The sequence below is a fragment of the Meriones unguiculatus genome, chromosome 4, assembly GCF_030254825.1.
Source record: "Meriones unguiculatus strain TT.TT164.6M chromosome 4, Bangor_MerUng_6.1, whole genome shotgun sequence".
Classification (NCBI taxonomy): domain Eukaryota; kingdom Metazoa; phylum Chordata; class Mammalia; order Rodentia; family Muridae; genus Meriones; species Meriones unguiculatus.
This window is the reverse complement of record NC_083352.1, coordinates 101,656,965-101,796,377: the sequence shown is the minus strand read 5'-3', so window position 1 is coordinate 101,796,377 and position 139,413 is coordinate 101,656,965. Positions and strand designations below refer to the sequence as shown.

General features: G+C 50.1%; 5 protein-coding genes and 1 pseudogene across 20 annotated transcripts; 4 read left to right on the top strand and 2 right to left on the bottom strand.

Moving 5' to 3' along the window:
- Positions 1 to 22,439: 22,439 nt before the first annotated feature.
- On the bottom strand, positions 22,440 to 39,257 carry Ythdf1 (YTH N6-methyladenosine RNA binding protein F1). 2 transcript variants are annotated; one of them, XM_021647344.2, is made up of 5 exons: positions 39,119 to 39,257; positions 38,728 to 38,752; positions 37,491 to 37,570; positions 29,007 to 30,527; positions 22,440 to 23,754 (listed from the first exon to the last, which is right to left on the bottom strand). In XM_021647344.2, the coding sequence occupies exons 1-5, from the start codon at positions 39,143 to 39,145 to the stop codon at positions 23,728 to 23,730; spliced, it is 1,680 nt and encodes a 559-aa protein (XP_021503019.1). In that variant the 5' UTR covers positions 39,146 to 39,257; the 3' UTR covers positions 22,440 to 23,727. The 2 variants fall into 2 exon arrangements, with proteins under 2 accessions (XP_021503019.1, XP_060238703.1); XM_060382720.1 differs by lacking the exon at positions 39,119 to 39,257 and adding an exon at positions 32,856 to 33,010.
- Positions 39,258 to 45,291: 6,034 nt separating this feature from the next.
- Positions 45,292 to 50,793, top strand: Birc7 (baculoviral IAP repeat containing 7). Of its 2 annotated transcripts, none has more exons than XR_009591549.1 (7): positions 45,292 to 46,504; positions 47,825 to 47,924; positions 48,267 to 48,345; positions 48,427 to 48,472; positions 49,689 to 49,760; positions 49,920 to 50,126; positions 50,643 to 50,793. XR_009591549.1 is itself a non-coding variant. In XM_021647637.2 (7 exons), the coding sequence occupies exons 1-6, from the start codon at positions 46,156 to 46,158 to the stop codon at positions 50,118 to 50,120; spliced, it is 840 nt and encodes a 279-aa protein (XP_021503312.1). In that variant the 5' UTR covers positions 45,292 to 46,155; the 3' UTR covers positions 50,121 to 50,126; positions 50,643 to 50,793. The 2 variants fall into 2 exon arrangements, 1 of the variants encoding a protein (XP_021503312.1); XM_021647637.2 differs by having other exon boundaries at positions 49,927 to 50,126.
- A 1,239-nt stretch (positions 50,794 to 52,032) lies between these two features.
- Positions 52,033 to 72,128, bottom strand: Nkain4 (sodium/potassium transporting ATPase interacting 4). Of its 3 annotated transcripts, none has more exons than XM_060382717.1 (7): positions 71,923 to 72,128; positions 61,256 to 61,393; positions 60,904 to 60,984; positions 59,847 to 60,044; positions 54,216 to 54,276; positions 53,059 to 53,143; positions 52,033 to 52,119 (listed from the first exon to the last, which is right to left on the bottom strand). In XM_060382717.1, the coding sequence occupies exons 1-7, from the start codon at positions 71,974 to 71,976 to the stop codon at positions 52,110 to 52,112; spliced, it is 627 nt and encodes a 208-aa protein (XP_060238700.1). In that variant the 5' UTR covers positions 71,977 to 72,128; the 3' UTR covers positions 52,033 to 52,109. The 3 variants fall into 3 exon arrangements, with proteins under 3 accessions (XP_060238700.1, XP_060238702.1, XP_021502992.1); XM_060382719.1 differs by having other exon boundaries at positions 52,033 to 52,091; positions 61,256 to 61,372; positions 71,923 to 72,126; XM_021647317.2 differs by having other exon boundaries at positions 52,033 to 52,091; positions 71,923 to 72,121.
- LOC110554620 (small ribosomal subunit protein uS15-like) lies at positions 69,360 to 69,859 on the top strand (annotated as a pseudogene).
- Positions 72,129 to 82,938: 10,810 nt separating the features above from the next.
- Arfgap1 (ADP ribosylation factor GTPase activating protein 1) lies at positions 82,939 to 97,112 on the top strand. 12 transcript variants are annotated; one of them, XM_060382714.1, is made up of 16 exons: positions 83,012 to 83,092; positions 85,146 to 85,213; positions 85,308 to 85,440; positions 85,595 to 85,658; positions 86,092 to 86,201; positions 86,506 to 86,677; positions 87,151 to 87,251; positions 87,946 to 88,032; positions 88,543 to 88,639; positions 90,749 to 90,805; positions 91,775 to 91,807; positions 92,822 to 92,851; positions 93,633 to 93,689; positions 94,127 to 94,186; positions 94,879 to 94,955; positions 95,711 to 97,112. In XM_060382714.1, the coding sequence occupies exons 4-16, from the start codon at positions 85,599 to 85,601 to the stop codon at positions 96,045 to 96,047; spliced, it is 1,278 nt and encodes a 425-aa protein (XP_060238697.1). In that variant the 5' UTR covers positions 83,012 to 83,092; positions 85,146 to 85,213; positions 85,308 to 85,440; positions 85,595 to 85,598; the 3' UTR covers positions 96,048 to 97,112. The 12 variants fall into 12 exon arrangements, with proteins under 12 accessions (XP_021501379.1, XP_021501407.1, XP_060238699.1 ...); XM_060382715.1 differs by lacking the exon at positions 85,146 to 85,213 and having other exon boundaries at positions 82,998 to 83,092; XM_060382716.1 differs by lacking the exons at positions 85,146 to 85,213; positions 85,308 to 85,440 and having other exon boundaries at positions 82,955 to 83,092; positions 94,885 to 94,955.
- Positions 97,113 to 97,266: 154 nt separating this feature from the next.
- Col20a1 (collagen type XX alpha 1 chain) lies at positions 97,267 to 135,067 on the top strand. The gene is made up of 35 exons (XM_021647886.2): positions 97,267 to 101,447; positions 103,969 to 104,079; positions 108,909 to 109,052; positions 109,316 to 109,471; positions 110,692 to 110,850; positions 111,351 to 111,470; positions 111,934 to 112,098; positions 112,684 to 112,836; positions 113,058 to 113,227; positions 113,651 to 113,780; positions 114,913 to 115,058; positions 115,145 to 115,268; positions 115,623 to 115,759; positions 116,290 to 116,419; positions 116,653 to 116,795; positions 116,952 to 117,084; positions 117,468 to 117,616; positions 117,793 to 117,922; positions 118,990 to 119,028; positions 120,186 to 120,324; positions 123,379 to 123,521; positions 123,811 to 123,920; positions 124,242 to 124,400; positions 124,473 to 124,550; positions 125,242 to 125,328; positions 126,146 to 126,199; positions 130,057 to 130,152; positions 130,224 to 130,277; positions 130,354 to 130,407; positions 130,832 to 130,885; positions 131,806 to 131,877; positions 132,487 to 132,522; positions 132,604 to 132,670; positions 132,750 to 132,920; positions 133,353 to 135,067. The coding sequence occupies exons 1-35, from the start codon at positions 101,327 to 101,329 to the stop codon at positions 133,424 to 133,426; spliced, it is 4,008 nt and encodes a 1,335-aa protein (XP_021503561.2). The 5' UTR covers positions 97,267 to 101,326; the 3' UTR covers positions 133,427 to 135,067.
- The last annotated feature ends 4,346 nt before the right edge of the window (positions 135,068 to 139,413 follow it).

Below are 139,413 nucleotides of genomic sequence, written 5' to 3'. Positions count from 1 at the left end.
ACCAGGAAGTGAGGGCAGCAGTAGTCATTCTAGGTCAGAGTTCCTCATTTCCAGGGATCAGGGGTCCTCATTCCCAGATGGCTCTCATTCAGGGCTCTCATTCACAGATGGCTCAGCCTAGGTCTGGGTGAACTCCAGACCCCCAGGAGCCCCACCTCTACCTATGTCCAGCATGGGTGTGGATCCGCAGCCAGGTGTTCGGCTGCCACTGGGGATCCTTCTAAGGTTAGACACTCCCTACAGATCAAGAAGAGGGGATGCGGAGCAAACCTAGTGGCAAGGCCTGGAATGACGCTCACAGGATGCTGCACATGAGGAAGGGATGGCAGAAAACAGCCTCGTGTTTTCTCCAAAGGTCGAGCCAGTTCTGCTTCAGGGGTAGACCCAGGAGCACTGAAGCAGGGTGCACACACCTAATGCACATATGTGCTCAGTAGCACCGTTCCACAACCAAAATTCTAAAGCCACCTGGTGTCGGTGGACACGAGTGGGTGGGCAAAATACGGCCCATTATCGTGGCATCGGTTGGCAGTGGAAGGGAACACAGCACCTGCTATAGCATGGATGGCACAGCACACAGTCCTACGCACCCACTCTCATGAAGTCCCTGAAAATTTCCAATCCAGACACAGCTAATGGCAGATCCCAGGGCCTAGCTGTCGAAGGCAGACACGGATTATTTACTAGGGAACTTCTCTGAGGTAACAAAAACTTTTTAAACTGGTCAGCTAGTGCTGAAGTTTACAGAACATTGAGACTACGCTAAATATCGACGAATCGTACCATTTGTCAGTTTAATTACACGTTGTGGCATTTTCAGATTAATAAAACAAGAGGGATAAGTAAGGCTGCCATTTTTGCCCCACCCAAGAGCGCAGCACAGCGAGATGCGCTGGCCTGGAACAGCAGAGTCCGTGGTCTTTTCCTAGTGTGAAGTGTATTTAACACCAGGCCTAGAGGGACACAGCCCCTTTAGCCCATCATCTCGGCCTCTGCTCAGAGCTAGCCTGGCAGGGTGGCAGGACTGATGTCCAAGGACAATGACAGGTCACTCCTACAGGGCAGCGAGGCCAGAAAAGAAAACTCCTCCTTCAATACCGTGGCTCTTCTTTTGGGGCACAGGGATCACCCTTCTCTGGGTGAGTACCTGTTGAAGAACAAAGTGGGGAAGAGAGTCCAGGCAGGTAGCACATTGTGGAAAATGCATACATGATTGGGAGACTCCGACAAACTGAAACAGCAGGGAAGAAAACAGGGGCCTTCTCTTCCCCAGTCACCTCCTCCTTTGGTGGCATCCCTGGACAGACAATACCTACCTAGTCTGTACAGGCAACAAAAGGGCCTCACTGTACCCACCTGCCAGGCAGGTGGCAATCCAACTGGCAGCTCCTACAGTATCCATTTCCCCATCTGTGAAATGGAAACAATGGGACCCAGTTTGTAGTCAGGGCTCAGTCTCTGATTAAAATCATAGCCTGTCGCTCAGGCAGACAGAGATCCAGTCGCTGGCTCAGACTCATTGGGTTAGCTGACCAGTCAGTCTCAGGGTACAGTAGGTCAGGGGTCACATTCCGAACCCCATCTGGATTCTGAATCCTGCACGCCTGCGCACTGTCCTGTGAATAATGCACTGTGACAGAGCCTGCTCTGGCCACACAGACACGAGATTCGGCGATGGTCACTCCCAAGATGTCAGAGCAATCATCTCGTTTTCTAAGCTGCCCTTCCTCACCCAAGTCTCACTCACAGCCTGGTGGGTGATGCACAGGTTCCAAGCAGTGGAGGTTATGTGCAGCCAGCATGCTCCCTCTGCTCTTTCCCAGCCCGAACTCCTCCCTTGAGCCACAGTAGGGGTGGGTATACTGGAGGTAGAAAGGGTCATGACCTATGTGGTGAAGGAAAGCACAAGGGCAGAGAAGCTCACAAGGCAGCACTAGGGACAGGAAGTCCTGGTCACTCAGCCTGATGCCCCAGATAGACAGACTCGGGGTGACTGCCGCCCCTGAGTCTCAGTTTCCACAGTCAGGGCTTCTCCTTCATACAGCGTGGAAGTTATTCTCCTTTGCCCTGGCAAAAGACAACAAGAAGTAAACAAGGCAACATGCTCAGTAGCACAGGCCTCTTATCTCAGCTACTTCAGAATTTGAGACAGGAGGACTGCAAGTTCAAGGCCAGCCTGGGCAGATTAGTGAAACACTGTCTCAAAATAGGGGAAAAAGAAGACACGGGATATATCTCAGTGGTAGAACAGCTGCTCAGTGTTGTCAAGATCCTGGATCCAACTCCCATTACTGGAGGGAGGGAAAGAGAAAAAGAGGGGGAAGCAGAGAGAGAGAGAGAAAGAGAGAGAGAAAGAGAGAGAGAGAAGATGGTTGTCGCTAATGTGTGTCTCACCTGACCACTGAGAAGCCTCACCTGGGACCCAGACGCCCAATCTGAGACACTAGAAACCCCAACGAGACTCAGAAGACTCCCGCCCCCCCCCCCCAGTCCCAACCTTGGAGTGTTCCTCTCCCTGCTCCTGCCTGCTGTAACCTCTGATCTTTGGTAAAGGGGAGGCTGGTCTGTCCCTCCATGCCCTGTTTCTTACCTGGTTGCCAACACCTGCCTCCCTTGCCTCTCTGGTGGGGGTGGTCCCCAAGTCCTCTGGACACCAACTTTATATCTTTCCTCAACAATGGAAATAGGAACAACTATAGGATGAACAAGTAGTGTCAGGAGGGTGCCTGAGGCTCAGTCAGGACTTAGGGTGGAGAAGCTGACACTGGTTAGACAGCAGTGACAATAGCCCTAGAGAGCCTGTCCCTTCCTTGTCCAATAAATCCCCAGAGCAGAGGCAAGGAATATGTGAACACAATTACTGCAGCAGAGGCGGCAAGGAGGGGGCTTCAGTCACTGTCCCACACCAAGGCCCTATCTGTCCCTAACAGGCCCAGGTTATAAGGTTGGTATAAGAACAGTAAGAACAGTCCAGGGAGGAGCCTCTCAGGAGTCCAGAGCTGGGCCAGGAGACCCTAGAAATGTGATCCCTATACTTTGTGGCAGGCCCTGGCTGTGCTGTGGCTCCTGTCAAGTTACCTGTTTTGCCTGAGAACTACCTACCTTCTTCAGGCAGGTACAGAGTCCTCTAGGCTGAACAGTACCTTGGACAGCACCTGGCCAGCTGAAGCAGCTCATTTCCACAAGGGAGGAGCCCTGTCCCCTCAGCAGCCTCAGGAGTGGCTAGGCCAAAGAAAAAAAACTGTCCCTTCCTTGGCTTTCACTGCCTTGGCCCCTTCTCCTGGAACTGGGGGCCTCTGCCATCTAGATTTGAGAATCTGCCACCAGCTCACTTTGGAGTCTCCTCTTCCAAAGCTGGTGAAAGCCAGTGCTCTCTAGAAGGCCTAACCCCTCAGTATGTGAGAGATGGGTTCTTAACAAGTCAAGCTCCTTGGAACAGTGTCATAAGTGTGTGCTCTTGTCCCACATCTCCTTTCACAGATGTGGGACAGCTGTCCCTGGAACAGGTTCTGCCTCTGTGTCTCCTAAAATTCGCTGGAAAGCCCCAGGAGGCAGATCTTATTGTCTCCACTTCTCAGAGGAGTATACTGTGGGTCAGAACAGCTGATGATGATAAGATAGAAACATTCCCGGTCTGTCTGATTCTGAACAACTGACATTACATTACACCAGGGGACAGTCAGCAGCATGCTGACCGACCTGGGGGAACAGACATATCCCTCCAAGAGGCTGAGGAGGGTACTGCAGACTAATGCCCAGTTCCTGTAGTGTGGGCCTTTATAAAGTAATGGGTGTTGAAGAGAGTAAGGACATAGAGATTCAGGGGCAGAGGAGGCATGGAGGGGCAGAGGAGGCATGGAGGGGCAGAGGAGGCATGGAGGGGCAGAGGAGACAAGAGGGCAGGGGAGAATGTGTGAGGGTAGAGATGGGACTAGAGGAAGGTTTAAAAGTCCAGAAAGAAAAAAAAAAAGTCCAGAAAGAGCCCTTGAAGGTCCCATCTATATGGGCCTCCTGAGAGATGAAGAAGGGTGTATCTTCATTTCCTAGCCATGTACAGAGAACCAATTACTTGTCCTCTCTAAGGTACGACTGCTAGAGGAAGACAGTGATACTGTGGGAACCCTTAGTGACAGGAAGGAGCCACGCCAATTCCTAGGCAGCACTTCCTACTGCAGTCTTATTAGACCCACAGAACTCAGAGAAGGCTCCCATCTGTGGATGTCTGAACTAGCAACCATCTGCCCATGGAGAGGGCTGGGGTCTGGCAGGGGGAGCAGAAAGTCATCAGGGAAAACTGGAAGCTGGGCAGAGCCTTGGAAGAGATGCTCTCCCCACCCCAGATCTAGGTAGACTCCAGTAGGGGACTGAGAACAGTATGTGCCAGATGTGTGCCAGAGACCTGGCACACTCGGCACCTAGAGCCTCCCTCTCCTACTCTAACTTCTGCAACCTTCAATAACAACCCCATTCCCTCTTCCGAGTCACCGACATGCATTTCTAGAGGAGGGTGGTGGTGTCTGCCACCTGCTGAAGGTGAAGTTTTACTGCACCCAGAGCCTCCAGACTCCCTTGCTGCACAACCCAGCACCGAGGCTGGCCTGGTACAAGATGTATCTCTGGGGTTCAAGGGCAGGGCCCCTGGAGGCAGAGATGGGATTAAGAGTCCCCATATTCCAGGCTGAGCAGTACGAAAACCTTGTGCAGATACGCCTGCTCACCATGTGGGGTCACATCTGTTCCCAAGGATAGAGAGAGTAGATTCCAAGCACAGAATGGACAGGTGGACTGGTTCCTTTCCTGTTCTCGGGGGACCGAAGCTGACACTCAGAAAAGAGCAAAGGGAGGAAGTATCCCCTGGGCTTCTGGCAAGGGAGGTTCCCAGCGGTCAAGGACTTGGCCAGGCATTATCCACTCTCTTGCAGCATCTCTCTTTCAGGGATTGCAGAGCAAAGCCAGGCACCACATTCCTTTGGGCTATTCTCCGTAAGCACTCCTCTCCCTTTCCTGGGCTAAGGCAATAAATGATGCCTTTCAGTCTAGGGAGATCTGCGCATGTCACCTGCCTCCCTGTATCTAAATGGGTCTCATAAAGCCCAGGGATCAGGCCTGCTTTCAGTATGCCCTACAAGTTGAGCAGCTGCACAGCTGTCAAACCTCTGTCTGCCTGTTCTTCTCAAGGTAGTCTCTCTACAGGTTCTAGGTCCTTGGGGAGTCATTTAGCCCACCAGCAATCCTACAGTGGTTTTTGTCCTTGAGTCCCCAGAAGCCAGCCTCTATGAAGCTTAGACTCTCCCAGAGGTCTCCCACCAGGAACAGCATCTTCTGGGCACCCTCCCATGTCCAGCCAGAGGAGCCTTCAATAACAAGGCCCAGTGCCCTGGGGGGAACTCCAGGGTCAACCCCCACCCCTCTACAGCTATTCCAGATGCACCAGGCCAGGTCCAGAAGAGCCCTCCAAGTACCCTCCAGGGGGAAAAATGGTAAAAATGTAAAAGTCACAAAGCAGAGAGTGAGGTACTACAGCTGGCAGGAGCCTTTGTGTAGAGCCTTTCTGTGACCCTCCAGGGACATAGAAGCCTCTGCAAGCTGTTCCCACACCCCTGGGCCTCTGGACCACAGACACCCATCTCCTGCCCTGCTGACATCATATCTCTTCCACCCACTCTTTTCACTTAAGTAGCTGTGTTTAAACAGAGTTTATTTTTCTCTGTGGTCAGTGAACTACCACTACCTACCGCTTGCCTCGAATGAACAATACCTTGAAATGAACACAGTTATGTACAAATAGGCAAAACTGCTTCTACCCATGTTTCAGCCTGACGGTGGGATGCCAAAGAGCATCTGTGTATGTGAAACGTGATGAAGGCCCTTCTCTGCATACACCTGGCCAGGGTACAGTCTTTATGCATCTCCACCTAAGCTAGGCAGGCCTGGCCTTTCCAGACTCCCCACATAAGAGGACTGAGCACTGATTACAGACTGGTCCCGTTTTCTTCCCTAAGGTCAGTGATTGTAGCATGTGACACATGCCTCTGCACCATTGACCGGGAATCTTGAACCCCTTCCTCATAACCAGAGAAGGAAGGGTCAAGGCTTTTGTTCACTTCAAAGCCAATCCTGCTATCCAGGTCCAGAGAGACTCAAGGAACTGTGCTAGCACAGAACAGGGTTGGCATACCCAAAGAGAAGGCAGAAAGGCTGCCGTCCTACCAACAGACAGCAATCTCTGGACCTTCCCAGAAGCCCTTTGCAAACTGGACAGCAGCACAGCACAGCTGGCTGAGCCTGTGTGGGTGCATAGAGACCAACGAGGACAGGCACCCTTGGGAGAATGGCAGGCTGTCTGGGAGAGGGAAAACAACACAAGCACGAGCCAGAGCAAGCCTCTTCACAGCACACCTTGACAGGACAGCCCTATAGCCCAGGCCAGGGCTTCTTACTGCTGTCTCCTCACTACTCCTGAGGTAAGCCACTCCTCAGAAACTTCAGTCTGAAGCTCCAGATCAAGCCTGCTCAGCATTGCGGGTATCATGTGATGGGGCTCCCCCTGGTGGGGCCCTGAGGTTTGGGGCCTTGGAGAGCCTAAGGGGTTCTGAGCCAAGGAGCCAGCATAATGCAGAACATTTCTTGTGCACAGTATAAGCTCCAGCTATCACTTGGGAGGGCGTTTAGCTGAGGAGGGCTGCACAGGAGGAGCACTCCCAGCTGAATTAGGGACTCAGAAATCAGGCTATAAACTGTGGAGGCAGCAGGGGCATGGAGCACTCTGCCCTATACATATTTAGCAAGAGGAAAAGGGAGCAAAGAACACTGGGCCTAGGATGTCTTTATTCCATCTTTCCTCTGTCCAGCTCTAGGATGAGCAGTCAGGTGAAGGTGGGGTCTTATTGAGAGAGACTCCCAGGGGGCTGGGAATTTAGCTCAGTGGTAGAGTACTTGCCTAGCAAGCACAAGGCCCTGGGTTCCATCCTTAGCTCTGGGAAAAAATAAAACATGAAAAATAAAAAAATAAAGAGAGAGAGAGACTCCCAGGAATTCCTTGCCTCTGCTCTTCAGTGGCCTATTCTCGCTGCTCTGAGGCCTAAGTTCTAAAAGAAAGAGCCTCTAAGGGGTAACCCTGTCAGAAGTTCTCAGTGCCTGGAGTGGGCCTGTAGCTCTTGGAGGAACTCCCAAGGAGACCAGGAAGAATCCTCCCCAAGTTCTTGCTCTGATGTTTGACCCAGTCTTCTGGCTGGTATAGAGCAGTACTGGCTCCTAGCTTCCTGGTGATTTTTATTGACGTCAAGGTTTCTAGGTGGAAGTAAGACGGTTCACCAGGTGAGGACACTTGCTGCCAAGCCTGAGTTTGATCCTACAGAACGTAAGAAAAGAGCCGGGCATGGTGGCACACACCTTTAATCCCAGCACTAAAGGAGGAAGAGGCAGGCAGATTTCTGTGAATTAGAGGCCAGCCTGGTCTACAAAGCAAGTCCAGGAGAGCCAAGGCTACACAGAGAAACCTTGTCTCAAAACACCGTACTCTTCCCCACCCCACCCCCCAAAAAAGGAGAAGGAATCAACAATGTTCCACCTTTGACCTCCACATGCACACTGGTACATTCCCTCAATACATGTACACACACACACACACACACAAAAAAAAAACCAAACAAATAAAAAAGCAACTTTTATTTAAAAAAAATTTTTTTTTAAAGATCCATAGGGTAAGAGCCAGCCTCCCACAGCATTCTGCCTAGGGTCTCAAGCTTACCCTAGAGGTAAAGAGAAGTTTCTTCGTAAGAGTCAAAGTCTACTCCGTGAAAGGGACAGAACCGAAGGGGCAGCTTTCGCCATGTCTGCCCTGGTGAATGGAAACACAGGACTCACAGGAGCACCAGATCCCAGCCAAATATTCCACTAGCCAAAAGGTTGGACCCTGAGGAACAAAAGGCCTGTTCCCGCGGCCACAGGCCAGAAGATCAGCCTGAATTCCTTGTTCTTTGTCTGCCCTGGTCAGTCCTTAAGGATGCAACACTGCCTCCTGTTTGCACTCCTCCTTCCCTCCCCACCCCCACCCCAGCCTGCTGTTACCTGGCTTTTGCAAGTCTAAGCAGTGTAGAAGGCCCTGGTGGAGTTTCTGAGGGACCCTGGACCAGGATGAGTTTCCCTTCCAGGGGCGGTCATCTGAGCTCTGTCCACGGTGCTCACTCTAGTCAAGAAGGAGGAGGAAAAGGAGGAAGAAGCCAGGCACAGGAGGGAGAAAAAGGGGCTTTGGCCTCATTTCCATGTGGAGGGCCCAGGCTCCTGCTAGCCCCCCTGCCCCATTGTGCACCCGGCCTCACTCACAATTGCAGTCTTTGTGGTGGCTGGCTCCGCCCTCAGCCCTCAGTCGTGGTGGGGGTCCCACCCCCCACCTCTACAAAGGACTAGGAGGAGCAAGGCCAGAAGAAGATCTTTGCTTCCCTGTTGGGCCCACCCAGGCCATAGCCTAGGGGTAGCCAGGGTTAATTGCATCTCCAGGTGTAAAGCATACCCTCTGAGTGTTGGGTGGGAGCCACTCAGCTTTACACTCTCACCATGGGATAAAGCAGGCAGTGAAGTGTTCCCAGGTACCTTTTTTTTTGGGGGGGAGGAGGGTGCTTCAAAGGCCTCTCCCCTTGGGCATCAAGTACATGCCCTGCCTTGAGAGCTTCAGTCTTAACCCCGGCTGCATCAGGAGACAAGGTGCCCTCAGAAGAGAGGTTTACGGCTCCCTAGACTGGGTATGAAGAGGCTGAGGCCTGTGACATTCCCGTGTAGGGGCCTTCAAGCTGCTTTGACCACCCAAGCTAGATCTGAGACGCTACGTACCATTTAAAGCCTGCAGAGGGACTTGGGGCTGCAGCTGGGCCTAGAGTCCCTGCACCCAGCCCCGCAAAGCTGTTCCCTCTTCCCTCTACTGACCACATCTGTGCTGCGGCCCTGCATCTGTCCTACCACGCTCTCCCCAGGCCACGCATGCGGAGGGGGGCTGTGGGTGCTGCAGCAGCCTGAGGGCTCTCTTCCCCCATTCCTTCTCTCTTCACAGCCAGGGTAGGATCAAGGGTCAAGAGACTGTGGGCCAGCTGTTCCCAGATGTGGATCAAGGCCCCTCCCCTTTCTGGAGGAATGACAAGCCTCCTGCGGAGGAGGGGGCGGTGGTGTGACGAAGAAGAAAGGGCGGAAAGGGAGGGGGTTCTCCACGGGTTTCTGTTGATCTGTTTAATCCCACGCTATTGCAGGCTTTCGCGGATGGAGGGCAAGAGGGAAAAGGAGGGGGTCTAGTCCGCATCCTTCCCTTCCTCCTCCCGCCCCCACCCTGCCTGAGCCACCTGACCCGTCTCAAAGTTGCCCGGCTGCGGCGCGCATGGCCTTTGTGCGAGCGGAGCAGCGGCCTGGAACCTGGAGCCTGAGCCAACTGGACTGTGTCGCCCCACCTTCGTGCCCCTTCCTCTCCCCCACGTACCCAGGAGCTAACAAATAAATAAATCTACAAATACAAATTCGCAGTGTGCCGGGGAGAGGCGGCTGCGCCGGGAAGAAGGAGCGTGGAGAGGTGAGGCTGGGCCGTGAGGAGTCCAGGGGAGAGCAAACCTGAGCCAAGGCCCAGCATCAGTAAGTTGACTCTTACGGAACCTCTCAAGGTTCCGGGGTCATCAAAAAGGTCCCTACCGGGCGGCCTCAAAGAAACAGGCAGAGGAATGCTTGGGGTGGGCTCCCCTTCTCTCAGCGCACAGGCAGCTCCACCCCCACGCCCAGGACAGCCCTTCCCCCAGCCCATGAGGGCCTGGCGGCAGGACGCAGGGAACTGGAAATAGACAGCAAGGGATTCTAACCGGTGCTCCGGACTGAACGCATAGATGTACCAGGAGGAAACGCACAGGCATGCTTCGGCGGAGATGCGAAAAAATAAATAAACTTGATCTGACCCCTGGAAGGGGTGCAGCCCAGACTCCCCAAGCACCACGCTCTGACTTGGAGTAAATATCTCGCCCAAATAGTCAGGGGAGGCCCGAAGGGAGGTCCTTGGCCTGGGAAGGGAACTGGTCTTTGAGGAGTCGCGGTGCGGAGCCGGCCCCGTAGCAAGCGCGCTCCTAAACCCGAGGCTCTTGGGAGTGCCACCCCCACCCCCGCGCGCCCTCCGAATAGAAACGAGCTCCGGGCGGGCTAGAAGCAGAGATGTCTTAGACCACTGCAAAAGCCGAGGGTGGGGCCGAGGGAAGGTAAAGGGTCTGCTGTCCTTGGAAGCCCTAGGTGGGGCGAGGGTCCAGGCTCCGCGGACGGGAAGCGGTTCCCGCAGGCTTTGCCTTCAACACCATGGACAGCAGACCCTGAAGCTTCGGCGCCCCGGACGGTGCTGGGGGCCCCCTGGGGCACGGGACGGCTAGTCAGGCAGAGGGAAGCTGGCTCTGACAGGAAGAAGCCACCCCAGCCCCCTGGGGCTGCAGGGGCTGGCAGGCCGTGGGTGGCTTCCTTGGCTTTGGGTTGGGCGTAAGCAAAGGTGGGCTTAGCTGGCTGTGTGAGGGGATTCTCCAGCGTCAGTTGCGACTGACACCTGCCAAGGGCAGGATTGTGTGTTGAAAGAAGAGAAGTGTCCTGACCTCCGAGGACCTTCCGGGAGTGGGCTGAGATCTTCGGAGATGACCTCCTTCCCAGTGTCTTCGGGGGCTTTCACAGGGCTGGAGAAGGTTGGAAAAGAAGGGGGGGGGGAAGAGTCTGTATCCTGGGTCACTTAGCCTCTGCTACAGGGCAGGTGGCTCAAGGGCTGGCTTGGCCCAGGCCTGTCCGCTTCCGTACCGTTCCTCTAGCCTGCACCAGGAACAAAGGCCCTCTGGGGAGGCCCGGAGTGGCGTTTTGGGAAAGCCGCTGGTCCCTAGCCCTAAAGGAGCAGATCAGGGTAGCCAGCCCTCCCTCGATAGGCTGCAAAGAGTAGACCCACCCTGCAGTCAGCTGTGAACTGTGGACCGTGCTCCCCCCCACCCCCATCCCTGTAGGCAAGGAAAGGGTAAAAGAGGGGAGAGGTCTGCTGGGGGCTGGAGGAGACATCTAACCCTCTCCTCCACACAGGGCGGTCCGCAGGAGGCTGGGACCGCTTTCTTTCCCCCGGGAGAGAGGGGGGCGCGGGGAGCCACCGTGCCGGGAGTCGTTATTCTGGAAAGAGCGGCCGCCCGTGCGAGGAGGCACCGTGTGTTCGCCGCACGGCGGGGTGTGGCCGGTGGGTGTCGAGGAGCCGCGGTCGGTGGGTGGGCCGCGGGAGAAGCTCTCGCGTGGGTGGGGGTGGGGGTGCGGGCAGGACAGAAGGAGCAGTTCGGAGAGTGTCAAAGAGGCGGTTCCTCCGCATACGCGTGACCGCGGGGCGCCGGGCACAATCGAAGGCTTTCGAGGGCTGCGTCCGCGTGAGCCGAGGGGGCGCGCGGAGCGGGACGGCGAGCGGGCGCGCGGGAGGCGCCGGGCCGCGCGGTGCGTGAGTGCGCGTGTACGCGGGGCGCGCGCCCCTCCGTTCTCAAGGACACCTCCGAGAGGAGGCGGCGGGGCCGGTGTCCGGGTGACGTCACCGCGCGCCCCAGTGATAATCGCTCCGTGCCGGAGCCGAGCGCGGATACGAGCGGAGGCAGCAGCGGCGGCGGCGGCGGCGGCGGCGGCGGCGGCGAGCGCCGGGTCGGTCGCACACGGGCTGGGCAAAGGAGAGCCGGAGCCCCGGGCTCCCGCAGTGCCGACCCTCCCGGACTCCGGGCCCCCGGGAGGCGCTCAGGAATTCGCCCGGCTTCCTCGGCCACGTCCCCGCGCTCTCCTCCACCCCGGGGGCCGTGGCGTGCGGGCACCGCGGGCGCCAAGGAGGAGGCGGAGGCGGGAGCGGGCGACAGCGCGGGCGGTGCTGCGGAGCGGAGGCGGCGGCAGCCGAGGAGCAGCGGGCGGCGGCGGCGGCTCGCGCCCGGACGGGTAACTGCGCCGGTGGCCCGGGCCGGGGCGAGCCGGCAAGCGGCCTCTCGGGTCACCCCGTCTTTCTCTCCTCGAGCAGCTTCTCGCCGGCCTGAGCGGTGAGAGAAGAGAGCTCTCGGCGGGTTGTTAGAAAAAAAAAAAAAGAGAGAGTGAGACAGAGAGAGACCGCTTCTCGTCTTGAACATCGAGGTTCTTTCTTTTCACCGCGTCGCGCGCGCTGCGCTCCCGGCGGAGGAGCCGGGAAGACGAGCCGCGGAGAAGGTTGCGCCGCCGGGGCGGAGCGGGCTCGGCGCCCGTCAGAAGACTGCAGCAGCAGGCCCGGAGCACGCGCGCGCTCACCCCGGCCGGCTCCTGCGTCTCCCCTGGCCGCCGTTTGCAGGGGTCCCTGCTGCGGGAACGTCCCTCCCCCTCCCCAGCCCCCCGAGGGATGCCCGGGCCCTTCTCTACCTCGGGGAGGGGAAGGAGAGCGGGCTCCTCGGAGTTGGGGGCGGACCGGGGCTGCACTGCCAAGCTTAGCGCCGAGCCCCGCCCCGCCCCGCCGCCAAGAAGCCGGAGCGTTCGCGCCCCTCCGGCTGTAGGACCCCACGCAAGCCGCAGCCCGGGGGCCCCGACCCGGTCTAGCCGCTCGCCGCCCGCCGCAGCCCTGAGGGCCCCTCTGCGTGTTCACAGCGGACCTTGATTTAATGTCTATACAATTAAGGCACGCGGTGAATGCCAAGAGAGGCGCCTCCGCCGCTCCTTTCTCATGGAAATGGCCCGGGAGCCCGGCCGTCGCGGTGCCCCTCCCGCGGGGAAAAAAAGGCGAGCCCCGGCCCCCGGTGGCCCCTCGCTCCGCGGACAAATCCGGCGAACAATGCGCCCGCCCAGAGGGCGGCCCAGCTGCCGGGCCCGGGGATCTGGCCGCGGGACACAAAGGGGCCCGCATGCCTAGGACGTCACGAGGAGGGTGGGGGCGGCCGCGGGGGAGACTGTGGCCACCCGGCCCCTGACCACGTGTGTCCGCAGCTCTGAGTGCTCGAGATCCCGAACAGGGGGACGAGGGCCAGAAGACAAAGGGAGGGGCCGGGGAAGCGGCGGGCTGAGAGGCGCGGGAGGGAAGTGTGCAGGCTCCTGGGTTGGGTTGGCGCGCCCGGCTACCCACGGGCAGTACTGGGCGCTGTCCTCGGTGCTGGCGGTGGAGTCACCCAGGGAGACCCGGCGCTAATGCGCGTGGGGCAAAGGGATGTCCTGAGTATCACTGTTCCCACCCAGCGGGCCCTGGACAGTTGCCGCGGTAACCCCGGGGAAGTGGGGTAGGGTCTGAGGTCACTGCAGTCTGTCCCCTGGCCACTCTGGTTGGGGGACGCGGAGTGGAGGCGGTGTTCACTGAGATTCTGAAGACACCTCTGCGTCTTGGGCTGAGGTTCGAGCTGTGGAAGTGAGGGACCTGCATCTGCACCAAAGGTCTAAATCTGGGTGGATACGCCGGACCGCATCCCGCCCCCAAACATCTCTCCAGCTATGCGGGACGCGAGGCACGTGAGGCTCTGCAGCCCAGGGAGAAAATGACAAATCCTCCTCCTCCCTCCCCCCACCACCATCTGCAGCCGCAGTGACACCCACTCAGGTCTGCTGCAGGCATTTTTTTTTTCTGTCCTCGGAAGCCAGCGCCACCTGCTGGCGTCCTTGTTTGAGACTCTGCTCTGGCATGTCTCCTCCCAGCACCGGTCCCAGTCCCCAAGGTTACAGGCCCTATTACCTAGGGCAGTGGCTCTCAACATTCCAGAATGCTGTGACCCTTTAATACAGTTCCTCGTGTTGTGGTGACCCCTAACCATAAAATTATTTTCGTTGCTACTTCATGTTTTGTTGCTACTTCGTAACCGTGATTCCGTGAGTTATGAATCGTAATGGAAATATTTTTAGAGATAGCGTTTGCCAAAGGTGTCCTGAGGCTCAAGTCAAGAACTGCTGACATAGGGTGACTGTCAGTGAAGGGGGTCTGCACCTCTGCACCCCCACCCCCTCAGGCCAGTTCCAGACCTGCTTTTCATTTCAAAGGGGTGAGTATGAGCCCCTTTGCTGGCTCTAACACTGAGACAGACTGGGTCGCCCCAAATTCTCCTAGCCCCAAGTCCTGTGCAGGTAGCAGAAAAGCAGGACAAAGGAGCCCACATGAGGACACAAAGAGATGCACAGAGAGCCTTCCTCGGTACTCCGTGGAGAGATGCGTACTGTCACACAATCATGGACCGCTAGTGCCTTTGCATCCCATCCCAAAGCAGAGCTCCTGCAGAGCCTCTGCCCCTTGGAGGGTGGAGAAGGGGCCTAAGCAAGCTTTGGCCTGTCTACGGCACTGACCTTGAGCTTGGTGTTTCTTTTTCCCCTTCTTCCCTCACAATTGGGTGGAGAATTGGTCACCTGTGACCCCAGAGAAGGGCCCCAAGGTGAATCTAAGGCAATAATGAAGGAATGGGTAGAGGCCGCAGTCCCCTAGTGTAGGGGTTCCTGGTGGGCACAGGAATGTATCCCTTGTTCAGCCTGAGCTCTGTTGGGGCTTCTCTGAACCGTGAAGTCTCACTATTTTCTGAGAGAAAAAATTTCCCTGCCTCTTCCCTGGAGCTGGATCTCCATTCTTGTACCACTGCCCTTCCTGGAGACTTGGCTCCTGACCACGGTGACCTTCTGGGCTGTGAGCAGAGACTGGGCTGGGGAGGAGGGTGAAGGAGGTAGGCTGAACAGTGACTGGATGGTAAAGCACATGGCAAGCTGCCCTGAGCACTGACACAAGCTTCCCCGGAGAAGCATCACCTTCATTGCACCCCCTTCAGTGGAGACCAGGGGCCCCCGTTCAGGAGCACAGGACTGAAGTGAGCATGGCTAGCAGACATGAGACAGTCAGTAGGAAGGCCGTCTTTCAGGCTTCACTGTACCCAGGGGTGCATCACTGTCTGCTGAGGTGTGGGCAGGCCCCACGCAAGTGACTTCAGCTTAGAACTACCCGTGGGGGCTGAGTGGCAGCATCACTCTGAGACGCCCAGGGCTCCAGCCTATTACTGCTGTGTTTTGTGCCCAGTCTTTTGTGGGCTAGCTTGGAAGTCCGTCCCTCTGTTTAGCCTAGAACACACTCACCCCTACACATAGACTGCCTGGCCCACTCAGAAGCCAGGGCTCAGCATATGGCTTGTTGGGTGCCAACCTGGTCAACAGCAAGCTTGGGAAAAGAGCTCGGAACATTCCTCCAACCCCCTTCTGGGTACAGGGCCTTCTTCAATGACCAGAGAAAGGAGATAGATGGCTCAAACATCAATATGAGCATATCTCCACCCAAATGAAGCCCCACAGAGCTGCTGTATTGGAGCAGCCACCTCATAGCTTTCTTGGGAAATACTAAATACTTTTCACCTTTTTGGCCTATTGAGACTGGAGATGCTTCAGAATGCAGCCTCCTCTCTCCATACATCCAGTCCCAGGGCTCTCCCTGATCTCATCTCCTAAACATGGCACCTCATGTGGACAGGAGCCCTGTCCTTCTTTCCCTGCAGTCCAGGCTTCTCACAGTCTCTGTCCAGACTCCAAACTCTCTGCCCCTTAGCATACCAACCTTCACTCCTGATGCAGGGGGTGGGGGCAGAGATGTTTCAGAAGGAAAATTAAAATGAAGTGCCACTGCCATAGCTTGTTAGAGATGAAAGAAAAGATGGGAAGAACTTCAGTTGTCAGGAAGGAGGAAAGAGGGTCTGATTCACCACGGGGACCCCATCTTCTCAAGCGCACACACACATGTAGCCTCCCAGGCTTGGTTGGAGTGTTTCCCAGCCTCACACTATGCCCAGTCCACACGGCATACAAAGCCAGCTTTCCACAGTGGAGCTTCATCTGCAGCATCTCCCAAAGGTGCGATCAAAGAGTTATGGGAGTCCAGAATGGAGGCACCTCTACCACGATGGCCCAGGCCCACCTACCCCTACCTTAACCTTGACTGGATTCTGCCTCTACCCAACAGAGGTTCCTGGACCCTTGAACAGATGCCGAGGCTGCTGCCTAGCAGCAGGTTCTACCGGATAGCGTGCTCTCTTCTCACCTTCATCAGAAGGGTAAACCAGTATCCCCATGGCTACCTGAGACTTCCTGGTGGGTCAAATGAGCAGGCCCAGGCTTCCTTGGAAGCAGAACCATGATGGTGCTGGTTGGGCGGAACTTGTTTCAAAGGGAGAATGCACAACCAGGCACCTCTCTTGTCACCCATAGCCTCACAGCTGTTCCCATCCCTCCAGAGCTTAGACACAGACTTCCCTAGCTCTTTTTAGATACATAGCATCAGCCAAAATGTAATAATAACAGAGGTTGATAATAATAACAACAACAATAACACCATGCCTGCCCTTCCAAGCTCTACACTTTCCACCTTTGGCTGCCAAAGCCTGATGGCAAGGCAGTCCTCACCACACAGAAAGTCTCCAACAGTAAGATTAGAGTTTTTATCTGTGCTGGGGATGGGAGTCAGACATGACTTAGAAATCCATACACATACCCTTCCACTGAGGTTCTGATGGAGGGGCAGGCCTTATGAGCACTGTGCGTAGAAACAGGAGGACAGGAGCACACCATTCTTTGACATGTGACAACACTTTCTCAGGAGCTGGGCTTCATCTTTGGTTCTCAGCCACTTTAAACAGGTCTTGCAAAAAACAAAACAAAACAAAAAACAAATAAACAAACAAAAAAGCAGGTCTTGCCAGGCTGTCCCAGAGTCTTTGGATTCTATGTAGTCCTTCTCTGCCCCGCTTTGCCACTCAAATTACCACTGACTATGGCAGAGGCAGGATACACCCCAGCACCTGAAGGCCCGAGTATTCTAGCCTGTTTGTTCCCTGGATCACACCACTATACGTTTATAAGGTGCTCCAGATACTCAGAAGACTTGGGCTATTATCAGCATATGTCCAGATAGCCAAATAACAAGAATCAAGATTCTTGAACTACCCCAATAAAGCCCATCCCTGTAAACACAGTGTGAGCCCACATGAATGGATGACCAGGTTTGGGAAATTTCTCAGTCCCAGTCTGTACCTGGTCCACATGGCACTGAGAACCACCACTCCCCAGGGGGCAACGCCTCCGCTGGAACAGAATGTGACTATGTACAAAGTACATAGACCAAGCTCAGGCAGTCTGAAGTACGATGAAGCAGTATAAAACCTTGTTTGAGGCACACACGGAATACTCTAGCACACAGCTGTGGCCGCCTGGGTGTGTGTGGCAAGATCCTCTGCAGGCGCCTACGCCGTAGCGGAACCTCAGAGATGCTTCCGGCTTCTCTACCTGGACAGGGATGATGGATGATGCTGGAGAGAACCAGCCCCAGAGTTACCTTGGTTCTTGTCCAGACAGAGGCTAATCACCATGAACAATGACAGGGGAGGCAGGAGTGTCCACATCCGGAGAGCAGTCCTAAGGCAACATACGCCACAGGGGAGGTGCACAGGACGAGGCCCTTGAAATTCCGTATGCTCTCGGTTCATTCATTTCTTGAAGTATTCCTGAGTCTCTTCTAGGGATCAGGCCATAAATGCCACCAAGGTCTAGGCAAGTGTGCAGGGGACAGGACCCCACTGATGAAGCAAAATGTATTCTACCTGGCACTTGCTAGAACTGGGACAGGAAAAGCAGGGGACCCTAATGACAGTAAGGAGGAAGATGGTTCACTCAGCCACAAAGCACAAGGATAAAAAAAGATGTGTTTTCACACTAATGGGGTCAGGATTTTCCCAGTTCCTTCACCCCACTACACCTCAGTTTCTCCATCTGTGGTTGGGTGTTAAGTTCAGACATGTCCAGGGAGTAAATGTGAAGTTATCATAACTATAATCAATGTGATCATTTACCATCTTCGTCACCTTCATTATCATTTGTCTCAATCGTTATCACTATCACTGCCAGACAATCATCGAGACTTCCACCACCATCATCATCATGTCATAATCATTATTACCTCTACCATCACCATCTCCCTCATCCACTTTATCAGTTGCTGCCACCATCATCTCTACACTTTAGGGTGGGGCCTTTTGACACTCTTTTTGTCTGGTCCTGTTTTCAGTTCTTCAGAGCAACAGAATAAAGATGTGGCACAGGAACTAACTGTGGCTACCCAAAGCCGGCCGAAAGGCCTTCATTCATAGAAAGGCACCATGTTTCAGATAAAGTCTCCCAGATGCTACAGTCTTTGTCTTCAAGGTTGTATCATGAGAGGTAGCAACTTTTAGGAGGTAGACTCAGGTAGGAGGGACTTGAGCCTGGGAGATGTATCCATGAAGGGAATGGTAAAGTCTTGGGCCTTTCCTGTTTCTCATTTTTGCTCCTGGTTATGAGATGAGAAGTTTTGCTCTACCAGGCACGGCCAGTCATGGCCATCCACACCTCTGTAAGAAGCTGAAAAGCCTGGGGTCCACCCAATCATGAACTGCAACCCCTCAAACTGTGAGCCAAATAAATCTTTGTTCTTTATAAGTTAATTATTTCAGGCATTTTGTTACAGTAACTGAAAGCTGATTAACCTAGATGACAAAAGGAACCGTGAGAGTACAGCTAAGAACATAGAATTGAGCAGTGGAGTGGGCTCATGGTACAGGCCCCAACCACACATCAGGAGAACTCTCTTCATACCAGGAGACCCTTGGCCAGTACTGTCCAAGTAGCCTCTGACTCACGTAACTGCTGACAGTCTCCAAATCCTTCCCTTCAGTCTTCCAAAAGGTCAGGAAAGACCTTCAAAGGCTTTTTGCAATCACTCCAGATCTAGAGAAATACCCAGTAGCTGGTGCAGTTTTCTTCCTAGCTTAGAGTGGGCAGTGATGATGCCCCTCACAGCCCTCCTGCCTAACTATGGGAGCTCTCCCAAGAGCCCCTAAGGACCTAACAGCCCATAGAAAGGCCCATTTCCAGGTTTCTCCTCGGCTCACGTGTGTCTGTCCGGTGCACAGAGAAACTTCAAGGTAAGAAGACTCCAGGCTCCCACCTGGCAGCCTTTGCCCACACTGATATTCTAACCAGAGGTTCTTTTCAGAGCTTCTTCACTCCCAAGTTTTCACACCCCAAATATGCCCATCAAGAGTGGTGACCAAAAGGAAGAGGCTTCTCTAGGATCCTTACCTAGTGTCTCCGGTGGTCTAGCCTCTCTACTATACCACTCTACCATGCCTGACTAGACAGGGTCTCTTCTTGCCATCCCTAGCTAAGGGCAGAGAAACACGGAGGGAGGAGAAAGCACAAGTCTCCCAGTGCTCCCACCCATTTGATGGGCAAGCTGCTGCTCCAATAACCTGCTGTGGATAACAGAGAAGCACAGAGTAGCCAGCAGCTAAGGCTATTCCCCATGCTACCCTGGAGCAAGGCATCCCCGAACAGATCAATCCAGGGAGGCTGGTGGGGCGATTTGTCTTGTGGGCAACATTCACACTCACCTGATGCCTATGCAGCATCAGGAACTCCTCCAGCAGATTGGGCTGCACACCTTTGGCTCTCAAAGAGCTGAGGAAGAGATACATTGGGACATGGATGAGCCTAACAGGGGGACTAACCCAAGATGCCCCACTGAACAGAGATGGGGCTTCACTCATCTCAGGGCTTAAGACCCACTGTGCTGAGCCTCCTTGAAGACTGTAGAGTTCCACTCAGATCCCATGCTCTTACTCTTCCTTAAGTCCAGACACTGATGACCAGCCTTGTACTGTGTCCCCAGCACTTTGCACTCCACAGCCCTCTCCATACCCTGCCACACAACGGAGCTCATATGGATCAGCCTCCCCTAGGCCCTGGAGCTGTAGAGGATGGGGTGTGGCTGAGACATCATCTTATGCACAGCACCCCTGGCATCAGAGCCACCACCGAGGTATTGATGTCTGTTGGTCATTCTTTGATTCAGGGTGTCCTGAACACTTGGGAAAAGGAAGGGATAACCACAAACACTGAGATTACACCACAGGAAGCAAGCAGGTCAAGTGGGTACCTACTCACTTCAAGCTGCTCTTTAGAGTGGCCACTGGAATCCTGGATTCATTCCTTCCATGGAGATGGGCAGCCTGGTGATTTGGCAAGCATGGCTTCTTAAGGTTCTAGATATGACATGGTAAACAAATTTATGCGTTCCTAACTCAGGTACCTAGCCTCACACCTAGGGAGGAAGTTAAGACTGCTCTGTCCCATGTGAGCAAAAAGTTGCAGGCCAGTGTGGCCTCTCTTCGAAGGCCCCTCCTGGTTCTTCTTGGTAATAGTCTTCAGTGAATGATTATGAGCTGAAGGAAGATCCATATAGAAAGGAAGCCTGGTGACTTTGGAGATACTTTGAATTGGGTATTGATTGAGCTCAAATAAATTTATCCTAATTGTCATTCACAGGATGATGTTTTAAATATGAGAGTAACTGTTAAAATGCCTTTTCTAAAAGTTTACATATATATATATATATTCCAGCTATAGAAAACTGTCAGTCATAGGGCCACATAGTGAAGGAAGAAAACCCATTATTTATTTGCATATATTGCTTCAGAATCTTGGAGTACTCTTCCACATCCATATCACTTCCTGCAGAAAAAAGGGAGGCCAAAGACAACCCATTTCTTTAGTTTCTTTAAGCCAGGTCTAGTAACCTATGACATATAGCAGTGTGACAAGTAATTCCTTTCTTGTGTGACCATAAAGTTTTTCCTAAGTGAAAAAAGAGCTCGCCAATTCTGGATCACAAGAACTCAAGAGGGATAAGAGATGGCCAACTAAGAGTCCTGGGTCCAGAAATGCATTCAGGTAAAACATGGTCATCACATGCCTTCCAGATTACCCAGAGCATGGCAGCTGGTGTGATGGCCAACGCCATAGGTCCTTTAAGCAACTTCTAGAGACAGACCTCAACCAACATACCTTGCTAAAGGTTTGTGAGCTTTTCAGGGGTTAAGTGTGGCTTCTTTAAGACAAATCTGGGAATGTAATAGTAAGGACATTAGTAATGCCAGCACAGCCTTTCACAAAGTGACAGTATTAATTACAGCACAAACCTGGGCCTTCAGCTTCCTTACCCCAGTGGCCTACCACATCTCCTAACTCCACACAAGAGAGCAAGGGAATAAGGGTACTTGTCTACTTATGACACAAAAAGTCAGCAACCACCATTAGCTAAAGTCCCTGTCACCTCTGTAGTGACCATTGATCCTGTTCCTCTCATCCATGGGATAAGTCCCCCAGTCATCCCAGGTACTCAAAGGTAGATGTCCTGTTCTTAGTCCGTACTTCTGTGTGCTTTTCAGCCAATAGCTTTCAAAGCTAGGAATTCCTTGTCTTTAGAGCTCAAGGACCACACACATGCAAGTCACACAAGAGAATATAAACCACACATGCTTTAAAAGCAACTTCCTAAAATACAGGAAGTGCTTTGGAGTTGCAATGCAGAGAATAAGGCAAGAGACTAATTTTCCTGAGCTCATTTTGTTTCCTTATCAACCATTATCTTCCAGGTAGAGACAAAGTATTTGGGGAAAGCTTGAGACTACACTTTAGGCGTCTCAGCTTTATCTGAATCCCACGAGCCATAATGTACTGATATAGACTGGCATGGAGGCACACACAGCTTGCAAGCTCAGCACCTGGGAGACAAGAGACAGGAATAGTTCACCACCAGTCTGGGCTACAAGAGTCCGTTTCCAAAATGGAGGGTGTGTGTGTTTAACTGTATTGCAGCTTGGATTTGTGCATTTCATTTTAAATTTTCCCTTGCAAGAAAAATGCTGTGGGGGACTGGAGAGATGGCTCAGAGGTTAAAAGCACTGTCTGCTCTTCCAGAGGTCCCGAGTTCAATTCCCAGCAACCACATGGTGGCTAACAACCATCTATAATGAGATCTGGTGCAACAGCACACATTCAGGCAGAATATTGTATACATAATAAATAAGTCTAAAAAAAAAAAAAAGAAAAGAAAATTGATGTGAACAAACATTAAAAGAAGGGACCAGCACGACGGTTCAATGGGTAAAGGTGCTTGCTGCTTGATGACCTGAGTTCGATCCCTGGAACCTAGCAAGGAATGAATGGGCTAGCCCACAAGTTGTCCTCCAACCTTCACACACAGGCCTTGGTGCACATCCCTATACATAGTCTTTAAGAAGTGTTTAGTACGTGGGATTTAGTTACTAGGGGGAGTACACTGGCTGTCTGCAACATGAAAATATAAGAATGAAGGTGTTAAGGCAGAGATCAAGAAGTACCAGCCTGGAGACAGCTGTGCAAGCTAGGCAATATATGACTGATAAACAGAGTTCTCCCACCTTTGTTAGCACCTGCAAATTCTCACAAGGTTGGGGGACTGAATCCTAAGTCCAAGGTGGAACTATGAAAGTTCCTCTGTCCTTTCACTACCCAGGGGAGAGCAAAACTGCAGCCTCTGCTTCCACTGCTTAGAGCAGACTCCACAGACTTGCTGCTACAAGAGAAACAAGGCACACACAGCAGAGAAGACAAGAACACACACAAGCTTGCTCAACAGGTGTTTTATTAAGGCTTGTATTCTCCTAGAGGACAGGTATCCGATGTTGTCCACGACTCCGTACAGGCAGTAACAGCTCGAGGAAGTGACACGTTCTAAATACAAGTCTAAATAATACAGCTTAAATGGTAACTCAGAGGGTCTTTTGGAGTAAATAGTTTCAGAAGTATCTGCTCTCTAAGACAGTAAGGATCCTCTACAGTGGGCGCGTGCAGATTCAGTATGCGAGGGCGTCGGGCATGAGCACCACTTTCATGCTAAACTCCAACTCCAGGTGGCAGTGAGCTCCTCCGAGGCTCCTCATTCCACAGAACATGATAGCAAAGTGTTTTCTAAAGAATTTTTTGTTTTTTGTTTTTTGTTTTTTTTTGTTTTTTTGTTTTTTTTTTTTTTACTTTTTCACCCATTCAACAGAAAAAAAAAAAGAGACACACAGTGAAATTTACAGTCGGCAGCAGCATCCATCACACTGCCTGTACTATCAGATCCTACATTTAAAGCTTAGCGTTACTGATATAAAAACTTAAGACAGCATCAGGATTCTCAAAAGAGGGCAACTAAAAACGATCTGCGAACAACTAAGAATGTTGCAATGCTGAACCAGACTTAGAACACCTTCTTGTTCCTTGCCACAGTGCCTAACCTCATGCAGTGGCAGATGGTGGCAAGGAGAGCTGGAGCACCACTCTGCGTGGGCACTGAACTATGGACAGCTTCTCCAAAGACAGCTGTGCTCACACTTGAAAACTAAAAGTTAACTGCCTAGAAGGAAACTCAAAAGGGCAGGTAAGCATTCTGATGGGTACCACAGATCGTAAAATGGCAAGCCACTTCAGTACTGTGAGAAGACACCAACAGCACATGCTGAATGGGCTCTTTGTTTGCTGTGAAGCAGTAGAGGGCAAGAACTATGAAGTATCCTATAGGGACATTAAATGACTGGATATAAGAATAAGAACATAATTTCTGCCAAAATAAAAATATCTTTGGGATGTATTAGGTGTTTTGAAGAATATTTATATTTTGCATTAGGTCAATCTGACTGATAAGCTGACAAACAAAATACTCCTTTATTAGTGAGTTCTACAATATTATAATACATAGAAAAATACAAATGAATGCAGATCCATCTGGCAAAAATGAACTACAAAGATAAAGATGCAACAATCAACCCCGCACGAGGACGACACTGGAGCTGACTCGGAGACAGCACCAAGCATACAGCTTTATAACTGTTTTCAAAGTCAACCATTAACCAAAAACAAACTGGCTTGTCCTTACTGTTTGTTTCGATTCTGCCTTTCCTGTAAAAAGAAGAAGAGAAGCGTTATTAGCTCATAAAGCACTATGATTTGCAGGTAAAGGCCCATATAGTGATGCCTGAAGCCAAGGCTGCAGCCAAATATGGATGTGTCCTGGTCTAGGCAGTCCCCGTGGACCTGCTTCTGAACTACCATCTACATTCAAGCACCACGTGTTGCCTATCCTTTCTCAAGAAGACCCTCTGAACAGAAGTCATAGGGCCGTGTGTCCCATCAAGTGTCTCCTACCAATCACCCCATGCCTTCCCCCAACCCAACCCAGCCAGCTCTCCCTCATATGCCATTAGCATGCTACATGAGATCTATAAAACATAGGAGATCTATAAAAGCACCTGCACCCAAGGAAAGGACTGGTATGTGCAAGGTACTCTAGCATGTCTGATACACAGGAACAACTTTTCTAAATTTTCTTTCATTCTATTAAACCAATGACTCAGAGAACACCAAAATCTGCCCAATGCTAAAAAGCAAGCTCCAAGTCAGGGCGAAGTAGGACAGGAAGACAAGACAAGCCATCTAGTTGAAGCCCTTCCCACCACCTCAAGTTTCCTCTGTGTCTTCCACCAGTACCAACTAAGTCAGAAGGATAACTCCTCAACTGAGCTGACTTACTTACTTACGCAGACAGCTCTCCACCCCCAGCATGCGCATCACAACAATCTGGGACTTACATCCAATTCTTTCTTCATGTCTGCCTACATGGTTTCTGATCAGTGGGTCTAGAAGCCACCTTGTCTTTCCTAACATTGCACCATCTAAATTCAGCCCATAACAGAGTGTCTCTGGGGCAAGGAAAACATACTATCACACACACAGCAAGCACCATGTTGTGTCCTAACCCTTTTAGGACCCTCTGTATAGTCTTATGTCTGTTTCTCTTCCCCCTTTTCTTCTCTCTTGTATATATGCACACACACAGACTCTCTCTCTCTCTCCTCCTCCCTCCCTCATGTACCACTGTCATGCTACTGGAGAATGAGCATAAATATAAAAAATTATACCCAGAGTTAAAGGTTCTATCCCCAGCAGTCATCCTAGGTATGAACTGAAAAAACTGCCAGTAGAGTACCTACACAATTACTGAAGTTTGTAATTACTCAGTTTGGGTTTTGTTTGTTTTGAGGCAGTGTTCATGTACCTAAGGCTGGCCTTGAACTATTCCTGATCCTTCTGCCCACACATACCTTTAATAGTAGGTGGATTACTAAGAATTCACAACCCTCCATTGAGGTGTAAAGAGGAAAATTCTCTTCAACCAAAAGCCTGTTTCCCCAGAGTGAAATGGCTGCTAGTAAAGCACCTTGAAGAGGAAGACAGTGTCTGGCTCCTTCAGCCATAGCTTTCTAGCAACAGCTACAAAGTTTGTCACCTGCTCTTTAAAGAGGTAACATTGCTCATAAAACTTTTTTTGTGGGGAAGGGTGCTGAAGGAGGATACAGGTCATCCTAAAAGGGCCTTCCAGGTCATCCCCAGAGGCCTGTCAGACTAGGGCCAGAACATTGTAGGAATCTCCAGCTAGTAGGCACTGTGCAGAACACTCAACTGTCACTGTTTTAAATACTCTGACAAAGACCCGCTAATAGATTAGATTAAACAAAACAACTACATAGGGATGGCAAGGTGGCTAAGCAGACTAGGACACATGCTCCCAAGTCTGACAATCTGGGATCTGATGCCTAGGACCCATATGACAAAAGGAGTGAGCCACACCCTCTCCCATATCCTTTTACACCCCACCACACACACAAATAAATGTGTAAAATGTAATGAGTAAAAATAAATTTAAATTGAAAAGCAAGGTATCTGAGACTATGTCTGAAAAACAAAACAACAACAAACAAAACAAAGACCGCTATAGAGGCATATGCCTTTTATCCCAGAGCCCACCAGGCAGAGGCCTATGGATCAAGACCAGCCACAGCTGTATAGTGAGACTGTCTCAAAACAAAACAAAATAAAAACAAGGTATCAAACTAGGACTTGGAATTGAAGCCAGCCTGGACTATGAAGTGAGTTCCAGAACAGCCATGGCCACACAGAGAAACCATGTCTTGGAAAACCAAAGAAAGGAAAAAGGAAGAAAAGAAATTAGCATATTTTCCTATTTATAGCTGGACAAAAAAACAACAACTCTGAAAGAGCAACTGTGAAAATGTTAGCTATGTTTTGCTTTCTAAAAAACAAATGCTACTTAAAAATGGTGAGGTCTGTCCTCAGGTCAGAAGAACCTTGGGTGTCTCCAAAAGCCTCAAGCATTTTGCAGGCACATTTTAGCCTAGAAGGCGGCACAGCTCTTCACTCCTCCAGACTTCGCTCTTTTTTTTTTTGAAACAGAGATCTACCTGCCTCTGCCTCCTGTGTGCTGGAATTAAAGGTGTGTGGTACCACTCCCAGCTTCCCACTGTACTCTAAGATGAAATGGCATTCCTCAGAAGCCTAGACTCTCAATCTCCAAACACCTGGGATTCCAACTCCTAAATAAACCAACAGCCCAGTCTCCTTGAAGGGAAAATAAAGTACCTGGTGGGTAGCTGGCACACAGCCCAGCAAAGGCATGAATCACCTAAGGACTGTCCCACTGTGGATAAAGAGATGTTTGAAATTCCACTAGAACCATTAAAAAAAAAAAAAAAAAAAAAGGCCAGAGTATTCATTTGTCTTCTTCAATACAATTTAACACTCAAATCCATGGATTAAAAAAAAGCTTAATGGCTGGGGGCTGTCACTGTTTGGGAAAGAGTCACTTGTCCTTCCTAGGAGGCTCTTTATGCTGACCTCCATAATGTTTCAAGACCTCTAAGGACTACTAGGGACCCTGACCACATGCCAGTAACTTGTAACTCTGGAAGGTCACTCAAAAGGCTCACCACAAGACCAGGGAGTAAGCAGAGACCTTACAGCAATCTAAGAATCAAGTTTATAATCCAAGTTTTAAGATGGCAGAATTAGGGACTAACACTGTTCTTGCCGAAGACTTGGTTCTCTTTTGGTTCTCATCATCCAAATCAGGAAGTTCACCACTATCTGTAACTCCAATACCATGGGATCTGACACCCTCGTCTTACTTCAGCAAGCATATGCACACATGTGATGCATATAAAATCATGAAGGCATAGATAAAAACTTAAAAGATTTGAAAAAAGAAAAAAGTTTTTATGGGGCTGGAGAGACGGTTCAGTGGTTAAGAGCATTGGCTGCTCTCCCAGAGGACCCGGGTTCAATTCCCAGTACCCACACAGCAGCTCACCACTGTCTGTAACTCCAGTTCCAGGGGTTCCAACACCCTCACACAGACATATTCAAAAAAACACCTAAATAAAAATTAAACAAAAAAGACTTTATAATTTTTAATACACAACCAAACGAGGGGCAGAGTTTTATCCCTAAGCCTATCACCAATCTCTGAGACTTAGTGTATGTATGTATGTATGTATGTATGTATGTGTTTATGTATATGTGTGTTACATAAAAGAACTAAGCGTTCTTTTGTTTTCTGAGATTTTATTTATTTTTATGTGTTAACTGTTTTACCTGAACATGTAACCAAGAGTACAGTGCCTTCAGAAACCAGAAGAGGGTGTCAGATCCTGTGGGTCAAGCATTATAGACAGCTGCTAGCTGTCATATATGTACTGGGAATTGAATTCAGGTCCACAGGAATAGCAGCCTACACTTAATTGCTGAACCATCTCTCTGGGCCCACCCAGGGCATTTTTAATGGAACTCTGAAGATTCAGTATTTAAAAGAAAACTGAGCATTAACACATGCGCAGTTTTAACACAGCATTAACACAAATAGCTAGCTACCAGATAAAAGGACCAAAATAGGTAGCTACTAGATAAAAGGACCTAAGTTTCATTTATCACCCCTGTTCTGACTCAGGCAGACACCACACTAACAATACTGTGCTAACACAGTGGTCTGATCTATAGATGCTCTAGGCATTTTTGGTTTACACTGGTATATATATGATAATGCTACCGAAACAAAATCACTAACAGCCTATTTTTAAGAACTTATGTCACTGTTAAGGAATGCCTATCTCTTATTTTATACCTAAAAAGCCAAATCTACACAATTTCAGTTACTGGAAATAAATGTCATCCCTTTCTTAATGCTTTTTCTCATCATCACTACATGTGATGAGAGTAACTTAATGGTACCAGCAGCATTACCACGAGGCTTTTTCCATACTTCCTTGCTCAAAATGCTTAACTATTCACATAAGCAAGTCATCTAACGCAGAGGACAAAAAGACTGGAGGCCAGCCAACAAGCAACCTCCCATGCTAACTGACAGTTAATGAAACAAACAAACAAAAAAAGAGAATCTCAGGACAAATGTTCTTAGGTAATAAACACTTCATAATACACCAAGACCTGTTTCATTTCTGTTCTGCAGACCAAATGGCATCATATCAGTTAGGACTATCTCCAGGCAAATGGACCTAACCACATAACCATAATCTTTAATTACAAAATACCTGGATCCCAAGCCAGCTCCCCATCAGTACACTATTCTTAGTACTTAAATGATTTAAGTGGATTTAAGTTCCCCCAAACTGTAGGTCTTCTGAGTTCCTAAAAGGACAATAGGAACTGACCTTTAGACCCAGAGCTTCCAATTACGGTGTGGTAGTGCATAGATCTTTGGGCAGGTGGAATACCAAGGCACAGCCAATACCATGGGCAGTCTCACTGGCTTCCTGGTGCCACATGAACAGTTTTGTTTTTTCTTTTAAGGCTTACTATTTATGCAGTATTCTGCCTGCATGCCAGAAGGAGGTACCAGATCTCATTATACATGGTTACCAGCCTCCTTGTGTTTGCTGGGAATTGAACTCAGGGCCTTTGGAAGAGAAACCAGTAGTCCTAACTGAGCCATCTCTCCAGCCCCTTGAACACTGGTTTCTAAGTGTGCTTGACTGGGCAGACACTAGAAAGAACAGCTTTCCTGTATTCTCTGTTCTTAAGTATATACACAGTAGTCCAGATTACCATGTCTTATAACAGGAAAGTGGTAAGATTTTTATTGACATCCACTCAAAACATCACACTACTGGCTCATCCCAGTGATGTAATAGCTAAGAGATGCCTCTCATACTGTATCAACCTGCCCTGACTGGGGAATATGTCACTAGACCAACAGACTGCCCATTACACTCCAGCCCATTGTGCAGGTCCCCTGGCATGCAGCGAGACACCTGTGTAACAGGTACCCAAAGACAACTCACCTTGCGCACCACTTCCTCTTCCTCCTGGCGCTTCTCGTAATGAGAAAAGTCGTCAAAAATGGAGGTCGTGTGCTTATAGGATGCAATAATTTTCAGCACTTGTTTTGCTTTTTCTAAGGGCACCTCCTGTGTATCACGGGAGTTTGTGACAGGTTTGTTGTCGTTATTCTCCAGTCTGATGTGCCGAAGTTGGTTATTGGGCACATCCTTGACAAAAATCCACTTCACATCAAACTTCCCCTTCCACTTGTCCTGAGACCAGACCCCAGCACTGGTGCCGTAGTCCACAGGGGACTTCATCTCTGCCACCCCACAGAAATGTCCACTCCCATTGACACTGAAAAGCAGATAAACAGGCCCCTTGCTGCTCATGGAGCGGAAGGCGCCATCCAGGCGCTTGTTGCCATGCTCAGTGCTACACCAGATGGAGTACTTGATAGAGCGGTGGATGTCGTCCTCAGAATAGCTCTTGATGATGAACACCCGCCCACTCTTAAGATTCCAGTCGAACTCTTTAGGGTTGTAGCTGTGGGCAGCTTTCAGTTTCTCCAGGACTGGGTGGGATTCTACACTTGGGGTAGAAGCAGGCTGGGCATTTCCAACAGAGTTACTGTCACTGTTGGCCCCTCCACTCTGCCCAAATGCTGCATTTCTGTTTCGAGGAGCCACCCAGCGGGGTTGAAGTGGCTGCTGAGGGCTCTGATACTGTGGCTGGACCAAAGGTGGGGGCTGAACAGGGAGAGGCTGAGCTACCTGCTGGGGCTGTGGGGCAGCCTGGGGGGATGGTGTCTGCTGGGGAGCTGAGGCCTTTGGAACAGGGCCCTTGTTATCCCATGTACCAATGTCCATGTTATGCTTTATTGGTGGGGGAGGCAGGGCACCCCCTACTATCGGCCCACTCTTTGTTTTCATCTTAGGCTGTGGTTTTGCAGGCTTGCTGGCAATGGCTGCCCATGAAGTTGGTTTTGAAACTGGCATGTTTACATTTGTCCCACCATTGCCAGAAAGGACACCAGTCAGTGCCACACTGTTGACAACTGAACCCACTGTCTTAACTGCAGAGGTGGTAACATCCCCAATCTTCAGGCCAACCATGCCCTGTTCCAGACTGTTCATCCCAGGGGCCTTGTTGAGGGTGTCACTGTGAAAACCTGTCTGCCCATCAACAACTGTGCCACCAAGGGAGCTTGGTGGGTAAGTGTAACTGCTCCCATAGGCTGAGCTCTGAGTCTGCTGCCCCTGAGAACCACTTGTCCCCCATGCTGAGAATGCAGGGTTTTCAGGAAAAAAATTAAACCTGTGCTGGTAAATATTGTTCCCCAGACCTCCAGGCTGCCCAAAAACAGCATCATGCATGAAGTGATGGTCTCCATTACTAAGTTGTCCATAGGTAGTGAGATATGGGATGGGAGGGTCCCCTGCAGTGGACCATGGTGCCTCGCTGAGGGAGTAAGGAAATCCAATGGATGGTGGATAGTAGCTGGACAGGTAAGGATCACTCATCGAGGGGTAACTGTTACTCTGTGAAAACAAACAGGTGATGAATTAGACTCCTGTCATACAGCCCACCATGCTGACCACTTCATACACAGGCAGAGCAGAAAAAAGCCTACTATGGCACATGATTATTTCTTCTTAAATGAAAGCTTTGGCCACCAATGTCAAAATAAAAGTCAGGATCTAGAGAAATTCGTAACAAATGCAACCTAAGCTGTTGCCTCAAAATACAAAACCAGCTTTGCAATGATCTGAACTCAGATGAAATGACCTACCCAAACCACCCTTCCACCTTCACCAATCAGAGGAATCCAACCCAGTCCTGAAATAGTAAAATTTACAACCAACACCAATAGCACAGCAAAGCATGAGGACAGCTTTCAAAATGCACTGAGATGGCCCCGACAGTCAATAAAACTAGCAAGCTCCAGCTCACTGACCTGTTAACACACCTGGGCACTGGTATTCAACGCCCTTTAAAACCCTCTTCTACCCGACATTCCCAATAGTCCCCCGGCTGAGTTCTTCTGAGGCTCTGCCTTTCACATTCCATGGTTTCCTGGGCACACTCCTGGGTGCTCAGCGTGGAGAACAAGGTCTTTCAACGGTTCCAGGCCTTTACCAATATCAAGTCCCTGGAGTTTAAGAACCTTGCTATCTGATAGCAGAAGACCCACTTTAGTTAAGTCTTCCGAAGCCCCACCTCTGTCTGTATCAGGGGCTTGTGAGAGGGGCTTTAAAGGCAAAATGGTGTAGAGGAAGGATGGGATGCTTCACCATCTTGACCTGATAGCCTTACTATACCTCTAAGGAGTTTCCTAGGCTGCAGATGTAAATTTTGGAGTTGGCAGCTCTAAAATAACATCTCTTTGGAGAGACACTCAGCTGAGGTTCTCTACACGCAGTCCTCAGGTATAACAGAGGTGCTTTGGGCTCAATTTTGGTTTTCACCTCAACCCCACCAACACACTAGTTTCTATTATCTCATTATATTTCTTTTCAATCTCATCAGTGAGGTTTAAAAAAAAAAATAAAGGACCTTCCTATAGCATGGCAATTTGTGCTTGGGGGTGGACATGTCTAGTGAAGGTTAATAAAGTTTTACTTGGCATCAGACTACTTCAGATCATTTAACGTGGAATAATTGCTTCCTATAATAAACACTTTTAGCATCTACAAATAGGTCATTATAAATAGTCTATAAACATGAAAAAAAAAAAAAACAAAACAAAACCAAAAAACTTGGTGTATCTTCTCCTAGAAGGATTTCAGTGATTCTGGCTCCTCCACTGCAACTTCCTGTCGCATACTTCCTCCCAGAATCCTTCAAAGGAGCCTGAACAACAGGGCCAGGGGGAAGAAGAATCAATAAGCTCTGGGCAGAAGCATACAGATGCCTTCATGGATTTAAAAGGACTATGGAGGGCATAGTCCTTCCAAAGGAAGATCAGCCCTCTCCTCAGCAACTACTTTAATTATGAGAAAGGCAAATAGAAGGGAAGACCCTAGTGATGGTATGCCATTCTAACCCACTGGGCCACAAACCAACAGAAAAACAGCAATAAGGACTCAGAAAAGATGCTCAAGTCATTCTGACTTACACTTAGGCCGTAACTGAGACTGACACAATTTAGGATTATGAGGTATGACATTAATGAGGTATGAGGATTATGAGGTATGAGCTCTCAAGGCCCACCATCCAAAGAACAGACGTAGCACACAGGTTAAAAACAGAGCTATACAAACAGCCCGCCATGCACTCAACACCACACAACAGGGACCCCCTTTATTCTTCAGCCTTGCCCTGCCCAAATGCTACCTGAATATGGTAGATTCAAGCACAACACCTCCCTGCCCCAAATCCTAAAATTGTCTCTTTCAGATCCTAACACAAAGATCCCAGCTAACTTTCTCTGCAAAAATCATCACACCTCAAGTCAAGGGTGTGATGATTCAACTAAAAATGTACATGTAGAAACACACTTTTAGGACAAAGGCAGTAAGGCATCACAAAAGAGAAGCAGTTAGCAGCCTGGAAGGTATAGCGTTGGGGAGACCTCACTGCTCTGAGTTGTAGAATGGAAGATGGAATAAGTAAAAATAAAATCAAGCCCCATGGAAAAGGTGAAATTCCAGATAAAAAGGCCATTGTTTACTAAGGTCTCCTGAAAAGTGCTGCGGGCATCCAGGAGGTTGTCCAAACACCTAACCACGCCCTCCCTTTGCCTCTGAACCAGCAGCCCCACCTCTCCTAATTCTTTCCATCCTGAGAGGTCATAGGCACCGTGAAACTGTGCTTTAGCCCAATTCCAGTTTTTACCTCAACCCCACTAACAGACCGGTTTCTATTACCTCCATTGTATTTTCTTTCAATCTCTGAAAGTGAAGCATCAGGCTACTTTGTGAAGCTATCTCAACCAGGCCATTTTATGCAGAAGAAACCTGTAGCCGCTGCTCCCGCAACTCTGTAAGCCAGGCTGAATGCCAGTCCATGATATACACCTTTCCTGGGAAGGAAGTGGTTCCCATCAGTACATGCTCCCTGTTCTGGTCTAGATGTGCAGCAATTTACTTCAAATGTGCCCTGGAAATAAATACACTGGGGCTGCTGGTAAAGCATGCAAAGCCTGTCCAAGCCCTCCTCCTCCCTCTATACAGCCAGCCACAAGCTTAGGGTTTACACTCACTTATAAATGCCCCAGGCAAGACAGTGCCTTCTGGCTTTGTGGCTCCACAGTGTAGTTACCAATATGAAATGGTTTATCAGAGACACAGCTGAATAAACTAAGTTATGCAAACAAACTCAAAAGTTGTTCTTCACACATGAACACCTCTAAGTAGAACACTTGGGTTCCCACAGCTCTTACCAGACTACTGGGTAGTCCCATATTTAAGATTTCTAATCAAAGTCTGGGTAAAACAGGACCACACAAGGGAGGCAAATAAATCTTCCAGGCAAAGCCAGAGAACACTGACAGGTGAAAATACAACTTGGAGCTCTTAGGCCTTTTCCTCTGGATAACTAGAAAATTAGATAAATAAAATAGACACTCCAAAGAATTAAAGAGAATTTGAATAACCATAGCTGTTATCCCTAGATCATTTGGAAATAGTAAAGTATAATAAAGCCATAAATCTGTTCTAGAATTAAAAAGGTTTTTTTGTTTGTTTTTGTATTAAACCAAGTTTAATCACCTTAACTGAAAAGGAAGGTGGGGAAGACCCAAATGACTAGAACATTTCCTCTGTTCTTTTTCTGAGAAGGAAAGAATTCCAAGACCATTTGAACAATAAGGTGACTAAACATCAGAGTAACTGAGACTGGAAGGAGATATACGGCAGTCTCCTCCAAGCCCTTCAGATCATCTCTAGAGCATGCTAAGACACAAGTACTAATCAAATCTAATCAATTATGAGAAAGGAAAGCATTGAAGGCAAGGTTGAAAAGTGACCAAGCAACTAGGACTCCTGGAAACTGCTCAGTCAATCAGCATGACAACACTTGTTTCAGGAGATTACAGACAGAAGAAAGGTTAAAGAGAAATAACACTGCACACTCACTCGGCCAGGCACTTTCTTGGTCTTTCTTCAAGACTGATCCTTCTGAGACTGTGATGTCAGCCACTTATTTGGCTAGTATGCAGAGGAATTTCTATATCTGTTTAAGCAACTTGCTAAGGAGCAAGTAAAGACCCACTGCATGCTTTCCTTGGCCCCCTGGGAAGCTGTAGTGGTAGCAAACTCCTCCAACTGGGTACCATCATTGGACCTTTTAAAGAATCTTATATACCTGTAGCCACAAAAATCTAAGCCAGACACAGGCTGGATAGCCAGGCACATATATGCTAATTCCAAGCCTACCAGAACTGCCTGGACATGGCAGTAACCCAAGTGTCAAGTTTCTCTCAGATATTCACAAACAACAAAGGCTGCATACACCCTAACAAGGCACAGCATTCTTTAACTATGGGCTGTAGGCAGAAAAACAAAAACAAAAACAAACAAACAAACAAAAAAAAAACAAAAACCACAAAGACCCTGATAAAAAGCTTGGGTGATTGGGTAGGCTCAATTTTCAAGATAAGCTCCTAAGGCCAGAAGCAGTTCCTCACAAATGAGTATGGAGATACAAACTTCAATGTGGTCACATGTAACATGAGTGGCAATGTCCATCAAACACTTTAAACAATCTTTGGGCACTAAGATGTACTACAGAAAAGTAGGGTGATAGAATGAAGAAACAAACAACAAAGACAGTAGGTACTTGCTGAATGACTACAGAGGTTCCAGCTTCTCCAAAGAGGTAAATGGCCATCATTATCATGCTGGGCCTCAACTGCTTCCTTAAGTGAAAGCCTGAAAGCTTCCTGTGTTGCTACTTTCTACCTACCTAACACAATTTGTTATTTCTAGAAAATGTACTCTTATGCAATGTGCTGGTGCAGATGCGGTGGTGCACTCCTGTAATTCCAGCACTCAGAGAGACAGAGGTAGGCAAATCTCTGAGTTTGAGGCCAGCCTGGTCTACAAAGCGAGTCCAGGAAAGGCAAGGCTACACAGAGAAACCCACTCTCCACAAACCAAAACCAACCAACCAACCAACCAAAACCAAACAAAAAGCAACATGCTAGTTAAGCACTTTACCAAAAGCACACATCTGAGCATACAGACATCAGGAACTAGAGCTATTTACTGGGGTGATTCCCTGAATAACATTCCTTTTCATGGCTTCCCCAAAAGAGGAGTTCAGTGCCATGCAATTGACAGTAAGGGGGAAAAATCGATTCCACTTTTAAGAAACTCCTTCTAAATATTCCATGAGTCCCTGCTTAATAAAATCACATTTCAAATGTAGTAAAGCAACCCCAGTTCCTTGTTTTGTTTAATATTTAATACACACCACTGCTAAAAGAAACCCAGGAGCTGGGCAGTGGTGCACATGCCTTTAATCCTAGCACTCAAGAGGCAGAGGTAGGCAGTCTGTGAGTTCGAGGCCAGCCTGATCTACAGAGTTCCAAAACAGCCAGGGACCTTGGCTTCTACACAGAGAAATCTTGTCTTAAAAAAGAAAAAAAAAAAAGGGAGGAAAAAGAATACACTTGTTTAATGACTTGTTCTTATCATGGACAACAGCCCCTAATGAAAGTCAAGTCAGTTCTGCAACCCTATACTGCCCAGATATTCAGGGCAACCATGCAACCCAATAGGTTAAGGTTAAGGCTCCCTCACACTCTTAGGCTTCTGATATGCTGAATGTGGTGGGAAGAAAGATGGAGAAAAGTTGTAAAATGCTCTAAGATGACCTAGAAGGAGCAAATGAGGAAAACAAAAACAAAAACCGGCAGATAATCCATTTCCCTCTGGTAGAAGGGCCAGCAAAGCCTTGGTTGGCTCTAAACACACAGCAGGCATTTAAAAGTGGCAGACACTATGGTTAAATCTAAATTTCAAATTGTCTATGGCCTTTTGTTTGTTTTGATAGGTTTTATTACAGAGCCCTGGTTGGCCTTGAACTCACCTGTCTCTACCTGGGATTAAAGTTGTGTACCACCATACCCAAATTGTCTCTGGTTTTTAATCAGGGCAATTTTGTTACCAGAAAACATCTTGCAGACAATTCTCATGAAAACCTGTACATAGAATCAAGTGGGTGGGAGCCAGGGAGATACTGGAGATTCTCTAGTGCAGGGAACAGCCAAAACAATGCTTTGGCACAAAATGCCCATGATTCCAGGTTAGGGGACAGAGAGGACATGAAGATAGGAGGGGCACACTGGGGAAATATGAGGCTGTTATGATCAACATATAGTGTATGTTCATATGAAATGTTCAAAAGGTTAAAAAAAAGTTTCATTATATAGTTCTAGAGAGCTGGCCCAGAGATCGAGCACTTGCTATTCTTGCAGAGGACTATAGTTCAGTTGCCAGGATCTATATAGGCAGTTCACAACCACCTGTAACTCTAGTTCCAGAAGATCTAACACCCTCTTCTAGACTTTGAGGTCACCTGTGCATGTACGGAAATGCCCATACTTAAAAATTAAAGTAATGACTGGGGAGATGGCTCAGTTTAAAGCCACTCAAACTTTAGGACCAGAGTTTGGAACCCCTCAAACCTATGTAAATGCCAGACAAGTTTGGTGGCCTACTTGTAAAGGCGGGAGATTCCCAAAGTAACCAAGACATAGCCACACTGGCAAGCTCTGGGTTTAACAGATCATGCATCACTGAATAAGGTAGAAGGATGATAGAAGATGACATCAACATCAAGTCTATATGTGTTTGATCCCCACCTCCTGGTCCCCATGGCTCATTAGACACACATACTTGTGCCCATACATATATACATACACATGAAAATGGAAGGGGTCCATGCTGGCAAAGATAAGAAATCCTGAATTACCTGAGAACAAAAGTCCTTGGAGCTTACTGGACTATACAGGTACTCTCTCTGTGCTTTATATAACCTCTCTAATGCCCATCTCCTAAGAGTCCTAACAGCAGGATTATTTTTTCATAAAAAAAGGAAACTAGGATTCAGGGGAGGCAAGTCACCTGATGCAGGTTTGAGCACAGACAAGGAGTCTGCTTCACTGTCCAGTGCTTAGCTACTCTCCTAGATCATAACACCAACCCTCCAGAGACAAAGTGAACACAGCACAAAGCTTCAGGGAACCATACACTCCTTTATGGTTAGCATTAAAAAAGCATTAAAAAGCCTACAAATGCTGAGGATCAATTAGAAGACTGCCTATACTCAACCTCAATGGGATGCTGCTCCACATGGAGAAGACTATCTTCCATTCAGGCCCCAGGCCCAGCAGGAAGACCTGCTCAAACCACATCTCCTAGCCCACTCTATCATTTCTAATACTTTCTAGGCTATCTCCTGTTTGGGGTACAAAAAAATAGAAATATTTATAATATATGTATTAAAAGCAAAATTATTTAAAAAATAAAAAAAATATGCTAATAAAATAAACTCACCGGATTGGATTGTCCAGAAAGGTAGGGCTCAAAGTCATTGTCATGGACTGTATCCTTCTGATGTAAAGAACCATTTTGTACTAGAACAAGAAGTTGCAAAATATTATCTTCAAGATTTAAAAAATTACTTTTAAGCATGGAAACCTTAGTAAAGTCTATTTTTATCAATTTTTATTAGATAACTATTTCAAAATGGGTAAACTCTCGAGAGCTGATGTTTACATGCCTAGTTAGAATGATGCTGCACAACTCTTCATAAACTACTTTTAAAATAAAAATACAACTATAATTTGTTTAGATGTCATTTTGTTGCAAATAAATGGCAAGAAACTTATTACAGTCAGACTTTAAGGGTCATGTGATGGCCCCTCCCCCACTCTAGAGGTGGGGGGGACTGAACCAAGGCCATATGCCAGTCAAGTGCTCTAGTACTGACACCCCCCCACCCCCGCTGATGAAATCTACAGGGTCTCAGAAGATCTATGCCAGGCAGACAGAGCACACATGCTTTTAAGAGCCCAGTTGTGTGTGGAGATCTGAGGGCAGGGTGCTCAGCTGGAAAGGGCTGTAATCGAAGCTCACTATCATCTGATTCTCCACTTACACAGTGCACAGCCAGTAAAGGAAAGAAAAGGAATGGTAAATAAAGTGTTGGGCCTTTTCCAACCTTAAAACACGATGAACCATATTTGGTTACACCCAAGTAACAACACGCACTGGCTAAGAACAGTCTTTCAAGTAAACATTTAGTGTCACTTTTGAGGTCTCACAAGTTTTGGGAGCTTATTACAAGCCAGAATAGCACAGGAGATGGTAATAAACTTACTATGACTGTAACTAGGGGTGGAGGGCAGTGCCTCTGAGGCCCACAGGCTAGCTGGCTGGCTGATTCTCCTCCACAGCCACCCACTACCTAACAGAAGACCAGTCACTCAGCCCCCCCCCCCCCGACTCTGCGAGGACGTCTTGTCACCTTATCACTATTTCCTTCCCCCACCAGGTAACTGTTCTTGCAGGTGAAGAGGGAAGGACTGCACTACTCCGGGTACGTCTTTATTTTTTAGTCCCCTTCCAATCTGTCAATACCCCGGAAATGGAAAGTTTCATCTCCTCCAAGCTGACGGAGGAAACTAAGTTTCATTGGATTCCAAGCCAGGTTGGTAGACTTTCTCTTGTCCACACTGGCAATACCCCGTTCTCCTCCAAAGTCCGTATGACTTCCCGGAACTCTCCTCACCTTTATTATCTTGTCCTTTTGTTCTCTGCGTCGCCGCAGGCCAGGATATGCGGGTGGACACCACCCAGTCCGGGAAAGGAAACACAAAGTTACTATCCGGAGAATGCCCCACGAAGGGCGACGCGACCCTGGCCTGGCCTCCAGATCTCCCACACTTTGACCACGGCCAAGCCCAGAGACCCCGCCATCTGAACCCGTAACTCAGGCCCGGCCTGGTATCCAAATCTTCGGCCCGGAGATTCAAGCCCTGACCCGGCCGCCCGGTTCCCAGCCCGGACTCCGTACCCCCAACCCCAGCCCAGCCTACAGGTCCCCGGCGCTGACCAGACTGCAATCTGTCTTGCCCAGTCCACGGCCTGGTCTCGCGACCGTGGTCCGGAGACGTCCCTACCTGGGGGTCCACGCTGGTGGCCGACATGCTTCATGAACAGCGCGGCGCGGGACCGGGGCGCCGCCGGCTCGGGCCTCCCGCGAGGCCGGGCCTGTCACGCCGCGCGCGGCCCCGGGCCCCGCCGCCAACTCCGCGGGCGCGGCCGGGCGCGGCGACAGCTGTAAGCGCGCGGGCTGAAACAGCGGGAGGCAGCGGGAGGTAGCGGACAGGCTGATGGGGCGCCGACTCCAATGGCGGCCGCGGCGGCTGGGACGAAGCTGCGCGACGTCAGCGCGCGGGGCAGGCCGGGAGCGCCGTCGAGTCGCCACCATCGCGCCTGCGCGCCGTGGCTTCTCGCCCAGAATTTCGCGCTTGGGACTCAGTCTCGCGCTGGAGGGGCGGGGCCGGACGGGATGGGGCGGAGCGAGTCGGGAGTCACGTGGAACTACTGGGGCGGCGCCTATTGAGGAGGTGGGTGGCTGTGGCTAACTTATATACCTATCTGTCAAAGTTTTGAGGGTGCTAAGCAGGCCTCCTTGCCTGCCCTGCGACAGTCTGGGCCTGAGATGAGAGAGCCAATATGTGACCAGAGTTCGCGTTAGATTCTGAACCCGGTTCTATCACCCAGAGGGAAAAGACAAGAAGCCTTTGAGGAAAGCTAGACAGCCCGCTTTGGGGAAAGCTCAGGTTATCCCTTAAAGAAGCCCCAACAAAGAACTCACCTCATTAGCTATTTCAGGCAGACTCCTTGCTCAGTGAATCTGTTCCTCCACAGCAAATAACACTTTCACTCAAGGTTTATTTGGGGGCTCAGTGTTTAAAACTACTTGTTCGTTCAGAGGACCAGGGCTTGATTCCCAACACCCACATGATAACTCACATTTTTCCAGTCCCAGGGGTTCCAGAAGCTTCTTCTAGCATTGGATGCACGTGGTGCATATACAGACAAGCGGGCACACACACATATGAAATAAAACAAATCTTTTAAATGTAATTTATAAAATATTCATTAATTTTTATTTTCTGTATACGAGTGTCTGTTTTGTCTATAGCACCACATGTGTGCCTGGTGCTCAAGGAGGCTAGAGAAGGGTGTCAGGTGCACCGGAACTGGAGTCACAAATGGTTCGGACTTTCAACATGGGTGCCGAGAATTGAACCTGGGTCCTCTGAAAGAGCAACAAATGCTCTTGTACCCCGAGCCATCTCTCCAGCCTCTTTAAAATATTTTTTTTTAATTTTATGTGTATGAGTGCTTTGCTTTCATGTATATATGTCTACTATGTGTGTGCCTGGTGCCTGTGAAGGTCAGAAAAGGTATCTGATTCCCTGAAACTGGAGTAACAGGCAAAATTGTGAGCCATCATGTGAGTGCTGAGAACCAAACATGGGTCTTCTGAAAAATATTGCTAGGTCCCAGCGCTCATTCATCCCTTTCAGGGAGTGTTTGGTCCCTGGCTTTGCTGTAGTAAATGTCCTAGTTTCTGCTACATGTCATCAATAGGAGGACACCAGTGGGAGGCACCTGCAGGTCAATCATTGGCTTGCAGGGCACATCTTTTGGCCATTTTGAAGATGGTAGATGCCCTTCAAGGAGGCTGGGAGAGCTGAAGGGTTGGGGCCAGAGGCTACAAGCCCTGTTTTCAAATGACATCTGGTTCAAACAAGACTTTGCTGTGTGCTGGGCTTAGCTCACTCAACCACTGGCTCTATGAAGGCCAGCTGTGAGGACATCTTTCTGTGCCAGACAGCCACAGGTGCTCAAATGTGACAGCCTCTTTCTTCTCTGTGAATGCCCTCTTGGAAATGAACTTCCTCCCTGAAGCAGATACCCTGTCTTTCTATAACTTCTGGGGTGTCTAGCTTGTCTTCCAGGAAACCAGCTTGTGATCTTGGGGCTCCTTCTACCTCTGCCCATTAGCAGCAACCTTGAGAAACTCCTTTGAGTCATAATTTCTCCTTCCAAACATCCATTAGTCACTCATCTCAAAGCATTAGTTGAGCACCTACTCCATGCCTGGGATGTACAGAGTGAAGTACCTGTGTGGAGGGATGCTTACACAGTCCTAGAAAGTTACTCAACCTGCTCAGTCTTACTGAACACTGACTGCCCACCAGACATTCATGGACACAGGGACAGAAAATAAGCCAGGTGCTGTCCTTCAATCTAGACACAAAAAGAATGGTTTAACCAAGTCTCCATAAATCAGGCCTGTGATATGGCAGGCAGGCAGGATAGGGAGGAGTGAGAGAGAATGTCTCTGCATTAGTCTCAAGAAAATCTCTTAACTAGAATCTAAGTGAGTGGATACTGACTGGATCAGGGTTCTCTGCACATAGAAACAGCAGGAGCCAGAACACAGACACTTACCCCAAGTCTAGCTTCCTGTAGCAAGGACCACTCTTGCATCCAGGGTTGAGTGCAGGTGTTTGGGCCAGCATTGGCAGATGCATCATCCAACCCAGCTCTCAAAAGCCAAGCAGCTCCGTGGTCTTAGATCAGAAAGCAAGCCTCCAAGAAGTCAGAGCAAATGCCAGGCCACAGCCAACCAATCTGAATTTCAACCTACTCATAAACCTTGGCCTCTGTCGAACCCTTGTCTCTTTTCCATCTACACAGCACGCCCAAGGACCAGCAGCCTAACTTGGACCAGAAACCTGCTATCCACTGAGGGGGCCGTGGACTATTGACTACCTCTGGGTTTCCAAGGATGTGGCTAGCTTCTACTCCCATAGTGGTGCTTGTCTGTCCCCCAGAACAGCACCAGATGGCCCAGGATCCAGATATCTCCAGGATATCAGTTTCGAAGCTGAGGGAGAATAAGAAAGATAGGTGGTACTCTAGGATCTTGTAAGCCTCAGGCCTTGACTTTCAGTCATGAAACTACAGAAGCTGCTGAAACAGGCATCTTCATTCAACTCATGTGGCATCCAAGTCTGGCTCTCAGCAGGGTCTCCACAGGGCAAGGTGAAAACCAAGAACTCTGGTTCAAAAGGCAAGAAAGGTTTCCTCCTCTGGCCCTCACCAGCTCCCTCTAGACCTGCCATGATGGCTTTTTATTGGATTTTTGTTTGTTTGTTTGTTTGTTTGGTTGGTTGGGTTGACTGATTTGATATTTAATGTTAAGCTCTCTCAGGTAGAATGGTGCTGATCCTCAGTCACCCAAGCCACCCTGCCACATCCATTCATGGACCTTGAGTACACTGTGCCCACACCTAGGCTCTTGCTGGCACAAGGGTGGAAGAGGTTTTTGCTTTAAGAACTGATTCTGGGGTAGATGAAGGCTGGGCTGGGCTGACTCCCCAAGCCCTGCTCAGGCCCAATCATCTCAGTAGGTGGCACTTACAAAACAGTTTCAGAGACTGTCTGGAAGGTAACTACAGCAACATTCTAGGTAAGAATCACCTGAAATGAAAGGTGCCTGTGCAGGTCCTGGGAACCACAAGGATTCCGAGGCCCTGTTGGAGATACACAAAGCTGGCATCATAGGAATCAAATCAGGGAGCCAGGTGGGGTTGGCAAGGGTCAGCACGGTAAGGCAGGAAAGAGAATGAGCAGGGCTAACCACGGGGAGGGGCTTAGAGCCTGGCTGGGGCAAGGAATGTGTTAAAATGCAAGCGGTAGCTGGAGGAGTGCTGAGCACTGCTGAAGCTGTAGTGAGAACCTGACCAGACATGCAACCAACAAGCCTCCCCAAGGAATGAGAGTGAGCTGTGTAGGGAGTGGGAAGGCTGTAGGAGACTCTCTGACTACGGGTGTGGCCCTTCACGGTGCCCAGCAACCCTTCAATCTGGTAACTGCTTGCTGGTGTCAATGCTGGAAGTTCTCATCAGTCCTAAGCTTGTGCCTTCGGGGAAACAAGATGCCTTTCCCTCACTTCACTGAGGTGTGAGTAAAGAGGCTCTCCATGGCCATCTTTAACAAGAAGTGATGCTATCTCAGAGAGGGAAGGGTGTGCAAACGATGGCATTATCTGAACATATGAATCAAGCTAAGCTGGAGGCAGTCCACCATGAACTTTGATCATGTGTGTCACAGTTATGACAATGTGCAATATACAATCCTAAAGCAATCAGGGCTCCATAGGGGAAGGTCTGCCCTGATACCCACCCCATTCCTCCAGCACACACTGGCTAGTTTCTGGGTTTCCATACCCCCTCATGTTCTCGCAGTTTCCAGACACTGCCACATATCCCTCCTTCCCTGACAGTCCCCGAAGTCCCTAAGATAGCTTCCGGGTATTTGGCCCTTTGTTCTTCTTGTCTCCTCAGAACCAAATGACACTGGGGACTCATCCATCTCACAGCCTTTCTGAAGGGTTTGGTCCACTGTTGTATGGCTAATTCCAATGACTCTTCCAGGGCCTGGTCTCTGACCCCGTGCTGTCATTCCCATCATGGCCACTAGGGTGTGCTCTGAATCAGGTGTTAATGACCTTGGGCTCACTCCTCAACGCTTAGATCTTGGTGTTCAGCCCATGGGCAGTGGGTGAGTGGTGACCTGGGCTGTTCTGTCCCACAGCATAACCACTGACCTTGTGCAGCTACTGAGTACTTGAACTGAAGGGCTGTATCTTCCATTTTATTTCATTTTAACAAGATAAAATGTCCACACTTTGCTAAGGTCCAGAGCATGGGGCACTCAAAGAAAGTCCAAGTTCCTGGGAAAAGTTGGTGACCTGCATGTGTAGTTGGCTCACAGATAGATGAGCTTAAAGTTCTAGTGATCCTGGTTATCCGCTATCCCCTCCAGCAACTCTGAATTGAATTGGAGGAAATAGTGTCAAGCTTGTCCCTTGCAGGCTATAGTTCCCACTTCCTTCTTTGCAGCCCTTCCTGGGGCCCAGGAGCTCCCTGATCCAGCCTTTCCTGAAGTTGAACCTAACTTTGTCCTGGATTCCTCCTTTTCTGGAGTCTGGGCCCAGAAGCACACAGTCTGAAGGGTTGACCCGTGAGACATTTGGACTCCTCTGGACTTTGGGAATACAAGACCGTTGTCATTTCAGCTAGCCCGTGATGCTTAGATGCTCTTTGGCTGGACATCTCAAGGTCGCTGGGCTCCGAGAAATACCCCTGGAGTGCCCAGGGGAGTGACCTTTAGGAGAAAGTTTAACTTTAACACATTACCCCTTGTCAACACGAAACTGGGCACTGACACTCATGCTCCACCCTGTTTGGGATCTGCTCTGGAGAGCTCAGGGTAGGACAAAGGATCTATAAAACCACACAGAAAGGAAATTCCCTCAGTCTGTAGAGGGGGGTAGTGGCTTTCTCTGTCTTTGGACTTTCTCTGTCTTCCTTGCCTCTCTCTCTCACCTCTTCCCTTACCACACCCAGGAACCCTCAGGCCTCACGCTAGGCTTCGAACACACAGAGGATAGCACTAACAGTTCCCACACTCCCACGCTGGGCCTTGTCTGACCCAAAGTCACATCATGGCTACTCTTTGAGCCACAGGGCCTTGTTAATTACACCTGGTCACCACCTAGGTACTCTGTGTTAGCAGGTGACTCAGCATGCAGAGTGAGCTCATGACAGGGATGAAGGCATCAGGCAAGGCGTTGCAGAGACTAGTGCTGTTTCTATGAAGCATGAGCATGGAAGCAACTGGCACAGCCCCCTGAGTGCTTTGTTCCCAGTTCCTTTAGCACCTACCATGCTATTGTTGGTCTCTCTCGTGGTCCTTGTGCACTGCTGAAAGCCCCATTCTGTGTTCACAGGTAAAGGATGATCCTGTCTGACAGGAGGCTTCTCAAACCTCCAAACAGGAAAGAGGGACTGGCTCAGATGCTTTAGACAAGGACAACAAAATGTTTGTAGTCATAACTGGGAGAGACTGTCCCTTGTCATAGACCCCCCCAGGCACACGTAGAAGGCCCAGGGTCTAATGCTCAGACCTACACGGACCCAACCTGGGCCTGCACAGAGAAGATGCTTGGTGCAGCTGCCCCTGTTCTCCTCTAGCAGCCCCTATGGCCTCAATCCAGGGGAACCAAGTCCAGTAAGGGGCCTGGAGAAAGAGGCTCTAAGTTCAAAAGCTGTGATTCTTCCCTTCTGCTTGCAAGTAGAGAAAGGCAGAGATTGTGATATCCTGGAGGTATCCCAGAAGGTTCTGTTGCCGCAGATGGAAATATAGTCAGTAGTTGGGTCTATTTCAAAGGACAATGAGGGGTTCTGTGAAGCATGGTTCTCCCAGAGCATTTTAAAGCCAGGGTCTAGCCCCTTGGCCTTCTTCTCTGTCCTTTCAAGGGGTCCTGAGGTATGTTTTACCAAGCTGCAGCCTCTCTGGGGTTATGACCTCCCCCTCTTTGTTCCATTTTTCTGTGGCTGGTTAGTGGAGCCAAGTCCCTGTGACTTGCAATGGGAAATGGGAATGTCTGGCCTGGGACAAACACACTCCAAACCTTGAGCTTTTCTCAGGTGAGGGCCAGGCATGTTCCACCTTGATTTAACTCTAGACTATCCAGACAAAAAGCAACCTGAGACCAGACAGGTAGACTAACTCTGACTCAGGGATGAGCCAAGTAGGGATCTCCTAAGTACTAAGGTCAAGATAAGCAGGTGACCCGGTCATCCTTAGACATCGGCACAGGCTTGGCATGAAAGGAATGGTGGTTGGGGTTGCATACTGCCCTGGACAACCTAGCTTTCTACCCTGCAGGACCCTGTCTGGGTCTATCTCTACCTGCATAGAACTGGACCCAGAGTGGCTGGAAGCCCCCTCCTCTATTTTGTCAGTGTTTGTGACCTGCTTACTAAGGCTTAAGGGATGCCATTGGAGGGGTCCCCAAGCTTTGTCCCTCCCCCTATTGAGAGCTGCTTTCTGCCCTGTGGAGTACTGCCTTTGTTATGCGCCTGCCAGGAGGTCCCATGACACACTGCAGAGAGCACGTGGCTGCCACTCTGGCCTCTTTCAGAAAGTGGCACATCCCTGGACACCAGCACATCTGTGTATCTAGTGGCTTATGCCTGCAGTTAGAAGCAGGAGCCACCAAGCTTCTAGAAAGGCTAGAGACAGGAGCTGAAGGTAAGTCACCGGGCACATTCCAGGGCCGGTGATGTTTTCTCCTTCAGACTCGCTCAGAGTTGCTGTCCTTTCTGTGGGTCCTAAAGGTAGGGACAGGGACTTGTTCTGTGGCCCAGAGCTAAGCCACAGGGAAGACAGCAATGGCCCCACACAGGAGCAGGGTGGACCCCGCTGTCCCCGTAACCATGTCCTGGGCCAGGACTGCCTGGATGGGCAGATCTTGGGCCAGTTGCGCCCAGGGTCAGAAGAAGAAGACTCTTCTGAGCCTGCCTTCCCTGAGATGGATTCAGAGGATCTCCGCCTAGCTTCCTTCTACAACTGGCCATCCACTGCGGGAATCCAGCCTGAGCCATTGGCTGCTGCAGGTTTCTTCCACACAGGTAAACCTTGGGGTCTTTTTGCTGTGGTCTGGATGCTATTTAGCACTCTTCCAGGCTAAAGGTTCTGTCCATTCCTGCCCTGAGGGAGGTGCTGATGAAAGGTTGTCTTGTTATCCCTGCCTGGCTAGGGCTTGGGGTCTACCCCATTCAAAATCACTATGAGATCCTAGACTTGTGCTGGCCTTGTTCTGAGGGCTCCTCAGCAGGTGGGGTCTGCTGGGTGGGTGGTTTCACTTGGCTCAGATGGTTCTGAGGCTTTCTCAGGGATCCCCACCGCCATCAGTGCCTTTCAGGCTTGGAAAAGAGGTGATTAGTCCCTTTCATTCTAGGACCCAGAGAGACAAAAAAAACAGAATGCACCCTGTGGAGTCGGTGGTCAGCTTAAGCATTCTGATTCATGCCCATCTTGTAAATAATCCTCCATGCTTCCTAAGTGCCAGGCTAGTACAGGGACCAACCCCAGACATCCTTTGAGTGCTAGTTCCAGTTACAAACCTAGAGCACTCCTTTAGCTTGGACCTCTCCTTACTCATGGTTCAGGTTCTGGCTGTATCTCTTCCTGGCTGAGAAAAATAAATAAATAAAAAAGAGTCAGTGAGACCCACCAAGGGGCTCTGTGGGTATGAGCACAGCCAGAGAAATTGTCGCCAATGGGACTAGCAGGAGAGGAATCAGCCATTTTCCTTGTATTGGCCAGTCAAGAATCCAAACTGATTTAAGACAACTGGAGACTGGTTATGAAGGGTCAGTGGCTGGGGCAGTTAGAGCCTCCTTGAAAATGAGTCTCCTGGAGGCCAACAGATGTTAGGGGGATTTGTGGACCAGGGGTGTCTGCTGTGTGGGATATGCCTGCAAGCAATCCTGTTTGTAACTTCTGCACGAGGTCATGAAGGGCACATCTCCCCATGGTTTGGAGAGGGGCAGAGGGTAGAGGTGAGAGAGGCCTGAGCCACTGAAACTAAGCCTGACTATAAACTGCTATGGAAGGGGTCACCTCCTTATCCCATCATTAGGAATCTTTCTTGCAGGCCCTAAAACTCCCAGGCTACAGATGCTTCAAGCTTTTGTCTCTACCCAACCCACATGCTCTGAGAACAACACAAATGCTAGCTCAGCCTTTCCAGAATATTCTCGGGCCCTTCTGATACACGGCCCAGGCATTGTCATTATTTGTCTTTGAGACAAGAGAGGTGCCCGTGTGCCTTGCTCCCTTCTTGTTAAACTGCTGACCGGCCCACCTGAGCTCTGATAGTCACAGAGGGATACCCTGGGGTTGCCAGCTAGGTTGGGCTACCAGCCATGTGTCTCTGCCATACCTAGGCCAGCAGGACAAAGTGAGATGTTTCTTCTGCTATGGGGGTCTACAGAGCTGGGAGCGTGGGGATGATCCCTGGACGGAGCATGCCCGATGGTTTCCCAGGTAAGGGCCCTGTGGTCTTCTGGTTAATGAGAAAGGCCCCAACAAACTCTATCCAGCATCCCCCCATCTCCCACAGATCTCTCTATGGTGGAAGATAACCCCAATCTTCATGGAGCCCTCTCTAGGGCTGCTAGGGTAGGCATTCTCCTGTTGCTATCCTTTTATAGGTACTCAGAGCCCATCTCCAGAATAGCTTTACCAGTAGGAGCCCCTGGGGAATACAGCCCTGACTAACTGTCAAGGGAATAGTGGGTTCCATGGGAATCTCAAAGGCTCATAGGGCTTGAATGTGACAGGGGGCCTCTAAGAGTTCAGTCCTGCCTCCTGAGCTCTCTTCTCCAGGTGTCAGTTTCTGCTACAGTCAAAAGGAAGGGATTTTGTGGAACGAATCCAGACATACGCCCCCTTGCTTGGATCCTGGGTAAGTCCATCTGTCCTCAGGACTGAGGTGGGTTGGCAGTCTCTGCTTTGTTTACTTAAGGCATTGATGGCTCTCTAACAGGACCAATGGGAAGAACCAGAAGATGCAGCCCCTGCCAGCCCCTCAGGTGAGCCTTCCACAGAGCCCCTAACGTTTAGTTGGCATTTGCAACCTGCATGAGGGTAGGATTGCTGTGTATCTCTACCTGCCAGTCAGCAAGGAGGGTGGGGACTGTGTCCACATGTTATGTGTCCAGAGCACAGTTAAGACGACTGCATCCTTTCACTCTTAGTGAGAAGGCTGCTAAAGACACCAACCAAACTTGGGGTGTAGCTGTATGCTGGGCTGGTTCTGCTGGGCTCTAGCCACAGCTTCTGAAAGCCAACTGGGCTGCAACCAGAAGCCTGTTGAACAGAGCCACAGAGGATACAGCTTTCCAAATCCCTTCCTTGAGCCTTGTGGGTCAGGGATCTGAGTTCTTCCTGGACCCCTAAGGGGACTCCTGACTCCAGGGACCACATGAGAAGCTTGCCAACATTTTGGCCACAGGCAAGTGGCTTTTCTCCCCAGGCCTCATTGTGACATGAGGCACATGATATGTGACATGACAGCACTAACGTATTTCAAAAGCACATGAGTCTGTTGGACACTTTGGTGCTTGACAGGGTTTTGTCTAGTGTCGTCCCCAGTGATGGTGGCACCTGTAGATAGAGGCTCTGAAAACACAGCATCCTTGGTGTAAAAGGGTTGGACCTTTACCTGTGCCTTCTGGGAACACAGATCTATGTGTGTATAGATAGAGCATGCCACAGACCACCAGTCTTTCTTTACAACCCTGAGACCTTGGGTTCTCCCTCCCTCCCCCCCACTCCCTCTGCCTTAAAGACACTAGCGGAAATTGGGAATGGTTACCATGGACCCAAAGCCCAGGTGTGCCCAGCCACAAATGGTGGCTGACTTGCTCCAGAAGGAGGAGGGTCACATGGCAAGGGCCAGAGATACCTCTACCCCTTTCTAGGCACTGCCTGGCTCCCCATGCCTCACTCCTTTGGATATCCATCACTCTTTGTTTCCTGACCTTTCCAAAGTGGCACATATATATATAATCTATGACCATCTAACCTAAGGGGCTGGGCAGGCAGAGTACCCAAGTGGAAGTCGGGGTCCTTGGTGGCCTCAAGGAAGCCTCTGGCCTTGAGCTCATGAGCAGCTGAGTGCCATACAAAAGCCTCCACTCTCTAGTACAGAACTGGATCTTGGTGGCTGCTAGACCTTCTTTGGACTAGGCCTCCCTTCCCTCACAGAAGCTAAGCCTTCAACCCATTCCTATTAACTGTCTACAGCTCCTGCCCTTGGAGGCCCTGAGTTACTCACATCTAGAAGAGAGACCCAGCCTGAAGAAGCCAGTGAGCCAGGTATAGCCAGGACCCAAATGAGGTGGATGGGCCACCCTCTTTCACGGGAGGGAGTGTGAAAGAACATGAGGGATAAGAGGGTGGGTCTGTGTAACAAGCTTACCCCGCCCCCTGAGGAATCGGTCTCCTGGGCCCTGAGGGTGCTGGTGAATTCTTGAGTCCCCAGGAGCTGGGGATGTGCAGGAACAGCTGCGACAGCTGCAGGAGGAGCGGACGTGCAAGGTGTGCCTGGATCGAGCCGTATCTGTGGTCTTCGTGCCCTGCGGCCACTTGGTCTGTACTGAATGTGCCCCCAACCTGCAGCTGTGCCCGATCTGCAGGGTGCCCATCTGTAGCTGTGTACGCACCTTCCTGTCCTAAAATCAGGTGAGGCCCAGGGTGTCCCCAGCATCCTTCCCGAAGCCTGGATGCAACCTGAGTGTCTTGCTTCCTAAGGCTAGCAGCAGCATTCCAGAGATGGCCAGGCCACACTCCTTCCTCCTTCCACCGGCCAGCTCCACTCACTATTTTGAATCCTTCATAGGTAGAGTCAGAGGAAAGAGGCCTGGGGGGACACCTCTCATTTAGCTGGGCATCAAGGTGTTTAAGCCAGGCTTTGGAGGCCAGCTTCAGAGACGTGCAGGCTGGATTTGGGCTTGGTGCTCATGCAGTGGGTGGGTTGGCGGGGGAACGACTTTTACATAAATGTGTTTCACCATGTCCTGGCCGAGAGACAGGAGCCAAGGTCTTCTTGGTCTCTCTGAGGTCAGTGTGTCCCCAAGATGTGTTTGAGAATTCTCTGAACAAGGTGGTAGGTCAAGGAAGTCCCTGAAGCCAACGACTCCTGGCTCAGACAAGTCTGACGAGAAAGGAACTCATACATGCTTCCTCTTCTCCCTCCAGGCACTGTACCAAAAGGTGGGCCCCCTGCCCGCCTCAACCTGTTTCAGAGCGGACAGTGGGTCTCCTGAGGACATTCAGTGTCCACCACAGACATAGGACAGCCCGGAGGAAGAGTTTCTGGCTGGTGTGGGGGGTGATTCTGCTGTAGCTTTTTGGGTCTATTTGAAGATAATAAAGTAGAAGGCCTCACCTTCGTGCTCAGCTAGGCTTTATCCCAGGCACCCATGGCCACGTCTCTTAGTCCATGCTGGACAGGTCTCTGCTACTTCTCACCCGCAGAGCAGCACCTGTCAGGGGTCCGGTCCCCTCCAGTCACTTCACAAATTCTTTCCCACTTTGGAGAAAACACCCTTTCTGACCTTGCACTGTATTCTACACTTCCAGAATAGACTGGCCTCAGGTGCCTCTTGAAACTGCACTTCTAATTACTCACCAGCCTTGTGTATTTCCTAATTCGGTGGCTGTCCCCAGGGTCTTTCTTTCTGAATGGTGCTATCCACTTTCTACAAAGAAGACTCTATGTGGTAGCCCCAGGCTCCATATTTCACCCATGGTTCTCTCCTTGTTTGGGAATGGCAGGGCTTCTGGTCCAGCTCCAGGGACTGCACTGCCTCAGCAGGGCCCAGGCAGGCCTTTGTCTGAATAAGACTTACAGTTGGGATACTGCAGTATTTATTCAACGCCTCTTGGTGGCTTGTAGAGACTTACTGGTGGGACTGAACATTCTTTTTTTTTTATTTAATAGAAAATTTTTATTAATATATTTTTTATTTATTACAATTTATTCATTCTGCATCCCAGCTGTAGCCCCACCTTCATTCCCTCCCAATCCCGCCCTCCCTCCCTTCTTCATCTCCTCTCATGCCCCTTCCCTGGTCCACTGATAGGGGAGGACCTCCTCGCCATCCATCTGACCCTAGCCTATCAGGTCTCATCAGGACTGTCTTTCATAGTCTTCCTCTGTGACCTGGTAAGGCTGCTCCCGCCTCAGGGGGAGGTGATCAAAGAGCCAGCCACTGAGTTCATGTCAGAGAGGGGGCTAAACATTCTTACTGTCCTCTGATGGGCAATTTCCCTGGCAGCAGTCTGTGGTTTGCAGGTCTTGTAATCCCAGGACAGAGCACCCAGGGAACTCTTGGGAAAATTACCCAAGTTTGCTGCCAGCTGCCCAAGAGGACCAGGGATGAAATTTTTTTGTTTCTATATTCTCTTATGTATTTTCTTATTTATTTGTTTGTTTGTTTGTTTAGAAAAAAGAAATCACAAATTGCAGTTGTAGCCACTCTGGCCTGTATTATCCCCTGCCCCCCCCTGGTATCCAAGGTGAACTTGAACATATGCTAGGCAGGGAAGCAGGGCTGTGACTCCAGGCCTGGAGTCTCCTCGTTGCTTTCATGGTTGAAGCTGGGTTGCAGGAGCAGGGTCAGCCATTCCCTTACTTATGCAGGCCTGTGGAGAAGGCAGAGATCAGAGCAGCCTAAGAGAGAGAGAGGATAGTGTCCTTTCCCTTGGAGACCTTCAAATCAACAAAACAAAACAAAAAACCGAAAACCACAAAACCAAGGAAGGGACAATTACTCAAGGCATATGCCAGGCACTAGGCTTCGTCATGCCCAGGGCAGGTACTAATCTTATACTCTGATGACCCTGGCCCATCCCTATGGAACTGGAAGTGGAGTGAAGGTTTCACCCTGGTCAAACTCCTCACTGAAGAGAAATCTCACAAGGCCTGCTGCCCCTATTCATGGAGATCTATTGAGCCCATGCTTGGCTTAGGGGTTTATCAGTCAGGACTGAAGACTTTGCAGCTGGCAGCCTGCAAAAGGCTCCTCCCCTTCCTCAGTCTGTATTTTCTCCATCATTCATCCTGGGAGCTGAAGTCCTGCTACGTTACTTCTGATACCCATTATCCATAATAGCCTAGGATTCTCTGAAGTCAGGGGTTAGGGATCTCCGAGATCAGGTCAGCTGAAGGCAGCTTCACTGAGAGAACCCCTATACGCCCTATCTGACCTCAATCCCAGGACCACCAGGAAGCCCAGGCACAGCCATGGGATGTACAAGGCTGCAGCACTGCTCTAGAGAAGGAAAAGTGATCGGCCAAATATAGGCAGCAGCCACCCATACCCCCTACACTTCCTGAAACATTGAAGTCCCTGGGGAGTGGCCTGTCGGTATCCCTCCTATTCCTGAGACTCTGGGACCTAGTTATCATAGAATGTACTCCCGCTGAGCTCTGAATTCAACAAGTGGGGCTGAGTTCTACAACCACTGTATCCAACACCTAACCAGAACATGATCTTAGGGGGGTGATGGATGGATAGATGAATTGACAAACAAATGCCTGATAAAGTCTCCAAGGAGAAGAGCCTTGTGTTGGGAGCACTCTAATGCAGGCTGAGCGGGCCATACTTACAAATACGCCTGCTTGGACAAGAGGCTGGACGGCTTTTCATTGACATGGTACAGGGGGAATGGGTCAAATCCACCAATGAAATCAACTGAAAGAAATCAAGCCCAAATAAAATAAAACCCAAATGATGGAAAAGATGGCAGAATGGAAAACATTCCCAGTGGCAGATTCCCAACAAGAGGGGCACTGCCAGGTCTTGTGAAGGAGTACAGACACAACCCCCAAATCAGTCCCCTGTTGTATCTCAAACCTTGCTGGGATCTATCTGGGGCACTGTGTACAGTTTTCTGGCTTTGTGGTCTGAGTGAACCTTCCTAGAAGGGTGTCAGGTGGGGAGGCCAACAAGGGTTTCACCCCACCCTGCCAGATTCTCCCCATCATCCCTGTGGACTTCGCTAACATCAAGCACCTGCCCCATGAAACCACCCCCATACTAGTGGATGCCAGGCTTGTTGGGCAAAATTAATGTACATCTGAAGCTCAGGGCTGGCTGCAGTTCTGAATTCAAACAGCAGGTGGAGCTCCTGCTTCATCCCCAGCAGCCCAGCGGTAGCCTGGGTGATCAGGCAGCACCAGGGGCTTGAGCCTGGGCTCAGAGACCATCCCTCACTAGCCTCTAAAATCAAGCCCAAATCTCTTCAACATGGGAACAGCTGACCCCATAGCCCAACTCTCTGGGGCATATGGCTTTGAATTTCAATTCTGACTCTGGGGAAGCATCTGTCCACAGGAGCCCTGACTGTCTTCCCACCCTGCCAATCCTTTTTCTGCAGGGACTTTCCATGGGGCTATGTCAGGGATGGGGTCCCCAAAGGGATGGCTTGAAGAATTACTGTGTTATGCTGCAAATCAAAGTTAAGTTGAACGGGGTCTTCACACAGATGGACAATTTGTCCAAATAGGTCCTGCCTAGTACTAAGTGTCAATCAATATGGGTGCCATGATACTGAAGACTCAGACTTTCCTGGGGCCAGTGTGGGGTCCTTGGACCTGAGGGCTGCTCTTCTCCTCTCCATAAACAGCCCCTCTCACCCCAATTCTCAGATCTTTGTACTGTCACCACTATGGTCAGACACGGGGCATCCCTAAGGGACACCTTCAGGCCCTACCCCAGGTAATACAGCGCCCAGAGTTGTCACTTCTGCTAGATGTACACTTACAGCTGTCCTCTTCTTCTGTAAGCACACTGACCACGTAGCAGCCATAGACGAGACCCAGGAGCTGAAAGACACCAAGAGGCCAGACATTCCAAGCCATCTCACCGCAGCAGCATCATAGGGACCCTGGAAAGCCCTGCGTCTCCCAAGCCTCAGTTTCCTCCCCTTTAAAACCAAACTGTGACACTGACCTGCGTTGCTTCCCCAAGCTTCCACTTCCCGGATGTCTCAGTTCTCCCTTGACCCACTACTCAGTGAGCAGCACGTGAGCGAGGAAGGTGAGCAAGCCAGTCGAAGGGTGGTATCTGTTTCCCTTTTCAGGGCTTGGAGAACTGGACATGGAGAAAGATCTGGACTTTCCCATGGAGCGTAAACACCTGAGGCATAGTTTGGAGGGGGCAGGACTGTGCCCTGTGTCCTCTGAGCCGAGATGTTTAGGCCTGCATTCTCTATGTCATCACACAGTGTCCTGTGAGCCCCTTCCACTCAGTTCCAGCAGAGGTCCAGGGTACAAGCCCTCCCCCCACATTTAGACTCTGTGTCTGGCATGCAAGGCTGGCTATGTGGACAGGATGGTTATTTGACTAGGTTGGCTAGTGAGGAACCCAGCAGATCCGAGAGAAGGAAAAATCAGCCCCTATAACTAACCACTTTCCTGCAAAGCTGCCTCCCTGCCCTGGTGCTGGCAAGTCATTCTTTGTCTATTATTTCAGGTCCCAAGATGCTGCCATGAATCTCAGGAGAGTTTACTGCCCCTGTGGGCCCCAACATAATACCTATATCATGTCTACCCACCTCCCTGCCTGGCAACAGCTTTGCCTGAGGGGAGCTGTCTCTGTCTTTTTAGGGCCCTGGATGATTTGGTGCACCCAAATATTGGTACAGCTAATCAGGAACTCTAGTGAGTTCTTAGAGAGCCAGAGAGAAGGCATTTCAGGACACTACAGCTAGGAGTGGCCTCACAAGTAAAAGCACTGGAAGCTGCTATAGAGGTGACAGTAAGGTGTACAGTGGTTGTGAGTGTGACTGGAAGGAAGCAGGACCTTCTGGATATGCAGCAGGTCCCTTTACAGAAGTAACAGGCAGCTTCGAGGGATTCACTTACCCACACTGACCTGCCCAGCAGCCCTCCAAGAAGCCACCATACCCTCCTGGCAAAGGAGACTGCAGTTCATCAGACAGAAGCTGGAAATGCGTGAGCTGAGTGCCTGTGAGATATTACCTAGCTCAGGAGCAGGCTGTGGTCCCCCTGGGCCTCCAGAATTCTAGGAATGAGTCCAGAACTGAGCCTGGAAGTCCTTCTCACTGTGAAAAGAGCGGCCTGAGATGTCTCTGACAGTCTTTTGTGATTCCCTGGGACAGCCTGAAGTGGAGGATCATACCCCAGAATTGGCCCCCAAGGAAAGTTGGTCAAAATGCTGAAACATGGACAGGTTCTCGTAGGGATGAGACTCTGTCCAAACTGGCATCTACTCTGCCTCAAGTCATCCCTAGTGGTTCATGACCTCCTACCTGCACACTCTTGCCTTCTTTTCCCACCACTTCTCCTGTCCACCCTGTTCACCCAGATCTTCCCTGAATGGACATCCATCCACTCTGCCTCTTCAGGAAGCTTTCTCTCCCCTTGGCCTTTTTGTACTAGTGGTCTGACAAAAACTAAGCCTGACACTTTCTTATACTCTCCAAAGTGAACAACAGAGAGGGCCCTTTTCTACAGGAAAAACAAGAACAAGCAGCCCAGATGTGTGAGCTGGTATTCCATTTGAGAAAGTATGGCTGAAGGCTGTCTCCCCACAGGCATACAGAGTTTCCTTCCTCCAGCATCCGTCCCACCAAAATAATTCTGTACAGCAAGACCTTCATTTGTCTTTCTAGTTGCCAGTTACTGTCTTTTCAGAGTCTGCAATTTTAGAACTCTTGACAGAGACTCTTGACTGATCAGTTCTTTCTCTTCTGAGGACCATACTTGGGTTCCCTCATGGTGTGAGGGCAACTGGGATCCTCCCTAGTGTCTGACTGGGTTACAGTGGGAGAGAAACATAACTGCAGCTTCTGTGGTGAAGGCTGAACTCGATCAGGATGCCCAGGCCAGGTGTAGTGCAGGCCACAAGGCCACCTGCACTATCTGCCTCACACTTTCTTGCATCTTGAATGTCTTCAGATGTAGAATTCAATCCATACCATCAGTTGCTGATTGTCCTGTGAACTTGACCTCTACCAAGCATTGTGTGCCTGGGAAAGTTGGGGGCCTCAAGATGTGACTAGGCTTCTCCATGGACCAACCTGTTTGTGCCTAAGGTGTGGCACCCACAATCCTACGGGCTGTGCTGCTGTTGCTGCCGTTCTACAGTTTCCTAAACCCCTCCTTCCTACCCCATTGAGTCCATCTATCAAAATGGCCTTCATTTTAAGAAGTGATTAACTGAGGTACAGAGAGGCCAAAAGGTTCACTAAGGCACACAAGTAGAAAAGTGACACTACTTGGGCCCAGGAGCTGTCTCCCTAACCACTGTTCTTTACCAATTTGAGCAGTGCTAGAGAGGTCTAAAGAGTCAATTCCATGTTTACCAGATAGGGCTGTTCTTTAGTTTCATGAAACGGGTATGGTGGTGCACTCCTTTAATCCCCACATTTTGGAGGTAGAAGAGGCAGGCAGAGCTTTATGGGTTTGAGGCACGCCTGATTTTACACAGAGTTCCAGGATAGCCAGGACTATACAGTGATATTTTTATCTCGAAATTGTTGCAATTATTTATTTTATGTGTGTATATATATTTTATGGTGTGTGTACATGTTCAGGACTGTGCACTTATGTGTGCATGTGGAGGCCAGCAGAGAACTTCAAGTGACTTGCTCTAGTACTCTGTACCTATTGCCTTCAGACAGGGTGATGGGATCTGGATTCAAGGCCTGATGCTTGTGAAACAAGTGCTCTTACTCACTGAGCCAGCTCGCCAGATGCCTGACACGTTTTACATGGGTTCTGGGGCACTGAACTCATGTCCTGTGCTTGCAAAACAGGTGTTTTACTAACTGCTGTATCACAGCCCCATTTTGTTTTATTTTTCAGAAAGGGTTTTGCTATATATCCAGGCTGGCCTTGAATTAGAAATCCTCCTTCCCCCCGTTTCTCATATGCCGGGATGGCAGGCTTGTGTCACTATGCCAGCTTTCTCCTGTTTATACAGATATAAAGCCAGAATTTGGCCTCTTTGAGGGCCCAAATATGTGGGGCCCTATCCTGAGCCACACTGAGGTAGCAGGCTCCCTAGCATAGGGATCCAGACTCAATGGCTGCAAGGCATTAATAGCAGCTTCTGCAGCCCCTTCTTTTCCTAGACAGGATAAGGTACCCCGGTGTGGCTGGATGAGGCCCTGACTGGCCTTCAAAAAGACTCCTGGTGACATCTTTCTCTGTGGACAGCCAGGTAGACTCCACGAGTCAGCATCTGCTTGGTCTTTCCAAGACTCCAGTCCCTGCACCAACCCAAATGCAGACACATAGGTAAAGCACCCAAGTCTAGACCGACCCTGAGGGCACCAGGACAAGATGTTCTACCGCACTGGGCTCTGTCCTGGAATGATAGGGCTTGGGACACAGTAAGAGGTCCAATGACTGGCAGTGAGAGAGCCCAGACTTAACACTGGATCCAGAGGATTAGTGTTCTGCAAAGGGACATAGTCCACCTGGACCACCTGAGCAGGGTGTGAAAGGCCTTGAGAGCAAAGAGAGGGCTGGAGACAATAATGGGAGTTTGTATGTCCCTGAGGCCCACTCTGGATATGAAGGGTTCTTCAGAAAGGCTCCTGTGCCGTTGGCTTGTCTTCAGCAGGTGGTGCTGTTGACAGGTAGCCTGAGGACCTCATAGTCTCTTTGCCATCTGCTGTTCCTGAGTTAGGGGTTTGTCTTAATATTTCTGTTATATAGATAGCTAAAGAAGAGTCCAGCCTGGACTCAGTCCTTGTATTAGCTGTGAGGTCTCAGAGCAAACACTCGGGCCACATATCCCTCATCCCCAAAGATGCCACAACTTCCTGTGCTTGGAAGACCATGCCAAGTCCAAACCTTGGGCCTTGCAAGGAGGCTGAAGCCTGAGCTACTGTGCTGCCATGGCAGTAAGACAGATCTGCAGAGAAGCCTACCTCAGCCCCAGCCCCTTAGGTGCCTCCTTGGGCCTCTCCTCCTACTGCCTTTTCTGCACTCTCCATAGCTCCCTGGCCAGCTAAATGGGCTAAGGTCCTGAAGAAAGGCCTTTGGGGTCCTCAGGTCATTTGGTACCTCATGGCCCTACACCCCTGAATTCTGCCTCCCACCCTTCTCCATCACAGCTGTAATGTCTCAGTTTCTTGCAATACTGAGACTTGTATCTCCCTAGAGGCTCAATGTAGACAACCTGAGAGTCCAGGGAGGATGTGACCACCAACAGGACAGTGACACCTGACACTTGCTAGTGATTCACTGCTAGGAAACTTTTCTACATGCTCAATAGTGCAGTGAGAAAGTTACCCAGACACAGTCAGTCCCACATCCAACACAAGAGCCTCCTGGACACAGAACTGGCCTGCTCTTCTCAGAGCAGGACTCCTGGAGAGCAGTAGTATCTCACAGTGCTAGGAAATTATTATCCAGATCCTCACACTGTTCCCTGTCTCACAGCATCTGTTCTGTGGCAGACTTCTCAGAGCAGTGGGCTCACAGCCAGCCTCCTTGCCCGCTGTGTGTCAGGAAGTGTGCCCTCTGCCCTGCCTTCTCATTTTACACCTGGGAGATGAGAACTTGTGAAATATCCCCCAAGGGCCCTGAGACTCAAGGAAAGCACTGAAGTGCCACCCTAATGACCAGACCTATTGGGATTAAAAAATGTCATTAGTGGTGCCCACTTGCAGCCTTACCAGCTGGTGTGGGCCTTCTAGCTCCTTTTCACTGCCCTACTGGGGTCTTTAGATTACTTCCTTGTCTGTACTACTCATCTGCTAGGGAGATACAGGGACATCCATCTTCACCTTTGCTGTTGCTGTTCCTGGTTGCCGGTACTCCGCAGCATCACCAGAGGCTGAAGTTTGATTCTGGTTCTGAGCTTGCCTTACCAGAAGAACAATGAAGCTCTGTGGCAGTCTGAATAAGAATGACCCTCATAGGCTCATGTATTTAAATGCCTGCTCAGCACGGAGTGGCACTATTTCAAAGGATTATAAGAATTAGAAAGTGTAACCGTGTGATGGAGGAAGTGTGTCACTGAGGCTGGGCTTTGGGGTTCCAAACCCAAGCGAGGCCTAGTCTCTTTCTATGGATCAGGATATAGCTCACAGCTACTTCTCCAACACCATGCCCCACTAAGCTGCCTCACTCTCCAGCATGATGATAATGGACTAAACCTCTGAAACTGTGGGCAAATCTCCAATTCAACGCTTTCTTCATATGGGTTGCATTGGTCATGGTCTCTCTTCATAACATAGAACAGTGACTAAGATAGGCTTGAGGTTAGAAGCCCACGTGTGGTTTTACTTCTTGCAGGATATGGAGGCAATCCCGCTTAACAAGGAGGAAAGCTGGTGCCTTTATGTGAGAGAAAAGCCCCAACTCTGCCCCAGGTAGAACAAGCCCCAAGCCTAGGTACGTGTCCCCACACTCACCGCCAGCAGGATCTGTAAGCCACTGTGTAGAGCTTCCACATAGGTGTGTGCCATGGCACAGCCAGCACCCACCACCAAGTACTGGCCATGCAGTGTCCCTAGGCCAGCTGTGGCTGCCTGTTCATGAAGACAGCCTGGCCCATGCTCTTCCCACCAGGAGCGATGCCGGGAGAGCTTGAAGGTCAAGAGCTCACTGTCCTGGGGACAAAGGAACAGGAAAAGTTAGTGTCAGGAGGCAGCCAGCCTCTACCTACCGCAGCTTGGAGTAGGGAAGGATGAAGGAGCCAATCTCCACCCTTTCCTCTTAGGCTTTAGCTGCATCAAACAGGAACAAATGTTCCCAAACTGTTCCTCAACAGGAAAGCCTGATTTTGTTGGCCCTCAGCCTTCACACCCCTTCCTACAGGAAGGTCCCCTGCCTGGGGAAGACCTCAGGCCTCACTATTATTGTATCCAGGTTCCTCAAAACCCTCATTCACGTCCCTGGCTGAAGCTGCCACAGTGGGTCTTGGGTCTCATGTCAGTTATTTCCTTTTTGGGACTGGCATAACCCCAATCAGGGCTAACTCAGTCCCCTACACTACTAGAACAAATATGCACAATCCCAGAGCTTCCTCAGGCAGTGCATGGCAGTGGGCCAGGGCAGAATTCTCCATGTGGCCACAAAAGGAAGGTTTCTGCTTGTGCCCCAATCCCATCATTCTTTGAGAAGGACACACCTACACACCTCTGCCAGATGTCTACTCATTCCCAACAACTCCTCCCTGGTAGTGCCTGGTTCCAAGACCCTTTTCCAGGAGACCCACCCTCTGTGCTACACAGCCTGAGGCCCTGGCCCACTGACACCCACGATGCCTTACCAACAACGTGACCGCCCACAAACCAGTCTTCCCAAACTACTACAGCACTGATCACCGCCAAAGTAGTCTTGGTGCTGCCGTCAGCACTGTGTTTCAAGTTCCCACCACCAATAAGAAACATGCAACGAATTGAATCGAGTGTCACATGGTGATCTGGCCAAGACCCAGTGGATGAACCCCTTCCTATTTTTACTCACCTTTGAGAGGCCCCCCACTTCCAGGTAGAAGCAGATAATGAAGACGTTCCAGGTAACCCAGACAGCTGCCCATACAGCATACTAGGGAGGCCAGAAAGGACAGGGCAGAAGTTGAACCCAGCAGCTTCAGAGAGGGGATATCAGATTCGCTCCAACCCCCTGGAAGAAAGCCCTTGAACTTGCGGCAAAGTTGGGACTCCCTAAGTCTGACCTTCCCAATGCTGAGCTTGGAAAGGCCTCCCTAAACCCACCCTGGCCAGGTGGTAACCTAAGACATTCTGCCCAAGCTGCTACCAAGGGTGGTGGGGGCTCCCACTCCTTGCATAGAGGCAGCCAGGCACAGTGAACTTACCACCACGATGTAGCGTGGGCGATACTGAATGGTGCCAAAGAGTCCCAAGATGACCACGACGATGTGGACGAAGTTGGCGAGGATGGGTGCCCACTGGTAGCCCAGGAAGTCAAACACCTGCCGTTCCAGAGCAGTGACCTAAGAACAGGTGGCCCATGAAGAGCAATGGACCCTAATGGGCCACCTCCAGATTTGCCTCCCTCCTAAGGACCCTCACATCTATCTTAACATCTGTACTAAGTGGGCCACAACCTCCTCCTTAGCCATAACCATGAGCAGTATTGTGTGCCTGTGATGTGGCCTTTCGAGCAAAAATCATCAAGTCTGACAAGCCCAAATGTCACCCCTAGAGTGTTCCTTCCTCCCTTGAGCTGGGCTGCTCCCTTGTCCCCACTCCCTCATCTGGAGACCCAAAACACCAGAGGTTTGTTTTTGTTTTTGTTTTGTTTTGTTTTCTCTTTTGTTTTTGTTTGAGACAGGATCGCTCTACACAGTCCTGGCTATCCTGGACTGTGTTAGGCCTCAACCTTGACAATTGGGGGAGGTGCCTAATTAACATATCACACAGGTTCTCCCAGCATCCTTCAGTCCCTACCTGTTACAGGCCCTCCTGGCTGCCATACTCTGACCCCTACCCCGAACTATCTAGCCCAGGGGCTGGGCTACCCTCCCTCACCTGGAAGTCCTTATATAATCCAGCCATTTTGGTTTCCTGGTGTTTTTGTCTGCCCTTTACCCACCTGGCCTCTTGGTCTGGCTCTCCCCTCTTTCCTCCCCCTTCTCCTCACATGACTCAGGGTCATGTCCATTCTGGACTCTCCCAGATGTCCTTGCCTCTGGCAATTCTTTCCCTTTTATCCGCAATAAACCTTTTCCTCCACCATACCTAGACCAGTCATGTCCTTTCCTTTTTATTCATTTATTTATTTTTCATTCAGAACTCATGTAGACCAGACTAGCCTTGCAATCACAGAGATCCACCTGCCTCTGCTCGCCAAGTGCTATGACTAAGGTCATGAACCATCTGCCTGGCACATACCCAAGACTGTTCTAATTGGGGGTGAGGAGGGGACATAAACAAGAAGCACAGATCCTCAAGCGCTGCCCAGCTGCTTTGGTGGCAGATGAGACCTGAGCCTACACAGGGTACTGAACACAGAGCCCAGAGAATCCATTGTCTCCTGGTAAGTGATCTTTTTATGGTTGTCCTGAGGCTAGTGGTGGACAAAATGATGGCTCTTATCCTGACAAGCTAGCTACACTTCTATTCTGGGGACACTCATAAGATGCTGTAGCTCTGAAGACACTGTCCTCCATGCAGGTAGACAGAGAGATCAATGGGAAAGAATGACTGATATAAAGGAATGTGTTTTATACTTGGGGAAAATAGACTTATGACAAGAAGAATCAAGACTCCAAAGAATCCGCCCACCTAACTATCTGTACATTCATCATCTGTCATCCATCCATTTACCTATCATCCATTTATCTATCCATTCCTTCATCTGCCTACACATTCCTTCCTGCTTCCATCTATTTCTCCACCTCTCTATCCTTCTTTCGACACCACCCATCCTTCAACGGGCTTCATTCCATGTGCAGGTATAGGTGAAGGAGAGAAAGTAGGGCTAAATCCACCATTTTCTAATACCTTCTCTGGAGTCACTGTGTTGAGGGTGACAAAAGTTTGCCCAGGAAGGACTAAAACGGATGGGCTACATTCTGGAAGAGAAGCAATGTTAAAGGGGCAGCACAGGGGATCTGAGCCTGTGACATTCACTGGACCCCCGTGTACCAGCAACCAGGACAGCACTGGAAATGCTGACCAAGAGTGGCTTCTTGGCTGGTTGATGGTGGCACAAGCCTTTAATCCCAAGCACTCGGGAGGCAGAGGCAGACAGATCTCTGAGTTCAAAGCTAGCCTTGTCTACAGAGTTCCAGGACTACATAGAGAGACTCTGTCTTGAAAAACAAAACAAAAAGCAGCTTCTAGTATGAGAGCGAGAAACATCCATGCTAGCTAGTTTTATGTCAACTTGACATAAGCCAGAGTCTATTGAGAAAAAACAACTTCACCACATTGGCCTGTGGGCAAGCCTGTGGTGCATTTTCTCAATTAATGATTGATGTGGGCGGGCCTAGCTCATTGTAGGTGGTCATTCTGGGAGCTGTAAGAAAGCAGGGTGAGCAAGCCATGGGGAGCAAGCCAGTAAGCCACAATCCTCCATGGCCTCTGCCCCTGCTATGGCCTCCAGGTTCCTTTCTTGCTCTGACTACCCTCAGTGATAGAGTGTGACCTGAGAGTTGTAAAATGAAATAAACTCTTTTCTCTGCAAGTTGTTTATGGTCATGGTGTTCTATCACAGCAATAGAAACCCTAAGGCAAGTCTCACAGTGGTGAAAGCCCTCTCCAAGGCTGGATAAGCCAAGATCAAGAGAAAGGCAATGCTGACTGGACTGGCCTGGCCTGGGGGTAAAAACTACCTCCATCCTCACATGACCTCATGCCATGTGTCAAGTCTGAGTTGAGTAATTTGGTCACTAGGTTGGTCGGCCAGAGACACTGACTTCAATGAACGTACCGGTTCCTCCCTGCTGCTTGGGGTCTGTATGATGGGACCGGATCCCAAAGTCTGCTGACAACACCCAGGAAACATCTGCAACTGGGCATGCTTTGGCATTGCCCTGGCTGCTGTGAATGGACCGGAGTGGTGAGTAGTCCAAAGAAGTCTCAAAAGAAGACTGTTAACAAGCATGCTCTACAGGAGTCTAGGGTTCTCTGGGTGATGGCTGACTTGGGCTGCTAAGTGGAGAGGTAATGGCAGACCTTCTATCAGCACCAAGAATGGCCCAACAGAATCAGTTTAAGATGGGCCCCACAAAAGCCACCAAGTGCTCACACTCGCTTCCCCCTGACCAATCACAGAGTTCCCAAAGCCATCCGCTCCTCCTATGTAGAGAGCTCATACCCTCATACTTCTATCAGAGTGCTCACACCAGTTATCCCCACTCCTGTCAGAGTGTTTATACCCACTGCCCCTACTCCTGTCACAGAACACTTATGCTAAAAAAAAAATCTCTCTTATGTTGCAGATCCCACTGTTCCCCCTTCCTGTCACAGAATACTCACACTCAGTGCCCCTCTTCTGTCCAAGTGTTAACACATACTGTCTTCTCTCATGTCACAAAGCTCTCGGACCTGCTGGCTCCTAGTGGGTCTGTACCATGTCTCATGATTGCAGCTGTTGGTGAGGAAGCTTCTGCTCAGCCAAGTTCCCACCTCCAAAGAACCTTCCTAAAGCTAGCCCCCTAGAAAGGTGTCTCTCTATACATGAGTAAACTCCTCAGTGATGCACATGGACATGGACGCTGGAGCAGTTCCTTATGGGCAAATTTCACATCGGTCAGTTCTCAAGGATCAGCTCTCAGCTCTGTCCTTTCACAGTGTGGCCAGAGGGATGCTTAACCAAATCTTTGGCTCCTGGTTAGGCCTGACAGGCTGTTTGCACTAAGGAAGAGGATTGGCCAGCACCAGCTCTCCATGGGCAGACACAACTGATCTAGCTGATGGCTCCCACCTCTTCATTCACATGGAAGCCATGCATGGAGGGATCACTGGAGAGCTCTGCAAAAGCTTTGCTTATTTTTACAAGGAATCATTTGTCTGCCTTCTAGCTACATCATCTCTAAGGAATTGGGAGTCAGTGTCTCAATCAGGACACTCTTCTCATTGGAATATGCCAAGAATCCTTCCAGGGTTGTTTAAGAGTCTGCTCTGCCTGCAGGCAGCAAGCATGTGTTGGGCCAGTGTTGGGGTGATATAAAGATGGCTGGTTCCAGGTTCTCTGACGGCTTTGTCTGAGATGAGGATGGCCCACCTGGATAGTCCTTTCCTGACCATGAATATAAGCTGGGGATTTTCCACACCCACAGTGGTGCCAGATGCTACTTGAACTATGCAGTGTGTACTGCAGGTGCCCACATAGGCATGTCAGATGCTGTAGCCAGTTAGCAGCCAAAGACAAGAAGGACAGCTCAGGAGCATCCACCTTCTCATCAGAGCCCTGTGGGAAGGCTTAAGACAGTCTTAATGTTGAAACAGTGCAGGGACTATACAGAGAAATGAACGATGGGGTGTGAAAGAAACCCAATTGTGTGACTTTCAAATGATTAGGAAAATCACACAAGTAGAGACATCCAGTGAACTAGGTGTTAGGGATGAATCTGAAAGTCCCCTACAGGCTCATGTTATAATGTTTGCTCCCCAGTCAGTGACAGTTTTAGCAGTCAGTGTTCTTAAGGCTCTCCTCCTGAAGGTTCTCAGGAAGTCAGGCCTAACTGGTACAAATGAGTCAGCAGCGGCAGGTCTTTGAAGGCTGTGCTCATCCCTGGTTCCCACCTGTGTTTTGTTTCCACATGAACAGCCGCCGTGACACGCTCTCACCACCAAGGGGAGCCACTCGTGTGCCATAACTTACCAGCTATGAACGGAACTCTGAAGCCGTGAACTAAAATAAAGCTCTTCTTCCCTGAGGTTGTTCATGTCAAGTGTTTGGTCACAGCAATTAGGAAAGTAACTCATATCAAGGTAGGGCTGGCCTGGCCTGCCCCTCCACCGTCTAGCCTCCTAATCAAACTGTCTGCATCCTTCCTGAAACCCTCACTAATATAAGGGAGTGGAGTGGCAGGCAGAAGAAGCAAGTGGGGCTTCTGTCCCCTCCAAAGAATAAGTGAGCAACACCCCAAACACCTCTTTCAAACATAAACTAATTCCACTTGAGCGGAAGGTGAAAAGACCTAAAGAGGTCATGCTGCCCAGGATACTTGTATCTTCCCAGATACCTTGGGCCACCAGAGCCAGTGTATACCCCATGGCCACCAGAGAAACAACAGAGAAGGCACAACCAGCCCAGAAGCCTCTTTCTAGGAGAATCAGCTACAGGTGGGTCCTGACTAAGCAGTAAGGCCCAGAGTAGAAAGTATTGTAGCACACAACCCAATAAGAAGAGTCTCAGGACAGCCATACTGACTTCCCTAAAGCTGTTGGAGCTCATGGGTCAATAAATGCCAATAGTCACTGAGCACCATATTTGAATGGCAGGGGGAGGGGGTATAGCTGGGGTGGCAGCTACCCTGGTCAGGCCTTGAACACCTCATTGTGGTTGGCTGCACAACTACAGAGGCCTTGAGTGGAGACTGTGCCCTCTGTTTCCTTTCTAGAGATGGTCCAGGCTTCTTCTGCTCCCAGTTTGGATCTAGGAGACTCTCTGTGGCTGCCCAAAGGGTCCATAGCCCCTCTTCTTCCACAGAAGGTATGCTCTGTAAGGACAAGTGGATGGTCAGGCCTACAGCTACACACAACAGATGGACAGGAAGAGGCCCCATCTCCCCAGGCTGCCTGGATTTCTAACACATGGCAGAAGCAGTCCTTCCACACCCATTTCAATAGATCTCTGGATCCTGAGGTTCCAGTCCAGGCCATTTGTTCAAAGATACTCCAGTCCCAGAAGTAACTAGAGAATGCCTGGGATGCAGGCAGGTTGGGCCACACACGGACTCCACATCTAAATAAAATATAGAGTCGAGTGTAGGTGTGTGTACACCTGGATGTGTGTGTACACATACATGCAGGTATGTGTGTACACACATGTATTGTGCAGCAGTAGGCAGCAAGAAGCCAAATGACAGACCCGGTCAGTACCGAAAGCCCATGGCACTTTCTGCCCTGCTATTTCCAGACTTGCTGTCCTGTGGGGATGATTTTATAACTTTTTCTTTAAAGGGAGATTCTTTTTTATGATTTGTCAAATTCCTTCAGGACCTGCCCCTCCTCCAGCTCAGACGCACCCTGATGGCTCTGGGCCTGGAATGTGGGGTCACTGAGACTTAGTGAGCTTGATCCAGGCTAGGGGGTGGGGTGCTTGGCAATACCAGGACTGTCAGTCTCAGCCTGCTCCATGAGCAGGGAGTGAGGAGGGGTATTCAAGAAGGGAGTTACCCAGCATGCCATTCTCCTGCCCTCAGGAGGAGAATAACCACTGTAGGCCCTTCCCAGGGAGTAGCTCAAGCTTCCAGGGTAGAGTCTCAGGCCCGCTTTGCCGCCATCAAGATGGGCTCTCAATGGTCAGGCTTAGTTTAAGACCTCAGAATCCATGGTTGGAGGCATATCTGTACCTCATGCCTCTGAAACTCCTGTGCCCAGTAAACCCTGTATTACCCACCTGGATTCTCAGCACACTTAAGCCTTTACCAGCTTCTCCCTCTGTTAGCTAAGACTAGCACTTACTCTCTTGGTGTCACAAGTGGCCCTGACCCAGTATCCTGCTAGGATGGCCTTGACCCCAACTGCCTGTTTCTCCAAGTCTTCCAACCAGAATTTGCCTGGCAGACAGGGCCCCTTCTCTTTTGTTTGAGCTGAGAATTCATTAATATCCTTCTCTCTGGCCATCTAGATCACAACTCCTTTCTATCACATGCCCAACCCCTGCTGACCTTCCCTACAATGTCTTGAGGTGGAGCACAAGCCAAGCATGGCAGTCAAGCACAGCACACTGAGGCCACAATAAACTTGCAGAATGACTGATGCCTGCCAGCACAACCATGCTAGCCCTCACATATGCTGTCTGCCTACTGTCTAGTCAGTACCTTATACCACTAGGGAGCTTATATTGCTGCTGTGACCTTGGAAAATCAACAGCTCCAGCAATCCTATGGAAACCTCTGGTGTCTGACTCTCCACCACCTTGGAAATTCCTGCCTCTTCCCACTTCGTCTGTCAGAGTTCCCCAGAGTTGCTACTTCTGGATCTGTGTCCCAAGGCATGTCTAGATTTGGAGAGGATACCCTGGGACATTCCTATGGGTAAGAAATGACCTGGGAATTGCAGGCTCTCACTTTGCACACCCTTAACTTCCTAGAAGATCACAGAAAGCAGCACACATCTGTGACACAGCTCTGACAGTTTCTGAGTGTCAGTAGGGTCAAGAGATGTAAGGAATGGAATGTTTCCAACTCTTCTAAGCCGTGTGTGTGTGTGTGTGTGTGTGTGTGTGTGTGTGTGTGTGTGTACATGAGCATGCATGCGTATGCGCATGCCTGTATGTGTCCAGGGTTGGAATCAAGCCCAGGACCTTGCACATGCTAAGCACTCACTGGACCACTAAGCTGCAGCCCTAGATCACTGCTGAATTCCTAGTGAAACTGAGCACATAGCTGTTGGGAAGGCACTCAGGGCTCTTAGCACTGTCAGATCTGCCATGACAAGCCCAGGATGGGTACTTCCTCTACTACTGATCTCAATTCACCAGAAGCACTCCTACAGAACTCCTACTAACAGTGAGAGGCACCAGATGGTTGACATAAAATGGATGACAGCAGAGGCCTGTTTGAATGTTCAAGACAGAGACTGTTGATGGAGCCCTAGCCACGGACTGCTCTAACAGCGCACAGCCTTTGAGGACCAAGCTCCTCACTCAGGGGATCTTTCACCTTCACCCCTGCCTGCTGCCTCCACTCACCAGCTCAGATGCCGGTGTGCCCTCTCATCTTCTGGAATGGAAACATCTCTCCTTTAAGCAGGACTCAGGGTCTACACCCCTGCATGCTCAGTGGCAACTTGCAGCTCCAACCCTGTGCCCAGGCATTTCCTCTCTCCCACAAGGAACTTGCCCTAGGGAGTCACACAGGGGTCTATGTGCTTGCTTGTTCCATTCAGCTGTTAGAGGTGCTGACCAAAGACACAGTCTTTCTACGCATGACATGAAAATGATCCAGAATGGATATCAAGTATCAGAGCCCAGATGTCTCCATCCCAGCAGCCCCCTTCTCCTGGAGAAGACCTACACATAAAATTACAAATTTGTGGCAAACCAAAAACAAACAAACAAACCAACCAGCACAGGAGGACAGAGGCCTGACTCTTTATAAATGATTGGGTCTAACCGGTCTTTATCCCACCCAGGGAGAAAAAGGAAGGGGAGGTGAAGATGGCCCTATTAGTCCACTAAGAAACCCCAGGCACTGTCCTGTGAGGCCCCAACTGGAGGCTGCTACAGGACCTCAGTCTGAAGAGTAGCCAGGTCCTGGTTGAAAACCGTGTAAGGGCCAGACCTCCGCCATCATGGGTCGCATGCACGCTCCCGGGAAGGGCCTGTCCCTACCGCCGTAGCGTCCCCACGTGGCTGAAGTTGACGACATGAAGGAACAGATTTACAAACTGGCCAAGAAAGACCTGACTCCCTCCCAGATAGGTGTGATCCTGAGGGATTCACATGGTGTGGCACAGGTCCGTTTTGTGACTGGTAATAAAATCTTGAGAATCCTTAAGTCCAAAGGCCTTGCCCCTGACCTCCCTGAGGATCTCTACCATTTGATTAAGAAAGCCGTTGCTGTCCGAAAGCATCTTGAGAGAAACAGAAAGGATAAGGATGCTAAATTCCGCTTGATTCTGATAGAGAGCAGAATTCACCGGTTGGCTCGATACTATAAGACTAAGCGGGTCCTCCCATCCAATTGGAAATACGAGTCATCCACAGCCTTTGCTCTAGTGGCATAAATTCTCTTGTATACACCAGCAATAAAATCGCTTTGAATTAAAAAAAAAAGAAAAGAAAAGAAAACTGTGTAAGAAGTGAGAGTACTGTTACATTCTCTCATTTTCAAGCTAGCATGCCCAGAAGCTCTATGGCCACACATGAGTCTCCCATTGCATGGGGATAGGCAAGTTAAAGCTAGTGGCCCTGCAGAATCTAGTTGCAGACTCCTTCATTGGCCCCCGGATCCTCTGTCTTGTCATCACAGCCAGGCAAGAACTGGGAACAGTCTCAGCATAGTGCTGGCTCAGAGCCGGCAAAGTTCCTGCTGTTCTTCAGGGAGAGTTGTTTAGGTCCTTTGTCCAGTAACTTGGTAACAAGAAAACTCTCACGCTTGTCAAAAAAGGGAAAGCCTTGGGACCCCCATGCTACTCCCAGCTTCCTCTGCTCCCTGCTCAAATTCAGAGACCAGAGCAGTGGGTGGCATTGGGCCTGTTCTTTCCAGAGGCTGAAGAGGGTGGCCCGCCCCCAACTGCCAGCCAGTGCAGGACAAAAGACTCTTGACAACTCCCTGGGGCCTGCTGGACAAAGCAAGGATACAGGGCTCAGTGCAGCTTCACAAAGTCCTTGGGGCTTGTCTTGGCTGACACTGAGTCTTTGAGAAGCACTGTCCAGGGAAGCTTTACGACCCAAAACCTCTCTCCTCTTACCTGCATCCAAATTTCCAAAGGTCTGTCCCAAAGTTACACCAGTATCCAGGAGAAGTCAAACAAGAAGGGACAGGCCCTGACCTTATCCTCTTGTATCCCAGGACCACATCCCTGAAACCGGAGGTGGCAGGAGCACCTGCTTTTCTCAGCCACAGGTCAGAGAACGCTCTCCTACCAAACCCAGTGCAAGGAAACCAAATAATTTAATTCCCCTCCCCTAAGCGGCTGCGTTTCTTGACTCCCACATCGGGCAGGCTCCAAACCTCAGAGTCAGCGAGTTCATCCCTGTATTTTACCTGGTCATTCTGCAGGACTTTTCTCTCTCTTTCCAGGAGCCCCTTGAGGGAGTCGCTCACAGAAAGACAGAGACTCCACACTGCTCAAAGGACGGAGGCAGCCCTCTCAAGTCTGACCTGCCCAGTAGAAACCCTGCAGACCAGTGAAGACTTGGACCATGGACCTTCCTGCAACCTCACATTATGCCTGACAGCTCCTGGAGATACAAGACACTACCTGTGTACAAGACACCAAACTGCCTTAAAGCGTCTTTGAAACGACTTCTTCCTCAGTGAACTCCAGCGTCAACCAGTGGAGGAGGCAGCCAGTCTAGCTGGGCCCAGGTCCACACCCAGCCCAGAGACAACAAAGCTACATTTCCTTTTTAAGACCAGATAGCCAGGGCTCATTAGCATCTACGCAGAAGAGTTTCCCCAGCGACCTTTGTTTTAGCCCCTTCCTCCAAGGGTCCTAGCTCCCCGCATTCCAGACTCTAAGCTCAAGGAGAGCTGCAAAGTTGCTCGCCTTCCAAGTTCTCTGACCAAGGCTCTTCAACTAGGGGACTGGGGGCTCAACCCTAGACATTCTTGCCTGAGAGCCTCTTCCCTCCACAGGCCATGGAGACTGGGAGACCAGGTCGACAGTGCCTGCGCACGAGCTAGGTGCGTCAGGCGATCACACTCTCCAGCACATCCGACTCTAATGTCCACACTCAGACATGAACTTTGCTGCCGGCCGGCTCAGCCCCTCGTGCCGCCGCGGTAAGACACGCACGCTTGCTTCTCCCGGCCACAGGCGCCTCCGGAGCGTGTGGTATCATATGCAGCATCGTCCAGGCACTCTGGACCTGAGCGCAACTCCAGGGGCAGCCCCGCCCGAAGGCTTTTGTTCCTTGGGGCCGGGGGCGGGGGGTGCCCAGACGCTCCCCAGCACCTGTCCCTGCCAACCAGGATGCCACTCCCCGAGCAAACGCAGCAGGACACAGCTGGGATCCCGCACGGTGGCAGCTCCCCTCGCTCGCCTGGCAGCCGGAAAAATCGGCCACAACAACTAGGTCCAAGCCCCACAGCAACTAGGTCCAAGCCGTCATCCCAGAAGCCTCCTGAGGCTGTTGCGGGTCCGGAGAGCCACTCAGGACACCCGGACTCACCAGCTGCAGAGCACAGAGCGCAAGAAGCGTGCAGCGGCCGGAGCAAGAGCCCATGGTATTCACGCTGCGAGAGCCTTTGCAGCCAGAGTGGGCCACAGTCCGCCGCGGGCGAAAGCTTCTGTCCACCCCCTAATCCACCACCACCCCGCCCGCTGGGCCCTGAAGACACCGCCTCCTTCCAGCTTGCAGATCCCGCCCTAGCTTGCCTCGGGGAAGCCTAGCAGACCCCAGCCCTGGCCGCCCCCTCCTGTTTTAGATCCCGCCCATGCCCACCGGCTCGTCAGACCCCGCCCTCCCCCTATCTTTCCCGCTCTGCATAACAGCTGCGTCTGTCTCCACACTTAAACATCCCTAGTCCTTGAAGCCTTGGGGGCTTCAAGCGGCCGGGAGAGGGGGCGTGGGACCCCTTCTTAAAGGGGCGATGGCAAGGCTTTCTGGCAGCATAGAGCAGCGAAGGGCGGCGTGGTGGACAGACTCTGTCCCAGCTGGCTCGAAAAAGAATTAGCGGCCGCATCTACCCCAGATAGTTTTTGGACTGGCTCCTGTCCTTGCTCCGAGTCCTCTGGTGGGACATACACCTCTGCGCTGTTGACATCAAACTTCTTTCTTGTGGGGGTTCCGAGGCACCCCATGCACTTACTGAGAGTGAAGATTCAGGAGCAGGAGGAGTGATGGCTCACCAGCACTTCACCTGTCTGGAAGGTCTGCTCAAGATCAGCACCAGGCATTCTCATGGGGGTGTCCTGTCTACAACAGTGCACAGAAAACCCTGATTCACAAAGGACTGAAAATGGAATTGTAGAGCCTCACATCCAGGCAGGAATAGACATCATGGTCAGAGGGAGGCACTGGGCTATAGTGCAAGTCTTAGATAATAATAATAGTAATAATTAATAATAATAATAATAAAGCGCCTGTCTGTGGAGCAGGAATATTATGCTAGCAGCAGAAGGAGGTCTCAATCCAGCACTGGAAGGGTAGTGGGAAGATAGAGGAGGTGGATAGGAGAAGCAGTTCATGCCAGGCCACAGGCTTCTGAGGAAACTGAGTCTAGGTAGCTTTGCGCTTGACTTGAGCAGCTCAGGGACAGAGAGCTGAAGCCCAGCACCACGCAGCTTCATGGGGATGCTCAGAGCATCCGTGGACATCTGTCCTTTGTGTGACAACCATCGTACACAGAGCACCCTGCACCACTGGCTTCCCACAGCGAAGTGATCTGTGACTTCCTGTGACTACTTGACTCCCGAACCACTCATACTATTTTATGAACTGCCAAATTTCCCTTATCCCATTTTGGTGGACAGTCACATACAGCACTGGCAGGATAGAATCTTGCCAACCCATTTAATAGAAAAGTAGGTCAAGGCCTTCAGCCTTGGGGAGGAAGCCAACCAAGACCCTTAATCCAGGCTTATGGAAGTGCGAGTCTTAGACCCAACAAATAAGAAAGTTCAGAAAGGAGAGGTGTGTGGGGTCAGGCTGATGAGAGGGAAAAACCAAGCAGATAAGAGAGTGGAAAACCCAATCACTCCTGGCCATTCTCGTAGCCTTGGCAAGACTGAACTTCGAACCAAGAAGAGGTTTTTAAAGCACCCCCCTCAGCCTCCCAGGATAGAGACTAAACAATGTTTTCTAAATGGGGTGACTGGGCCTAGGTCAGAGGTAGAACCACATATGATGTTTAGAAGTCCTGATTATCAGAGCAAGCTGCGTGAAGATGGTAGGACTTCCTGGGCGGGTGTTCAGGGGAAGTTACTCCGTGGTGCACGTTATGTGGCAGAATGCTTGATGTGTGGGACCCTTCTAGGCATTGGAGAGTGCTTAGGGTACCATTAGTGGCACCCTAACTTCTACCAAGATATGGCACTCTTCTCTAGTCATGACAGCTACATGTTCCCAGTGTGGACAAATGCCCACTCAGTCCTTTACAATGTGGGTTTGATGTCATCTCAAGGGAATCACTGTGCGTATAGCTGGATGGCACAGACCATCACCTCACGCTGTGCACACCTCTGAGTACATTCTCACCATGGCCATGTGAAGAGGCCACAGTCTCCATGGCATGGTTTGCGTTCAGACGCACATACTTTCTGCAGCCTACGCTCTGCCTCCGGTTGCGGTGGTACCCAAATTGTACCAGATATTAGAATGCAGCAGTGGGGCTAGCATGACCCTACCTGAGGACTCTGTGCACCCTCCACACTTTCAGACAGGTGGGTGCCCAGCCTGTGTTCTTCTTGGCTAAAGCCTGTCTGAGGTTCTTTAGGGTTCACTCTCTGAGGCAAGAGGGGTGTTCCTATTCACAGGAGAGCAGATATGAGCAGCGGACTCTTCCTGACATGCACTGTGGCTCGGGGGTGGCTGGGACCCCAGGCCGTCTCTCAGCTGTCTAGAACTTGCCTCCCTGTATCCAGAGCAGGGCTATGCCATATCAAATTTCTGCGTCACCCCAATCTCCTGACCCGGAGCTCACCTGCTCTGGATACATGGAAGGGCAGGTAGAGCTTAGACACCAGACAGTCACACATCTCATCTGCCTCACAGTGTGACTTTAAATGTCCAGCCCAGGCACATGCTTGGTTTCATCACCCTCCTCTCCCTGTGCCAAGCTCCATTTTTACAGACCATCCTGTACTGTTGCATTGTGACCGCCTTTCTTATGAATGAATTTTCTTATGAAAGAATTTTCCTCAAGGGACATTGCCACATACTCTAAAATTGATAATGTATTTGCAGTTGTACTCCCGATAGTTATATCATGTTAGATGTAATTATGAGCCGGTTAAATATATAGTAATGTGTTTGTAATTGTATGTGGAATAGTTTTGATCATGTTAGGCATACTTATGAACTGGTTGTTCTTTTCATTTGGAAGTTAAGCATGACATAAGAAGATATGATTGTGTGTCAAGTTGGTAAGGAGCGAACTTATGAAGGCTCTTCTTGGCTGTCAACTTAACTACATCTGGAATTAAACAAAACCCAAGCAGCTGGGTGCACCTGTAAAAGGCTTTTCTTAATTAAGTCATTTGAAGTGGGAAGCCCCATTTTAACCCAGATCTTTTGAGGTGAAATGATCCACCTTTAATATGGACCACACCTTCTGCTGGCCACCTGTATAAAGGACCCAGAAGAAAGAAGCTCTCCCTCTTTTTGCTTGATTGTTCTTACTCTCGCTGGCAAGCCCATTTCTTTACTGGCATTAGAGCCTACTTCTTCAGGATTCCAATGTATACTGAAAACCAGCTGAGGCATCCAGCTTTGTGCACTGCACACCTACTGTATTCTCGGACTTTCCATTAATAGGTAGCCATTGTTGGACTAGTCTACCAATCCTGTAAGCCACTCAAATTATGAGAGAGAGAGAGAGAGAGAGAGAGAGAGAGAGAGAGAGAGAGAGAGAGATCCTCTAGACAGTGGTTCTCAACCTATGGGTCAAGACCCCTTTGGGGGTTACTTATCAGATACTTACATTGTGATTCATAACAGTAGCAAAATTACAGTTATGAAGTAGAAAGAAAATAATTTTATGGTTGGGGATCACCACAACATGAGGAACTGTGTTAAAGGGTTGCAGTGTTAGGAAGGTTGAGAACCACTGCCCTAGAGTCTAGAGAATCCTGACTAGGACAGCTGGGGTAAGGTGGGCTGGTCTTGCTGGAACCAGCAGAGTGTTGTCTTCTTAACAGGTTCGCTCGATCCTTGAAGGTTTGCTTGATCCTCGGAAGCAGATAGCCTGATCCTCATTTCAGACTTGGAAGCTATTGAAGGAGATCACACAGTTGAGAGGAGGAGAAGGAGAAGGTGCCAATAACTAAGCCCCATAAGCTCAATCTTGTAGCGCACATTTGCTCTCACAAAATCTCACACATTGCTGCGTGGTGAGCCACAGGCCTGGGCCTCCCTGGGTCCCAGGGCAGAGCAAGAACTTTAAGCACAAGTATTGAGATCACCACCAGTTCGGTGTAGAGTGGGGCCCACACCACCCAGGGTGGTGACCCAGTGAATGAATATGGACGCAAGACCAGAGCAAAGTAAGCAAGGTGAGGCCAGTCACCTCTGAGAATTCACTGGCTGTCAGACAGCACAACTGGCTACAGAGGAAGCCTTCAGCCTGGACCTATTTCCTCTGAATTCTGGAGGGATCAAAGAGAAGCACATGCAACTTTTCAGGTTCAGGAAGCGAAGACCTTACAGGTTCCAAGGTACTCCCCGAGGTTATATAAGCAATAGCAGTTGCTGGGTTGAGGAAACCCTCCCATGGAGCTCTCTGCAAGCTGTGCAGTGAACTCTCTGGATGCAGCACATGAGTCTCCATGCTGAAGGGGGGCTTTCAGTGATGTAGCTGCATTTGAATCACCCTGGTCCTGTAAACAGCCCCTCACTTATGCTTCTGTAAGCAATTCCGATAAACCCACTTGTTCATTAATACTTGGATGGAATAGTTTCTTTGGTCTATGGTTGGTGCTTTATCTGGGGTTAATAAATGCTTGCCCACGTGCCCTTAGAAAAATTCATCCAGTCTCTAGGACATCAGAACTCCCTGCAGCAGAAGAAGAGCCCATGCCTGAAGTCTAACAGCATGAAGGGGGGAGACTATTCTTTGTGGCCATATACCTGGCTTTCTGGGACCCTCGCCATAGGAGCCCAAGGCCATGGATCTGACTGGGATGTCTTGGGACTTCATCTTTAGTATCAGAAATTCATGGATCAAAGAGTAGAGCAAAGCAGAGGCAAGCGAGACTGATGTCTTTCTCACAAGCTTTCAAGCATTAGTTTCATTAAACAAACTGGAAAAATTCAGAGATCAAAAGCCAGCTGCACGCCCCACTGGATCCCTCTTCCCCTCTCCTGAGACTAGCAGCTGCTCCCCCTTCACTGCATCCTATGCACACTCCCTCTTCCCCCTACTTTCTGTTTCTTCCTGTTATTCTGTCTCTCACAATGGAGCTTATAACACGATTCCTAAATGTCAACAAGAAACCAAAGTTTGAGACAAAAAGACCTGAGCTAGATAGTTTATAAAGAACAGAAACCTACTCGCCACAGTTCAGGAAGTTGGAAGTCTAAGATCTAACTTCACCACTATGCTTCCAGGCTGGCCCTGTATTGAAACTTCGCATAGGGGCACATGGCAAGACAAGAGAGTCTTTCAACCTGGAGCCCCTTTACAGGAATGCTATCCCATTTCCCAGGTCAGAGCCTTCTAATTCAGCCATCTATGAGCACACCTTAAAAGCTCTTGCACTGAGGTTTCAGGCTTAGCATGAATTCTAGAGGAGACCCCAGCATTAAATCATAGCAGGAGGCACTCAGGAGGATGTAGAAATGATCTTTTCAGCCAGCAAACTCAGCTTAAAAATCACAATGGGCATTTCTCAACGTGGGCCTAACTTTAATTTTGCGGGACAAAACACAGCCTGAGTACTTTTCCCAGGCTGTCTGTGTTGTCTCTCTGTGCAGGGCACCCCATTCTGGAAAGTACCCATCTCAGCAGCAGCAATAGTAGTGGTCCCCACAGCCCCTGCCATCCTGCCAGCTCCTTTAATATCATAAAAGCCCTTGTGGGACCAGGCATGGTGGCTTATGGCTTCAATCCCAGAGGGAGGTAGAAGCAGATGGATCTCTGTGAGTTCAAGGCCAGCCTGATCTACAGAGAGAGTTCTAGGACAGCTAGGGCTACACAGAGAAACCCTGTCTTGAAAACCAAAAGGGAAAAAAGCCCTTGTGGGTTATTGTTGTATCTTCTTCCACATATAAGCTAGAAAAAGGAAGCTTCATCCTAAATGACCTTCCCAGAGCCTGCAGAAGACTGAGGCAGGATTTGATGCCAGGTTTCTTCAACTTCATACTTGAACATAGATCATAATTTTATGCCAAAGAGATCATTCCAAGGCCCTAGTGGGCAGGACTGGGACAAAGAGTAGCCAGGAGGTGCCATGAGCAGCCTAGCACATATCCAGAGAGAGATGCACAGCCCATATTCTGCCTTAAGGACAGATCACACTTGTCTGGGCCTATCACCTTGCAGGCCTTCTGCTGGTCGGCACCACTATAGGTGCCAGCCTTGGTTAGATGGTTTTATGTGGACCTCCAATAGCCTAATCTCTACCCACTGATCCTGTTGGCCTTGGGGTAAATTTGAGTCCATTGTTGACTATCCCAATTCTCATCCAGCCCCGTTGAGTCCTTTCTCAACGTCCCTGTGGGCACCAACTTCTCTATCCACTGACTCTACAGAGGCTCCAGGGTTCTGTCCTGTGGGGCCTCTACCCCTTCACAGATCTTACAGTGCTCCTCTATTTTCTATGCAAACCAGCCCCAGGCTCATGGGTTTGGTGTTGGGATCTAGGTCTGGATATAAGTCATGGCTTCTACATTCACATCAACTAGTCTTCCTGATTCTTCTGGCCTCCAGCAAGCTTTCCCCTGACTTCAGCAGGGATCTGACACCCTGTTTCTCTCTCAGGTCTTGGACGTGACAAGGTACAGCCACCACACCTCAGCCATCCCTCCTCCCAGGCTCTCTGGGACAGGGAGATTGAGCGACCCTTCCCTGGCCCTGAAGGGATAGCCTGCTCTAAGAAACCCATAGAGAATAGAAAAGACCAACAAAGTCCCACTAGTCTGTCATCAGCATTTTCCTCAGGAAGGCTGTTAGCCTTACTGGAGCTGAGGACACAAAGAGTTAAAAATTCCCTTACCATGCAGGGAACTGTTGTTTCCCTATCCAAGGAGAACAGAGGAAGCTAGGTCTATACTGCGGGTCCTGGACTGTCTGCTCTCCATTGTCCAGCTTTCACCTGAAGTAATACAGTCTCTTCATTGTGTCCACCAGTTAAGATTCTAGCAACTAGAATTAAGAAAGACTCCCATCTAAGACAGGAAAGGTGTGGGGGGGGGCAAGGCACAGGGAATATTTGGGTCCTGACCATAACAGTCCACAGATCTGAACCGTTACAACTGCAATCTGAGGAGTTAGCCAGTCCTGGCATATTCTTAGCTACTGTGACCAAATGTGACCCAACACAGCTGCAAGTTCCTTGGAGGGTTGGGATGGAAGGATGGTCCAAGACTACTGTCCAAGGACAGTTGTACTTCTGAAGCCTGCATGGCTTCTTGACCTTGGAGTGTTGCCCGCCCTGACATTCCTCTAGTTCCCTCTGTCCCAGCTACATGCCCTCCTGAACACTACAAGCCTATGGCAGGGAGTTGACAAACTGGACTCGGCCAGGCCTTTCTCCATCAGGCCACTCCCACCACCCAGGGGTCAGAGGCCACACTGCAGCAGCCTTATCTGGGTGGACCTGAGACAACTCACATTCTTCTCTCCTGATTCAGGAAGGATCCGGAGGTGGTATGGTATCAACAGATTAAAAAAAGGAAAGCAAAGCAAAGCAAAGAAAGGCAAAGTCTTCAATGGGGTATACACTGGGAAGTGGCACAGCAAAGACAGAAGCTTGCTGACATCCAGCAGAGGGGGGCTGGTAAATAAGTGCAACTACGCTAGGCACTGGAACGATCTAAATTTCAAGGGGATGTAGGAGGCCCCTGGGAGAAAGGAGGGTGTGATGCAGTAGGTATGTTGTCAGCTGGAGATCAGCCTCAACTGACTCAAACCTGCTCACCATTGGGGGAGTGGATGCTTGGGCTGTTGCCTAAGGTCTGGTATGTGCCCTCCTCAGACCATATGTCTCCTCTTTGGAGGGAGGTGCTGTATGTCATGGGCACCAGGAAGGCCATGCTAAGTAAATTACAGAGGATGGAGGTACAGTTGGGCCCACAAAGGCCTTGTGCTTTCTGTTCTATTTCAGGTTTTTAGCTGTATGGTACACTTGCAACTGGGGATAAATAACAGGTCTAGTAATGAGGACTCAGGATCGCCCACGATTTTACTTTTGTGAACTCTGAATTCCTCAGTGGGCCTGATACCGGAGGGCTTAGTTCTGTCCTCTGGCTGGAAGGGCTCCAGGTCAAGCAGGCTCTTTACTATGGCCTCTTGACACCAGGAACTTCATAGTCACAGTTTATGCCAGTTGTTACACAGGGCAAGAGTCTTCTGGGTCTGGGGTCCAGGCAACATGCACCCAGTCCGTTCTCCTTGCACCCAGTCCGTTCTCCTTGCACCCATTCTTTGCATCCTAAACCTGGATGGTCTGCCAGAACTACCTAGACCTTCCATGGCAATGTTTTCCTCCATAGACTTTCAGGATACTGGAAGGAGGGACTGTTGCTGATGAAACACCAAATGGGCTGGCCTGCCCCCTGGAGGCCAGTCAGGGCTGCGTGCTTAGTGAATGCTGGTGGGAAACATCCCAGGTCAGGGAGTTGAGTCCACTGTGGAGAACATTTTCAGGGGAAGCTTAACACTCAAGGGCACTCCCATCTGAGCCGGTTGATACAAACGAACAGTGGTGTTTCCTGGAGCACCATGACCAAAACCAATTTGGGTAGGAAAGGGTTTATTTGGCTTCCACATCACTGTTCATAATTGAAGGAAATCAGGACAAGAATTCAAACAGGGCAGGAACATGGAGGCAAGAGCTGATGCGGAAGCCATGGAGAGGTGCTGCTTACTGGCTTGTTCCTAGTAGTTTCCTCAGCCTGCTTTCTTATAGAACCCAGAACCACCACCCACAATGGGCCAGGCCCTTCCATATCAATCCCTAACTAAGAAAATGCTCTACAGGCTTGCCTGATTTACAACCTAGGGCAGCAGTTCTCAGTCTGAGAGTCTAGTGGCGGTCGCATATCAGCTGTTTACGTTAAAATTCACAACAGTAGCAAAATTACAGTTATGAAGCAGCAAAAAAATAATTTTATGGTTGGAGTTCACCACAGCATGAGGAACTGTATTAAAGGATTATGGCTTTAGGAAAGTTGAGAACCACTGTTCTAGAGGCATTTTTGTAATTGAGGTTCTCTTCTCTTGGATAGCTACAGTTTATGTCAAGCTAACATAAAATTAGCAAATACAAACAGGAAGAAATGTCTTGATCAAGATGGGTATAGCCTGAGAAACACAATCTACACTGGCGAAGATACTGCTGGATCACCTGTAGGCCTGGTCTGTTTGCTCTTTCCTGCCAAGCAGCAGTTTAGCCAACATGACCTGAAACCATGGGTAGGAGCAGCTCAAATCTGCACCTACACTTTTGTCTGCCATAGAACCCTGGCATGTTAGTCCTAAGCCCTAGGTTGTATCCTTGGTAGCTGTACAATCTATACATAGCATAACCTGTTTTACAGTGGTCCTGAATAGGCACCTGCCCTCAGCACACCAGTAATCATACCCATTGTCTCTATGCAGATGAAGGGTGGTGAACCAGAGGCCTATGAGTCTGGAGGTGAGATCCTAGACATACGGCACCCACACACCACACACACGTAACACACCATTGGCTTCACACCAAGTACATACACACACATGCATGTACGTATGTATGAACAAATACATACATTTACAAGCTCACATGTACAAAATGTACACCAACACACCTCACCAGCCCTGTTTAGCTCTGCCTATTTTCTCCCTGTTACCCTTGCTGGGAGCCACAGGACCCTTTGGGTCATGCTGGTTCACATCATTGAGGGCCTGCGCTCAAGGCCTTTCCTACTTTTCTGTTATTTATGTTGCAGTGTCATCTGGGTATGACATGATCATCATGATCGTGAAGCAGAGCCATCTTGGTTGCCCTTAGCCAGTAACAAAATCAGCAGAGCAGCCTAAAGATGGCTAGGTCTGTGGTATGTTAATGGTGATGAGGCCATTAACATATCCTCATAGGACCAGTGGAGTCAGAAGACCCTTACCAGAGGTTCCAGCCACCATTTTCTTATGCCCAGGCTGCACATGGTTGTGTGTGTCTAAGTTTGTAAGTATATAGGAGGTGGAAGGTTGAGCCATCATATCTGGCTTTTTTTTTTTATTTGCTTGTTATTAAAGGCAGGGAGTCTCTGAGTAGGCCCAGCTGTCTCTGTAGACCAGGCTGGCCATGAACTCAATGTGCCTGCCTCTGCCAACGAGCACTGGGACTAAAGGCATGCACCACTATTGCCTGACTAGATTTTGTTAATGAGCTTCCCGCCTGCATAGGGCAGATAAAGTTCTGAGACATCCTGGTCTACGGAGTAAGAGCCTGTCTCACAAAAACAAAAACGTCATGTTATGAAGCAAGCCGGGGTGACTCATGTCCATAATTCCAGAACGCAGGGGGGTGAGACCTACCTCCGGTTCCAGGCTAAACTGGGCTATAGTGTGAGAGCCTGTCTCAAACAACAAAATCAGGCTGTGGATAAGTCATCTAAGACTATATTGTTACTCTATTTATACAAAGCTCTAAACCTGTGACACCAACCCAACAGTCGATGGAAAATGGGTCCAATTTTCCCCGAGTGATACAGGTCCCAGCTGTATGTATTTGACAAAATGCCTCATGGTAAGTTTCGAAGCAGATGGGTTTGATTTGACCTCAATAAAACATTAACTTCTGGTTAATTTGAAAGTCAAATGAACCGTTCTGTGGTGGCGCACGCCTATAATCCCAGCACCTGGGAGGCAGAAGCAGGCGGATCTCAAGAATTCTAGGCCAGCTTGTCTACAGAGAGAGCTCCAGGATAGCCAAGGCTACACAGAGAAACCCTGTCTCGAAAAACAAAACAAAACAAAACAAAACAAAAACAAAACAAAAAAAACAACTTAACAAACAAAGTAAAGCAAAACAGCCGAGGATGAAATTCGTGGCACAGAGAGGCCCAAATTCAACACAAAACTAAAAATCACCAGCAGCTAACGCCACTGATTTGACCAGAACTGCTGGCCCAGGTAGCTACAGAAGTTCCTTGCTCCCCTCCGGCCTTGGTCTGCAGAGTGGATTTCCTAGAATCCCGGCCGGAGCGAGCGCAGCCCGGATCCACAGGCTCTGCGTCGGCAAGCCGCTCAGCCTAGGCTGCAGCGACCGAGAATCCCGCACGGAAGGCCGGGACAGACCACAGGAGGAACCGCGCTTCTGTACTCGCGCTCTGAGGCGGAAGTACCGCCTGGGAGGCCTCCCATGAGTCCTTGCATAGCGCGACGTAGCCGGAAGCTGCTGGCGGCTGATGGGGCCAGGATCTGAGCGCCCAGTCCAGCTTGGCAACTCGGCCGGACTCGACCCCCTGAGGGCAGCAGGTGAGTTCGCACCCAGGATACCGGGGACCCGCGGACCCCCAATTCCTTTATTTCCGGTTCTCAGATTATCCGTTTTCTGGAACTCTAAGCCTGGAGACTGAAGCCCTAGGCCCTAGGTCCCCTAATATCCAGACCGTCCGACGCCCCCGGTCTTCAGCCCTGACTTACTCCCCGGCTCATGGATCCTCTCGCACCTCTACTTCCCGTTCCCCAGCTTCCTGGCCCCGGACCCTCTACTCTTCCTTCCCGTGAGGTTCCTGTTCCTCGGACCCCAAACTCCAGGGTCCCTGTGCGGCCGCCGTCCAGACCCCTCGGCCTCTGAGCCTGCCGCTCTTCAGTCTAGCGGTTACGCGGATCTACTGGCCCCTCAGGACTCTGATCCCGAGCGCTCTCAGATCCAGACTGGTTCTGCACAGCCCAGTTGGCCGGGAAAGGGTCTTTACTTAGAACATTCTCTCCAGAGGTTTCGGGAAGCCAGGTTTTCTAGCCTCTGTTTGTTCGTTTTACTTCTTGGCCTTTGAAGTGAATGCTCCGCCGAAGGAGGAAAAAACAGAACAACAGCAAAACCCCCCCGCAGGACGAGGCTTTTAAACTTTTTCGCAGTTTTACCTGGGTTTCGAAGAATGTGCTATGTTTGCCTCTTAAGGCACTCAGAGGTCGGGAATACTCTACTCTGTTTCAGTCTTCATGTTTCTGCTGTGCTGTTTGCAGCCGTGGAGCCCTGACTATGGCCTTGGACAAGGTGATGTTCTGAAATCACCTGTTGTTCAGATTTAGGAAGCATAACTTAGACATGGGGTTTTGTGTGCTCGGAGAAGTTCTGAGAAAGGCAGTATTTCTCCTTGTTACCCATTAGGGCTGGGCTATGTCCCTAGAGGTTCATCATGTTCCAGGTTAAGAACCAAGTGCTCTCTAGTGTGACATGTAGTGTAATGAAGTTTGAAAACATCCTTATTTGCCTCAGTATTGTGCTTGAAGGAAGCCTATTTTGTCATTTTTGTTTCAGCTATTAGGAATTCCTAGGGGTGGGTGAGATGCATTGCCAGGTAAGGGTACTTGCCACCAAGCCTGACCACCTGAGCTTGATCCCTGGAACTCACATGGTGGAAGGAGATAGCCAACTCCCACCTCCAGACTTCTAGGCATGCACTTGTGAGCACATCATGGGCACACCCAAGAAACAAATGTTAACAACAGAAGAATTCTTGAACCTTTTTTGAGCCATATTTAGACTTTTGAGGAGATACTTTTTATATTATTAAACAACATTTAAGATAACTGATTTCTTTCCAGTACCCAAAGGTTGCCACACAGGAGAATTTCTTCAAACCAAGCCAGGCATGGTGGTACTACCTTTAATCCTAGTACTTGGGGGGCAGAGACAGGCAGGCTGCCCTCCGTGAGTTTGAGGCCAGCCTGCTCTCTATAGTGAGTTCCATGACAGCTAAAGCTATGTCGAAAGACCCTGTCTCAAAAACAAACAAAAAACAAGCCAAATCTTCTACTTGGCCACATTTACTCCTGTAGCTGTGAATGTCCTTTACTTCACAGTTGGAAATTCAGAGTAGTCTTAGGAGATGCTCACTTGTTGCCTTGTTTGCCTCCATTTTGTCATTGTAAGCCTCTGAGGGCAGGCACAGCGCCTTGGCCGTTGAGATCGAGTACAGAAAACCTGCATTGGTCTTGGTACAGCTGTTCATGTGGCACCTAGAAGAGAATGCAGAGAGCTTTGGAAACTCAGCTCTCCCAGTGTCTCCCCAAATGCTCTGAACTGTCTGGGGGTGTGCGTGAGTAGATGCCTGGGGTGCTAACTGTTCTGCCTTAATGAGTCATGCAGTGCCTGAGTCCTACATATAGGAGTCTGCATTTGTGTGTTCATGGTTTTAGAATGGCATTCTAACGTAGTTAATATAGTAAAAGGAAGCTAGACTGAAGTAGGATTTGGTTTCAGAAAGCTACAGAAAACAACTTTATCCTAACATCAGACGTAGAGAACCTCTGTCAGACTGCCTTAACACCATTGCCAGGGATACTTCCTTGCCCTTTCCTGCAGCCCGAGGAGAGATGGCGGAGAGGGAGGAAGTGCAGAGGACTCTATTCCATCAGGTGTTGCCCTTTCAGGTGGGGAAACAGCTTAAGCAGCGACATTTCATGTTTTTTGTAAGGTTACTCCTTGTGAGTTTTACCACCAATGCCAGGGCTTTTTATCAATTAGGCTGACTGGTGTCACATAGTGGCTGAATTTGTACTTCATGGCATTCCTGACTGCTTACTGCTGGTTGTGGCCTGAGGCCCTCCTCACCCCCACCCCCAACATCCCCCTCCCTTGTGAAGACCGACCCTCCTTGGTAAGTCGCTCCAGTACTGTGCGGGACCACCGCTATCAAATCAGAGCAGTTTGGTGGCGGATCTTATGAAGTCAATACTACATAATGTTATTGCACAGTTCATTCTCTCTCTTGCGTAGTAACCCAGTGTAAGAGTTTGTTTTCCTCCTTGCAGCACCATGGCCAGCCCAAGAACCAGAAAAGTTCTTAAAGAAGTCAGGGCACAAGATGAGAACAATGTGAGTGTGACCCTTTGGGCTGGGCTGGGTAGGCTGGTAAATGTCTTGGTGTCAAATGCAGGTATGACTGTGTTCCTCCTATGAGAGGCTGTTCATGTCATAGGGGAGCAGCCAGTACTTCCTGGTGCTCACTAGTGTGGCTGTAGGGAATGGGATTTCTGTCCGGCTGCTCTGGTTGTGCGGAGGATGCCTGGTCTCCCTTCTGAGGAGTTTTCTCATGAGAGGTTCTTTATCTTCATACCAGTTTCTGCCGCCTTCATTTTTGTCCTGAACCTACATCCTTTGACCAACTTGTGCAGCCCTATCGGGCTTATTGGTACTTGCACGTGTGGCCTGCTCCTCTTCTGCATCCTTTTGGGGCATCTGTTGGGTGTTTAGGGTCCTCACCCTGCCCTGAGCTGCCTGGTGAGTTGCGTGTGCCTCCCCTTCGCAGGTTTGCTTTGAGTGTGGTGCATTCAATCCTCAGTGGGTCAGCGTGACTTATGGCATCTGGATCTGCCTGGAATGCTCTGGGAGACACCGCGGGCTTGGGGTGCACCTCAGGTCAGTGTCCTGCCACTTGGCCACTGCATACCCTGCATCTGTCCTCCTTCCCATGTCCTGGGGCCTGCTGCCCAAACTGCTGCCTGACAGGATGTTAGGGGGCTGTTCTCCACCTTTTTAGGTGGTCTTCACTCCACTAACACTGGCCAAGAATAGCAGCTGCTGTCCAGCTTGCCTCCATGGAGCTTCTGGCTTTTGCCTCCATACAGGAAGCACCTATATCTAGCTCAGGATGTGATCTTGGGTTGGGAGGCTCCTTGGGTCCCCTCATACTTGGTAATCAGATCAGACATCTGGTTTCTAGCTTTGTGCGCTCTGTAACAATGGACAAATGGAAGGACATTGAGCTTGAGAAGATGAAGGCTGGTGGCAATGCTAAGTTCCGAGAATTCCTGGAGGCACAGGAGGACTATGAGCCTAGCTGGTCCTTGCAGGACAAGTACAGCAGCAGAGCTGCAGCACTCTTCAGGGATAAGGTAAGGACTCACCTGGCTTGCCTCACACACAGAGCTGAACACATAGTACACACTTCCAAGGTGGCCAGGATGTGGCTTCAGTGGCTTTGGGAGGCAGGTTTCTTTTCTCACTGTAAACGTGTGGAGACCATGCACTGTCTTAAGGACAGACGAGAACAAGCGGCCCTTACTAACCCTAGGGCAGGCTTTTCCTGCCCAGAGGGAATGCAAATTGAAGGGAGGAAAGGAGCAGTGATGATCACAGTACCTTGGGATGACTTAGCTGCAGACCCTCTGAACATTTGGCCTTCCTTAGATTGGGGGTCAAGTTAATGAATCCTTGTGCATTTGAAGTTGGAGCCACAGTGGCCAGTAGCTCACTGGCACTTACACGGTCATGCAAGCCCTAGTTGATGGTGTAGTGTGTTGGCTTGTGAAGTTAGGCGTGATTGAGTAGATGGTATGTCTCCTCATTTCTTGTGTCATTTTGTTAGGTGGCTACTTTGGCAGAAGGTAGAGAATGGTCTCTGGAGTCTTCGCCTGCGCAGAACTGGACCCCACCTCAGCCCAAGACGCTGCAACTCACTGCCCACCGGTAGCTCCTCTGGCCTGCTAGTCAGACCTCAGCTTGACCCTCAATGTTAGTGGTAGCTCAGGATCCCCATAGAAACCTCATTTCCTCCACATGTGGAAACAGCTCCAGTTGTGAACTAATCCCAGAAGTCAGAGTAAAAAGTAGCTTTTTAGCATTTCTGAAAGGTAAAACCTTACCCCAAATAAGAAGTCTCATCTTGCCCTGATCTGCAGAGGGGTTGGTTCCTCTTTGTGCAGGTGTGTCATACAGCAGGGTGAAGAGTGCTGTGGGGTATGTTTTTGCCACGTGTGGGTCAGTCTTCTGCAAGCTGTTGGTCACAGCGTAGTTCAGTCCCCAAGATGGTGCAGGTCCCTGTTGTACACACCAAGGTCCACCGTGAGGACTGTCCCCCGTGCAGGCAGTGTGCCAAGTGACAGCACATCTGCCTCCAGGCCCTAGAGAACCTCACCAGAATGTCCTAGCCCCACTTCAGCGCTTCACTTCATATGCGTCGGTGTATTTCCTACCTCTGAACCCTCGGCAGGTGTCAGGTTGGGGCAGAGAACCACTGGACTTTCAGCTGTGCCTGAGCTTCCTATGGGTCAGAGTTGGTGCCTGTTTGGCCCCATATATGATATCAAAGGTCCTTGTCACAAAGACTGTGGTTTCATATGGTGGTGTTGAGGTCTTACTGGCCTTTAACTTTCTGTTTCAGATCCTCTGGCCAGCCACAGAATGTGACTGCCTCTGGGGACAAAGCTTTTGAAGACTGGCTGAATGATGACCTCGGCTCCTATCAGGGGTAAGGCCTCTCAAGCCAGGGAAAGCAAACCCCAGGGATAGCAGCAAGCAGTTGGGGGCATCTTTGACAGACCACCCTGCAGGGGTTCACTCCATCGGGTTGGGCTTCTTTCCTTTAGGGTAAGGTGGGCCCACTCCTTTTGTATGCGTCCACAGTGTGTGTAACCCGGGGTCACTTGTGGCAAGCTCCAAAATGGCCTAGGTTTGAATGGAGGTTTTGAATGTAGAGAACATCCAATATTAAAGATGATGCATTTTCTTCCTAGAATCTGACTGGCCTGTAAATGATATTTCCAGTTACCCCACTTACCAGGGTTTAGGTCTTGCTGGGAGCCTCAGGTCATGTGGTAGAAAGTATCTATATAGCTGCTGTGCCCATTTGCCGGAATGCAGTGTGTCCTATGAGAGGGAAGGGTACCTCTCTTGGTGCCCAATGTCTCACTGTTGAGGAGTGGCAAGATTCATGACTGTGGCTATGGCTGTGACTGGTGATGTCTTTGTTTATTCTCAGGGCTCAGGAGAATCGCTATGTGGGGTTTGGAAACACAGTGCCACCTCAGAAGAGAGAAGACGACTTCCTCAACAATGCCATGTCATCCCTATACTCGGTAGGAAGGCCTAGGACAGAGTGCCTCCCGTGATAGACATAGCCAGGGTGGTTTCCCAGTGCCAAGATAGGGAGGCCCCTTCATGACTAGTGTGGGTAGTCTTGGGGCACATACCCTTTGATCTGATTTAAGGCCCTTTCTTGTTTACCTTCTTTTAAAAATGACCTTTTATTCATATCCTAAATGTATTCAGCCACTTACTTACTGTGGCCATAAAACATGCATGTCAAATTTACCAAGGAAGACTTCCTCAAAGAACTAAAAGCTCTTTGGAGCCTGTATTCTTCTTATCTTTAGGGCATATCCTATGTTCAGCAGAGTGCTGACGTAGCCTCCTGGCCTATGCCGGGTAGGCTGACTCAGGAAACGAGGCCCTAAGCAAAGGCTGCCCAAGGCTTTGGCATTCTCCTGGGTTGTGGTGCTTGGCTTTGGGGACATGTGTCTGATTTCAATTTGGAAGCTCCAGATCAGAAGCTCAGGGTGTGACACCTTAGACTTGCTTTTCCAAGGAAATTAACCTTTAAGCTACTTTTTGTTCATTGCGGTGTTGTGTTCTGTAGTGATCATAAATGCAAGCACCCGAAGGCCTGGCAGGAACTGCTGTTAATTGGTCTGGATGCTGAAATTGAAAAGAGAAAGAGATAGGCCAGACATGATAGGGATACACCTTTAGTTCCAGCGCTTGGGAGGCAGAGGCAGACAGATCTCTGAGTTCAAGACTAACCTGGTCTACACAGAATAGTCAGGGCTACACAGAGAAACCCTGTCTCAAAAACAAATAAAAAAGGGGAAAGGCTTTTTATACTGGTAGCAGATCTTCAAACTAAGTGTAAATAAGCAGGGTGCATAGAGACTGTGAAAGGGGCAGAATGCAAACATCACGTGCACTAGTTGCTGAACTTACTGACACAGATGGAAGACTGATACAACTGTCTTCTTTTGTATCAAGAATGTTTACTCCTTAATGAATTTTTTACCTTACCTTTGTAGCTCTGTGTAGCCTCCTTGAGCTCATATGAAGAACAGGCTGGTGTTGAATTTGCAGTGGTTCTCCTGCTTCATCCTCCTGCATATTGGAATTACAAGCATGAGCCACCATGCCTGGCTCAAAATTGTTTTAAAACTGAAGTTGAATATTGTAATGCACACCTATAGCCTGGCACTGGGGAAGCTGAAGCATGCATGAAGATTGTAGTGCGTCTGAAACCAGCTTGGGCTACATAGTGAGGGCCTATCTCAGAAACCAAAGATTAGCTTAAAATTGTCCCCTTTGCCCCCAAGGAACGTCACTGTTGTAGGACTATAGGAGCAGCAGTCATTCTCATGCTTTCACACTGGGTCTTCTTTAGGGCAGAAAAGCAGGCTTTTATCGTAAAGCCTCTTGCTGGTGTATAGTTCTTTCTTTCTTTTGGTTTTCTGGCAGCTCATTTTGTAGACAGACTGACCTCAAACTCAGAGATTAATCTCCTCTGCCTCCCAAGTGCTGGGATTAAAGGCATGCACCACTATGTCAGGCCCTGTAGAGTTGTATTTAAAGCCTCTCCTCATCATTTGACATCTGCATTCCTGTCTTCTGATGACATTTTCTAAGGAAGACCACTGAATATAGATGTCTCCTAAAGTGTAGTGGTTTCTTTACATTATCTTGTGGGTGAAGAAAGCCATCTGTGGTTTAAACGGGATGTTTTTATATTGGAGTAGCGTTAATTTACTTTGGAAGGTATTCGTGAGGAAATAACTTTGAATTTAGAGGAAGGCCTGTGACCTCTGACTACCACTGCCTGCTCTTCTGGGAGGCAGGAAGCAGTAAGGAAATAAGTGAGCACAAGCTCAGTCAACTCCCTTTTAGGTCTGCCCAAGTAGCCATCCTGTGCTTCCGTTGGTGTTTGAGTTCTTCCTCCCAAGAAGGACAGTGCTGAAGTGTGCTGTATGCTGCAGCTGGCAAGGGGAGTGTGGCTGCTGCAGCATTTGGCTTCTTTGGCAGGTCACAAGAGCTGTAGAGGCGTTTGAGGTACCTTCTATAGAGCCTTCCTGTGCTGAAGTGTCAAGAATGTGGGATGGACAGGATCTAGAAAAGTCACAGCTCATCATTATCTGTTGTTTTGTCAGGGCTGGAGCAGTTTTACCACCGGGGCGAGCAAGTTTGCTTCTGCAGCGAAGGAAGGCGTAAGTGACTATGGGATGCATGCTGTCCACTACTGGCCTAGGGTCCTGGGGTCCTTCCACATACTGATCTTCACCCTTCTAGCAGAGAAGCAGGGGCCCTTGTCCACTGCAGGATGACCCAGGAACCCTTACTATAACAGAAGATGTTCCTTTTTGTGTCAGGGACAAACTCCTTGCAAAGGCTGACTTGATTTCATGTGGGTGGAGACAGATGCAATCCCTAATGAACAGCTGATAGGTCTTCAGAGTAGTGTTGAAACAGTCTAGCTCCTCACCCTCACCTTTACTTAAAATGAGAAAAGAACTTGAAGGTTCTAATTGGAACAGACCATGCTGTATGGGGAACATGTCTGGCTCTAGCAATGCCCTGGCAAGCAGAGATAGGAAGAAGCCAAAAGGTATAGACTTTTGGCTAGGGTTGGGCTGTGTAGCCATGATAATAAGAGGACCAGTGGTAGAGGTAAGGGGGCCCACTGGTCCAGAGGAACCAGAGCAGCAGTGCCCACAGTCACCCAAACAAGCTGGAAGCCATTATATCTGCCCTTCGTGCCCATTTGTCATGGAGCAGTTGCTGTCGACAAGATGTGTTTCCGCATCTCTAGAAAGGCTGGTGCCAGAGGAGGGCTAGCTGCCTTCTAGCTTAGGCATCTGTAGACAGGCCTACCTTTTCTCAAGTGTCAGCAGTTCTTTATGTCTAGATAAGCTAGCTACTGTACTGCACACATGTTGGAGAAGTAGTTTGGCTGCTGGGCCCAAACATTTCATAGCCTCAGTAGTTTGTGGGCTTGGTACAGCATCTGGTAAGCCAAACTCCCTACAGTAACCTTCCCTGTGAGCTGTTGTCAGGTTGGTGCTCACTACCTAGGTGCTTTCCCCCAGAGTTCTGGAACTAGCTCCATCATATAAGTAAGGCCTATGATCAGGGTCAAGACATTTGACTACAACATGCTGCTTTTGTTTTCCTTTTAGGCTACAAAATTTGGATCCCAAGCAAGTCAAAAGGTAAAAAGGAGAAGCTCTTACTCTCTTAGTCTTGCTGGGTGGTGGTAGCAGATACCTTTAATCCCAGCCCTCAGGAGGCAAAAGCAGGCAGATTTCTGAGTTCCAGGACAGCCAGGGCTACACAGAGAAACTCCATCTTGAAAAACCAAAAAAGTAAAGAACAAAAACCTCTTCAGTCTTATATGCAGTGTCTAGAAGCATCCTGGGCTCAGGGTCTGAGGTTGTAGTGAAGAAGGTCCTCTTCTGTCTTCATGTGTCAGTTTCCTCACTTCAGTGCCTCCAGTTGCTGAGAGCAGGAGGCTTCCCTCTTCCAGGCTTCCTCAGCCCTGTCTACCATAGCCACTGATAGACGTGAAGCCACTGTGCCATATCTGCCTCATAGGGAAAAGACTGTCTAGGCCATGGCTCTCAGGCTCAGTCTGTTGACCTGGAAAGGTGTCCCCACGTCCCCACTTGGTAGCCTGGTTTGTGTGTCCAGCAGTGGCAGTCTTATGCTTGGCAGTTTATTTCTCTTTCAAGCTGAGTATAATAACTGCCATGTCTAGAGCTCTGGTCAGCTCTTCTCCAGGGTGAGATGAGCAGAGTTTTAGGCTTCTGTGGCCTGCAGCACTCTATGCATGTGCACTTCTGCCTCCCAGCCCTGTACCCTAGTGACCCACCTTGAAGAAGCCCACCTGGTTTGCCTCAGAGCTTCTAAGCTAGGGTCAGACTCTTCAGGTGTATGATGGAGTCTGGACAGTGATAAGTTTGCAACAGAGAAAGAAAGATGCCAGGGCCCAGAGCAGACTGGTGTGGGTCTGGTGTAGGTAATAAAGTAGTTCAGGCTGGGCATGGTAGTGCACCACTGTAATCCAGCAGTCAGGAAGCTGAGGATTGTTCAAGGGTTGCACCATGAGACCCTTGAAAAAAAAAGTTAAGGTGAAGGGTGTGTTCTCTGGCACTTCTGGGCATTGCTAATGTGACTCCCACTACCTGCTCTTTCTCTGTAACTGCCTTCATGCCAACTGGGTCAAGTTTTGGGGTTACAAGCAGCAGTCAGAGCCGGTAAAACCCCGTTTCTACTGGTGCATGCTGCCCTATGTCTGCTGAGCATGTGCTTTGCTCCTGGCTGCCTCTCCCTTCGTGCTTGGGTCATCTGTGTGTTGTACTCACACCTTTTTTGGCCTGCTGGTGCTGGAGGCTCATCTCCCCCAAGATCCACAGCCCAGGTGTTCCCTGAGGAAGGTCATCTGGGCCCAGTGAGCTCTGGAGAGAAAGGCTGCTTAATTCAGTTTTCATGTCATGGCTTAATTATCCCGAACCAGATAACTCCTGGAATCATATCCTGCCGGAAAGGAGCCTTCTATGTTAATAAATTATCCCCCTTCAAGCCTTTTACCTGGTCTTGCCTTGAGGTTATGGTCTAGGCAAGTCACATTCCTAAGGTGGCTCAAAGCTTCATGGCCATTACCATGGTGGCACCAGGAGAGCCTGTACTCCCTTCCTTCTCTTCTCCAACTTTTTCTCCATCCCTCCACCCAGCCTCCCACATAGGCTTTTCTCCCATCTAAGATTCAGTGCCTGCTTCAGGAAGTGGATGAAGTAGTGCCTGCAGTCAGATCCGGTCTATCCTCCTGACTTGTGGACGAGAGCCAGAGCTGTTTCCAGCACTGTGAGGGAGCTCCCTTCATATCTTGGTTCTTCCGTTCTGGTGTCACTTCTGTGACCATGTGTATCCATATCTCACTGCCCTCCTTTCTGTTGGCAAAGCTTATGCTGCCCTTTGCTTACTGACTAGCAACTAATGCTGCTATATGTAAGGCCTACACGGTACCTCTTTCCACAGGCCTCGGAGTTGGGCCACAGCCTGAATGAGAATGTTCTCAAGCCTGCACAGGAAAAGGTATGGATGGCACAGACAGTTAAAGCTCTTGTGTGTCCCACTGAGGCATGGCTGTGTTGTGACAGCCAAATCTTGCCTATAATTTTCTCTGGTCCAGGTGGCCATGGGGTCCTCCTTCATAGTCCTCCTAGTCTGTTTGCAAGGATACCCCAAGGGTATTGCACTTCCCAAGGGTATTACTTCAGTAGCTTGGCCACAGTCAGTTCTCTTCAGAAGGTTATCAGTCCTGGGAGGAGTCAGTAGTCCCCAACCTTCCCCTTAATAGGAGTCTGGTCAGCAGTTGGCTTTGCCAAGAAGGCACAGGTCTTTTGGTAATGATGAGGTTTATGAAGTTAAAGCCAGATGGGCTCCTGGTTAAACTTGGGGAACTTAATGTGACAGGTGTCTCTGCATGCTGAAGCTTCAGTCTTCCTAACAATTCCCTTTAAATTGAACAGGTGAAGGAGGGAAGGATTTTTGATGATGTGTCCAGTGGGGTCTCTCAGTTGGCATCCAAGGTAGGGCCACCCTGCTGACTTGCAGCACAGCCAAAGCCAGTCTCCATATTCCAGGCATGGAGCCCCGTAGGGCCTTGGGCCAGCAGCAGTGGCTGCTGCCCTCTGATTTCTGAGGGCATGAGGAATATGGAAACAGCTTGGTTGTTGGGGACTTGCCAGCCACTAACGTGTGTTTCTTCTCTGTCTTGCTGCCATTGGCCTGTCCCTTGGTAAGTGTAGATGTCCTTGTTAGCAGTTGCTGTTCTTGTGACCTCCTGAGAGCCTGGTGTAATGGGGGTGGGGCTGTCAGCTTTCCCAACATGATGACAATGGAGGATGCTTCCTGAAGACTTCCACTGCACTGTGGTATAGACGAGGCTTGTGGTGGCTCACAGCTCTGAACACCTCCAGAGTGTTGAGTGTGACATTGGGAAGGACATGCCTTTTACTATTGTGGTATTGACCCACCCACCACAGGAACTCCTTCGCATAGAAGGAAGGGAGTGATGCTCACAGCAAACTAAGCCGCCGACAGCCAGTGTTGTTTCAGCACTGCTGCTCTGTTACTGTGCACGTGTATGTGTGTGTGTGTCTGTATGTGACTCCCCTGCAAATTTTGTCTTTAGCAGGGAAACATCCATTTTTGTTCATGTTTTAGAGTCAGAAGTACTATGTAGAATGGAGCCCCAACTTACTTTCATATCTCCGTCCAGGTCCAGGGAGTTGGCAGTAAGGGATGGCGTGATGTCACTACTTTTTTTTCCGGAAAAGCTGAAGACACTTCAGACAGGTAGTCCATGTTCCCTCCCCAGGCCCTGGGTCCCTTGGGCTCCCTGAGAGAAAGCTGGTTATCTGGTGTAGCACCCTCTGCCTAGTGTTGTGTCATTGTAACAGTTCTTTACCAGAGACACAGTGACTATCCTCTTACCTGCACCATCAGGGCCCCTGGCTCATGGACAGACAGAAGGCTATCTTTTCTTTCTCAGTGCCCTAGTAAATATCCTAATGCTCCCCCCCCCCTTTTTTTTTTCTTTAGACGGGGTTTCTTTGTGTAGTCCTGGCTGCCTTGGACTAGCTGTGTAGACCATGCTGGCCTCAAAAAAGAGATCCACCTGCCTCTGCCTGCCAAGTACTGGAACTAAAGGCATGCCTGGCAGTACCCTACAGTTTGAGTGATGGATAGGAATGGTAGATTGAGGTAGTGGGAGGCACTCAATCCCTTCTGAAAGGTCCATGTCCTTGGGTCCAGGTTGGAGTCCTACCAAGGCCGAGGTAACTCTGTCAGAGAAAAAGGCCCCTCACTTAGTAGGCTGTTCTGACTCTACAAGGGTGGCTAGGGAGCACTTGAAAGGTCAGCAGCCTCTGTTAAGCCAGGAAGACAACAGCATGGAGCTCTTATGGGCATTGGCCACATCTTGGTCACATAGGCCGGACCTTGTCCTAGAGAGCCCCTGAGACTTGAGCAGGTTGGGCAGCTTGAGGGATACAGGCAGCACAAGTGTCTTTCTGTGACAACTATTGAGATTTTGTCCCTCTCTGTAATAGACCCGTGGAGGGCCACAGCTACCAAAACAACAGCGGAGACAACTCCCAGAACAGCACCATAGACCAGAGCTTCTGGGAGACCTTCGGGAGTGCTGAGCCCCCCAAGGCCAAGTCCCCGAGCAGTGACAGCTGGACCTACGCAGATGCCTCAACAGGGAGGAGGAGCTCGGACAGCTGGGATGTTTGGGGCTCAGGTTCTGCATCCAACAACAAGAACAGCAATAGCGATGGCTGGGAGAGCTGGGAGGGAGCCAGTGGGGAGGGCAGGGCAAAGGCCACCAAGAAGGCAGCCCCATCCACGGCCATCGATGAGGGCTGGGACAACCAGAACTGGTAGGAGCCTTGCTGCACCCTGACCCCGGCCCTTCTGGGAGACTGCCGTGTTTGCACTTTACCCTTCTTGTTCCTCCTTCATTTGACCTCAGTGTGAAGACAGTGGCTCAGGCGGGACTTGAGTCGGTGCTGCCTGCCTGGTGTGGGGTGGCTTCCTCTTAGGCCTCAGCAGACATGTCATCCACCTGCCTCTCAGGTCCTCTGAGCAGCTTCCCTGGACTCTGGGTTCTTGGGAACCAGGTACTGTCTCTGCAGCCCTAAGACTGCAGTCCTGTGTAATGTCAGCCAAGCCAGACATCTGATTTCCTTGAAATGTCTTTTAAGACTTGAAGGGTTTGCTCTAGTTCTTTCTTGAAGAAAATGCCTGGAGTCTTAAAGCTGGAAATGAAGTGACAAAAGCAATACTGGAGCTCACACTGCCGCCGACACGCTCACCTAAGTCCACATCATGTGGTCTATGCTGTGAAACTCACTTTGTGACCCTCTGCCTTTCCTGCATCAGCCTGTCTAACTCTCCACAGATGCTCACACAAAGCAGATTGGGCTCATGTCCTCCTGGACACCTGACTTGAACTTGGCCAGCCCTGGACAGCTCAGAAATAAGGAAAAGAGAGGAAAGGGCTGGGAGCATTTTTCAGCCTATCTGCGGCTCCTACCTGGTACCGGACAGCCTGAGCGTGAAAGGTGGGCTGCGGGGCCAACTGCCACTGCCAGGGTCAGGCATCTTGATGGGAACCCTCCATCCAGGCAGAGCACTTGTTAGTATTTTGCCATGTACTGTGTCTGTGACAGCTCAGGCCGCCTCCCAGCCTGCTCAGGGTCAGAGCACACTTGGTCAAGTCTCCTCAGCATGCAGCTGTCTTTCTAGATTATCCCATTTCCCACCCTGTGGACTTTGTGGATCACCGCAGTTGAGACCCATGTGCTATCAATGGTTGGTGTGACAGCCTTTCCCTCCCAGGATTCCATGACTGCTGTGTGCTGTGGCTGGAGAGACCAGCTGCGTCTCTTGTCTCCTTAAACCCACTCCTGTCTGACCCTCAGTTTGACCAGCAGTGCATGACCTGAAGTTCTGTGGTCTGTGTGTTTCATGTTTGCTCCTACTTCCTGGTTTTGAGCTCTCTGGGCCCTAAAGTCCCAATGTTTGCCCCACCTTGGGGATTCATGGTTCTCTGCAGAACTGATAGGCCTTAGGTTTGGGCAGCCCTTCTGTGTGCTTTGTCCTCAAGTAGACAACACTTCTTGGTAGTCAGGTCACAGGACATCTCTGAGCTAGGAAAGCAAGGGGAGATACTCGGGAAAGCAACCACAGGTAGGTAAGATCAGAGGTTAGAAACTTGGAATGAGAAGCCACAGTTAGTGGGAGAACACAGAAAGTCAACCTAAAGCCAAGGAAGTCTGAGCATGGAGAAAGGACCTTCATGGAATACTGGAACATTCCCAGAGCAGAGACCTTGATTCAGTGGACATAAAGTGCTATAAGGGGAGTGAAACCTGCAGTCGGTTCTGGTCTAGGAAGCTGCCTGCCCCAGGTCACTTGGGAGTGGGAAATCTACCTACAGTTTCTGAACATGGTGCTATGTTCAATAAATAGAGGGACTGTATGTTTTGAGGCTTTTTAACATAATCCAAGGTTCTCCATACCACTTTTACAACCTCTCAAAGGAAAGGGTGAGTAAGGCCCAGGGCAAGTTACTGTGGCCTTTGGCTGTATTTTGGAGCCTGTATATAGGGAACTTGCCAGACGGGCTCCAGGGAGGCCCAGTTAGACTTAAGTCAGACAATCTGGGCCTAGGTGACCTAGCAAGGGACTGAGCAGCCCTGGCTGCCTCTCTAGTTGGTCAGGTAGCTTAGGGAGGAGGTCTTGGACAGGCTCTCAGCCTGTGGCTTGGGTGGACAGCCCTTCCTGGACCATGTTAGTAGCCTGGGTGGTGGACTCCTCTCCGGAAACTCCATGTTCTTGGGGCAGGTGGGGAGGTGGCCTCTGCCCTCCATCCTCTTGACTTTGGGTGGGAGATGGCCAGTGGGAAAGTATGGAGCCCCTGTATGTAGCCTGCAGAGGGAGATTTGTAAGCCAAGGAGTTCTGATGCAGTGCTCCCACCAAGTAAGTGTCCTGCGCAGTTAGTACTTGGTTTGCTGAGATTGATCTTAGCCACTGGCCAGCTATGGGGGATGCATCAGTCTCAAGTCAGGCTTTGCTCCAGACTTCCTGCCCAAAACACTAGCCAGACCAGAGGGGCACTTTCTGTCAACCCTGGTCTTTTGAAACCACTAAGACAGTATTCTGAGTGTCTGCTAGCCATGTCATCACAGTCGCCTTGTTCACTTGTATTGTCACTCCCTCCCTACTGCGGTCCAGGAGGAAGATGAGCAAACTCAAGGGCACTCCATTCTGGGTTTAGTATGCATGGGTTATGGTATGGATCCCTGAGCATGGGCATTGGGTGTACGCCTGACATCGCTAGGTATGGGGAAGCAGGACCACTGGGCTGGTACAAGGGCTTTCCTGGCATTTCCAAGCAGCATGAGGTAGAAATATACAGTGTAGCCCACCTAAGGATCACAGTGCAGACGAGTGCCGAGGTGATTCTCAATGCACATAGGTATTTCAAGGCTCCTGTGTGCTGTAGGCACACATGCATGTACCCAGAGATTGCTAGGATGACGTTTATTCGACCATGTGAGGGTCTGCAGAGACTGAGCCTAGATTCCAGATTGTGGGGTTTGTGTGGGGCCTTAGGAACAGAGCAAGGACCCCTTGCACGTGCCCCTTGCTTGGTTTTTGTTATTGGCCAGAGTTGCCTGAGGCCATCTATAGCTCTGGTTGTCTCCTAGCAAGGGTGGTATTGCACAAGGGCTACTGTGAACAATTGGCAGCCATGCATAGCCTGCAGGTGAGCAAATTCAGCTCAGAGAATATATAAGAAGGAGATAACTGGCAATTGCTGTTCACACAGACATGAATGACCTCTGACCAGGTGGAACATAAGTCATCCAGCCTCAAGAAACATCCCAAGATCTGAGCAACTCAGCAGGGAGACCTGGGTCCTTCAAGACAGGAAAGGTTCTAGATCCCCTAATCAAGCTGGGCTGTTGGGCTAAGGGTGGGTAAGGATGAGGGCACCAGGACTTCAATCAGGCTAAGCTAGGGTGGGATGGAGCCAGTGTGTAGTTGAAAATAGAGCTGAGGCAGCACTGGACCCCCATGGGAACCATAGAGCCGGGGCAGGGGTTCTTTAATCCCAGGCCTGGTCTGCTGAACCAGCTTGCCTAGAGTTGTAGGAGCTGGACCCTGGGGTTTCAAGGTGGATCAGGAGAGCTTTGCTAAGGGCAGAACTTTCCTAACCCATGCAGGCTAGAGTGGCTCATGAAAGGAGACAGTGCAGGGGTATCCCAGGTAGCAGTAGTGTGGGCATGGTCCTGTTCCTAGTAAACACTTGTCGGGTTCTTGGGTAAACAGGAAGGAAGGGAACAGAGGTCATGGACCCCATCCCCAACTTTTAGTGGTTGGTCCAAGGTCCTTTCCCCAGATGGGCTGCTGGCAGACTCCTAATGCTGCGTACCCAAGGCGCACACACTGGCCTTTATCCTCAAGAAGCCTGTTGGACAATCTTGCTGTTTCCTACTGCCCCTGGTGGGACTCCCAGTGTGATGTGCAATGAGTCCTTTGTGCTGGGATCATCTCATTTTTGGATACACAACACAGGCCGCAGCATATAGAGGGGAGGGGAAAAGACTTAAGGGCGGGCAGAGTGGTGACGTCAGGGAAGAGAGCCTTTCTTAAGCCCCAGCCTTGTCACAGCAAGACCGAGAAGTATTGGGACGTGAGGAACTCTATTCTTGGAGCAGGTTAGTGATTCATGTCTGGCCCTGGGGCGGGGTGCATGAGGGACCACCAGAGAACCCACTCGGGAAAGACTGGGGAAAGTGCTAAGACCCCGGAAGCAGAGGAGCCAAATACGGTCTGGAGACCTAAGCAGGTTCTTTGGATCCTGTGAGGGTCTCAGGTACGTTTGGAATTGTGGGTATACAAAAAGGGCTAGTGTCCAGCAGAGGGAATCTTATGTTCATTAACTGTGACCATCTTGGCTGTGAGGTAAGATGGGGTCTGGCTTCAGATTGAGTCTAGGAGGCAGGGCCATTTTTTTGACGCTTTGTAGTAAGGGGACAGCAGGCCATAGCACTGAGAACTTGGGTGCATGCGCGCGCGCACACACACACACACACACACACACACACACACACACACACACACATATATATATACTCTAGAGCAATGGTCCCTAATGCTGCAATCCTTTAATACAGTTCATGTGGTGACCTCCAACCATAAAATTATTTTTGTTACTACTTTATCACTAATTTTGCTACTGCTATGAATCATAATATAAATAACTGTTTTCTGACTGTCTTAGGCAATCCCTGTGAAAGGGTCGTTCGACAACCCTCCCTGCCCCCCAAGCTCACAGGTTCACTGCTACTTTGGGGTATCAGCCTGCAGCCTTCCTGCTGGTCTAGGCCCTGCTCACCGGGAGCTGGATTTGCTGCAGAGGGTACCCTTGAGCAAACAGAGAAGTTGTGCAGCTGCAGGTCCTTTGCTCAGTGGGGTTGGGGATCTGGGTTCCTCAGGACTGACTCCTGCCACCTCAGGCTCATGAACTCCAGACTGGGTCACGTTTGTGTCCCCTCCTTCAAAGTGCCACCCCTAGGCAGTGGACTCTTGGTCTCTCTCAAGCATTGTCTCCCAACTTCTGAGAGGTCTCAAGAGTTCCCCAATACTCACCATCCCTACTCAGTGTCTCCTGGTATGCCTGCTTCTGCTCTAATCAGAATTTGGCCTCTCCTATCCCTTTTGCTTGAGGGCAAGCCACCCAATCTGAGGACCTTGATGTTAAGATTCTCTCTATGCCAATCCCAGACATTGTGTGGAGCTGCTGGGGCCACAGGATCTTTTGCTGATCCCCACTGTGTGTATCTGTTGTGGATGTAAACACCAGAAGGGGCATGGGCAGGTGTGCTGGACTGAACCTTGCTCAGGGAGAATTGTTTCCTGTAGAGGGTACCTGGAGTACACAGGAGGTTTGTGCAGCTCAGGGTCCTGTGTTCAGCAGCACCCCTCATCATGGCTCCAGTGCTTGTCTTAGATCCTGTCTTCATCAACATCCCATAATGACAAGCCATAGGCCTCAGGACACCACAGATGTCTGTGGAGATATCCTGCTGGTCTGTGGGAATGGATGGGGAACTAGCTTTCTGGTTGGGGGGGGCAGGTGGATGGATAAATGGTGAAGGGCTGTGGCCTCTCCTCCCACAGGCTGCTCACTATGAGCCTCCGAGGCTCCCACCTCCACTTCTGCCTCTGGCTGCTGTTGGGCGCCGCCTTGGCACTGGGGCAGGGACAAGGTAAGGAGACAATGCTCCCACTGCCTGCAGGAGGAACCCTGCTGCAAGCCTTTGGCCTTCCCTGTAGATTAAATGCCTACTTAAGACCTGTTACAGCAACAGACAAGCTGGCAGAACAGAGGTGGAGAGTCCTCATTCTCAGCTTTTGCCTTGCCTTGACCTTTGGCTCAGTGGTCTTTCAGTTGCTTAAGGAGTCTTTTTTTTTTTTTTTTTTTTTTTTTGTCAGCTTTCCCAAGATTACTGGCATACTCCAAATTTTATTCCTGTATCAGTGCTTTGCTTAGTTGTTCTGTAAACTTTTCAGTGTGGTTTGAGACAGCACACACACAGCCTAATGGAGAGCAAGACTCCTGCCTCCTCCCTCCTAGGAAGAGAAAGCTTTCCTACACTGTCTTAGACAGTTGGTGCGTCCCCCCTTCTCTGTACAAGTCTTGGGACAAGAGTTTCCATCTGGTCTCTTCCTATTTGGCCACTCCAGCTACTTCCACTGGGAAGATCTCCCCTAGTATCTTCTCTGGCTTCCAAGGAATATGCACAGGGCTTGGGAAAGGTCTGTGTTGTAGACTCCTTCCTGTGGAGCTGCTGGATCATGTGGGTCCCTGGAAGGCATGTTTCTGTGTTCACCACAGTATCCACACTCATGACTACATCTAGCTCCCAGGAGCAATATGTATGTTTCTCACAACACTGGACTGGTTTGAATCTATTTCTGGGGTTACCTTGGTCTAGCCTCCTCCAGATTAAAAACATCTCTTCCACTACTAGAAGTGGTTCCAACTCAGGTTGGCCTGGAGACTTCAATTCCTAGCATGTCCTCTTACCCAGGGAGGTGACTGACTGCCACTTGGCAGGTTCCCTCAACTCCCTTTGTTTAGACAGAGGAACCCCCAAGGTGGGGCTTCTGGGCTAGGATTTCAACTAGAAGGAAGCTTTTGCTCTATGACCAACTTAGAGTGATTCTGCAAGACCCACCATCGTGCTGTTCCCTCCACTTAGGTCTTAGCATGATAGGCCACCATTGCATGGCTGGGGTGGCCTGGGGCCTCAGACTCCAAGTGTGGAGGCAGGACCCGCATGTTCAACCACCAGCTGGGAGGTGCAGCTGAGGTTAGGGAGGGAAGCGAGCCTGTGCTGTCTCTGAGAGGGAAGTTCTAAAAGCCCCTAAACATTGCAGAGGGAAAAAACAGAAGGCTCTTCATGGCCAAGAGTGGGGGATGCTGCTCACAGCTGGCCTGTCAGAGCCCCCACCTCATCCTGACACATTCTTGCCTTTCAATAGGTCGCTGTCAGAGCAGCCAAGCCCATCCGGAAATAGTTCATTCTGAATGGGTCATTGTTTGATCCCAGACACCCTCAGTCTTTGCCTATCTCTCCTGTGCCCCTAGAGACTAGAAGGGTCCTCTGTCCGAGTTTTCCAAAAATAGCTGCCCATACTACAGAGTCCGGAAGCTTCCTGCGAGGTTAGCACAGACCCTACTTGGCCCCACCTTCTTAGGGATCATGGGTCCCCCTCCCCCCACCCTCGCACCCCACTCCATGACAGAATTGCCCTGTCTTTGTTGCTTTTCCTTTTGCTGTGGCAAAGTGCTGACAAAAGCAACTTAAGGGAAAAGGGTTTATTTTAGCTCTTGGGTCAAGGAATCATCAAGGCGCAAAAGTCAAGGTGCGGCCACCTTGCATCATCCACCGTCAGAAAGCACAAACGAGTTTATGTATGCTAGTGCTCAACTCACTCTCTCAGTGACAGTCTGGGATCCCCTGACAGAGAAATAGCCTCATCTACAGTTAAGATGTGTCTCCCCCACATTGTTAACAAAACCTAGATAATCCCCACAGGCATACTCAGAGTCTGATATCCCGGGTGATTTTAGATTCCGAAAAGCTGACAGCATTAGCCGTCATACTGCTGTTCCTGTTATGAGGGCTGGAGCACAGTGTGCATCCTACACGTGCCCACATAGAGGCACAGGTGTACACAGACACAACGTGTGCACATAAGCAGACAGCCATTACTACATTCCCAGCTGAGGTCCTTTGTCCAATCTGCCCACAAGGGATGCATCAACCTAGCATGACTTTGGCAGCTGGGGCAGAGGTGGGGGAGTAGCGTACGGCTGCTTCTACATCCTTCTTGAAACTGTGAGACCCAAGACAGCTGTCAGGGCCCTTGGCAATGGGCCGGCAGCTGCTGTTCCTCTCTGCACCTCCAGTCATCACAAGGTGTACGCTCCCCTCCCGGGTGCTGACATGAAGCTCCTTTGCAGTGGGGGCTCCCCCTTGAGTAGAATTAGACTGCCTCTTCCTGAAGCTATCAGTGTGGCCTTGTCTTCAAAGATCCCAAGGATGTGGGATTTTTTCCCCCCACAGATCTTCTTGGGGCCACAGACTCTTCTTGGAGACAACAGGTGGGGCTGTGTCTCTCCAGACATCTTAGGGGAGGCCTCTCCCTGGATGTAGGAGGTAGTCCGTTGGTTTCCGGTGAGTCTGTCTTACACCCCAAACTCCGATCCCGTTCTTACAGTAAGTGGCCGTCTGAGGCTGGCAGTACTGCCTGAAGACCAGCTGCAGATGAAGTGGAGGGAAACGGAGGGAAGTGGCCTTGGCTACTTGGTGCAGGTGACACCTATGGCAGGTATGGCGCTCACGTCTCCCTACTAGGCTTTCTCTTCTCTTCCCCCTGTTAGGACTGTTAGAAATGGGTCTGGGAGCTTAAGCAAATGACCACACAATCGAAAGTACTTTGGCAAAGCACAGTTTTGCTTCTGCAGAACGGTGGGTAGCCAAGCTTAAGCAAGTGAGCACACCCAGCCAGAGGTCTCACTGCTTTTGTTTCTGACTAAAGAATTCTTGTACTTGACCCTGAGTGACCATAGCTGGCTCTTACATTCTTACAGATTGGCTAACTTAAAGCAACATAGTTGATAAGCAAAGAGCAGCTTTTGAGAGCAGGATGCAACCTTGAGCACAAACTTGGAAAACTGCTGAAGGCATGGACAGGAACTTTTCTACCACATGCCTTCTTGACAAAAACAACATTTCTTTAAAGATGGAATCTCTTAGCTGGGTGGTGGTGGCTCCTGCCTTTAATCCTAGCACTTGGGAGGCAGAGGCAGTCATATCTCTGAGTTTGAGGCAGCCTGGTCTACAGATCGAATTCCAGGACAGCCAAGGCTACACAGAGAAACAGGACAAAACAAAACAAAACAAAAAGATGGAATCTCCTTTGTCTCATTTAATGATTTGATATAAAAGACAGTGCATTTCATTTACATCTCCTTCAGGACCAAGGCTTTCCACTTGAAAAAAGCAGTGGAATGACACTTCAGATGGTTAGTAGGCAGTCACTGAGCCTGCCACAGTCGGCAGCTCCCCACATTCATCTGTGGCTCCCACCCTCTGGCAGGGCTACGTCTATCATTTCTGTGTTCCTTTCCTTTGTCAGCCATGATCACATGGAGCAGATGCAGTTGGAGAGGCCTCTGCTCTCTCCTGTATCCTTCATGAGAACACAGAAAGTGCCTAGGACATAGGCTTTGAAAAAGTGACAATTTGCCTTCAGAAGGAGTCCTAGAGCTTTAAGAGGCTTTAGGACAGCCTGGATCCTGCATGTGTGAACATGTGAGAAGGAAGCCTGCCCGAACCCCAGTTAGCCCTCCAGTTACTGGGACAAGGTCATGATGACGCAGGAAAGGCGTAAAACAAGCTGGGTGTTGTAAGGTTACAACTATATTCTAATATTTCAGAGGCTGAGTCAAGAGGAACCCTGTTCAAGGGCAACTGGAGCTACATAGATGCTCTCTCTTTTTTTCCTCCTGCAGCTTAGAGGAAGATTAATAGTTTTACCTCCATAAGTTACAAAAGAAAAATTATAGGGATGGAGATGGAGCTAAGTGCTAACATCTGTCTAGCATGAGGCCTGGTGTGAATGAAAAAAGGGGAAAAAAAAGCTTAAGAATTTAAGTATCCATAATAAGTTATATAGAAAAGAAAAGTAAATTTAGGTAGACTAGAAGGAAATGATAGAAAAGAGAATACATTATTTAAAAAAAAACATTAAAAAAGTGAATCAATAAAGCTAAAATATATCTTTCTTTTTTGTTGTTGTTGTTGTTTCTGAGACAGGGTTTCTCCGTGTAGCCTTGGCTTTCCTGGACTTGCTTTGTAGACCAGGTTGGCCTTAAATTCACAGTGATTTGCCTGCCTCTGCCTCCCTGAGTGCTGGGATTAAAAAAGGCATGTACCACCACTCCCAGCTGCTAAAAGATATCTTATAAAATACTAATCAAATAGAAAAGCTTCTAGATGAATACTGACCCGGAGCATTCTTTTCAGTCAATGTGGCAAACTGTCTTTTTAAAAAATTGTGTGTGTACACACACGAGTGCAGGTGTCCTTGTAGGCCAGAAGAGAAGGATGCCACTGGATCTGAAGTTACAGGCAGCTGTGAGCCTCCTAGATTGGGTTTCGGTTCTCTACAAGAGTAGCTCATGCTCTTAAATGCTGAGCCATCTTTCCAACTTCAATCTTTGTCTTTGAGTTGAAACATTTTATCTATTTTTTATTTAACAAAGTAATTTATTTACTTGAGATTAAAAAATTTTTTAATTATTTTATGTGCGTTAGTGTCAGGTGTCAAGATCCCTTAGAATTGGCACTACAGACAGTTGTGAGCTGATGTGGGTGCTGGGAATTGAACCCTGGTCCTTTGGAAGAGCAGACAGTGCTCTTAACCACTGAACCATCTCTCCAGCCCCCTATTTACTTGAGTTTAAATATACAATCTTTCAATTTGTTTTTTTTTTAATATACTTGTATTACATTTTTATTCTCTTCTTGGCTTCTTTGGGCCTAATATTTTTATGGAAAAATGTAAACATCTGGAAGGCGGCACAGTGTGATGGAGCCTGACGTTGGGCACTAAGCCCCATGGGTAACATGTGGCCAGTACAACTTTGTTTTCCTCCTTGTCACCCTTCTATGCTGCATTACCTTAAAGCAAATCTGAGACATGGCACAATTCTGACTGTAAATATTTTATTATGTTTACCTAGAAGAAGAAAGAACTCAAAACAAATGCCATCAATATCCCTCCAAATAAAACTACAACTCTTCAGCTCATACAATAATTGGAAAGTCTTAATTAGGACCCCAAACGATGCTACACATCCTCCCTCCCCCAAAATGGGGTCTTTCTGTGTAGCCCTGGTTATCCTTGAGCTCACAACCCCCTTGCCTCAGCCCCTGAATACTGAGATTGCCAGGTGTGGCCTGAAGCACCACATTCCTGGTGAAGCATACATCTTTTTTATTGTTGTTGTTGTTTTGTTTTTTGAGACAGGGTTTCTCTGTGTAACCTTGGCTGTTCTGGACTCGCTTTGCAGACCAGGCTGGCCTCAAACTCACAGTGACCTATCTGTCTCTGCCTCCCTGAGTGCTGGGATTAGAGGCAGGCACCATGCCCAGCTGAAGCATGTATCTTACTGGTTCCTGTGTCTCTCGTAATTTTCATCTCTCCCTTTCCCTTCGTATTTACTTGTAGGAGAAGCCAGATAACCATGTCCTTGTCTAGCAGTGGCATCTTTAGATGCTGTATGGCTTGACCTTCTCTCTACCCTGTGTTTCCTGAAGATTGGTAGTTGGAACCTGGAGTTTGGTCAGGCTCGAGGCGACCTATATTTGCTAGTGGCATGGGTCTTTCTACTGCACCACAGATGGCTGCCACAGTGTTCTACTCTTACTGTAAAGTTAGGATTGGCTAGCAGGTATAGGATGAGGAGTTCGTGTCTTCATGAGCTTGGTAGCTACTTATCTCCTCCTCTCCTGGTGCCCACCTTGGAGACAGCAGCAGACATCCTTATACATGTGTGGCAAGCCTAGCAGCCGTACCACCTTTCCTGGGTGGTGCTGCAACCACCAAGCATCACGCCTCTGTCTGTGCTGCTTCATGAGTCCTGAGTCTGCAGATATATTGACTCTCATAACATGTTTTCAATGTGGTAGTTGATCATTAGCCTATATCTGCGAAGGTGGCTTCAGTCCTAGCCTCCTGTATTTCATCATCTCATTTCATTTCTTTTTTTCTGTCTTTCTCTCTCTCGCTCTTTCTTCTTCTTCTTCTTCTTCTTCTTCTTCTTCTTCTTCTTCTTCTTCTTCTTCTTGAGACAGAATCTCACTGCATAGCTTAGGTTAGACTTAAACTCAATAATTCTCCTGCCACGCTCCCTGAGTGCTTGGATTTCACCCAGCTTGAGTCCATCTTCTGCTGCTAAAACATTATAAACAACAGAAGCATGTTGGCCTGTGCCTCCTTGCATGGCTACGGCTTATTGTGGGACATGGTGCAGGTCTGAGGACCGCCCACTGTGTGAAACAGTGTTCTGTTCTTCCCAGGTAGGAAGTTCTTTTATTCCCCATTGTTAGAGACACGGAAGCTTTGTGAGTATGTCTGTAAGTCTAGGCATCTTTTGAGACTCCACTGCAAGGACATTTGGCTGCACCCTGCCTGCCCCTAGATAGAACAGGGTCCCTTTGGAATTATGTGATTTTTGTTTTGTTTTATTTTGAGACAGGGTTTCATTGTATAGCCATGGCCAGCCTGGAAGTTGCTATGTTGATAAGACTAGTCTTGAACTCACAGAAATCTGCCTGCCTCTGCCTCTGCCTCTGCCTCTGCCTCTGCCTCTGCCTCTACCTCTGCCTGAGCCTCTCAAGTGATTGAACTAAAAGAGAGTACCACTAGACCTAGCTATGATTGGTTTTTAATACCGGAATCCATCCCTATCTTTAGATGACAGCATTCCAAAGAAGGAACAGTAGATGCTCTCCCACAAGGCAGGTTCTTTTGCAGAACTTCTTTCCTTTTCCCATCCCTTACTCTCCTATCTGACCCTCATCCCATTCTCTTCCCTGACTTCAAGAGGGATTAGTCTCGATGATTTCTTATACTGTGTATGTAATCCGTGCACACATGTGCACACATATGTACATACATACTATATATACACTCAAGGCACCTAATGCACGTACCCATATGCACATACATTCATGTACACGTATACCCATATAGCACACATGCATGAAGGACACATAACTCATATGTACCCACACACATTTGTGTACCTACATGCATGCAGAGCACACATGTGGTGCACACACTCACCTATCCACATGAACATGCATACATGAATACCACCTTAAGATACACGCACAGGACATACATTCATGCTTTCCATATGTATATGTGTATAGGTATATATGTATGGAAACACACACAGCACACATCTACAAACATTCACCCACATCCACATGCACACACGCATGCCCCACATAGTACATCTGCAGATGTACATGCACAAACATGTACAGCACACACACGTTAGCATGCACGCACACCAACCCACATATGTGCACTCACATGTATAGAAAAGTTGGCAACCTCAACAACTCTCCACACCCACCTAGGGGACTTGGAGCAGGAGCTGATACTGACCACCAAGACCCCCAAGGCCACGGTGGGTGGCCTGAGCCCTTCCAAGGGCTATACCTTGCAGATCTTCGAGCTCACTGACTCTGGGCCTGTCCTACTGGCACGAAGGGAGTTTGTGAGTAAGTCCTCCTATACCCAGACAGGGGTGGATGTGGGTGGAAGGTCTCCGGGTTGAGAGTCTGTGGCCTGGGCTTGCGGCCTGAAGCTCTTTGCCTGTGAAGTGCTTGGGTCCTGTCCCTGACATTGCCACTCACCTCCTGTGAGGTGGGCAGGTCTACGGATTGGCCTTCCAGGAAGCACACACACTCCCAAGCCCCAAGCCCCTGCTCCCGCTCAGAGTTGGCATCCTCACAGTCCCCTTCTCCCCTTTCCCTCTCCGCAGTTGAGGATCTGAAGAGCCATTCCTTGGGCAGAGGCAACCGGAGGCTGGTGGTACCCACCCTGGAGCCTACCTCCTTCCCTCTGGTAGTCCCAGACCCCGAGAAAACATCTGCTCCCAGCATCACTTCCACCTCAAGCAGGGACCTGCCCGTTCTTGGTGGGTCAGAGTAGAGTGAGAGTAAATCCTGGGGGAGGGGAGAGCCCTCTGAAGCTTCTTGCATCCTTGTCATGTGGCCAGAAGTTCTTGTTTGTATTTGACCACATGTTCTAGCTTTAATTCAGGCTTACCCATCATGTTCCTGGACTTACTAATCTCATTTACGGGGGCCAGGTGGTCTTTGCTCTAGAGCCCTAGCTTAGATCTGAGAGGTAGCAGCTGTGACCCCTCACCCTGCCTCCAGGAGTGGCCAGTAAGGATCTGAGGAAACTCAAGCAGGGCCTTGGAGTACAAGATCCTACTCAGCCAACCACAGACCTGGAGAGGAAGAGCCATACTGTAGTCTCGGTGGGAAAGCAAGAGAAGCTAGGTAAGCTCTGTACTGTGGGGCCGGGTGGAGGGAGGCTCTCTCTTCACCTGTCTGCCACTGTATCAGGAAGACGCTTCCTTCTACATCAGAGACCGAACTTCTGTCCTCAGACTAGGGTGTTACTCCTTCATGTCCAGTCCCTGTTCCCTGTCATGTTGCTATGGATAGACTCTTCTAGTACAACATTACCCACCACTGAGGTCCTTACAGGCAGGCCTGCACCTCCCTTTAGAACAGAGGATCAGAAGCCACAGAGAAATTACCTGGCTGTGTTCAGAAATCTCTTGAGGCCTACCCTGGTGTCATCTTTGTCAAATTATGGAGGGCCTTACATAGGGGCACTTTATCTACAAAGAACTCTAGGGTGATGGAAGAGTCTGAGACCAAAAAAGTAGTCTCTGGTTGCTACCAGATAGGTAGGGCTCTACCTGATATTCCTCCCAATTTGCCCAGGTTGGACTGTCTGTGGGTCTGACACTCTCTGGCCACCTACAGGCATCTAGGCCTGGAAATGTAGGTACTGAAGCCTTCTCAGCCCAGGAACTAAATTGCCAGGTCAAGACATAGTGCTGCCAGGGCCTTAGAAAGCAGAAGTGACTCCTAGACCTGAGACTGTGATCAGTCTGCTTTGAGGGGATTTAGAGGAGCTGAAAACCCCAAACTAGGATGCACGAGGACTTTTCTAAGTCTGGTGGGACACAAAGTCCTTGGAAACCCTGACACCCCACCCCCACCCCAAGATCCCAGGGAAGGATATTTTGAGGGCTGCAGTCAGGTCTCTAATACCTCGGGTATCCTGGGGGAGGTCTATGGCCTCCCCCAGTACCTCACCCCTTATTGCCTGCCTCAGCTGACCCTCAGTTCCACTGTACCCCTCCAACACCTGCTGATATAATCTTCCTGGTGGATGGGTCCTGGAGCATCGGCCACAGACACTTCCAGCAGGTCAAAGACTTCCTGGCCAGCATCATCACACCCTTTGAAATAGGACCTGATAAAGTCCAAGTAGGTGGGTACCACCTCCTTTGCTCTGCTCTTGAGGGAGATTGGACTTCTTAAGTCCTCAGCAGCAGAAAGGTGGTAGTTGCTCTCAGAAAAGGATAAGGAATGCTACGGCCTCCCAAGGTCCATCAACCTGTCTGACAGAAGCCCACTTGATCTGGGTCAGCTCCTGGGACTGGCTCACTTTCCCTGTGAACCAGTGTTGTTGTTATGGTCTGCAAGAATGGCTGGCTCCCAGTCAGAGCCTCTGATGATAGCACTTGGAGAGACCTTGGGCCCAGAAAGTATGTCTTTTCCTGAGAGTGGGACTCCCAAGGGCTGTACCCAGAGCAGGCAAGTCTGTGGATCTGGTTTTCAAGACTGAGCCCTGGCACTGAGGACGCACTAGTGCAGCACTTGCCTAACATTCTTGCTCCACCCCCGGTGATGCAAAGCTCGGAGAACTACCCCTCCCCCCAACAAACAAACAAACAAACCCTCAGCCCGACAACCAGAGCCCATCCCCAGGTCTGACTCAGTACAGTGGAGATCCCCAGACCGAGTGGGACCTGAACTCCTTCCACACCAAGGAGCAAGTGCTGGCAGCAGTACACAGCCTACGCTACAAGGGAGGAAACACGTTCACAGGTACGTCCTTGGCCTTGAGGTTTGGCTGTTCTGAAGCTTCTTGCTAACCTCCCTTTACAACCCTCCCATCCCTAAAAATTCGTGTGATGGGTGGGTGAGCCCACTTCACACTTCACAAAATCTGCCATTACCACACACCCCACCCTTTGGCAAAAGTGTGGAACTTTGGGCACCTTGTTGAGAGCGAGGGTCTGTGCTGACCATAGGCAGCTTCTGTGTGGCCCCACTCAGCTGCACTGTTAGCCTTCCAGGTGGCTTAGAAGGCATAGCCATGGCCTTGCTGAGCCATGGGTACCCATCACAGGAGGAGCTCTCCCTGATCCCAAGTGCTTTTAGCCAGGCAAGGCAGGACAGACAAGACATGTGAGGAGAGAGCCCAGGCATCAAGCGCCGGGATCAGCTATGGTTGAGGGGGTACCTGAGGAGGAGATACCACTATCATTTTGTCCCTTATGTTCCTAAGGCCTCGCCCTAACCCATGTGCTGGGGCAGAATCTGAAGCCAGCAGCAGGTGTGCGTCCAGAGGCTGCCAAGGTGTTGATTCTGGTGACAGATGGCAAGTCTCAGGATGATGTGCATACAGCTGCCCGCATCCTTAAGGATCAGGACATTGATGTCTTTGCCGTGGGTGAGCCTGGGTAGTGCCTGGGCCCTGGGCTGGAATGTTCATGGCTGGGGTGGGCTCCGGGTCACAGACACGTGCACTCTGGCTTTACCATCTCTGCTGGAGAATTGGGTGCCTGCAGCTTCCACCCATGGACCCCAGAGGGTGAGTCCTGCTCCATAGAGGTGCACGGCTACACCATGCAGCACCATCCGCCCCTTCCCCCCTTGCTGTGACACTCCCAACTCCCTGTCACCATCCAACCCACACTGCAAACAGCCCTCAAATGGGTCCGTTGCCTGGCAGCTGTCCTTGTGCCTGACAATCCTTCCCCGTCTGCTTATACAGCAAAACTTGCTCCAGGTGCTCTCTGGAGTGCTAACCACACTCCCTGCACTGTTTGATGGGAAGGAAATGTCACCTGTGGCACCGGCATGCACATAGCCTGGCCTGCCCCCCAGAGCTCCCAGAGCTAAGCACACTGGCTTCCCCTGGTCTAGTCCTGTGTTCCATCGAGACCCCATGGGATCTAGGACATAGGGCTTCAGTTTGTGCCCTTGAAAGTCTCAGAGCGGCCCGTTCCTGTTGCCACACACTTCCCCAAAGCAGGCGTGAAGAATGCCGATGAGTCTGAACTGAAGCTCCTGGCATCACAGCCACTGGACATCACTGTCCACAATGTGCTGGACTTCCCTCAGCTAGCCACCTTAGCTGCCCTGCTCAGCCGCCTCATCTGCCAAAAAATCCAGGGCAGGAGCCCAGGTAAGGACACAGCACCACAGTGACTGAGGGACAGGAGGGCTGAAGCTACATCGAGCCAATTTCATGGCCCATGAGGTTGAGTAGCCTAAACCAGGGGCTTTTCTGTCCTTGGATATGTTGGGTGTGGGTATAGAGAGATCTCCCTGTATCTCCTTACATGGTCACCAGGGGGAGGGGTAAATAGATGTGCTTGCTTGATCCCTAACTACCTTTCCTCATAGTCAAACCAGCAGCAGCTACTCCAGTCCTGGAGCCCCTCCCCATGCCTACTAGACTGATTCTGACCCACATCACCTCGTCCAGTGTCCACCTGTCTTGGACTCCGGCCTTATACCCACCCCTCAAGTATCTAATTGTATGGCAGCCTTCTAGGGGTGGTGCCGCCCAGGAGGTAAGAGGGGGTCCCCTGGTTCAACCTCTGCTAAGACCATCCTTGGGAGTTGGGGTAGCTGACAGGACTCTACCAGCATGGTTCAGGTGAGTGCTTCTGAGCTGTGGATGAGCAGTAGAATGAAGGCCTACAGATGATTAAGTCCACCTGAGGGAGGGGAGCCAAGGAGGGTGGGGTCGGGAGTGGGTGGCTACACACAGATGCTCCTCATCAGACAGAGTCAGAGCGGGGAGTGCTGGGCAGTGACTGCAGACACCAGATATGATTTTGATGACACATTGATAGATAAATGGATAGTTTCACAGTCTCACCTATCTCCATGGTGACTGGTGCTGCTCTGCTCCGTGTGGGGACCCAATCTCTCAGGATGACAGTATCATGTCTCCCAAGTCTACACCCTGTTGATGGGGTTTTTCTGCCCAGATGGTGGTGGAGGGGCCTGTCTCATCCATGGAGCTTCGAAACCTGACCTCCAACACAGAATACTTGGTCTCTGTGCTTCCTGTCTATGAGAGTGGGCTTGGCAAGAGCCTGCAAGGCCGGGCAACCACAGGTAGAGGGGTAACCTTTGTCGAGTCCTACCCCTTAGGGATGTTACTAGCAGGGCATGACCATGGGTAACTATGGGTCTGAAGTGTTTCCACAAGCCAAAGGAGGCTTGAGGTCAAGCCTCTCTTGCCCTGGTGTCCTCTTTTGAACACCATGGTGTCACATCATGGCTCATCATTACTGCTGCTTATGATGTCCTAAGGCTCCCATCCTGACTGGCAACAGTACATGGTTGAGGCTGCTGGCTCTCAGCTCCTGCTGGAACTGCAATGATTCCTGGTTAACAGCTCCACTGAGATAGAACTCATGTGTCCACACTCACCCACTTGCAGGGGACAATGGGTGGCTGTTAGTCTATTCAGGACTTAGCACACACTTTTAATCACAGCCCTATGGGGGCAGGTGGATCTCTACGAGTTCAAGGCCAGCTTGGTCTACACAGTGAGCTCCAGAACAGCCAGGGTTACATAGAGAAGCCCTGTCTCAAAAGACAGAAACATAAACCGGGTATGATGGCACATGCCTATAATCCCAGCACTCAGGGAGGCAGAGGCAAATGGATCACTGTGAGTTGAAGGCCAGCCTGGTCTAGAAATTGAGTCCAGGACAGCCAAAGCTGCACAGAGAAACCCTGTCTTGAAAAACCAACGAGAGAGAAAGAGGGAGGGAGGAAAGGAGAGAGACAGGAGAGAGAGAAAAAAACAAACAAAAAAGAACAGTATATTAAGGGCTATTTACACCAAGGCCATCATTCCCAAAAGGAAACTGCACACTTCATTGACACCTCAGGTCCCTCTTCCAGCCCTTGCAACTGTCTGCCTCTAGATTTTTGTGTGAGGCTCTTTCAACCCACAGGCTACATCCCTCACCACATTTGTAGCAAATTGCCTTAGGCCAACAGGGTGATCTGGCTCCCCGAGAACTGTGAGCTGAAAAGCACAGCCCACTGACATTTGGGACATGTGACTTAGCATCCTGTGCTCTGACTGGGGTTGCCTACCTGGCTGTGCCCCATCTGTGTAACCCCACCTGCTCAAAGTCTTCTCGCTGGAAATAGGGCTCCTTTGTCCGTGTCTATGCGTTCTGCGTGTGCCGTAACTCCCCTGAGATTCCCCTGATGGTCATCCCCTCCTCAGCACCCCTGCCTCCTCCTGAGGCACTGACTCTAGCTGCAGTGGCACCCAGAACACTACGCCTCACCTGGCAGCCCTCTGCAGGGGCCACTCAGTACCTGGTGCGGTACTCACTGGCTGCCTCCGCTGGGGAGGAGCGAAAGAGAGAGGTAAGAGGTGAGGAAAGGGAGGCTGGGCTGGGGCAGGTTGTGGGGCTCAGTGCTGAGAGCAGACTTTGTCACCATGTTCCTCACAGGTACTTGTGGGACAGCCTGAAGTACTGCTGGATGGCCTGGAGCCCGGCCAGGACTACGAGGTTTCAGTGCAGGGCCTTTGGGGAGCAGAGGCCAGTGAGGCCCGGAGCATCCGCGCCAGGACCTGTGAGTGTCCGTCTGTTCCCATAGCACAGTGGTTCTCAACCTTCCAAATGCTGCGGCCCTTTAACACAGCCTCTCATGTTGTGTGACCCCAACCACGGAATTATTTTTGTTTCTACTTCATAACTGTAATTTTGCTACTGTTATGAATAGTAATGTAAATGCCTGTGTTTTCAGTTGGTTTTAGGCGACCCCTGTGAAAAGAGTCACCCTGCTCTGTTCTTTAACTTTCTCCAGGGTAGGAGACCACAGATAACTCTCAACGACCCATGTACCCCTCAGGCCCAGTGCTTCCTGCCCTTTTCCTAGTCTCAAGGGTAGGGATGCCAGCTCCTGAGACCTCACTGTGCTCTGCAGCTGTCCTGGGACCCCCAAGGCACCTGAGTTTCTCAGATGTGAACTACAACTCAACCCGTGTGTCTTGGGAAGCCCAGAGGCCTGTGCGCTTGGTCAAGGTCAGCTATGTCTCTGGTGATGGCAGCCACTCTGGGCAGGTAAGAGCAGGGGCCCAAAAGTTTCAAGAGCTCCTGGGGGACAAAGAATTCTAGATAGATCCAGCATTCACATAGGCACGGGGAGACTAGTCTCCTTAGGCTCTCGCTCCACATCATCTTCCTCCCTCTTGCTCACACCTTAAGTCTGTATCTGTTTAGCCTTCTTATACATAGCCTTTGGGATGGTACAAGGGACACAGTGTCGATAGTGTCCCAGTCCTCTAGAAGCTGTGTCTGGTGGGAATTGGAGGGAGACCTAAAGCAAAGAAACATACACATCCATGTGCACACATACATGCACAGTGATGTCATGCTAAGACTGCAGCCACACCTGATTTAGAAGCGGAATGGTTGTGGGGTGAAAATGTGAGTTGGGGAAAGGAGTCCCCATTCATGGGCCATTCTGGGGATCCACGGCTGATGGCGTTTTTCCTACTTTGGGAGTCACAGGCTAGCCCTGGCTATAGGTCTTGAACCTGGGCCTCCACCCTGGTAGGTGCCTGACGGGTCTGCCTGTATACCTCCCACAGGTTCAGGTTCCTGGGAATGCCACCTCAGCCACCCTGGGCCCACTTTCTTCCTCTACCATGTACAATGTCCGAGTCTCCTGTTTTTACTTTGGGGGTGGTTCCTCCATGCTGACTGGCCATGTGACCACAAGTGAGTCGGTGAAGTCAAGTTTGGGGTGGAGCTGGACTGTATCTTACCGAAGGGCCTGTGTTGGGTGTCTGTTCTGGATGTGCTAGGCCAGGTGGGGACAAGTGTCTGGACAGATAGGATAAAAGGTCTGCAGAGAGACAAGAGCAAGGACATTCCTCCTATGGCTGACCCTTGTCTGAAAGCAATAGCTTAGGTCAGTGCTCTATACTCCATTTATACAACCCACCTTCCAGAGAAAGCTCCTAGCCCTAGCCAGCTGTCTGTGATGGAGCTCCCAGGAGATGCAGTAAAGCTGTCATGGTTGGCCACTGACTTGTCTGGTGTACTTGTGTATCAGATCAAGTGGATACCCTTGGGAGAGGGGAAGGCCCATGAGGTAAGGAGACGGGGGCAGATGACCTTTCAGAGAAGTTCTTATGGCCACAGATCCTTTCCCATCCCAGTCCTGTATCTTGGGAATAGCCTGTGAGTCTACCTCTTGAGGTAAGGTTTCCTATGATCCAGGTGGACCCCTGGACTCTTCTTTCTCTAGATCTCTGTACCAGGGACCCTTGGTGCAGCCATCTTGCCTGGCCTGATGAGGCATGTGGAATATGAAATCACCATCCTTGCCTACTACAGGGACGGCACTCGCAGCGACCCTGTGTCTCTCCGCTACATCCCCTGTAGGTGGCCTATCCTCCGTTCAGATGGTCTTGGGGCAGGAGGAACACAGAGGGGGTCCACATTCTCCTGGATCCACATACCCAGGACCTCGTACTCTCAGACCCACTGGCAAGCAGGCCCCCTGAGTCTCCGAGACTCTGGGCTGGACCACTGTATCTGGGCCCACAGTGGGTACAGGTTCTTGGGGTGGCTGAGGTCCAAAATCTCCAGCATGGGTGACATAGCCTCTATGCAACACCTTCTAGGAGTATTGGGGAAACTCAGCAGGGGCATTGTTTAGGGTTGGGCAAGGCAGGGCATAAAACATGATGCAGGATTTCTGGCTGTGGGCCCCTCCATTCTGGAGAGCCTTGAATTCCACATTGCCTGTGCCACTGAATAGCTGCAGCAAGCAGAAGCCCCCCGTCCAGCCTGGTCTTGTTCTCGAAGACCCCCAACAGCCTGCAGGTCAGCTGGACACCACCAAGTGGTCATGTTCTCCATTACCGGCTCAACTATGCACTGGCCTCAGGCTCTGGACCAGAGAAATCGGTGAGTCCATAAAGGGCTCAGAGCCACTCAGGGACTTAGGTACTGATTGTATATATCTGTTGAGCAGCAGCTTCTTTAAGGAGGGGAAGATGGGCAGAGGGAATACAGCCTTGAAAGGAGAAGGCAATCTAAGAGGAGAGGCTCAAGGCCAGCCACCACCACCCCCCCTTCCCCAGATCTCTGTACCAGGCACCAGGAGCCATGTTGTACTCCCTGATCTGATGTCTGCCACCAAGTACAGAGTCCTGGTCTCAGCTGTCTATGGAGCAGGCGAGAGTGTAGCCGTGTCTGGCACATACCGCACAGGTTAGTAGGCACCAATGCTGCAGCTCCTTCTAAGCCCCAAGCTCAAGCCAAGCCATACTCAAGGTCCAGCTAAATTCTAGATCTAGTCAGACTTCAGACCTGGTCAGACTCCAGAGTAGGCCAGATACTAGACCCAGTGAGACTTCATAACCAATGAGACCCCAGAATCAGTGAAACTCCAGAGTCAGTGAGGCCCCAGAACCAGTGAGACTCCAGAGCCAGTGAGACCTCAGAGCCAGTGAGACCTGATAACCAATGAGACCCCAGAAGCCAGTGAAACCTCACAGCCAATGAGGCCCAGAGCCAGTGAGACCCCAGACCCAACACAGACTGTGGAGAGGCCATGGGGAGCAGAGTGCCCAAAGCAAATAAAGCAGACTGGATCAGAGTGACTGGGAAATGGCTAGAGGAAATGGAAGGTTCTGCCCACAAGAGACCTGCCCTTGATGCCACAGGACATGAGCAGGTCTCTAGCAGCCTGGTATCCTCCAACCCACAAGGCCAGGCTCAGCAGCAAACAACCACCCAAGGGCCACAGCTACCTTCAGAGGCCAGGAATCCTACTACCTCAGCTATGGTGCCCCCTCTGGGCTCATCCCATTACAACCCAAATGCCAACGCCGGTTAGCTCCTCGTTGCTCATGGATGACCACTGTGTGGGAGCCCTGACTATGACTTCATCTGCCCCATGTTTGGGTACAGGGTCAGCCTGTATCTCTGCCCCTACACCTGTGCTGTCCGCTGCATCCTGCCATCTCCCTGACCCTACCGTCTGCTGTCTGGGGTTCATTTGGGGCCCATAGTATTTTTAGGCAGAGTCCGCAGTGGAACCTTGGTTTTGGCCCAGGGTGCACAGGGTAGGGAGGGGCACCTTCTCACTCAGGGAGATCCCAGGATGGCAGTGAGGAACGGAGACTGCAGGGTTGGTGTAACTAAAGGGAGGCAGGTAGGGCATATGCCTACTTGAACATAGGTCCACCTGAGGCCTGACATTGCCCACCAAGTGCTCCTTCTGGTAGTTGGGCTAGCTTTTGATGTGACTCACCGGACCCTTCTTGTCTTCTCAGCAGCCTGCCCAGCCCTGCACCCGGACAGTCCCCTCTCAGGTAGGTCCTGGATATTTGTGTCAGCTTGCTTTGCTTTTCTTGACTCATCCAAGGTTGGGACTGAGCATCCATGATCCTGAATCAGCTACAGGGTGCTGGTCAAGGCCTGTTTCTTCTCAGGTGGCCCGCAAGGCTGGCAGGGAAGTATTCCTGCTTCACAGTGGGGAACTGAGAGGTTCCAAAGTTAGCATCAGCATGTGCAGGGCAGAGGCAGAACTGGCTAGGTACACTCAGGCCCTAGGTGACTCCCTGTTACCAGGCATCTGGGGTAAGTCATGCAAAGCCTCAGAGTCCTCCTAAGTACTATGCGAGAGGGTAGCGAACAGATGCTCAGCATGAGGCACCGCCAGCAAGGGAGGGTCTTAAAAGTACAGGGTAGGCAGATAGGCTCTGTAGTATGAAGGGCTTATCTCACCTGCATCCCAATAAGAGAGCCCTGCCTGGGGCTGCCACTGCCCCGAAGCTGGCAGGGATTGGTAGACACAGCTGCTTCCTTGAAATAGGGGAGCCTCTGTACCTGGTGGCACATGGTTAAACACCAGATACATACGTGACTTCACTCTCTTATTTGTGCCAACTAATGCTGTAAAGGGAGTTTGCACTTGGGGGGGGCACCATGACACTGATCACCCCAGTGACTCATATACTAGCCTCAGCCTATCGCTGGGGTCAGGACCATAGAACTCTCAGGTTACAAAGAACAAAGGGGTCTGCTTGAGGCTCCCTTGCTGGCTAGAGGGGAGCTCAGCAAGGTCTTCCTTAAAGAGAAAAAACATGAAGCTTGTTGGGGCAGAGTGTGGTAGGTGTGTGAGGTGGGTGTCACGGGTTCCACTGCGCCTTTCCAAGCTACAGCATTTGGGGGAGCAATTTCCCCAGTGTCAGAACTGGAATTGAGGAAGGGGGACAGTGTGGCCTGGGATAGATATTAGCCTGGTTAGAAAGTGGCTAGATTCTTCTTTGGAGGGCAAGGTACTGCTGGGCCCATGGCCACCTTCAGGACCCTGTTCCAGTCTCTCACTGTTCTGGTAACCGAACCTAGGCCACCCTCTCAGGCCCTTTCTTCTACACCTTGCCACCCCTCTCCAAGTGGAATCTTTGCCCCACCCCTCCCTCCCTCTTCACTGATTGTCCCTGGCCATCCTTCCCTGTTCCACCAGGGTTTGACCTGATGGCGGCCTTTGGCCTCGTAGCGAAGGAGTACGCCTCTATTCGAGGGGTAGCCATGGAGGCCTCAGCCTTGGGGACGGCCCCGACCTTCACTCTCTTCAAGGACGCTCAACTGATGCGGCGGGCCAGGTGCGAGGGGCCAAGGGAAGTGGGAGTACAAGAACGGGCCAGGTAAAATTGGGTGGGAAGAGTTGGTATGGGGAGTGCCACGTGTTTTGCGGCTCTGTCATGACCCCGGCCCAGGACTGACTAGCTTCTGATACCATGTCAGCAGACTGGCTTCAGCCCCAGGTACTCCAGAAATTCTCACTGGACAAATGAATAAAATCTTGAGTGTGGGATTAGGCCCCACGCCCAGCATGACTAGAAGCCATGAATGGGTCTTTTCCCTACATGGCCCAGAGATGATTCACATTCACAAAACTCTGCAAATAAGTTATGGCATCGTTCCCTCTCAATGGTTGTGTATCTGCTCTGTATCCTAACTGGCGAATCTACGGTTTCACAAACCATCCTAGGTTTGTAAAAAGTCAGGACTCTCCAAGAAGCCGTGAGAAGGCTCGTGAGGCCCCTGGCATCTAGTCAGCACCAATCCATGCTTACCTCCTGCTTGAACTTTGGTGCAGTATGACTCACATCCTGAAAGAACTGAGGCCTGGGCATGTAGCAAAAATAAAAACATGTTTCACAGAGGTAAAAGCTCTGACCTTCACACTACTGCCACATGCTCCTATGAGTAAGAAAGGAGGCAACCCATGGGCTCCCACAGCAACTTGGGGCCCGGGTGCAGGCAGCAAGCTGGAGATCTTGTCTCTGTTCATGTTCCTCCATGAGAACAGCTAGAAGCTTTGGGCAGAAGCCTCTGGTCAAGCAGGAAAGAGGCTTGGGGCTGCCCTTCCTATCTACTCGGCTGAGGCCCACACAGGCTTACCATCTTTTTCTATAGATGTGTTAGTTAATGGCTAGCTAAGGGTAAATATAGCTACCCCTTCAACATTTATTATTTTACTACTGTAAAACCAGAGTCTTTTCCTCGAACTTTATGACGCGCTTGGCCGGTGACTATCTGCACCTGTCCTCTGTATTCCCACACTCCGGTTCTTTATGTTCTTCCTCCCATGAAGTTTATAGCATCTCAATAGCTTGTCCCATTCATTATCCCTGCTGTTCCTGAGGTGTATACATAGCACTCTGTCCTCAGAGCTTGGCTCCATCTCTCACTCAAAACTTAATGGGCGCGTTGGTTGACTCCATCTCTTGGCTCTGGTGAATAGTACAGTGACCACAAAATCCAATTTCATGTCCTTTGTACGGAGGAATGGACTTGCCAGATCATCTGGTAGTTCTTATTTTTTTATTTTTATTTTTTGAGAATCCTCCGTTCTGTTTTCTATAGTGGTTATACTAATTTACACTCCCAATGCTGCAAGGCTCTTATCTGCATGATCTACTTGTACATTTTCTTGTGAGAATTATCCTTTGAGGCAGGCATGGCCATGGCTACATGTACTTTGTGCTTGGCCTTGCCATCAAATGTCCCTGGTCCTCATGGGATGCTTGGCATATTTTGCTGTCCCCATCCTTTTTTTTTTTTTTATTTTGTTTTTGTTTTTGTTTTTGTTTTCTGAGACAGTGTTTTTTTCTGTATGGTGCTGGCTGTCCAGAAACTCACTTTGTAGATCAGGCTGGCTTTGAACTCAGAGATTCACCTGCCTCTACTTCTCCAGTGCTGGGATTAAATGCCTGTGTCACCACACCTGGCCCTGCAGCCCCTCATCTTAATGTCTGCCTCCTGATTTCCCTCACCATCCTCTTTTTTTCTCCCTTGTCCCTCCTTCCCGCTCTGCCCCACTTTTATAATGTTGTGAGATTTTCCAGCTTGGGGAGTAAATGGCATCTATTTCTTCCTTACAAGCCAGATGGGCTCACTTGCAGAGCATAGGTGAGAGGGTACTCACGGAGCCTAAAGCAGCTCCACCAGAAGCCTTTACCTGGCATGAGTGGTGACTTCCCCAGAGCCACATAAATGGAGCTCCCCTTCAGTTAACTTCTTCCAGCCTACAAATTCTAGAGACCCAAGGCAACATGCAGTTAGGGCAGAATTACATGCAGGAGGGAGTGGCTGAAATCTCAGGTGAGGCTCCAGTGATCCACCTCCTCCTCTGGGGGAATAGCAACAGCGCACAGGTCCAGTGCGTGGTGTCTTGTAAGCAGGCAGAGCTTGTCTGCTGAAGATGGCAGCTGTTCTGTTGGGAGGACCATGATGGTGGGGGAGGTCTATCACAGAGCACGTGGTTCCATCCTTCAAAGTCCAAGATCTAGCCTAGTCTTTCAGTTGGTCAGGGGACTAACGAATGGGCTGGTGAGGCGAAGCCACCAACCCGGAGTGCAGGCAACTGAGTGGTCTTGTTTTTGCCTTCCTTGTCTCCCCTGCTGTCCCCGTCTCTACACTTACCACAAGCCTGAATCAAAGCTGGGTGCATCTCCTCAAATGAGTGACTTTTCCTGTAGCTCTCCGTCTATCTATTTGCCTTTCTGGGGCTCCAAAAGAAGGCGGGACAGCTAACTAGTTTCCCCAAAGTTCTCACTTAACCCAAGTGGCCCCCACCGTGAGAGCTACTGCGAAGGATATTCCTTTCTTGTGGTGCAGCGGAGAGCTGCCAGAGAAAGGAACAGTACATGAAGTCCTGTGATCATTGCGTTTAGAGAATTGTAATTGCTCTGTGTGTGGTAGCACCTGGAGTCCTAGAACTCAGGAGACTGAAAAAGGATCACTGTGAGTCTAATGCCAGCCCAGGCAATGATGGCCTGTATCAGCATGGGCATGTACTCTGCATTGCCTAGTCTGATACCTCAGCATATGTACTCAGTGGGAGCAGCTCTTGAATCCTGGGACTGCTCAAGAGACCTTCCTACTGCAGTCTCCCTGGTCAGGGTCCTTTTAATCTACACTGCAGCTGAGCATAAGGGTCTCAGCAGCCCTTGCCCAGTGACCTCAATTGTAGCCTTGGCCTGTCTTCAGGGAAGAGATGGTCTGTTGGCCCAGGGGCTGCGGCACTTCTTGTTGAACACTGACGGCTTTGGGTATGCTCTGCTATACCCCCATGTTCCTTATAGGGAAACTGAGACCAGAAGACCTTGGCTCGGTCCCTTGAAATCTGTTCCAACTCCTTGTCTCACCAGCGACATCTACCCAGCAACCCTGCCACCAGAATACACCATTGTCTTCCTCGTGCGTCTGCTCCCTGAGACACCCCGAGAAGCCTTTGCACTGTGGCAGATTATGGCTGAGGACTTCCAGCCCATCCTTGGGGTTCTGTTGGATGGTGACTGTGGGCCCCATATCACCCTTGGAGCTTGAGAGGGATGGGGCCCCCGCTTACCTTCCTAACCTCATAGAATGAGTCCAACCGATGCCAAGCCCTAGTTTCAAGCCATGACGCCCCTCAGGCAGCTAAGCACAGACACCCATCATCAGTGAGAGCAGATACCCTGGGTAGCACCAGGGCTTTGCAGTGCGGAGGCCCTGCTCGGGTCTTGGGGAGGGCCTTTGGTCTGTCACTGCAGCCCTCTTCCAACTTACCATTTTCATCTCCTCCCTATCCTTTCTGGCAGTTGGCAGAAAGTCTCTGACTTACTTCAACCATGATCCCAGGGCGGGCTTGCAGGAGGTCACCTTTGACCTGCAGGATGCGAAGAAGGTTTTCTTTGGAAGCTTCCACAAGGTCCTGGGAACTGTCTGCATGAGTCCTATAGGCCCCGACTCTCTGGTCTGGCTCTCCCTGCATGTGGTTGTCTCCCCTGAGAGTCAAGCATTGGTTGATCTAGGGCCTTTGACCCTGGTGCTCCTTTGTTCTGATTGCCCCTCCTTAATTTGGGTCAGAGAACAAATTCTTCTCTTTGGAAGGCTCCTACAGCAGCTTTCCCTGGGGAAGGTGAGGCACCAGTAGGTTCCAGAGTGGAGTCAGGATCTGACCCTATGTGTTAGGCCCCCTTAATCTGTCTTGACCTGATCTGGGGTGGGAGATTTACTATGGTTTCTGCAGGTACACGTGGCTGTAGGTCACTCCAAGGTCAGACTTTATGTGGACTGTCGGAAGGTGGCTGAGCGACCCATTGGGGATTCTGGCAGCCCACCCACAGCTGGTTTCATCACACTGGGGAGGCTAGCCAAGGCTAGGGGGCCACGGAGCAGCTCAGCCACAGTGAGTCTGGGCCTTGCCTCATGGGATGGGTAGGCTCTGCCTATGGGGCCTGACCTTTCCCCTGCCTCACAGTTCCAGCTCCAGATGTTGCAAATCGTGTGCAGTGATTCCTGGGCAGACAAGGACAGGTGCTGCGAGCTTCCTGCATTGGTATGTGACAGCAAGGCCCTAGATACCGCCTCTAGGCCCTGTGAGAGTGTCAGTAAGGCTCTGTGATACAGAGTCTGGGGTAGATGGCCTGACTAGACCCACTGTGCTGAGAGAGATGAAAGCATACCTTCTGAATGAGATGTCTAGGGGCCTGAATAGGAAAGTCCCATGGGCATTTGGGGGAAGGCCAAGAAGCTTCATCTGCAGCTACAGCAGCTGCTGTGGACTGGAACATATGCAGGACATCCAATTTCCATCAGTGACAACTATGTGTCAATTAGAAGTCCCTGGTCAGCTCTAGAGAGAGGCTGTTCCCTCTTCTCTATAGGCCCTGGTAGAGACTCATGCAGGGAGGCTGCAGAGTCGTCCTAGTCCTGCTGGGGACCTAGGAACTGTCCTCACTAGTTCCCTGAGAACCTACACTCATACTAAGCTTGGCCATGCTAGGAGCCTGTGAGGAGAGTGAGGAAAAGGAGATTCCATCATGTCGTAGAGCTCATGTGGACATCCAGGAAGGGTACCCCGAGCCTGCTACCTACACAGGACTTAACAGCCTTTACTCTGACCTGTCCTACTTCTGATGATGACTCTGGAGGCTTCCTGACCTTAGGTGTCCTTTGGCCATTCTGAGTTTTAAAATTAGAAGAGATCCAGGGAAGGTCCATTGAGTAAATGATTTCTCTTCTTCCAGAGGGATGGAGAGACATGCCCAGCCTTCCCTTCTGCCTGTGCCTGCTCATCTGAGACCCCTGGGCCACCAGGGCCCCAAGGCCCTCCAGTGAGTCCAGTATCTTCTCCTCTGGTGATAACCTTCTCCCCTGGGTATAACCAGCGATTTCTGCTGCTATTGGTAGAGGTGGAGTGCTCTACAAATGCCTTTCACACCAGTCTTCAGGAATCCGGAACCACCAGCAGCCCTCCCTAAGCATCTGACACAGAGGACAGGCTTCCTTTGGTTTCTTCCATGGCTCTCAGTCCCACCAGCCCAGGATGGGCAGCCCCTCTGCACACTGGCTGAGCTTTTTTCCATTAGATATGTCCTCCATCTGTGGGCAGATGCTGGCCTTTCTCTGCCAGGGAAGTTTCTCCAATGTTCCTGACGGAACGAGCTGGTCTCCAGGACTGTCCTAGTGGTGGCTGGTGGGCTATTATGTGGCAAACTGTGAACCATAGCCTTGCAGCCAGCTCTGCCCTGGGTAGCAAGGAGTTGGCCAGCACCATAAGCCCTCCACCTTGGGCAGGCATGGCATCCTCAGGGGATGTTTATACCTCTTCTGGTCTTCTCTCTGCAGTCCCAAGGCTCCTGGGCTAATCTTTCAGGGTTGCAATGCTTCCAAAGCCAGTGAATGCAGGATGCCTGTCCAGAGCACTTACTCTGCACTTGGAGGTCCACATCCCTCGTTGTATATAGGCCCAGGGTGTGACCTCAAATCTGCCCTACTCCAGTGGGTGCTCATCACTGGGGAAGAGGACAGTAAAGGGTAACCTTGATCTTCAAGGATCCTTTTCCTCTCAGCAAATACAGATAGGATCTGCTGGAGGGAGCCTGAGTGTATGATGGGGCTGGTCCTCAGTCCTAATCTGAATCTTTACAGGGCCTCCCTGGAAAGAATGGCACTCCAGGACAGCAGGGACACCCAGGGCCCAAGGTAGGTCTTATGGAGTACAAGAGCCATGAGCCTGGTCTGACCTGCAGTGAAAGAAGCCTGCACATTCGGAGCATAGGGAAGGGACCCCCACTGTAGCAAAGCAGGGATCTGACCTCACAGGGAAATCAGCAATTGTTATGTGCCCCATTCCCACCCCACCTCACTCCTGCTTGACATCTGGCCCTGAACCTAGTACTTAGTGGATATTTGACCTTTACCCACTCTCACAGGCAGGATCATCCACATGGCACAGGTCAGGAAACTGAGGATGGGGGGCAGTGGGTGTGTCCAAGCTACCTAGCTCCTCAACTCACTCTTTATTCTCCTCCACTGACACTTGCTAACTCCTCATCCACAGCACTCAGGAGACTGAGTTCCAAAGTGGTTTCAAACATGATTAGTCTCTGAATTTGTGCCGTCTACAGGGTCTATGGGTGTGTTGGAGAGAGGGTCTGACTCTGCAGAGGTTTGTAGGTGTGTTAGAGCACAGCATGACTTTTTTTAAATGTAAAATTAGTATCTGTATGAACGGAGGAGGCACAACAGCCCAAAGAAATGACTCATTAAAGTTGACTTTGATGGGTGAAATGAGTTTATAGGGGATTAGTCAGAGACAAATATAGACAATTGTTTTGCCCTCCATCTGAATCTGGGTTCAGAACACTGGTATTAAGGCAGCAGAGACAGCTACAGGTTCAGACAGCATGCGCGCTGCGCAGACAAAAGCAGGCAGACTCTGGGACAGTTGCGTGTGCTCCATCCTCACCCTCCTCAGGGATTGTGCTGGTCTTAGCAAACACTGTCTGACTGTGGAAAGGACAGCGTTCTTGCTGTAGGTTTATAGATAAAACAGCTAAATGACAGCCTGCTGCAGGATGATTGGTCTCATTACACAGGGCAGGGTCTAGCTCGCGGTCTTGGCCTGTGGAGCGTGAAGCTGATGGCAGCGTACTTCAGGTGGCGGCACTACCCCTGCAGTGGCCTACAAGGTGCCAGTCTTGCTGGATTCTAGGTTGGTAGGCCACAATGCCACATGAGCAGAGTACAAGATGTGCAAGGAGTGGCAGCTGCCGGGATATGCTCCTCCCCTGCCCTGACGCCTTCACCTCCCTCTTTGTCCTCCAGAGGGTCTGTCAAACTGCACCCCATCCTCTGTCCTGCCTTAACCCTGGCACAGTGCCCCTTGGGAAGGACTGTGTGTTCTTGGGCAGAGCTGGCTGAGGCCTTTGAACCTTGGACATGTGTAAATAGTATCAGCCTTCCATCAGTGAGGGGAATACTCAGCCCCCCTGAAGGTGCTGCAGGGCTTCTCCCTGTCCGGGCAGTCTGCAGGAGTTCAGGAGTCCTCGGGGATGGATCCTGTGTCCTTATGTGCACAATGCCAGCTGTCCCCCCTTTGGAAGCTAAGCTATGTGCACCTGCTTCCCCATGGTAAGCCAGCTGCTCTCCAGACCACGCCTGGATAACTGGCTGATATTGGCAGGCTGGTGGGTAGAAATGTACATGGCTTTTGTTTGTTGTTTGTCTGGGAGAGGGTCTCACTGTGTAGCCAGGGCTAGCCTGGAATTTGCTATGCTAGCTCTGACGTCTTTCAGAAGCTGCCAGGCTTTTCTTGTTGGAAATGTGTCCTGCAACCCTCCGCTGTGGGATGTTCTGCAGTTTGGAGTCAGCTGTCCTGTGAAGTGACTTCCTCGGCATTTGTTGTGTGCCCTTTGAACTTGTTTGCTGACTGCTGTCTACCTAGATTTTTTTTTAGGGTAATTTTTGTGTATTCTACATCATTGCTCTGCTTCTTCTGGGTTTTGAATTTTGTAGGCCATTTAAAAAAAAAGCCTCCCAAGGTAGGCAAGATAGCTCAGCAGGGGAAGTTGCTTGCCACCAAGCCTGACTACATGATTTTGACTCTCAGGACCCACACGATGAAAGGACAGAACCGGCACACATAAGTTGTCCTCTGACCTCTACACGTGTGTTCATAAACACTAAATAGATATGTGTTAAATACAATTAAAATTTAAAAAGCCTCCCTTAGTCTGAGAGTAGAAAGCAGACATCCTCTTGTTTCTCTGGAACTCTGGGGCCTTTCAGACCTGCACTTGGTTCATCCCCAGGTCGCTTGATATGAGGTGGAAAGAGCCATCTCCAGTCTGTGAAAAGCCAGCCTCTAGTCCCTGTCCCTGAGGCTTCAGCCCTGCTAATCAGTACCACCTCACCTAGTCCCACCCCAAAGCACGCTTCACCCTTCCCGCTGGCTTGTCTATCAGGCCCATGAGTCCAGCCTGGCCAAATCGTTCCTGTCCACTGGACAGGTCCAAGCATCATGAATGACAGTGGGCCTCCATACCCAGAACTCCTGCCTATAGCCAGTTATAGTGTATATGCATGTGTGGGTCAGAGGACACATCTTTAGGTGAGTTCCAGGGATTGAACTCAAGTCACCAGGCTTGTGCAGTAAGAGCCTTTATCTGCTGAGCAATCTTGCTAGCCCGGTCCGATCCTTTTCAGAACATCACTGGTTCTCCTCCTTGCTTACAGAGCTCACTTGTCCATTTAGACTGGGAAATATTGTCGCTGTTTTTATTGGAATCAAGTTCAGGTTATAGTCGTACTTGGGAGGAAGTAGTACTTTGAGAATTTGCGTTTTGTCATCTAGGAGCATGGTATCCTGTTTGTTGAAGGGCTCAAGTTCATGCCTAAACATTGCTCCTTTTCGCTGCTAGTGAAAAGGGTGGTCTCCTCCCTATAGCTGCTCTCGTAGTTTAGGTACAGGCTCTTTCCCTAAGGGTTATTTTTGTAGCCAGCTTTCTTGTTTGTCTTCTTTGTGATTATTTTGTCTCCATGTTTTCCAGACTGACACGAGATCACGTGCATAGTTGCTTTCCCTTCCCCTGCCCAGTGTTTATAACTCTGGTTTCCTTTTCTGGCCTATTGGTGTTGGCGAGTAGCTCAGAACTTTGTCACCTGGTGTTGCGTGGTGGTACACATGTCTTTTTCTTTCCTTTGGCATAATAGTAATTCCTTAAATGCAGAGATGACTCAGACACTCATTTTTATGTGATAACAAAATTCCTTTAATCTTAATTTATTTGAAATTTGAAAAACAAATCAAACAGACATTAAATAAATGTATCATTTGTTCCGTGACTAGGGATATGATAAAGCAATTTTTTTTCTTGCAGCTACTCACTGCTAATTTTGCTGTTTCCCCACATGCTAAGTAGTCTTGCCTCATTAAGAAGCCAGCATGGTGATGGCCGTCATCACTGTTTAGTATGTGGCAGTGTGCTGCATGCTGGTGTCATATTTATAGTTGTGCATTAATAAAACTGAGCAGTTTTCTTTACCATGTTTGAAGCATTGATTTGATTAATAAAAAAAAAAGTTCAGAAGTGCTCCCCCCAATCTTAGTTTAAACATCTGGGGTCACCTGTCCCTTAGAGCTTGTGAGAACCAAAGTTTGTGTTTGGGGTATCAGAGATCAAGGAGATTACCCTTGATCCCCTACATATCACCCCACTGAGCTCCTTCTCTCCTCTTGGTGGTTTCTTCTCCAAGCCCCTTTGGCACCAGAGCAGAAAAAGAGTATTGGGGTGGGGTGGGTGGAGGAGCTAGCTTCAAATCCTGGCTCCACTGTGGCTTGTTTGTGGCTCTGGATAAATGACCAGGAGCTGGTTGTGCCCTACAGATGCGTCCCATCAGGAACCACTCAGGGTAGGCATTAAAGGCACCTTTGTTCTGCAGTGAAGGTTCTTGTGGCCTCGTATGAAAATCACTGGGTGGTGGATACAGTGCTGAGGCAGGTAGTGAATAGAAAGGGACAGGGAATATGTCTCCTCAATTTCTCCTTGTGTCTCCAGGGAGAGCAGGGGCCACCTGGACAAACAGGACCCGAAGGCCCTGGAGGTCAGCAGGGGTCACCAGGGACCCAGGGCCGTGCAGTCCAGGGACCCATGGTAGGTGCTACTCTGTACCCATCTTTCCTTTTGTCTCTCTTCCCTGCCTCTCAGTCCATCTTCCACTGTAGGGACCACCAGGAGTCAAAGGAGAGAAGGGAGATCATGGCTTCCCAGGCTTGCAGGTAATGACCAGGGCCATGTCAGGGCAAGGATATGATATTGGCCTCTGCCTGGTGGACTATCTCTATTCCTTCACAGGGCTTCTCTGGCCAGCAAGGCATCCCAGGGAAAACTGGCCTACAGGGACCAAAGGTACTGGCTCCAGGCCCAGTAGGTGGTGAGTGGGGGAGTAGGCCCAGGTAGAATCTTGGAGACAGAGGCTACAGGAGATGAGGAAGTGAAGAGCCTTTCTCCTCCTGAGGCTTCATCTGCCCTCCTCCCGAAGGCCTGGCTAGCAAGAAAGCTATCTCAGCCCACACTAAGGACAAATGCTGTTACTCTGAGGTGTGGTGAAGGGGGGTGGCTCCTCTAATTAGGGCTGGGCCAAGTTGTAGGTCCCGCCTTCCCAGGGTAGGTCACCTTCTTGGGGAAGTACTGGCCTGGACCCAAAGGGCATCAAGTTGGTAGAAGAGAAATGCCAGTGAAAAGTCTGTGCCAGGGGCTGCTGGGTGATCACCGTAGAAAACACGGGCTGATATAAGCCCTCATCTCAATTTTCCTCTCCTCTGTTCATCAGGGAATGAGGGGACTGGAGGGACCTGCCGGCCTGCCTGGACCACCTGGCCCTAGGGTAGGCTCTTCTCAGAATCCGCAAGGCTCCCTGGAACTGGGCGGCTAGTTTGGGAGAGAGGCAGCAAACACCACCTGCCACTGTTCAGACCACGCTGGAGGAGGGAACTGTTCCGGCTGCAGCCTTCCACAGGGCTCTACTGGGCATTTGAGTGTCTGGACGCTGGAGCACCCCAGCTCTATTCCAGAAAAGGCCCTTGCCCCTGGACCAGGTTGCTATGGAAAGGAGCCCTTGTACAGGCCCAACCATGCCAACTCTTCAGGGCAGGGGTACCAGGGCTCCTGGCTGGGCTTGGTAGGGGTATGTGGCTAGACTGGCTGTGTCTAGCTGCTACCGGACTCCTCAGTAGCTGGGACATCAAAGGCAGCTCCATGACCCTGCAGGAAAGCTGGGGTTTCATCACCTTCAGAAGGCTTTCTTCCTCAATCCTGGAGGGTTTTCTCTGTGAGCTCTGTCCCCAGCGAACCTCTGAGAGGTGCCTCAGGCCAATAGCTAAGACTCAGCAGGATATGCTACGAGGACTACCCTCTGGGTCTGGGGAAAGCTCATTGTGTTTCTGCCAGAGTACCCAGAGCCTAGCAGGGAGTATTTCAGTGCAGAATAAACACTGATGGATATTGGGTGAGGAGTGGTAGTCTACCCTGGATGCTGAGTTAGGTGTGGAGTGCCTGTCTGAGTACAGAGCATAGGTAGGGTTTTATCCTGCATGTTAGGGGAGGGGCTTGGAGGGGCTGCCCTGGGTGCTGGATTCATGGTCTTCTACAAATAGTGGTTTAGGAACAGGATCTGAAGCATGAGGGCAAGGCCTGAGAGTAGCTAGGGTTAACCTTGTGTGGTAATGGGCCCCTGAATAGCAAACCAGGACAGGAGAAGAGAATAGACTCCTTGGGGCTCAAACTCTGATGCCTGCATTTTTACAGGGGTTCCAGGGCTTGGCAGGGGCCAGAGGCACCGACGGGGAGCGAGGACCCCCAGGGGCTGTGGGGCCCACAGTAAGTATTTCCCCTACACTCCAGCAAGGCAACCAAACAATAGGAACTGTGCAAGCGCGGGTTCAGGGGCTGCCTGATTGAATATCTGCCTTTTCAGAGTTTCCCATGGCTTCCATGTGGACCCAGAATTGGAAGGAGGCAATAATTGACTTTTGAGGATCCAGCTCCCTAGGAGGCCACCTCAGCCATCAGCCGAGAGGAGTAGGGTCTCAGCAGCTTAGCGCCCCTTAAGTGGGGTCTATAGTGTGGGCATGACATAGAGGAAGAAGCAGGTTGATGAGTAGGAGTTGCTGGCTCAGGCCTGCCTCTGGGCCAAGGGAGGGTCTTTTCTCTAGGCCATGTTTCGGCTGTTTGAGAGCTCTGCTCATACTCCCCAGCACAAAATGCATAGCTGGAGCTGGGTCCTCCGCAGATCACTCCCAGCTCCACTTGAGACTGTCTCTGCTGTGGACATCCAGCTCCACTTGCTCACCCTGGGCTGGAGCTGAGAGCACAGACTCCTGGAACTTGGTAGTTGGGTTGGGGCTTTGGCACCATGTCAGCTACACACCATGCCTGTATCTCTGTGCCTCTATGCTGACAGCTTTTTCCCTTTCCCTCCTGCTACAGGGTCTACCAGGGTCCAAAGGTGAACGAGGAGAGAAGGTGGGTGAAGCCCACAATATGGAGACTGGGACTCCCTTGTAGCACCTGCCGTGGGTCCCCAAAGCCATGTCCTCCTTTCAGGGAGAGCCACAGTCCCTTGCCACCATCTTCCAGCTGGTGAGCCAGGCCTGTGAGTCAGCCATACAGAGTAAGTGAAGACCACCCTGCCCTGCCCTGCCTTTTCCTTACTGGTGAGGCTGGCACCCAAATGACGTCTCCTTCCCCAGCACACGTGCTGAAGCTGAATTCCTTCCTCCACGAGAATGCCCGTCCACCAATGCCCTTCATGGTAGAGACAGCACAGCCAGGAAGACATGGATCTGTAGAGCCTCCTGGATCACACAATGAAGCTCTACTTCCTGGAGACTGGGGACATATCTACCACCCTGAGGACCAAGGTATCAGGCTTCCTGCTTGGAAAGGATTCTAGAAGTAGACAGTGGCTGGTTTCCTGCACACACGTGTGTGTGTGTGTGTGTATGTGTGTGTGTGTATGTGTGTGTGTGTGTGTGTGTGTGTATTTCCTCCTTGTCAGCCCCTTTACTCCAAAGATGTCTTCATGAACCTGGAACAGCCTCAGGTGTCCACAGGTGACCCCACCTCATTTAGAAGTTGTAAAGTCTCTACTCTGGCCACTGAGCCCACACTAAGGTACTTGCTTGGGGCTCAAAGACCCGATGAGCTCTCTCATGAATGCTTAGCCTTTGGCCAAGGGCTGAGCCTCATGCTCATCCCCAAAGGACCCAGCCTCCCTCTGAACAGACAGGTCAGAGAACAGGAAGCCAAAGCTGCTACGTCCCCTGGTCCTGGAATGTCCCCTTTCCTCTCAGGTGAGCCTGCATCTATCAGCCACATAGGCAGCCCTGGACTGCAGGAGGGGCAGACCCCCAACCCCCTGGAGTGAACAGGTAAATTTCTGTCATCGTGCCAGCCATGGGGCAAGAAGGAGGGATAGCTGGAGTGAAGGGTATCCACTTGGGCGGAACAGTAAGAGAGTGGGAGATGGTGCTGTCTCCACCTGAGAAGAGGCACTGTCCATGAGAGTGGGGTGAGGCTGGCTGTCCTGCAGACCCTGGGTGTGCCAGCAAGGGTGAGGAGCCACAGACCGAAGCAGGGGTTGCGCTGCAGGAGTGCCGGATGCTCATGGAGCTTAGAGGAGCCCTATAATGGGAGGTGGCTTACAGAGACGGGACCTCAGGTACACATTCCAGTGAACAGCTGGCCAGATGAGGGCTGCTGAGGTCTGAGACAGAGCACTCTGGGCATTCTGAGCGTGGGCGATAGAGTTGATAGTAGGGAGGCAGGGAACAGCACCAGATGACCTCTCCCCTTTCTCGTGATGTCCCGAGCAAGCTTCCCATGCGCAAACCGGCCTTAGGAGGTGTTTCCAGGTGCAAGTGTGGGGGAGGGTACAGTGAACGCAGGTGGGGCTCGAGACCAGGTTAACACAGGTGAGCTGCGTGAACACAAGTGCAGGTGAGCACAGGTGGCGCAGGTGGGTTCAGGCGTGAGCAACAGCATTGTCTTCAAGTAGATGATGGAGCCGCAGACATCTGGGAGCAGACTCAGCAGGCACAAGGGCTTAGGGGTGCTAAAGCGTGTGTGTGATGGAAAGTGGGTGGCAGGAGTGGGGAGCCAACTGTGGACAAGCTGGAGCCCTGGGTGAGTACAACAGCCTTGTCCCTGGTTGGGAGATCAGAGAACAGCTCAAGGTTCTGCTGTTTCCGTGTCACAACAGAAGCTACTGTGTGGAGCCTTCAAGTCCTCACTTTGGGGAAGCCTGAGCTCACTGTGCCGGGAGGCTGCAGTTCAGCTGGACCTGCCCTTCTCTCTTGCCAAGACCCTCCCTCTGCCACTTCAAATCACCCTGTACTTCCCCAGCACCATCATCCACGTATTTGTCTCAACGCAGCAAAGGACAACTACAGCCTCGTGGGACAGAGAAGGGGAACCAAAGGAAGACCGTGAAGTGGCAGGAGTCGGAAGGGAAAAGGGTGGTGTTCCCCCCAGAGTCCCTTCTTTGTACCGCTTCCTAGTTCAGATAAACCTCTGCTTGCTCATCAGCCTATGTGAGGTGTCTGACCACTGTCTCCCACCACTCATGTCACCTTCTAACTTAAAACTCTCCAGGATTCTTGGGCCTCCTCAAAGCCCAGACTCCTTCCTCTGGGCCCATCAAGGCTCAGCATGGATCCTGTGCTGACCCTTTCTCATCCTCTACCCAAGGCAGAGGTAGTCAACTGCTCAGTCACTGCTCATCTTCACCCTACTAAGGTACAGACCTGTTCACCACTCCATTTCTCAGGACTGCTTGTCATTCCAGGGGCGAAGCACTGGAATGGCCTCCTGCCAATTTTAGCACACAACAGGCCATCGACTATGGCTACCCCTGGGCCTTTGCCTGTGCTGTCATGTCTGCTGCGCTCTTCCCAGGGCTATATCCCCGACACCGTCTCCCCCTCAGAACAGTGCTGTCACTTCAGCCCTACTGTCCTTTTCAGTCCCCTTTGCTTCTGGGTACGAGCAGTGCCCACCTGCCCTGTCCCACCCCATCCCCAGTCCAGTAAGTCCAGATCATCTTCCCGTCCTTCTGTGCTTGGCTCCCAGCATGGGGATGTCACTTTAAGACCTGGTATCTATGGCCCCTTGTCTTCTGGGTCTCAGAGCAAGGTTGTCCTCTCACAGCACCTCAGCCCTGGGTCTTTTACCACCTCGGCGAGATCATGTAAGCCTTACCCCACCGTGCCAGACAAGGGTCTGGATTGGCATGAACTCATGACACCTGTATTCCCAATCCTGGCCCAGCTAAGAGTCAGAAATGTCTATTTCCTTATTCAACAGATATTAAGCAACTGTCCCACTGCTCCCATCTCTGTAGCTAGACCCAAAAAGTCCAGAAACAAAGACGGGAACCCACATCACTGGGAGGAAGGGTGAAAGTTTTGACAAGGAATAAGAGATGTTTGACACCTACAAAAGGAACAGTCTACCATGACTTAATGTGTGTGGGTATGTGTGTGCATATGTGGGCACACAGGTACATGTATGTATCAATGCCTGCATACATCTCTGTCTTTACACATGTGTCTCTGTATACATGTCTATGAGCATTTATATATGTGCACATGCACATCTGTCTCTGTATGCCATGTTGCACACATGCAGGTTTCCCTGTGCCTATAATTGCATGCATTTCTGCATGTGCACACATGTCTGTATGTACATGTATCACTGCATGTATGCATGTGTTTGCACATGTGTGCAGCATTGATCCTCAAGAAGCTGTTATAAGACAATGAATAGTTTCCTTCTGGACCTGCATGCACACACATATGCTTTCTAACACACATGTACACATGTACATAGATGTACATTCACAGTCCAATCATGAACAGCATTGTTATGCAGGTTTATGGCATGTGCTGACAAGGAAAAGGAAGCATCCGAGGATAAAAACACTGGGACAAATGAGCAGTCTATATCAGATAAGGAGGAATTTGTGTTTACTTTGGTCTATTAATTTTTTAAAACTTACACTGCACCACGGAGGCAAGGAAGGCTATTAATAACATGAAGCCCAAAATAACAGGAATAAATGAAGGAAGGCCAACTTGAAGGATGGTATGTGGGAAAGAAACTGAGAGGCAAGTCAGCAGGAGACATACCTGAGACGGAGAATGCCGCTGAAACCACCACTAAGCGGCAGGATCAGAGGGGGGAAGTGTCCAGGAGCTTGAGTCAGGAGAGTCACAGGGAACTTGTTTGACAGCAGCCTCATGACGGGGCCCAGAGGAAAGGAGCAGTAATAAATGGGGCACTGGTGGTTTGAGATAACAAGGCTTTGAAGATTTGAGCATCAGAGAAAGAACTAAGATTTCAGACCGATGACAGGGCCATGAGAGCCAACGGGTGGGCTGTGAAATGTGTCACATGTAGCTACGACAGTGGGAACACTCAACAGGAAATCCTTCCTGAGGAAAACCTATAGCCCACAATTCCAGGCATCAGTGGGGTAGGAGGGCAGAGGGGGAAATGTGCACATTTCATATCAAGGATTATGGCAAAGGATATTTTGGGGACCCCAACACTTCCAGGTTTAACACACAAACCCACTTTGAAATTCCTGGGGAGAAGTTTTTGTCAGGACAGAGTCCAGCAGACACATGAAGACCTCTGTAAAGGACTGGGGACAGTGTGAGCAGGGGGACAGCAAGGTCCCTCTGCCTCAGGCAGTGACATAGCAGCAATGTGTGACTAAATGATCTAAACCAAGATTATTCCAGGTAATTCTAATGGACAAGTGCCAAGGGCAGCAGGGTGTCACTGTCAGGATGTGGAGGCACAGTGATGTTTGTAATCTCTCTCTCTCTCTTTCTCTCTTTATAAGTATTTGCCATAAGCAAGGACCATCTTCTAGAATAAGAACCAACAGAGTAAGTGTCCAGAGTTGCTGATTAGATAAGGCTTTCCTCTGTGGAGGGGTTAAAACATATTAAACAATAGATCTCCCAGTGTGACAGAAATTGCTGTAAAAATGTTTCACTGATGAAAAGATGCACTCTCCAAATTCAATTGAAACATAGACATGGTGTTCTAGTTTGTTCCTTGTGAGTCAGGGAAATATACTGCTAACACAGTTGTGAATTTTGTCACACTTGTTTTCAGGCCTTGCACATGGTCTGTCTTGCCCAGTGTCCCGTGTGCATTTAAAAAGAATAAGCATGCTTTCTGCTGTTTTAGAGAAGGTTCTAGAAATGCTAGCCAGGCCAGCAGATAACCGTGCAGTTTAAGTTTTTTCGAGACTTGTGCATTTTCCCACCTGTAGTTATATTTTTAAATTATTATAATTAATTGTGTGTGTGTTATGTGGGCAGGAGGTTGATGTCTATTGCTTTCCACATTATTATTTTTTATTATTATTACTATTATTATTATTTTGGTTTTTCAAGACAGGGTTTCTCTGTGTAGCCCTGGCTGTCCTGGAACTCACTCTGTAGACCAGGCTGAGCTTGAACTCAGAGATCCGCCTGCCTCTACCTCTCAAGTGCTGGGAATAAAGTCGTGTGCCACTACTGCCTGGCTCCCATCTTATTTTTTGAGATATGGTTACTCACTGAAATAGGAGCTTGCCAGTTTGGCTAGACTGACTAGCCAGCAGGCCCTGGGGACCTGCCCGTCTGGGAGGAGATGCAGACAATGTTTGAGGAGTTATAAGTAGTCACCACCACTCTCAGCTTTTCTATGGGTGCTGGAGATCTGAACACGTCTTCGTGGTTACAAGGCGAACACTTACAGTACTGACTGAGCCACCTCCCCAGCCCTCGATATGTTTTTGTTGGCAGTGTTCTGTTCAAGACAAAGTCTCACATAGCCCAGACTACCCTCAAATTCAAAATGTGGTTGGGAGTGACCTTGAAGTCTTCATTCTCATGCCCCTATCTCCCAGTGTTAGGATGAGAAGCAGGAATGCACACCATAACCCCTCCACAGCAGCACATAGACAATGACAACCCTGGACCATGTCCCAATGTCCACTGCAAAGAAAATGGATGGATAAATGGTGCAGTAGCCACACAGTAAGCACATGCACATGAGAACTGGCCTGTGCAGGGCGAGGAGATGAAGCCAGGCACAGCAGCACAGCACACAGAGTGGACCCACATAAGCTAGATGAGGAAATGGATACCCTCAACGAAGAGCGGTAACTTTTGGGTACTGGTGATATGGGCAAATGTAGTCATGCAGTGTATGCAGGCATGCTGACGGTCTGTGTGTTCTATCTGTGCATCACCCGTGAGGCCAGCAAATAGCAAGAAATGTCAGGCAGGATTAAAGTAATGGAAACTCCTACCTGCAAACAGCAAGTGTAAACAGTACATCTGAGTCAAAAGTGTTTTCAAATCATCTAAATCCCAGTGCAAACTCCAGTATCTGACAATTCCACCCTTCCCTTTGGTATTATATCCTGAGCAGTGCGCTTCCAGCTGTGGCTCAGCAAATCAATTTGGGGAGTTGCAACTGGCATTTTTCTACAGATTGAAACAGAAGAGACTAGAGTAAAGCAGCATGAGTCAGGAGTGGTCTCGTGTAGCTTTAAAAAAAAAAAAAAAAAAACCCCTGTGTGCACGCCGTGGACACATACCAAGGATCCTCAAGGTTTTCCCCACAAAGATCAGGATAATTCCAAGACCAGCTAGTGGCTTTGTGCCGACGGATCTCAATTTGTACGGGTGGCAGGAAGCCCAGAGAATGAAACACTGAACTCGCAGAGGTTTCTAGTGGGAGAGGGCCAGTGCCCAAGAGCTATTGCAGCAGAGAGGCCACTTCCATCCTGTAGAATGAGTTATCTACATGGGATGGACCCGAGGGCTCCCTGCTTGGATCTAACTCCCTGGGGGGTTGATAGCACCACAGAATGGGTGTCAGTTGCAATTACCAAGAAGACGATGTCATGCCAGGCAAGTCCCTGGTAGCAGGGGACACCAGGTCCATCAGTAGGTGGAAGGGCTGAGGGAAGGAGGCGGCACCACCCCCACAGGGATTTCTGTGAGAGGGTCGGGCTGCATACAGGAAGCAGCCTGTCATGGTCTGGACACTTCCTCAGGTTCTGGGCTGCACAGGGGTCCCCAGTTGCCTTGTGGCTGGCTCTGGTGTAAGTTTTGTAAGGAATAGGTGCTATTGTAGACGGCCCCTCAACCATGAAGGTGGGTAGGCTTCCAGGAAGCCGAGCAGTAGAATTTGGTCAACTGTGGAAGTGGCAGTCTTGAGTTTGATAGGCCCCCAACATGTCAAGACATCATAGCATACAGAAAGCAAATAAACATTATTAACACAAACAGAAATGGCAATACACGCCCACAGAGATGAACTCAGGAATTCAATACCACCCTG

Coding starts and splice junctions, on each gene's coding strand:
- Ythdf1 (XM_021647344.2), bottom strand. CDS start 39,145: ATGTCGGCCACCAGCGTGGACCCCCAG. Junction 30,528..37,490: donor TTTCTGGACAATCCAATCCG/GTGAGTTTATTT, acceptor TTGTTTTCACAG/AGTAACAGTTACCCCTCGAT. Junction 23,755..29,006: donor AAGAGGAAGTGGTGCGCAAG/GTGAGTTGTCTT, acceptor TTCTTTTTACAG/GAAAGGCAGAATCGAAACAA.
- Birc7 (XM_021647637.2), top strand. CDS start 46,156: ATGTTTTCTCCTTCAGACTCGCTCAGAGTTGCTGTCCTTTCTGTGGGT. Junction 47,925..48,266: donor CATGCCCGATGGTTTCCCAG/GTAAGGGCCCTG, acceptor TCTCTTCTCCAG/GTGTCAGTTTCTGCTACAGT. Junction 49,761..49,926: donor TGAAGAAGCCAGTGAGCCAG/GTATAGCCAGGA, acceptor TTGAGTCCCCAG/GAGCTGGGGATGTGCAGGAA.
- Nkain4 (XM_060382717.1), bottom strand. CDS start 71,976: ATGGGCTCTTGCTCCGGCCGCTGCACGCTTCTTGCGCTCTGTGCTCTG. Junction 61,394..71,922: donor CGCTCTGTGCTCTGCAGCTG/GTGAGTCCGGGT, acceptor ACCTGTTCTTAG/GTCACTGCTCTGGAACGGCA. Junction 60,985..61,255: donor GCCCACGCTACATCGTGGTG/GTAAGTTCACTG, acceptor TGGCCTCCCTAG/TATGCTGTATGGGCAGCTGT.
- Arfgap1 (XM_021645690.2), top strand. CDS start 85,599: ATGGCCAGCCCAAGAACCAGAAAAGTTCTTAAAGAAGTCAGGGCACAA. Junction 93,690..94,126: donor TCAAGCCTGCACAGGAAAAG/GTATGGATGGCA, acceptor TAAATTGAACAG/GTGAAGGAGGGAAGGATTTT. Junction 94,187..94,878: donor TCTCTCAGTTGGCATCCAAG/GTAGGGCCACCC, acceptor ATCTCCGTCCAG/GTCCAGGGAGTTGGCAGTAA.
- Col20a1 (XM_021647886.2), top strand. CDS start 101,327: ATGGTGAAGGGCTGTGGCCTCTCCTCCCACAGGCTGCTCACTATGAGC. Junction 117,085..117,467: donor GTCTCTCCGCTACATCCCCT/GTAGGTGGCCTA, acceptor GCCACTGAATAG/CTGCAGCAAGCAGAAGCCCC. Junction 124,401..124,472: donor CACGGAGCAGCTCAGCCACA/GTGAGTCTGGGC, acceptor CCTGCCTCACAG/TTCCAGCTCCAGATGTTGCA.